Here is a 108,780-nt window from a genome sequence, read left to right as displayed (position 1 = left end):
CTGTTACTGCTTTGGTGAGGGCTTGATAAACTTTGACAGGGACCAGCCACGGCTCCAAATGTCGCTAGGTTTCCTTCCCACTATAATTTTTTTCGGTCTTGGACGTGGCCTCGTAGGCTCAATAACGACAGCACGGCCTCAATATCATTTTGAGGAGTACAGCCATCCGGCCCCAGACTAAATCCTCTCTGCAAAGGCTCCAATGTGACTGCCTAGCTTTCAAGCCTTACCGTGCCCACTTTTCTGGGCACTTCGGTTTTCCTTTCCCATCTCTCTACATTAGCCAGCAGACGGAATTGTTTGTCATCTCCATTGTGTTCAGATGATGACATCGTTTCTACCAGGTCCCGGTCATCTTCAGTTCCCTGAAATGAGGTGTTTTATCACGTTGCTGCGCTAGAATGAGCTCATCACGTTGGCCCCCCCATCCACTACTAGAAAAGGGACAGAGAGGCTGCTGTATATAGCAGACAGATTCAATTCACACACCCACCTACAGGCTTGGTCTTCCAACCCCACAGCAGCCAAACCGATCACCACTTCGGTCGGACTGGGAGCAAGCCACTCTTGAGCACACCTGCCTTTCGGCAAGGCCGTGGCCCACCGTAGAGCTCAATGTGCATGCCATAGAACCGCTTGTAAATCATAGCGCTCAATACCTCTATAACATCCCCTTAAAGAATAGTAACACACTAAGTATAGAAAAGTTCACATCGTTTGTGGAGCACTCCTGTGTATTTTGCATAAATGGACTTTTTTTGCTCGAAGTTAATTTCATCCAAACACTAGAATATATTGACTCTAAATCTACACCCACTATCTGATTGGGCACCTCACAAGACCAGCAGCTGTCCACCACGCCAGTGCGGACGCAGCTAGTTTTCCTGGCCGCTGTGTCCTGTTGCTGTTTTGAATGGGAGTTACCCGTGAAGCACGAGGCCATTCTTGATGTGTGTGCTCAGCTGCATAAAAGAGAAGCAGAGGTGGTTGTGAATGAATGATCTATTTGTGCTGTGATTGCACTCCCCACACACTTTGCATTGCAAAAACTGGTTCTCATCTCTCGCTGGGCCTCCTCTGGAACGGTTATTATAGCCGCCTACAGTTGCTGTGGCCTCTGTTAAGACCCGTTCAATGGCATGGCAATCACTTTACATCCAGTGCCTCGGATTGAGCCATTTGTGGGCTGCGGCAAGGGGTCAGGGCAGTTTGCAAAACAGCCCGACCCTGGGCCTAACTTACTTCTTGCGTCAGTGTGGTGACCAGTGGGGGGCCAGCCCGCATGGGACGTGGGCGCTTGCACTTCCCTGGTACTCCTCCAGCCTGCCATGGACCTCCCGCAGCTGGTCCATCATGCAAATGGTCTTGCACATGAATATCAATGCAGCTCTTGGTTCGGGCAGTGCTTAATGAACATGACAGTCCAGAACACGTGATGGATTGCTAGCTCCTTCTTCTGCCTCTTCAAACAGTCCACTGCCACCTCTATGGCTCCTGTTCAGTCTGAATGCCAGTAATCAAATGGAGTCCTCACTTCACTGGCAGTAGAATATAACATCAGCTAGGGGCATGTCAGAGTTTGATTGTGTCGCTAAGTGAGCTTCCAGATGTTCAAAAACCGGTCCACCGGCCCTGGCTTAAGTCAACTTGGGTTACTGCGTTGGCTCACTCTTACCACTCACGTGCCCGCGCGCTGAACAGCTTGCCCCAAAACTTCAATCTGCTCTCCTGGCCCACCATAGCCCTTTCCTGCATGTACATCTAAACATGAATCTCCTCCCACTCCATGCACTGTGGCATATCCTCTGAACCCTCCCCTCTGAAACACACTGGTTCCCTGACATCATTTTTCACCCACTACATTTAGACTAACAACTGGCCCAAACAGAAGGCAGTAAACAAAGTTATCTTTCTGATGTATGGGGCGTGAGGCATGGGACTGTTCAAACTGCAGGGAATGAGTGGCAGATTCGGAATAACACTTAATGTTGATACATTCTAAGATAAGGCTGTTAAAGCCTGTAAGCCTTATATTCTATGGACATTTAGAAGATTACAAGCCTCAAAACATCCTGAGAAGGCTTGAGAGCTGGTTTGATATAAACTACAGATGATAATCAAATCAAAATCAAAACTTAAAGTTTATTGGTCGCGTACACAGATTTGCAGATTTATCGAAGGTGCAGTAGCGAAATTCTTTTGTTTCTTGCTTCAACAGTGGGCAGCAATTACAAAAAAAAAAACACCAACATGGAACGTTCTGAGAAAATAATGTAAGAAATAACACCTCAAAGTTGTCTAGAAACAGGTGACCGTGTCCTAAAGAATACTACTGATTGTGTTCTCTGCACAGCCCCTTATTGGGAAAACCATGAATTTGTAGTCCTACACTGTTGAATCTTTATCAAGAAGTACATTACTGTAGGGCTGGTTCCAGACCTTTTTCAAGTTCTGTACCACCAACTGAAATTTGCTCTGCCCGGAGTATCGCTGAACCCGTAAACCTCATGATCTCAATGACCTCTTCTCAAGTACCCCCAGGGGTCCTAATACTCCCTGTGGATAGGCCAAGTAAAACCCCTGTGCTAGCCATTGTACCCCAAAGGGCCTAGTACCCCTCCTGTGGGATAGGCCCGGTAGCCCCAGGTCCTAGTAATCCCCTGGTTTGGGCCACACTGTTGGGAACCAACTACCCCTGTTGGTAACCCTGCTGTAAGGGTACAGGTATCCTACTTAAAGAGAGTTGTTAAGTTATTGGTTTCATGTATGGTTTCACGCCGGCTCTTGTTATAGATTGCATAATTATTTGAGGGCAGCACACACGTCAGCAAAGTGGATTGAACGGCCTCCCTCCTGTTCCAGATGATATATATGCATATTATTGTTACTATTGGATAGAAAACACTCTGAAGTTTCTAAAACCGTTTGAATTAATGTCTGGAGAGTAATAACAGAAACTCATATGGCAGACAAAAACCTGAGAAGAAATCCAAACAGGAAGTGAGACTCGATTTCAAAAAACATGGCAATTGATATCCTGGTAGTTATGGAATGTGCAAAACACTTCCTAGTGCTTATCCACTAGATGTTCACGTCTTAGATTCTTTGGTTGTAGGATTCTATATAAAGGAGGGGCTCATAGGCCCGCTTTTTACTGAGTGGTTCTGCAGAAATCCCGTCTCATTATGCGCGTCACTGAGAGAGTATGCTCTCGTTCCAATGCTTTTTCTCAAGACAATGCAATTCTCCGGTTGGTTCCTATTGGTGATTAATGTTAAAAACATCCTAAATATGATTGACATACATCATTTCGACTTGTTTCTTAAGAACCTGTAACGGAACTTTTGAGTTTTTGTCTGGAGGGATTGCTTCTGCGTCATGAGATGGTTACTTGGGCCTGAACATGCAACTGATGGGCTTTAATGGAACTTTATGGGACAAATAGTCATTTATTGTCGAACTGGGATTCCTGGGAGTGCCTTCTGATGAAGTTTATTCGAGGTAAGTGAATATTTAATAGTGTTTTTTGTAGCTTCTGTTGACGCCAAAATGGCGCTATTTCTTTGGCTGGATTGGGCTCTAAGCGCCGTTCTCAGATTAATTCTTTTTCCCGACACAGCGGTTGCATAGAGATAAGTTTTTCTTTAAATTCTGTGAATAACACAAGCATCGTTTAACAATGGTTATTATGAGTATTCTGCAAAATCACCGGCATTTTTGGGAATCAAACATTACTGCACGTAACGCATTGCCAATGTAAACTGAGAACATTTTTTCAACTATATTATATATATATATAATATATATAATATATTCTATTTATATATATATATATATATATATATATATGCAGCATTAATCGAACAAAACACACAATACAGTAAAATAACATGATGTCCTATGACTGTCATTCTTGATGAAGAAATACAATCAAAGGTTATTGATTCATTTTTTCTATATTTCTGCTTTTTCTAACCTCCTATTGGTTTGGCGTTGAAAAAAAAAAAAATTGGGGGCCCCTGTGTGGTTTGTGACTTGGCTCTGACCTTAAACATAATCATATGTTGTTGCTTTCACTGTAAATCATTTTTGAAATCGGACACCATGGGTAGATTAACAAGATGTTTATCTTTCATTTGCTGTATTTGGACTTGTTTAATGTGTGAAAGTTAAATATTTTAAAAATATACATATTTTTGAATTTCGCGCGCTGCCATTTCAGCAGATTATTGTGGTGTTCCGCTAGCGAACCCCTGGGCTGTGTAGTATATACTCTGACTTGTGTGATAAGTTTTGTATCTCCTCATTTGATAGTAAAAGAAATGAACCACCACAACGTTCACACCTTATTCACCAGCAAGCACCCGATCACCGACCTCCATCCCACCTCTGATCTTCCTGTTTGTAGAGGCCTGCATGCCTCTTCAGCTGTTTGTTGCCGACACCCTGTACCCGTCTCCATGGCCTCCCTCCGGGTCTCTCGTCAAGCACTTGATGTACTCGTCATAAGTCTACAACCTCTGAGTCTTGCTCCAGCACAGTAACCAAAACATCATGTCGACAGCAGCCGTGGGGTTCTCCCAAACATGCAAATCTGGAAGGGGCGGGGCCCGTGGTTTTCAATGGACTGTGCAGTTGTAGGCGAAGGTCACCGACTTCAGCTTCTGGGGCCACCTGTGCTTCGCTCGTTCGTAGTTTTAAGGCCCGATGGCGTGGTCCCTTCGTCCCAGTTGTCAGCCCATGCCAGCGGCTTAGCGATGGTGGAGCACCCCTAATGAACTGCTGGTAATAGACTATCATTCCAAGAAAGGACCGAATCTTCCCCTGGGAGGGCACTGTCCCTGTTATTCCTCCATGAGATCCATTCTCTGTCATCACTTCCAATAGCCTTCACCTTTGTCTGGAGTTCTGTGGCAACAACCTCCTTCACTATGCACGTGCCCCAAAGAACTGCACGGATCTCTTCATGAAATGGCATTTCTGGAGACAATGTCAGATTATGGCTTTGAGACGCTCACAAACTGACTCCAAGCCGTTGCAATCCAAAGTTCTTCAGTCCGGTGGCAAAAAACGCAGCAACATCGTTCCAGGTAGCAGAGAAGGCTAGAAAAAAATGTTGAGCCCAAAAATGGCTCATCATCCTCATAGAATGTAGCTGGACTGTTGGCAATTAGTCCTGTGGAAGCCAATTATTTCATATACCCAAAGGAGAAGTGAAGGCTGTAAACTTCTTGTTGTCCTTCCATGCACCTCCACATTGTAGTACCCTGAGGTCAAATCCTTTGTAGAGAAGAGGCTTGCCACCCCCGGGCCGCCAAAGACCATAGTTTGGTGAGGTTAGAGGGTGCAGCATCCTTTACCGGTGCGAGCATATGAGCCTCGGAAGTCTGTAACACAGTCTCAGAGCGCCAAAGACTACTTCTTCCAGACCAGCACGAGCGGGGAGGCATACTCACTGCTGGATTTTCTGATTATCTTCGCTCTTACCATCTCATCCAAGACCTGCCTGAGCTTGTCATAATGCTTAGGGGAGAGCCTACGGTAGGTAGCCCTAACGGCTTAAAGTGTCACTGAGTCTGAATGCCGAATGGACATAACCAGTAGCCTCCCAGCTAAATCTAGTTTGTGAGGGAGAAAGCTAGACTCGAGCGGGCCCTATAAGATGCTCTTGCTTGGCCTGCACGTTGTTGCGACAATGAGTGGACTCAATGTCAATGTCACCTAGCCTAACTCTGGTTTTGCAACATCTCCCCGTGTCACTCTGTGCGGTTTGACGGCACTGTCCAATTGTCCAAGAGGAAGGGAGATGGAGAAGAGGAAGTGGGAGGAAGGGGGAGATTAGCGGGGAGGGAGAGGGGAGAGGGAGGAGGGAGGGGGGGGGGGAAGGGAGGAGGGAGGAGGAGAAGGAGGGGGAATGGGGGAGGGGGGGGGGAAAGGGGGGAGGGGAGGATGGGCAGAGGGAAAGGGGGGGGAGGAGGAGGAGAGGAAGAGGAGGGGGGAGAGGAAGGGGGAGAGGGAGGAAATAGGGGAGGGGGGAAGAGAGGAGGGGAAGAGAGGGTAGGAGAGGGAGGAGGGAGGGGGGGGGATAGGAGGGGGAAGGGGGGAGGGAAGAAGGAGAAGAAGGGGGGGGGGGAGCGGGAGGGGAAGAGGAGGAGGGGAGAGGGGGGGGGGGGGGAGCAGGTGTGAGGGAGAAGAAGTAGAGAAGCAGGGGGAGAGGAGGGAGGGGTGAAGGAGAAGGAGGAGGAAAGGGGGGGGGAAGAGAGAGGAAAGAATGAGGGGGAGGGGAAAAAAAGAGGGGGGAGAGAGGAGAGAAGAAAGAGGGGGGGGGGGAGGGGGAGGAGGGGGGATGATACTCCACTACACCATTGTCAAAGTCTGGATTGGCATACCATTTTGTGTACCTGCTTGCAACCAGGGGAATGGTTTGACAGTGGCCTATCCATATAGTCAAGTGTTCAAAGTCCTCTAATGCATGTCAAGGAAAAACATTCCGCATCTTGGCATTGCGTCTCACCTGTTACTGGCTTTTGGTGAGGGATTGGATAACTTTGACAGGGACCCTCCAGCCCAATCGCTCCACACTGTCGTACGGTTCTTCCCACTAGAATGTTTTTTCGGTCTTGAGCGTGCCCTGTAGGCTCAATAACGACAGCACTGCCCTCAGATACATTGTGCGGATAAACCATCTGGCCCAGACTAAATGTTCCTGCAAAGGCTCCAATGTGACTGCCAGCTTCAGCCTTACCGTGCCCACTCTTTCTGGCACTTCGGTTCCTTTCCATCTCTCTACATTAGCCAGCAGACGGAATTGTTTGTCATCTCCATTGTGTTCAGATGATGACATCTTCTACCAGAAGTCCCCGGTCATCTTCAGTTCCCTGATGAGGTGTTTTATCACGTTGCTGCCTAGAATGAGCTCATCACGTTGGCCATCCACTACTAGAACAGGGACAGAGAGGCTGCTGCCATATACAGACAGATTCAATTCACACACACCTACAGGCTTGGTCTTCAACCCCACACAGCCAACCAACACCTACAGGCTTGGTCTTCAACCCCACACAGCCAACCGACACCACTTCGGTCGGACTGAACAAGCCACTCTTGAGCACACCTGCTTTCTCAAGGCGTGGCACCACCGTAGAGCTCAATGTGCATGCCATAGAACCGCTGTCAATCATAGCGCTCACCTCTATAACATCCCCCAGTAACACACTAGTATAGAAAAGTTCATCGTTGTGGAGCACTCTGTGTATTTTGCATAATKACTTTTTTGCTCGAMTTMATTTCATCACAAACACTAGAATATATTGACTCTAAATCTACACCACTATCTGATTGGGGCACCTCACAAGACCCAGCACTTCCACCCACCCAGTGCGGACCAGCTAGTTTTCCTGCCGCTGTGTCGTGTTGCTGTTTGATGGGAGTTACCGATGAAGCGCGAGGACATTCTTGATGTGTGTGCTCAGCTGCATAAAAGAGGAAGCAGAGGTGGTGTGAATGAATGATCTATTGTGCTGTGATTTGCATCCCCACACACTTTGCATTGCAAAAACTGGTTCTCTCTTCTCCTGGGCCTCCTCTGGAAACGGTTATTATAGCCGCCTACAGGTTGCTGTGGCCTCTGTTCCAAGACCCGTTCAAGCATGGCAATCACACGATCCAGTGCCTCGGATGAGCCATTTGTGGGCTGCGGCAAGGGGTCCGGGCAGTTTGYAACAGCCGACMCTGGCCTACTTACTTCCTGCGTCAGTGTGGTGACCAGTGGGGCCAGCCGCAWGGGACGTGGMGCYTTGCACTYCCTCTGGTACTCCTCCAGCCTGCCATGGACCTCCGCAGCTGTCCACTCATGCAATGGTTTGCACATGAATATCAATGACAGCTCTGGGTTCGGRCAGTGCTTAATGAACATGACAGTCAGAACACKTGATGGATTGTCTAGCTCCTTSTTCTGCCTCTTCAAACAGTCCRSTGCCACCTCTATGGCCCTGTTCAGTCTGATCCAGTAATCAAATGGAGTCTCMCCTTCCAYTGGCAACGTAGAATWAACATCAGCTAGGGGCATGTCAGAGTTGATTGTGTCGCTAAAGTGAYGCTTCAGAATGTCAAAAACCGGTCTAGGGCCCTGGCTTAAGTCAACTGGGTTACTGCGTTGGCTCACTCTTACCACGTCACGTGCCCGCCCTGACAGCTTGCCCAAAACTTCATCTGACCTCTCCTGCCCACCATAGCCCTTCTTCTGCATGTACACTAACATGATCTCCTCCCACTCATGCACTTGTGCATTCCTCTGAACCATCCCCCCTGAAACACACTGGTTCCCTGACATCATTTTTCACCACTACATTTAGACTACARCTGGCCCCAACAGAAGGCAGTAACAGTTTATCTTCTGATGTATGGGGCGTGAGCATGGGACTGTTCCAAACTGCAGGGAATGAGTGAGATTCGGGAATAACACTTAATGTTGAACATTCTAGATAAGGCTTTTAAAGCATGTAAGCCTGTTATATCTATGGACATTTAGAAGATTACAAGCCTCAACATCCTGAGAAGGCTTGAGAGCTGGTTTGATATAACTACAGATGATATCAAATCAAATCAAATTAAAGTTTATTGGTCGCGTACACAGATTTGCAGATGTTATCGAAGGTGCAGCGAAATTCTTTTGTTTCTTGCTTCAACAGTGCAGCAATACAAAAAAAAAAACACACATGGAAACGTTCTGAGAAAATAATGTAAGAAATAACACCTCAAAGTTGTCTAGAAACAGGGTGACCGTGTCTAAAGAATACTATCTGATTGTGTTCTCTGCACAGCCCCCTTATTGGGAAAACATGAAGTAGTCCTACACTGTTGATCTTTATCAAGAAGTACATTACTGTAGGGGACTGGTTCCAGACCTTTTTCAGTTACTGTACCACCAACTGAANCAACCTTCTGTCCCACCCCATCTCCCATAGCCTTTGATTCCAAACAAGAGGCAATATTTTCACCTATTGAGTAACCTATCTGCTTAACAATGTCTGCCAGGAAATCCATAGACACATCCTCCTTCCTAGGATTAGGTGAAACTGGCTCGAATGCACTGAGTTGAGGTAGCTCTAAATCATGTGGAAGGTGCACACTAGCCTGCGTAGTTGGCCTGGCCAGAGGTGTGGAAGTAACTGGAGAAATAGATGCCCCCCTACCCACTGGCAGTGAAGGGTTAAACATGAAAACTCCCCTACCTCTCCCAAAACTTTCAATTTTTAAAATATCTTTTTTGTTTGTTTGTTTTGTTGTTGTTGTAAATATTAAGTGCCCCCAAAAAATAAAAATTATCACAATCAATATGAACACTTCTATAACATCAGCTTGAACATAATGCACTCAAAATAAAAGTTCAGTAGTGGTTGTCTAACAAGGCCAAGAGTCAACACAGAAAAGTAACAAGAAACGCCTTAATAAATAGTTGTCGCCACCRTGTGGTAGAAAATGGCATCACCCTCACGTTAATTGGCTTCCGAAGGTCACTAGCGTAACAGCACAATTACATCACTAAATAATCATAACATCAACACATACAACTAATAAACAGTATATTATATTCCCCACTCACTCATGCTACCAGGAGCTCCCTGAGAACTCCACTTGCGCAGAATACAAAACCTAGGCCTTAGGCGTGTATCAGCAACCACAGTACTTCTTGAAGCCGGGTCTCCGATCCCTCCACGTGACGTCCGGCGAAGACAAGAATCCGGGTCACAGCACCAGTGTAACCGATGTATAATGTACTCTCCATGCGTTGTGTTTTCACAAAATAAATAACTTCGGCCAGTAGTCCCAGTTGAGCATCATTTATTTCTGCTGTTGTTAAATGGGAAACAGCACGTTAGTTGTGCAGGGCTTAACAGTGTTGATGGCTGTCGATGGCAAAATCCCTTGCATCACATTTTCATACTGGGCCAACAAAATACAAAAATACAATACAAAATATAACATGTGTAAATACCTGTTGTTAAATGGGAAACAGCACGTTAGTTGTGCAGGGCTTAACAGTGTTGATGGCTGTCGATGGCAAAAKYTGTAGCATGAAGACAACTGTGTTAACCGTGGCTTATGTGACCATGACATCGGTGTATGCTAGCTAACACAATTATTTACAGCAATCATATGCCAAAGCACATCCCAGAAAGCCCTTCAATCCCTAACAGGTATCATATACCCACACATGTATAAAATCAGTAACGTACAGCAAACTTGTACACATTGTAAAATAGAAAATAGAAAACAGTATTCAGAACGTGACCTACCCCTTGCATCACATTKTCMTACTGGGAAGACCTGACGTTCGCGATCTCCCCCTATCTGCAAGCGGGGCCAATCACAACACCCCTTATTGTCATCAGAGTTGAACTAACCAATAAGAATGCTTGAACATCAAATACACATTTCTTTAGAGGCAAGTGGAAACATAACCAACCCTGTTACACCAACACATCAGCAATCACGTGAGCCACAAACTGACTGTATGCCAGGAAGACAGAGAGAGAGAGAGAGAGAGAGCATGATCGTTATGTATGAGGTAGATGGCATACAGGGTACTTTTTGGATTCACAGTTAATACAGTCTGCTCTGCACCTTGGAAATGTTTGACAAATGTAAACAATGGCAATGTGTTTAGTTCAGTGGTTGACCTGAAAAAGATCCCAATGAAAAGTTGTCTCGTGTGCATAATAAATCATAATACATCTCTGTTTGAAGCACAGAGTTGTGGGCTTCTATTTTATTAAATTGTCTGGAACCTAGCTCTGGTCCAAGTCGGAACGTGCACTAAAGCCCCGAACAAGAGCTATCTGGAACCCACCTGTCTCTCTGCACCTTGGCCAGGTTGTCAGGGGACAGTGGGTTCTCCTCTAGTGTGTGGTTCAGTTCCTTCTGGGATCTGTGCAGCTCACGGGTGTTATCTGATAGTCTCCCAGACTCTCTCTCAAACTGACGGGCTGCTTTCAGGTTCTGCTCTGCCCCTTTCTGCTGTTCAAGGACCTGTCCAATGTCGGCTGACACAAACTTCCACAAAAACATATGAATACGGGCTGAATAGGAGAAAATTACAGCTTAGATAGCAAGCATATCATTAATTTGCTAAAGACGCATCATCGCTTGAAAAAGCCAACTGACATTAGCTCCGCGTATAATGTTAGCTGAGGATAATCAGATAATACCTTATCAGCTTCTGGACGACCCCTGTAGGTGTCGGGCATGATGTGACCCAGCACTGACAGCTCTGCAGCACAGTCCTGGAGCACTGTACACACTCTGAGCAGCTCTACCCCAGACAAAGGAACCGACATCCTGATGGTCTGTGAACACTGAATTCGAGCGAAATTAGCCAAGCAATTTACAACATCACCTATCTAGCTAGCTACTAACGATACCGTTTTCTAACTGTGACATTTTTGTGTTAGAAAATATCCTGGGCAAAATGCTCAATAACACAATCAACAGATTCGTAGCTAGGTATATTTCTTACGTRTCTTCACGGAACGTGTTGAAGTTTACTAGCTATATTTATGGACAATAAAAGGCCAGTAGTTTAACTAGAGCATAGTTTAGCTAGTCTAGCAGCACACTTGGTAGTTTACCCCGGTTACCCTGGTAACGCACAACATTTGATTATTGTTTTCAAAAAATKACARATTCTTATCTACTTTGATTATTATGTTGTGTGAAACGYACGAGAATGCAATAAAGTGACAGTTGAATAGTTAGATACAAATAAATACATGTTTTGATTATGCGTTTCTGTCGTAACCGACTACGTGAATTTCCCAGCATTCCATTCCAACTTCCTTTTCCGCCATTTTTCTTACAGTGAAGGTGAGAATAACAAAAGGCCACTTTTATAAAATCGAAATTTCTATGTTATTAAGTCTACATTTGGCATAAATGCATATGTTTTCGAAGAGAAATAGAGTTAAACTTTCCATACAGTCTATTTTTTGAGTCCAAGAGGCTGTGATGAGAAAAATATCACTTGGATAGTTTTACGAAGTTGACAAGCGCTGGACTGCAGGGGTGAGGCGGTTCAGATGTATACACCAAAATGCATCTCTGTTTAGCATAATAGCGTATAAACGCTAACTAGGATACAACAGTATTCCCTTATTTTGTGTGTTAGTGGCTAAACGGACAAACCCTACCACAGTGGCTAGTTAGCCATGAAAGATCCAATGAGGACGCTATCTCGTTAATGTACTGAATTCATGAAGTATGTGTATCTAGCTAACGTTAGCCACATACGTTAGCGTTGTAAGTTTTCGTCTAAGTTACTAACTCGTACACTAGACCACATGGCAAGTCAAACCTACAGGCACGTTCATATCGAGACCATAATGTATTTAATTGTTTCTCATCAGGTTTTTCCGTGCCTGGAAGAAGACTCAAGATGCCAGGAAGGTGAGTAGTCAATGTTAGCCAGCTAACTTAGTTGGCGTTGTTGCCATCTGCCACGGTTAACAATACCGTTTTGTTTCAGATACTAGACACATTTGCAAGGCTGTACTTAACTTTCTTTAGTATGGTACTTTTTTGGAGGTAGTTAATACTGAATTTGAAATGTGTTTGTACAAAGTAGGAAGTACTTTTGTGCATTGGTTGATTCTGTTGAGTATTTAGGGTATGCAGTTGATCGACTGCTGACTGGATTACTCTGGCACCAGCATGTGGCACTGATGATGCACAGGTTGAGTGCTCTGGTTTATGCAGTCTTTTCATTTTCGCAGACTGTGGAGCAAGGCTATCTTTGCCGGGTACAAGCGTGGCCTGAGGAACCAGCGGGAGCACACCGCCCTGCTCAAGGTGGAGGGAGTTTACACAAGGGAGGAGGTTGACTTCTACCTGGGCAAGCGCTGTGCTTATGTCTACAAGGCTAAGAAGTAAGTTTCTCCATCTTCTGTCTCATGGCTAATTCACACTAATGATTTACCACAGTGTTTTAGCAAAAAGGTGGACTTTTGGGTTTTTGCCCCCATGGCCCGCCTCAAGTGCATCACTGGGCCATGGCCTCAGTGGACCTGCTCAGACTTGTGGCCACTGGTACTTTTCAGCTTGCATTTACATAACATTTAAATTACCATGGAAGCACAGTTACCCAAAAATAACACAGGATTTTATATTAACCCTTTAGACCCCAACACAATTCTAGAATGCTGCTGTAGATTACTTAAAATGTAAGATAAAGCTCATTTTCTTACACATTTCAAACATACATGGCTCAAGAACAATTAAGAAATTACAAGGGAACTTAGTTTTAAAGTGCATTACCTCTTTAATGACAGTTGTTAATTTGACTTAATTACTCACTCAAAATGTACCAAGTATAATATATTATACTTATGATTATTATTTAAGCAGTAAGACCAGGTATATGGCCAATATACCACGGCTAGGGGCTGCTAATAGGCACGACACTTCGCCATAAACCCCTGTGGTGCTTTAATTCTATTGTAAACTGGTTACCAATGTAATTAGAGCAATACAAATAAATGTTTGGTCATACGCATGGTGTACGGTCTGATACACCATAGCTGTTAGCCAATCAGCATTCAGAGCTTGAAACCACCCTGTTTAAATTACATATAAATGTGACCAGAAGATTATTTCCATGAGAGAGAGCAATCATTCGATCTCCACCGCTGATGTGCTCGTCTGTACCAACCAAGTTATCATGACAAGACCTGCTAATATTAGCTGTTTCACAGCATCAGACATCGACAACACTAAACAAATCTGCTGTTAACTTATTTCACACCTCGACATTTTCAAAGTTAAAGGACGTGTCCGAATCCTTATCTCCAACCAACATAGAGATACTGGCTCTGTCACAGTGAAAAGTCGTGTCTGCTTTGGCGCTGGCATTTTGAGTAATTAAGTGAGCTTTTTTTTCTTTCTAATGACAGCATACTCTGTTTGGCTCTGGACTGGCCGCAGCGATCTAAGGCACTGGTTCGATTCCAGCTGTATCACAATTCACCCCCCCCCCCCGCCCATCTACATGTACAAATTACCTTGACTAACCTGTACCCCCGCACATTGGCTCGGTACCGGTACACCCCTACTCATTCAAGGGTTTTTCAGAATAAAAACCTGAAACAATTTCTAAAGACTGTTGACATCTCGTGGAAGCCATAGGAAGTGCAATTTGAGTCCTAAGTCAATGGATACTGTAATGGCATTCAATAGAAAACTACAAACAAAAAAATAATCACACTTCCTGGATGGATTTTTCTCAGGTTTTCACCTGCCATATCTGTTCTGTTATACTCAGACAGTTTTGGAAACTTTTGTGTTTTCTATCCAAATCTACCTATTATATGCATATCATAGGTTCTGGGCCTGAGTAGCAGGCAGTTTACTTTGGGCACGCTTTTCATCCAGAGGTGAAAATAGTGCCCCCTACCCTAGTGAGGTTAATTGGGCTGCAATTTCTGAGGCTGGAAACTCTGAACTTATCCTCTGCAGCAGAGGTAACCCTGGGTCTTCCTTTGCTGTGGCGGTCCTCATGAGAGCCAGTTTCATCATAGTGCTTGATGGTTGTTGCGACTGCACTTGAAGAAACTTTCAGTTCTTAATTTTCCACATTGACTGACCTTCATGTCTTAAAGTAATGATGGACTGCTGTTTCTCTTTGCTTATTTGAGCTGTTCTTGCTGTAATATGCACTTAGCCCATATGTTAAAGACCATATTCTGTATACCACACCTACCTTGTCACAACACAAGTGATTGGCTCAAATGCATAAAATAAATTCCACAAATGAACTTTTAACAAGGCACACCGGTTAATTGAAATGCAATGCTGGTGACTACCTCGTGAAGCTGGTTGAGAGAATGCCAAGAGTGTGCAAAGCTGTCAAGGCAAGGGTGATTTTAAAGAATCTCAAATATAAAATATATTTTGATTTAACACTGCTAGGGTAGTAATCTATAGTGTCATCTGACATGTTTGATAGTGGATGTTAAATGTGTGGGTTATATTCTTTTAACCTAGACTAGTGTTGCCAGTTTACCGTATAGACGGGTGAGGTGTTTACCAACAGACACATTTTGTGGTTGACGTCACCCGTCAACACAAAGCTACTGTTTTCTCTATAGTCTTGTGCTGTGGCAGGCTTTTAGGGATTTGTAGGACAGCGTATTCTTCCCATAACTCCATTACTGTATTATAAAATGGTTATTATGCCTTACTCTAAGATGCTTCTCCCTTGTCTGGCCCAATTTCAAATGGATGTTTTTATAGAAGAGACACTTTTTTGGCGGAACGTTGTCCTTGTTTTAATGTAGTTCCGTGACAGAAGACTGATTCTGCTCACTCTTCAATCTCATCAGGAACACAGTGACGCCTGGTGGCAAGCCCAACAAGACGCGTGTAATCTGGGGCAAAGTCATGCGCGCTCACGGCAACAGTGGAATGGTGCGGGCCAAGTTCAGCAGTAACCTCCCCGCAAAGGCCATGGGACACAGAATCAGAGTGGTGAGTAGTACCTTCAGCTGCTATTCCCTGATTAGCACAGTTTCTTCCTGGACCTGCAGACAGTCCAGTTTGTTATAGCCCTTCACTGTCTAGTAGTGGTCCCCCAGGGGTGGTTGTGGAAGCACTGCTTTTTTGCACTGTGCAAGGTTCCAGCCAAAGCAAATACAGCTCAAAGGAATTTGCTGCAAACCAACCGTATAGAACAATTTTTTATCCCTGCACAAGCGCACCTGATTAACTTACTCAGCAACTCCAAAGACTTTTGATTAGTTGATTCAAAGGTGATTTTTAGGGCTTGAACAGCAATGTCTAATATCAGAGGTACTTTAGGAAGGAGTTAGTCTGAATTTGGAGTAACTTGAACTTTTGTTAGTTCAGGGAACATCCATGTAATTCTGTGTGATCACCTCTTGAAACTGATTTTGTGAGAGGGAAAAGGCATTCTGTTCGGTGGTTTGATCTTTGGATGGAAAATCCAAGAAATGGTACTTTACGCAACATCCTTAACAGATAACTTGAAGAACAGCAAAATGCTTAATTTCCCAAATTTGGTATGTTCAACACATTATTTTTTGAGCCACCTTTTGAGGTGGTATTCAGACATTTCCAAGTGACTGGTTGTGTATGAGGGCAGCTGTGAGAGAAAAATAAACCCACCATTTTCAGATGTTGGGGTGGTGCTGGAGGCCTGAAAGGCACTTCGCCTTCAGGCATATCGGTTTCCTTAAATATTTATCTGGCAGTGTTACGCCGTGTGACACTACTTATTGTTGCTGTTCATCTGGGTTGTGGGGTGAAACAATGTACTACTGAAGCTACAAAGGCTTTTAGGAAACTTACTGCTGAAAAATGAAACATTTGTTTTTCTTAATAAGTTGATGCTAAAAAATCACAAACCTTTCATAAGTTATATATTTTTAATCTACTTAATGGATTGTTTTTAGTGATAAGAATGTAGGCCCTATTTTAGTACTTAACTTCCCCCTCATGGCCACTACATATTGGGCAAGTGCCCATATGAAAAAACATCTGGAAGTGCCAATTCCCCACTCAATGTATGTTTGTGGTTTGTATCGATTTGGTGCCTATGACCTCACTGCTCTCTGCTTTTGTCTTTCAGATGCTGTACCCGTCTCGTGTGTAATTTACTGTTTTTGTGTACATACAATAAACAACTCAGTTCCACAATTTAGTGTTTTGTGTTTTCTTGGCGGTTGGAGGGTGGGAATCATCACTGGTCTCTACAGTAGAATGACAAACTATGTTATTTTCAGGAATTTACCATATTTATTGTTTTGTTAACCTTCTTTCTTGACCAGTGAAATGTTATAGTACTATTGTGCTTTCTGAATTGTGATGGAATTTGAGGGTGTAACTCCTTGTTTTTAAGCAAGGGAAATAATTTTATATTGCAAATAAGTTATTCATATGTACAGTTGGGTAACAGGGTCTCATTTCTTAACCTCTGGGATTGCTGCTTCACAGTATTAGTTCAAACCCTCAAATGTTTTAAGCCTGACAAGAACTCTTTATTGCACAGATTGAAATTATGTTCCTCAGTGTTTCAAAGATTGTCAAAAACCTACAAAATATATTGACCAAAAACATGGATGTCCAAGATTCTTTATGGGGGTGCCTAACCCCCCTACCTCAAACCTCTAGTTTGCAATTGGCCCCTGTGCTTAATTGTTTCAATATGACAATTCAATAGCAACCTTTTTTTCACTGCCTTATTGCACTGCCTACGTTGCTGTGCAAGACATTTCAGTATTTGACTTATCTTCACTCCTACAATTGACTTGGCACACACTTTAATTTTAAATGCACTATTGCAATCCACATGCACTGACCAGCTTTATGATGGCGTTCTTAGCAAAAAGTCCAGCAACTAAGTCAAACGACATGTTCAAAAGGTATACATATGAAATTATTATGAGGAGAAAACCAGTGCATAAAATCAAACTACAAGTGTATTTCCATGTGTATGTGAACACTGGAATTAGAATGCATGGAAGTGACCAAGAGAAGACTAGCAGTGAGCATCAACGGCTTAATGCGTCAAACTAGGTAAGTCTATTTTTCTTGAGTCTATGCGGAGCAATGCCGGTAAAATAAGCATATAAATGGCGTGAGTCGTTTGTAGCAAAGTTATTTGAGATTATCATCTTATGCCAAGTAGACTAGCTAAATATGTATTTTTAAATGGATTAATCTGTAAGCTTTCAGTCAAATAGGCTATATGTTAAACAATTGCAGCCTACCTGTTTTTGATTGCATATACAGTGCATTCGGAAAGTATTCAGACCCCTTTTTCCACACTGTTACGTTATAGCCTTATTCTAAAATGGATTAAATTAAACATTTTCCTCGTCTAAACACAACCAAAAATGAGAAAGCGAAAACATGTTTTTCGAATTGTTAGCAAATTTATGAAAAACAAACCTTATTTAAGTTTTCAGGCTCATTGCTACTGTATGAGACTCAATTGAGCTCAGGTGAATCCTGTTTGCATTGCTCATCCTTGATGTTTCTACAACTTGATTGGAGTACAACTGTAGTAAATTCAATGAGTGGACATGATTTAGGAAAGTACACACCTGTCTATATAAGGTCCAACAGTTGACAGTGCATGTGAGAGCAAAATCCAAGCTATGATGTTGAAGGTATTGTCCGTATAGCTCCAACACAGGATTGTGTTGAGGCACAGATCTGGGGAAGGGTACCAAAACATTTCTGCATCATTGAAGGTCCCCAAGAACACTGGCCTCCGTCATTCTTAAATGGAAGAAGCTTGGAACCACCAAGACTCTTCCTAGAGCTGGCCGCTAGTCCAAACTGAGCAATCGGGGGAAAAGGGCCTTGGTCAGGGAGGTGACAAAGAACCCGATGGTCACTCTGACCGAGCTCCAGAGTTCCTCTGTGGAGATGGGAGAACCATCCAGAAGGACAACCATCTCTGCAGCACTCTACCAATCAGGCTTTTATGGTAGTGGCCAGACGGAAGCCACTCCTCTGTAAAAGTCACATGACAGCCCACTTGGAGTTTGCCAAAAGGCACCTAAAGGACTCTTGGGATGTTTTTCAGTGGAAGGGACTGGAAGACCAATCATTATCAAGGGAAAGATGAACAGAGCAAAGTTCTCAGATCATTGATGAAAGCCTGCTGCCAAGCGCTCAGGACCTCAGACTGGAGTGAAGGTTCACCTTCCAACAGGACAACGACCCTAAGCACACAGCCAAGACAACGCAGGAGTTGCTTCGGGACAAGTCTCAATGTCCTTGTGGCCCAGCCAGAGCCCTGACTTGAACTCGATCGAACATCTCTGGTGTGACCTGAAAATAGCTGTGCAGCAACGCTCCCTATGCAATCTGACAGAGCTTGAGAGGATCTTTAGAGAATAATGGGAGAAACTCCCCAAATACAGGTTTGCCAAGCTTGTAGCATCCTACCCAAGAAGACTCGAGGCTGTAATCGATGCCAAAGGTGCTTTAATAAAGTACTGAGTAAAGGGTCTGAATACTTATGTAAATGTGATATTTCAGTTGTATATAAATTAGCAAACATTTCTAAACCTGTTTTTGCTTTGTCATTTTGGGGTATTGTTTGTGTGTGTGTAGATTTGATTAGGGGGGGAAACGATTTAATCCGTTAAAGAATAAGGCTGTAACGTAACAAAATGTGGGAAAAGTCATGGTCTGAATACTTTCCGAATACATGAACTGTTTAGTGCAGGTAGGCACTGTGACTACCATAGGGGCAACCTGGTCTCAGAGCATTTTGTATTCTGTTAGTAAATCCAAGAAACTCCTTTTAGTATATGTTACATTTGGTATGGTTACATATGTTACATTTGGCAAAAAAATGAAATGAGGGTGGTTGGTCAGGACGTGTGTAAGGTCGGGGTCGATGGGGGGCGTGTAACGCAAAGCTCTAGCAACCCAAAGGATAAGTTTGAATCTCAGACTACTTCTTGCAATTTTAGCTAATAAGCAATTTTTCAACTACTTGCTATTTGTTAGATACTTTGTAACTACTTAGGTTAGGGTTAGCTAACATGCTAACTGCTAAACTTACCCCTAGCCAGGGTTGGGTAGGTTACTTTCTAAATGTAATCCATGAGTTACTATTTACCTGTCAAATTAACAGTAACATAACTTTTGGATTACCCAAACTCAGTAACGTGATCTGATAACATTCAGTTACTTTTAGATTACTTCCCCTTAAGAGGCATTAGAATACAAAAATGTACAGTACCAGTCAAAAGTTTGGACACCTTCTCATTCAAGGGTTTTTTATTTGTACTATTTTTACTATTTAGTGAAGACATCAAAACTATGAAATAACACATGGAATCATGTAGTAACCAAACTCATGGCTTGGTTTTTGCTCTGACTCATTTTTAAGTTTCAGCCCAGCCTGCCTAGGCTACAGTGCATTCGGAAAGTATTCAGACCACTTGACTTTTTCCACATGTTGGTACGCTACAGCCTTATTCTAAAATGTATGATTTTTTTTTTCTCCCATCAATCTACACACTACCCCATAATGACAAAGCAAAAACAGGTTTTTAGAATTTGCTGAAATCTTCAAAGTAGCCACCCTTTGTCTTGATGACTGCTTTGCACATGTAACAGTATAACTTTACGGCCGTCCTTCGCCCCGACTCGGGCGCGAACCAAGGACTCTGCAAACATCAACAACAGTCACCCACGAAGCGTCGTTACCATCGCTCCACAAAAGCCGCGGCCTTGCAGAGCAAGGGGAACCACTACTTCAAGGTCTCAAAGCGAGTGACGTAACCGATTGAAACGCTATTAGCGGGACCACCGCTAACTAGCTAGCCATTTCACATCCGTTACACTCACACTTTGCATTCTCTAACCAGCTTCATGAGGTATCACTTGGAATGCATTTCAATTAACAGGTGTGCCTTGTTAAAAGTTAATTTGTGGAATTTCTTTCCTTAATGCGTTTGAGCCAAACAGTTGTGTTGTGACAAGGTAAGGGGTGTATACAAGAGATTGCCCTATTTGGTAAAAGATCAAGTCCATATTATGGCAAGAACAGCTCAAATATGCAAAGAGAAATGACAGTACATTACTTTAAGACATGAAGGTTAGTCAATACGGAAAATTTCAAGAACTTTGAATGTTTCTTCAAGTGCAGTCCCAAAAACCATTACGCGCTATGCTGAAATTGGCTCTCATGAGGACTGCCACAGGAATGGAAGACTCAAATGTACTTCTGCTGCAGAGGATAAGTTATTTTCCAGCCTCAGAAATTGCAGCCCAAATAAATGCTTCACAGAGTTCAAGTAACAGACACATCTCAACATCAACTGTTCAGAGGAGACTGTGAATCAGGCCTTCATGGTCGAATTGCTTCAAAGAAACCACTACTAAAGGATGACAATAAGAAGAGACTTCCTTGGGCCAAGAAACACGAGCAATGGACATTAGACCGGTGGAAATCTGTATTTTGGTCTGATTAGTCCAAATTTGAGATTTTTGGTTTCAACTGCCTTGTCTTTGTGAGATGCAGAGTAGGTGAATGGATTATCTCTGTGTGTGTAGTTCCCACCGTGAAGCATGGAGGTGTGATGGTGCTTTGCTGGTGGCTAGAGATTAGATTGAGTGATAAAAGCCCCAATTTTATTCTGTAGACTGGGATCCGCACTATGCAGCTGTTGCAAAAGCGTATTTTTCACTGGTTTCAAAAACAATGATTGATAGGCAGCTTAAACTTATTGAATTCAACCATTATTGGGTTTAAAACCACATTTTAGATTTGTGAACAGCCATCCACAACAACCACAATCCGTAAGGGGCAAATAGCTGAATGAGAGCGCAGCAGTGTGATTTACCTACATAATAATATTAAATGCTGAGTTGGTAGGACATAAGGTGAGTCAAAAGGAACACGCAACAATGATATACAATGGCTACATAGCGAGCTAATATAAATGTTTCAATGGATTCCCATGACTATTAAATTGGAATATGCTGCATGGTGAGTGTGTCTCGCACACAAATTTTGTGTTCAAGGCCAAATACGCGCGAACCACTGCGTAATTATGCAGCGCACAAGGATCCACATTTTGTGCCAAGGCGACCAACCGATGGAAATTAATTGGCAATCCCGGACAAAAAAAGTAACATTTGTTGAATGAATAGGCTTCTTGATTGTGCCAATGCAGCATCCAGACCACAGTGGCAGAATGAGAATGCATAAACTCCACCTAAAATATCTGCGATCGCCATTAGGCGCGCTTGGGAGCTGTAGTCTCATGCGTTGTAGCCACCGCTTCCCGTAAATGATTAGTTATTTTTCTTGAACTACATTTCCCGTTCCAGTAACACAGCGGCTGCCTTAAAGAGCAGCTTTATAAATAAATTGTTTTGTCGTGGCCACTGATCGGGCTCGGCTGGCTGACAAGGAGATCCAGGTATTTGTCAACGAGATTATCTTTTTTTTCTCACTTATTTTTTCAAATGTTTATACATACAATATTTTATAATCGGGGGACTATGTTAATATTTTATAGATCGACATTTTGCATACTGACGTTTTAGAAAACCTAAACGTTTTGCGTATAGTAGCCTAGTACTGAAATGTTGATTTGTTAATTGCCTTAATCATGTTTCGCCATAGCGGCCATACACTATTATATGATTTTAATTAAGATATTTGAGGATGCTTGTTGTGCAACGATGCTCAGGCTGTATAGCTCTCAGCCCGAAGCAGTGTACTATGACACGGGGCTCGTGATGAAATGGTTGTTTTCCCGTTTATAACAGGGTTGTCGAGTTTCCATATACATACAGAGTAGGACTAATTGATAAATCGTGTGACGTCACCATGAAGTTGGCCTTCATAATGTCCTCAAATAATGTTTAAATTAAAATGGCCACATCTGCATTATATTGAATCCTCCGATAATGTTCATTATCCCCCCCAACCCTATTTAAAAAAAAAAAATGAAATAATCCACAACTCCCTGTACCCTACTGTTTTTGTACTATTTTGGAAGAGGAAGCAGCAGGGAATATGGCACATGCGCTGTAAAAAGGTTTGGAAATAGATAACCCTTTGAAAAATAATTCCCCCCTCTCCTAGTTTACAATTGGCCCCTCTGCAACATCTGTAACAGGTATTGCCACTGCCCAAAATGCACTCTGCATCACCAGTTTCATTACTGTGCTATGCAATACATTTGAGCATTTCTGAGTCATCCTTCTCCACTCCCTCACCACATACCAGGCAGCCTAGAAGGCTAATGTATAGGATGGGATCATTGTTCCTGTCCTTAATTGGAAAATACCTTATTTGATGATGAGGTGCTGACAATTTCAACAAAAACCGGACACGTGCCTCCAAGCAACCAAACGGAACTTTTAGTGTTAACAACAATGCTGATTGTCTGTAGTCGTCCATGTTTTCATACATGACACCCCTTGTCCTGTTGTTCCATATCAATTAGTTGAAAACAAAGCATAGCGAGGAAACGCCAGCCAGCTCCTATGTTGGTGAAAGAAGATGAAAGAGCATGATTTGGGAAAGGACTACCTGGTACCTGGGCCTGTGTACCGGGCTGTGCAGAGCAGAGACACTTTACCAGGCACAGAGGTCACCCCATACGATCTCGCCAAGGTCCAGGTGAGTCTGTGTGGTGGTATTTTAATGTTTGTGATGATCTATTATCATAATGGCCAGGTTGAATGTCATGTTCAGTTTCTTTCTCATTAGGTCCTATGCCTGTATATTCTTGCTTTCTCTGTGTGCAGGTTTCTTCCTCTGCATAACTCAGTCTGAGTGTGTTTGAGTAATTGCAATAAAAGATGATTGATTAGTTTGATAAGCACATGCCATTTTTCACAGCTATTTTGCTAATTTGGTTTCAGCATCCAAGTTGTCAAGCACCCACTGTCTTTTGTATGGCATAAGGGTAATGGGCCTGACGTTGAAATAGTCGCGGGACTGGGAGAGCTGTAGAATTATGCTGAGTCAGCTAAATATCCTCCCATTCTTCAAATATCACAAGTATTGGCGGTTGGATTGATCCTATTAAGAACGTAGTCCTTTCTCAAGCCTAGTTCTGTCACAAGTCTGTGGCACAAGTTCCCCCCTACTCGAGAAAATGATTCATTATTGCATTTTATTGTCATGTCATGAACTGTTATTCATAGTCATCCTATTTTTCTTTTAAATGTTGGAAACATTTAGTGGGGCCAGTGGCTCTTCTCGCTCTTTGCAGAGTGGACCACTGTGACAAGGACCTATGGCAGTTCCCTGTTAAAATAGAGGAACAGCTGTTTTGTTGCTCCAAGTGCTCAACCCTTTGTGTTTGTGTGTTTTTGTCACCCCCTCCCTCCTCTTTCCCTGTCAGCGTTAGTCAGCAGGATAGGAGAGGTGTTTCTCCTATTTTTTTGTTTATCATGAAATATATTTTTTGTTTTTGTCCTTTTTTTCTTCTAAACCTAATTTCCTCAACCACACTAGACCCCTCAACATGTTTACCAGTATATTATTTGTTATTTTCCATCTCTAGCAGACCCCACATCCTCCTGCTGCCTGGCTTCAATTGTTTACATAACTTTGACCCTCCCACTTACAGCCTCACTGGCAGTGACAGCCTATAGCACGTTTGCTTCCTGTGATACGGGGGACTAATAGGCACCGTATTGGCTTGATGGCTGTGTTTGTGCAATGTGAGAATAGAAAGTGAGCAGGGGGTGATTGAGAAGGGGAGGGGCAGGCACACACGTGCTGAGAAGCGCTGTGGAGAAGATCAGAAACAGGCAATGTGCCACCTTCATTCAGACAGATTTATATACTCTTACAAGGTACAGTTTTTTTCCTGACCGGCCATTGTCTGCACTTCAGTATGCCTCTGGACATTGAGGTTATTTAAGCTGGTCATGCCCCCTCTTTCTAGATCTCCTTGTGCACTTCATGTTAGGCGTATGTTATCAGATTTACAAGAGTGGGTACTGGGTAGGTATTTCCTTGGCTAATGGGCCCTAGACAGTTCCTCCACTGCTTCAACAACATTCTTCAACCCTGTTCCTATTTTATACCATTTAGTTATTTTTTTGTTGTATTTTTGTTATTACTATTGTAAAGTGTCTTGGGTCCATTAAAAGTGCTATATAAACCCCATATACAGTGCCTTTGGAAAGTATTCAGACCCCTTGACTTTCAACACATTTTGTTAGGTTACAGCCTTACTTGAAAATGTATTAAATTGTTTGTTTTCCCTCATCAATCTACACACAATACCTCCTAATGAAAAAGCAAAAACTGGTTTTGATAATTTTTTTGCTGAAATATTACATTTACATAAGTATTCATACCCTTTACTCAGTACTTTGTTAAAGCACCTTTGGCAGCGATTACAGCCTTGAGTCTTCTTGGGTATGACACAACAAGCTTGGGGCACCTGTATTTGGGGAGTTTCTCCCATTCTTATCTGCAGATCTGCTCTGTCATGTTGGATCGGGAGTGTTGCTGCACAGCTATTTTCAGGTCTCTCCAGAGATGTTCGATCGGGTTCAAGTCCGGTCTTTCACTGGGCCACTCAAGGTCATTCAGAGACTTGTCTCGAAGCCACTCTTGTGTTGTCTTGGTTGTGTACTCAGGGGCGTTGTTGTGTTAAGGTGAACCTTTGCCCCAGTCTAATGTCCTGAGCGCTCCGGAGAAGGTTTTCATCAAGGATCTCTCTGTGCTTTGTTCCGTTCATCTTTGCCTCGATCCTGACTAGTCTCCCAGTCCCTGCTGCTGAAAAACATCACCACAGCATGATGCTGCCATCACCATGCTTCACCGTAGGGATGGTGCCAGGTTTCCTCCAGACGTGACGCTTGGCATTCAGGCCAAAGAGTTCAATCTTGGTTTCATCAGACCAGAGAATATTTTCTCATGGTCTGAGATCCTTCAGATGCCTTTTGGCAAACTCCAAGCAGGCTGTAGTGCCTTTTACGGAGGAGTGGCTTCTGTCTGGCTACTCTACCATAAAGGCCTAGTTGGTGGAGTGCTGCAGAGATGGTTGTCAGTCTGGATGGTTCTCCCATCTCCACAGAGGAACTCTGAAGCTCCGTCAGAGTGACCATCGGGTTCTTGGTCACCTCCCTGACCAAGGCCCTTTTCCCCTGATTGCTCAGTTTGGACTGGCGGCCAGCTCTAAGAAGAGTCTTGGTGGTTCCAAACTTCTTCCATTTAAGAATGATGCAGGCCACTGTGTTCTTGGAGACCTTCAATGCTGCAAAAATGTTTTGGTACCCTTCCCCAGATCTGTGCCTTGACACAATCCTGTCTCTGAGCTCTACGGACAATTCCTTCGACCTCATGACTTGGTTTTTGCTTTGACATGCACTGTCAACTGTGGGACCTTGTATAGACAGGTGTATGCCTTTCCGAATCATGTCCAATCAATTGAATTTACCACAGGTGGACTCCAATCAAGTTGTAGAAACATCTCAAGGATGATTGATGGAAACAGGATGCACTTGAGCTCAAATTCGAGTCTCATAGCAACTGGTCTGACTACTTACAGTGGGGCAAAAAAGTATTTAGTCAGCCACCAATTGTGCAAGTTCTCCCACTTAAAAAGATGAGAGGCCTGTAATTTTCATCATAGGTACACTTCAACTATGACAGACAAAATGAGAAAAAAAAATCCAGAAAATCACATTGTAGGATTTTTAATGAATTTATTTGCAAATTATGGTGGAAAATAAGTATTTGGTCACCTACAAACAAGCAAGATTTCTGGCTCTCACAGACCTGGAAGTTCTTCTTTAAGAGGTTCCTCTGTCCTCCACTCGTTACCTGTATTAATGGCACCTGTTTGAACTTGTTATCAGTATAAAAGACACCTGTCCACAACCTCAATCACACTCCAAACTCCACTATGGCCAAGACCAAAGAGCTGTCAAAGGACACCAGAAACAAAATTGTAGACCTGCACCAGGCTGGGAAGACTGAATCTGCAATAGGTAAGCAGCTTGGTTTGAAGAAATCAACTGTGGGAGCAATTATTAGGAAATGGAAGACATACAAGACCACTGATAATCTCCCTCGATCTGGGGCTCCACGCAAGATCTCAACCCGTGGGATCAAAATGATCACAAGAACGGTGAGCAACAATTCCAGAACCACACGGGGGGGACCTAGTGAATGACCTGCAGAGAGCTGGGACCAAAGTAACAAAGCCTACCATCAGTAACACACTACGCCGCCAGGGACTCAAATCCTGCAGTGCCAGATGTGTCCCCCTGCTTAAGTCAGTACATGTCCAGGCCCGTCTGAAGTTTGCTAGAGAGCATTTGGATGATCCAGAAGAAGATTGGGAGAATGTCATATGGTCAGATGAAACCAAAATATAACTTTTTGGTAAAAACTCAACTTGTCGTGTTTGGAGGACAAAGAATGCTGAGTTGCATCCAAAGAACACCATACCTACTGTGAAGCATGGGGGTGGAAACATCATGCTTTGGGGCTGTCTTTCTGCAAAGGGACCAGGACGACTGATCCGTGTAATGGAAAGAATGAACGGGGCCATGTATCGTGAGATTTTGAGTGAAAACCTCCTTCCATCAGCAAGGGCATTGAAGATGAAACGTGGCTGGGTCTTTCAGCATGACAATGATCCCAAACACACCGCCCGGGCAACGAAGGAGTGGCTTCGTAAGAAGCATCAAGGTCCTGGAGTGGCCTTGCCAGTCTCCAGACCTCAACCCCATAGAAAATCTTTGGAGGGAGTTGAAAGTCCGTGTTGCCCAGCAACAGCCCCAAAACATCAGTGCTCTAGAGGAGATCTGCATGGAGGAATGGGCCAAAATACCAGCAACAGTGTGTGAAAACCTTGTGAAGACTTACAGAAAACGTTTGATCTCTGTCATTGCCAACAAAGGGTATATAACAAAGTATTGAGATAAGTATTTGGTCATTAACAAAAGTTTATTTTCCACCATAATTTGCAAATACATTTATTAAAAATCCTACAATGTGATTTTCTGGAGAAAAAAAAATTCTCATTTTGTCTGTCATAGTTGAACTGTACCTATGATGAAAATTACAGGCCTCTCTCATATTTTTAAGTGGGAGAACTTGCACAATTGGTGGCTGACTAAATACTTTTTTGCCTCACTATATGTAAATATATTTCAGTTTTTTGTTTTAAATAAATTTGCAAACATTTCTTAACTTGTTTTTTGCTGTGTCATTATGGGTTATTCTATGTAGATGGATGAGGATTATTTTATTGAATCCATTTTAGAATAAGGCTGGTAACGTAACAAAATGTGGGAAAAGTAAATGAGTCTGAATACAGTTGAAGTCAAATACATTTCAACTCAATTTTTTCACAATTCCCGACATTTAATCAGAGTAAAAATTCCTTGTCTTGGGTCAGGATCACCACTTTATTTTAAGCAAGTGAAATGTCTGAATAATAGTAAAGAGAATGATTTATTTCAGCTTTAATTTATTTCATCACATTCCCAGTGGGTCAGAAGTTTACATACACGGAATTAGTATTTGGTAGCATTGCCTTTAAATTGTTTAACTTGGGTCAAACATTTCGGGTAGCCTTCCACAAGCTTCCCACAATAAGTTGGGTGAATTTTGGCCCATTCCTGTCAGAGCTGGAGGAACTGAGTCAGGTTTGTTGGCCTCCTTGCTCGCACATGCTTTTTCAGTTCTGCCCACAACATTTCTATAGGATTGAGGTCAGGGCTTTGTGATGGCCACAGACCAGAGAACATTTCTCCAAAAAGTACAATCTTTGTCCCCATGTGCAGTTGAAAACCGTAGTCAGGCTTTTTTTATGGCGGGTTTGGAGCAGTGGCTTCTTCCTTGCTGAGCGGCCTTTCAGGACTCATTTTACTGTAGATATAGATACTTTTGTACCTGTTTCCTCCAGCATCTTCACAAGGTTCTTTGCTGTTGTTCTGGGATCGTTTTGCACTTTTTGCACCAAAGTACGTCCATCTCTAGGAGACGGAAGGAGCTTCTCCTTCCTGAGCGGTATGACGGCTGCGTGGTTCCATCATGTTTATACTTGCACACTATTGTTTGTACAGATGAACGTGGTACCTTCAGGCATTTGGAAATGGCTCCCAAGGATGAACCAGACATATGGAGGTCTACAATTTTTTTTCTGAGGTCTTGGCTGATTTCTTTTGATTTTCCCATGATGTCAAGCAAAGAGGCACTCTTCAAAGAGTTTGAAGGTAGGCCTTGAAATACATCCACAGGTACACCTCCAATTGACTTAAATGATGTAAATTAGCCTATCAGAAGCTTCTAAAGCCATGACAACATTTTCTGGAATTTCCCAAGCTGTTTAAAACTTCTTAAGACCAGGGGGCGACATTTTCGTTTTTGGCTAAAAAACGTACCCATTTTAAACTGCCTATTTCTCAGCCCCCGAAACTAGAATATGCATATAAGTGTCGGATTAGGATAGAAAACACTCTGAAGTTTCCAAAACTGTAAATGTTTTGTCTGTGAGTTAAACAGAACTGATATTGCAGGCTAAAACCTGGGGAAAATCCAATCAGGAAGTGACCCTGTTTTTGAAACCTCTCTGTTCCTAAGCATCCCTATTGCCCATTGAAAGGGATATCAACCAGACTTTTTTTTCTTTCTATGTCTTCCCTAAGGTGTCAACAGCCTTTAGACATAGTTTCAGGCTTTTATTTTGAAGAATGAGCGTGAAAGGGCACATTGCGTAAGTGGATAGGTGGGGGCTCTCAGAGTGAGTTCTGCGTAACAGAGAAAGGCGGCCATTGTTCCTCCCTGGCCTAGTGAAAAGCCAACTGTCCCGGTTGATATATTATCGAATAGATATTTGAAAAACACCCTGAAGATGGATTATAAAAAACATTTGACATGTTTCTGTGGACATCATGGATATAATTTGGGATTTTTGTCGGCGTTGTCGCGAGCGCTCTTTCCGGTGGATTCCTGGGCATAACGCATCAAACTAACGGAGGTATTTGGATATAAAAAATATCTTTGTGGAACAAAAGGAACATTTGTTGTCTAACTGGGGGTCTCGTGAGTGAAAACATCTGAAGTTCATCAAAGGTAAACTATTAATTTGATTGCTTTTCTGATTTTCGTGACCAAGTTACCTGATGCTAGGTGTACTTATTGTTTTGTCGAGCGATCGATAAACTTACACAAACGCTTGTATTGCTTTCGCTGTAAAGCATCATTTCAAAATCTGAGACGACAGATGGATTAACAAAAGGCTAAGCTGTGTTTTGCAATATTGCACTTGTGATTTCATGAAATTATATTATATTATATACCTGTGGCGCTAGGCTAGGCTATGGTAGTCAGTGTTTCTGATAACAATTATCCCGGATCCGGGATGGGTGGTTCAGAAAGGTTAAAGGCACAGTCAACTTAGTGTATGTAAACTTCTGACCCACTGGAATTGTGATACAGTGAATTATAAGCGAAATAATCTGTCAGTAAACAATTGTTGGAAAAATGACTTGTGACATGCACAAAGTAGATGTCCTAACCGACTTGCCAAAACTATAGTTTGTCAACAAGAAATTTGTGGCGTGGTTGAACAACGAGTTTTAATGACTCCAACCTAATTGTATGTAAACTTCCGATTTCAACTGTACTTTCCAAAGGCACTGTGTGTTTGTGTATATTATTAATATATATTTATTTATTGCAGTGGCGGTGCATCACTGCTAAATGCATATAGGGGAAACACTGCCATGTATTATTACTAATGCAATTGACTAATTAAAGGAATTTCCAAACTACAGTGTTTGTAAAGGGAAACTCGAGTCAAATCTTCCAAACAATCCATATTCAACAATACTTTATCCTAATCTTAAAAATGACCTCTATCTGTTTTCTTGCTCCCTCCTCTGGAGCAGTGTGTGCTGACGTCTTTGCTGTGCCTCAGTCGTTCCCCAGGCCTCCTCAGTGACAGAATTACTCAATCAGGGCTGAGTCATACCTCAGCTGACGCAAGAAATGACCCGTTTGTCTGCTGGTAAAAAGAACAGTTGTGCAAGAGTTACATACTGCCTCATCACATTTGGTACATGACATGTATTTTAGTGATTGTGTGTTTGTGAGATGATGTACTGTCCTTGTATGGCTGACTCCAGCGCGTGTGCCTCACGCTCGGCCGAGCTCTTTGTTGTTCTCTTGCTCTCTGCCTGCCTGAACGACCTCTGCATCTCTGCTTGGCCGCTTTTGGAGGCGGTTCTTACCCCAACTCAAAAGTAGTGTGTATCGCGACTAAGGACACAGACGATTTAAGCTTTTCACCACCGGGAATGGTAAGGGTGGAAACCGATCTGTTAAAATCGATAAATGACATACTTGAACTAGTCAGTAAGGATATAAAGGAGTTGAAGGCGAGCCTCGAGATGAATGACGAAAAAGCCGCGACAATGGAGAAAGAAACAAACACGCTAAAAGGGATGTCTAGCTATAAGATTGAAATGGACGTTAATGAACTTAAACAGGAGAACATCTTTCTGAGAGAAGCCTTACTTGGGGCTCCTAAGTGGTGCAGCGATCTAAGGTACTGCATCTCAGTGCAAGAGGCGTCACTACAGTACCTGGTTCGAATTCAGGCTTGGGGGTACCATAGGGTGGCGCACAATTTGCCACGGTAGGGCGTCATTGTAAATAAGAATTTGTTCTTAACTGACTTGCTTAGTTAAATAAAGGTTACATAAATAAAAAATGACATACAATCTAGATCCATGAGAGAGAATCTGGTACTTACTGGTATCCAAGACAAGAAGTTCCCGGCGGTATAGTTAGTTCCTCCTTACAGCACTTTAGATCCCACGCGAAGCTGTCAACAAAATCCAACTTGAACGTGTACAGCGTATCATTTCTTTAATGGTTAAAAGACTTGCTGGCATGATAATAGGCATTTCCCGAAGGAAATTGCAGAACGGCGCAAAGCTCTGTACCCAATCTTCAAGGAGAAGATATTAAAAAGGAAAAGTGTAGCTCTCGTAGTCGATAAACTGTATATTGATAACCAAATGTTCCGAGACTCCATGGCTATTCTAAATATTAAAGTTCCCATAGAGGATTCTATTAATGGAACACTCAATATTAGCCATGGTCGGGATTGTAATTTTAAAAAATATCTAGAAAAGCAATAAAATACAACAATTTAAATAAATAAACTACAACTACACTATACCATTCTAGGTAGGGAATGTTGGAAAATAATTAGTATTAGACTTTCCATTTATTGTATTTTATGAATTGATAAGACAGCATTAGTAGGATAATTAACTAAATTATACATCTTCAAATACAAGGAACTGGAACACAAAAGTACTGAATCAACATGGAAGAGATAAAACACAGAGGACACAGTATGTGGGTATGTGCAGGAGTATTGTGATGGAAGGTGGGGTTTTTGTGTTTGGAAAAGTGTGGAGTTGAGTGAGTGAAAAATGATGGTGGTTGCAAATCCCAGAGCCCATGTGTGCTTGTGAGCAGGGGATATGAGAGCTTTCAATTTTGTGCAGATGTGGGATATACATTTTAAAATATATTATAAATGTAGTTGATTTATTTATTGGCCTATCATGATGGAACGGTCCCCAACCCTATACCTGAGCGACCCATACGCTAAGGAGAAGTCCTTATCTGTTTTATGGACCTACCGTAAGTAGCATATACGCAGCCAAATCAGAAAGATGAATGTGGTCTGAGACCTACTAAAGCAGCACCACACCCTCAAGATTCTGAGCCTGCCTGGCAGGGTTGGTCCTACAAAGCCAAATCCCCCTGATGGGAGAGCATAATATACAAGGAAATTCTCAAAGCTGCTAATCGGAACGGCCCGAAGATCCTGTACCTACTGGGTGAGATTCCGGTGGGGAGTCCCACCCAGGCAGTGGGCAGTGCTGGCAACACTAGCTGCAGTAACCAATGGAGGGAGGGGGTCACACTCGGACATTCAGAAGGGGGCCATATTATTGTGGCAGACTGGTGCACAAAATCATCAAAGGTCTGACTGCACAGAGATGCTTGGGAATATGGTCACAACGGGGAACCCGTTTTTTGCTCAATTTTTTATGTCTGTGTATGCATTCGTAAATCAAGTTCTTTCTTCAGTTGGACTCTGGGATGGAGCATCTGAGTGTATGTGTGTTTGTGGGAAAGGGTGTGTGTTGTGTGTGTGTGTGTGTGTGGTGTGTGTGTGTGTGTGTGTGTGGTGTGTGTGTGTGTGTGTGTGTGTGTGTGTGTGTCCCACAACTGTTACTAGGGAGTAAAGATGTAAGGGACAATATAGGATGAATCACAATTGTTTTCTAAAATATAGTTGCTTGCCATGCCAAAAGTGTAATTTTTGAAATGGCAATCCTGGTAAGAGGTAACAATCCTTTGCAGAACTACCTACATTATTACAAATGTTAATTATGGAATAGAAGAACAGGATTTCTTAAATATATAAACTCAAAAAAAAAGAAACGTCCTCTTCCTGTCAACTGCGTTTATTTTCAGCAAACTTAACATGTGTAAATATTTAGATGAACATAACAAGATTAACAACTGAAGCAAACTGAACAAGTGCCACAGACATGTGACTAAATGAAATTGAATAACGTGTCCCTGAACAAAGGGGTGTCAAAATCAAAAGTATCAGTCAGTATCTGGTCTGGCCACCAGCTGCATTAAGTACTGCAGTGCATCTCCTCCTCATGGACTGCACCAGATTTGCCAGTTCTTGCTGTGAGATGTTCCCCACTCTTCCACCAAGGCACCTGCAAGTTCCCGACATTCTCGGGGGGAATGGCCCTAGACCTCCACCCTCCGATCCAACAGGTCCCAGACATGCTCAATGGGATTGAGATCCAGGGCTGGCCGCACAGCCCTTTGCTCCACCATTCTTGTGATCATTTTGACCCCACGGGTGAGATCTTGCGTGAGCCCAGATTGAGGAGATTATCAGTGGTCTTGTTATGTCTTCCATTTCCTAATAATTCTCCCACAGTTGATTTCTTCAAACCAAGCTGCTTACCTATTGCAGATTCAGTCTTCCCAGCCTGGTGCAGTCTACAATTTTGTTTTCTGGTTTCCTTTGACAGCTCTTTGGTCTTGGCCATAGTGGAGTTTGGAGTGTGACTGTTTGAGGTTGTGGACAGGTGTCTTTTATACTGATAACAAGTTCAAACAGGTGCTATTAATACAGTTAACGAGTGGAGGACAGAGGAGCCTCTTAAAGAAGAATTACAGGTCTGTGAGAGCCAGAAATCTTGCTTGTTTGTAGGTGACCAAATACTTATTTCCAACATAATTTGCAAATAAATTCATTAAAAATCCTACAATGTGATTTTCTGGAATTTTTTTTCTCATGTTGTCTGTCATAGTTGAAGTGTACCTATGATGAAAATTACAGGCCTCTCTCATCTTTTTAAGTGGAGAACTTGCACAATTGGTGGCTGACTACATTTTTTTTGCCCCACTGTATCAAGCAAATTGAGCTGAGGGCTATGGAATTATTTTGGCGGCTGATCTGCTTCTGTTCTGTGGGTGGCACTTCGTGTGTCTTTCAATGGACGAGTTCCAGTCTCCCGGGGGCCCTGGGAGACGGGTGGTCTGCCAGTCGCTGGGATGACAACCCAACTTGGGATCGGAGGTTTTAGCAGGTGGAATAGTGGGGAACATTTGAGGTTTACTTAATAGCAATGCAAATATAATGGTTTAGCTATATGACACTCAATCACTGTGGTCCTTTTTAATGGGATGTATTCAAACATATTATGATAGATTTTAAATGGTGAAATAAGTGCAGCCAGTTATATGTATGAATAGTTTAGCAGATAAATATGGTCAGTATTTACCTGTCTAATAGAGAAAGAGTATAATATCTATTGTTTACAGGAAACTCATTCAACAATTTTAGAATAACTTGCGTTGAAAAAGGACTAGGGGGGGCAAAATACACTGCTCAAAAAATAAAGGAACACTAAAATAACACATCCTAGATATGAATGAAATATTCTTTTTAAAACTTTTTTCTTTACATAGTTGAATGTGCTGACAACAAATCACACAAAGTATCAATGGAAAATCAAATGTTATTAACCCATGGAGGTCTGGATTTGGAGTCACACTCAAAATTAAAGTGGAAAACCACACTACAGGCTGACCAACTTTGATGTAATGTCCTTAAAACAAGTCAAAATGAGGCTCAGTAGTGTGTGTGGCCTCCACGTGCCTGTATGACCTCCCTACAAGCCTGGCATGCTCCTGATGAGGTGGCGGATGGTCTCCTGAGGGATCTCCTCCCAGACTGGACTAAAGCATCCGCCAACTCCTGGACAGTCTGTGGTGCAACGTGGCGTTGGTGGATGGAGCGAGACATGATGTCCCAGATGTGCTCAATTGGATTCAGGTCTGGGGAACGGGCGGGCCAGTCCATAGCATCAATGCCTTCCTCTTGCATGAACTGCTGCACACTCCAGCCACATGAGGTCTTTGCATTAGGAGGAACCCAGGGCCAACCGCACCAGCATATGGTCTCACAAGGGGCCTGAGGATCTCATCTCGGTACCTAATGGCAGTCAGGCTACCTCTGGCGAGCACATGGAGGGCTGTGCGGCCCCCCAAAGAAATGCCACCCCACACCATGACTGACCCACCCGCAAACCGGTCATGCTGGAGATGTTTGCAGGCATCAGAACGTTCTCCACGGCGTCTCCAGACTGTCACGTCTGTCACATGTGCTCAGTGTGAACCTGCTTTCATCTGTGAAGAGCACAGGGCGCCAGTGGCGAATTTGCAATCTTGGTGTTCTCTGGCAAATGCCAAACGTCCTGCCGGTGTTGGGCTGTAAGCACAACCCCCACCTGTGTCGGGCCCTCATGGAGTCTGTTTCTGACCGTTTGAGCAGACACATGCACATTTGTGGCCTGCTGGAGGTCATTTTGCAGGGCTCTGGCAGTGCTCCTCCTGCTCCTCCTTGCACAAGCAACGGAGGGTTAGCGTCTGTCTCTTGCTGCGGTTGTTGCCCTCCTACGGCCTCCTCCACGTCTCCTGATGTACTGGCCTGTCTCCTGGTAGCGCCTCCATGCTCTGGACACTATGCTGACAGACACAGCAAACCTTCTTGCCACAGCTCGCATTGATGTGCCATCCTGGATGAGCTGCACTACCTGGAGCCACTTGTGGTGGTTGTGAGACTCCGTCTCATGCTACCACTCGAGTGAAAGCACCGCCAGCATTCAAAATTGACCAAACTCAGCCAGGAAGCATAGGAACTGAAGAAATGGCTGTGGTCACCACCTGCAGAACCACTCCTTTATTGGGGGTGTCTTGCTAATTGCCTATAATTTCCACCTTTTGTCTATTCCATTTGCACAACAGCATGTGAAATTTATTGTCAATCAGTGTTGCTTCCTAAGTGGACAGTTTGATTTCACAGAAGTGTGATTGACTTGGAGTTACATTGTGTTGTTTAAGTGTTCCCTTTATTTTTTTGAGCAGTGTATATTTCTCCCATGGGCAAAGAAATTCAAAAGTGGTGATATAAAAAATAATTTTGACATTGTAACATTAACAATGTCTAAACTGTATTTCTGATCAATTTGATGTTATTTTAATGGACAAAAAAAATTGCTTTTCTTTAAAAAACAATGACATTCCTAAGTGACCCCAAACTTTTGAACGGTAGTGTATATTAATTTATCAACCATACAAGCAATACAAGACTTCATAGTGGGAGATCATAATATGGTCTTAAATACCTCTATGGACCGTAAAGGAAATCACACTAAACTTATCACCCTCATGCACTTAAGGAATTCCCGAATGTCATTGATATATTGGAAAAAAGTGGATATTTTATCCCTGATGTCCTTACACAGCTCTCTGGTCTTGGCCATTGTGGAGAGGTTGGAGTCTGTTAGATTGAGTGTGTGGACAGGTGTCTTTTATACGGGTAACGAGTTCAAACAGGTGCAGTTAATACAGGTAATGAGTGGAGAACAGGAGGGCTTCTTAAAGAAAAACTAACAGGTCTGTGAGAGCCGGAATTCTTACCTGTTGGTAGGTGATCAAATACTTATGTCATGCAATAAAATGCAAAATGAATTACTTAAAAATCATACAATGTGATTTTCTGGATTTTTGTTTTAGACTCCGTCTCTCACAGTTGAAGTGTACATATGATAAAAATGACAGACCTCTACATGCTTTGTAAGTAGGAAAACCTGCAAAATCAAATACTTGTTCTCCCCACTGTATATGGAGGCTTAAATATCCTGACCGTGACTACTTTCTTATGTCATTCTCTCTGGCACAAAAAGTTAGTGTTGATAGGGGACATAATGCGGTCAGACCATCACATAATTGGCATATATATATATATATTACAGATTTTCCACATGGGCAAGGATATTGAAATTGAATCAAAGCCTATTGGATGATAAAAACAAGTTAACTAGGACAGAAGAATGTATTTACTTTTTCTGACATAACATAGGTACAGCAGATCCCCTTATTGTATGGGACACTTTTAATTGTGCCTTTAGAGGCCATGCAACTCATCTCTAAAACGAAAGCAATTTCAGTCAAAAGAGTCCATATTAACAAAGGAAATGGAAGGACTAACAGTACAGACGGATAGCAATAAAAACGGTACCATAGAGGCTCAGAATAAGTTAGAGGAAAAACAAAAATAAATGGAGGAACTTATTCAAGAAAGATCAAGTGTAAAATATTTTTTAAATAAAGCGAACTGGATGAAATATGGGGAAAAATGCACCAAATATTTTTTTTTATCTTCAACATAGAAATGCTACGAAAAATGATTTACTGGAACTTGTTACAAATGATGGAGTCACCCATGATTGACCAAACAATATTTTGAAAGAGGAAGTAAAGTACTTTAAGCATATGATTTTTTTTCTATTAATAATGTAAAATTAACAGCTGTACAGAAAGACACTCATGTGAAGGCCAATTTACAACTTCTTGACGCAATTAAAGCCTTTAAGTTCGGGAAAACTCCAGACCTGGATGGCATACAAGTGGAGGTATACCAAACTTTTTTTTATATACTCAGAGGACCGTTATTACCATGTTTTAACCTCTCCTATATAAATGGTAGATTATCGGACACTCAACAAAGTCTGATTTCATTATTACTGAAACAGGATCCAAGGGGTAATTATAAAGATCCAGTCCATTTTAAAAACATTGGAGGCCTCTTACACCTCAGTTCAATTCACTTAAATTCTAGCAAAAATGCTTAGCGCATAGAATTTAAAAGGTATTGTCGGATATTATTCATCCTAATCAGACAGGTTTTTTACATGGACGATACATTGGAGATAATATAAGTACTGGAGTTTATATATAAATGCCTGGAATATTTCAATTTTGGATAATCTCTTATAAAATGGGTTAAAGTTATGTATAGCAACCCTAGGTGTAAAATAGTAAATAATGAATACATCGCAGAAAGTTTTAAACTGTCAAGAGGAGTAAAACAAGGTTGTCCACTATCGGCATATCTATTTATTATTGCCATCAAAGTTAGCTGTTAAAATCAGATCCAACAATAATATTTAGGGATTAGAAATACAGGGCTTAGGTTTCATTGTACGCTGATGGTTGTTTATTTTTCTAATCCACAGCCTCAGAGGATGAGGATCTATATACTTTTTCTAACCTCCCTGGATTAAAACCAAATTATGAGTGTACTACAGTGGTTCCTCCTTTAAAAGTTGCGAACTTGCACCGCTGGACTTAGAGGTACCTAGCATCATGGCTTCATTGCTCAAGACCACAAGGGGGAGTTAGAGCACTCATTATGCATTTGAGTCACAAGGTTTTTATGACTAATCATATCGAGTGATTCCAATGACGAATTTTGACGCGAGCCACCCTTGCCTTGACGTTCTTCAACAAAGATGGCTGACAAAACATTATGGTGGAACCAGATGTAAGTTGTTATAACGTCATAACGAGTTAAGCAAAAAAATTACAATTGAGAGGAATATGTAAGTTAATGTAGAGACAAATGTTTGTGCATATTTTTTTGTCCATAACTTAATTTATGAAAATCGCTATTTTAGCAAGTTATCTGACTAGCTAACATTAGCTAGTGTTAGGAGAATTAATTTGTAATTTGTTTTTAATGTTTTAGGGTCTCCTGAGAAAACCAGCAAACCAGGCTGTCGTCTTGTGAAAAAGTGGATGTAAAGAATCTAGCTAGCTAAAGCATTTACTGCAAATTGAATGTATAATTGTGTAAGCTTGCCTTGCAGCTGAAGTAACATAGCTAGCTAACTATGTAGTGGAGGATAACAATAACTGTATCCCTATGGATGTGTAGCTAGCTACAGTATGTAGCCGATTTGTGTGTGGACCCTAAAATGTTAGGTTCTGAACTAATATTTATACCAATCTATGAACCTCTGCTATCATAGTTGTTGTATCAACTTCAAGCCTATGGATAGAGTAGAATATAATATTTTTTATTGTGCCAAGGATGCAAGTCCTATATACACATGTACTGTAGTTATTACCACACATGAGATTCCCACATTGTAGCCTGTAAATTGAATATATTCACTGATCATGTACTCTTCTTTGGCAAATAAAGGTGCGGTTCAGGTATGAATCTTTGAGACATTATTTTTCAGTCAAATCAAAATGCTTTGTATGCATGTATTACAATGATACACTTCAACAGTGTTTACCACTCCTGCTCCTGGGACATCAATGATTACACATTGTAACTATGCAATAGACTAAATCAAATACACATGGTTAGCAGATGTTAATGCGAGTGTAGCGAAATGCTTGTGCTTCTAGTTCCGACCATGCAGTAATATCTAACAAGTAATTTAACCTAACAATTTCACAACAACTACCTTATTCATTCCTTTACACTTGTGTGTATAAGAATATGTACATAAAGATATATGAATGAGTGATGGCCGAACGGCATAGGCAAGATGCAGTAGATGGTATAGAGTACAGAATATACATATGAGATGAGTAATGTAGGGTATGTAAACATTTATTTAAAAAGTGGCATTGTTTAAAGTGGCTAGTGATACTTTTATTATCAATTTTCCATTATTAAAGTGGCTGGAGTTGAGTCCGTATGTTGGCAGCAGCCCCTTAATGTTAGTGATGGCTTTTTAACAGTCTGATGGCCTTGAGATAGAAGCCGTTTTTCAGTCTCTCGGTCCCCGCTTTGATGCACCTGTACTAACCTTGCCTTCTGGGTGATAGCGGGGTGAACAGGCAGTGGCTCGGGTGGTTGTTGTCCTTGATGATCTTTTTGGCCTTCCTGTGACATCGGGTGGTGTAGGTGTCCTGGAGGGCAGGTAGTTTGCCCCCGGTGATGCGTTGTGCAGACCTCACTACCCTCTGGAGAGCCTTGCGGTGGTGGGGAGAGCAGTTGCCGTACCAGGCGGTGATACAGCCCGACAGGATGCTCTCAATTTTTCATCTGTAGATTGAGTTGGGGGCGTGCATGTCCACACAGTCATGGGTTAACAGGGAGCACAGGAGAGGGCTGAGAACGCACCCTTGTGGGGCCCCAGTGTTGAGGATCAGCGGGGTGGAGATGTTTTTTCCTACCCTCACCACCTGGGGGCGGCCCGTCAGGATGTCCAGGACCCAGTTGCACAGGACCGGGTCGAGACCCAGGGTCTCGAGCTTAATGACGAGTTGAGGGTACTATGGTGTTAAATGCCGAGCTGTAGTCGATGAACAGCATTCTTACATAGGTATTCCTCTTGTCCAGATGGGTTAGGGCAGTGTGATTGCGATTGCGTCGTCTGTGGACCTATTGGGGCGGTAAGCAAATTGGAGTGAGTCTTGGGTGTCAGGTAGGGTGGAGGTGATATGATCCTTAACTAGTCTCTCAAAGCACTTCATGATGACGGAGGCGAGTGCTACGGGGCGATAGCTTTCTTGGGAACTGGTACAATGGTGGCCCTCTTGAAGCAGACTGGGATAAGGATTGATTGAATATGTCCGTAAACACACCAGCCAGCTGGTCTGTGCATGCTCTGAGGACGCGAGGGTTAACACGTTGAAATGCTTTACTCACGTTGGCTGCGGTGAAGGAGAGCCCGCAGGTTTTGGTAGCGGACCGTGTCGTTGGCACTGTATTGTACTCAAAGCGAGCAAAGAAGTTGTTTAGTTTGTCTGGGAGCAGGACATCGTGGTCCGCGACGGGGCTGGTTTTCTTTTTGTAGTCCGCGATTGACTGTAGACCCTGTCACATACCTCTCATGTCTGAGCCGTTGAATTGCGACTCTACTTTGTTTCTATACTGACGCTTAGCTTGTTTGATTGCCTTGGAGGGAATAGCTACACTGTTTGTATTCGGTCATGTTTCCGGTCGCCTTGCCCTGATTAAAAGCCCTGATTAAAAGCAGTGGTTCGCGCTTTCAGTTTTGCACAAATGCTGCCATCAATCCACGGTTTCTGGTTGGGGAAGGTTTTAATAGTTGCTGTGGGTACAACATCACCGATGCACTTGCTAATTAACTCGCTCACCGAATCAGTGTATTCATCAATGTTATTGTCTGACGCTATGCGGAACATATCCCAGTCCACGTGATCGACGCAATATTGAAGCGTGGAATCTGGTTGGACCAACGTTGAACGGACCTGAGCACGGGCGTTTCCTGTTTTATTTTCTGTCTATAGGCTGGGAGCAACAAAATGGACTCGTGGTCAGATTTTTTCCGAAAGGAGGGCGGGGCAGGGCTTTGTATGCGTCACGGAAGAGTAACAATGGTCCAGGATTTTTTCCACCCAGGTAGCGCATTCGATATGCTGATAAAATTTAGGGAGTCTCGTTTTCAGATTAGCCTTGTTAAAATCCCCAGCTACAGTGAATGCAGCCTCAGGATATGTGGCTTCCAGTTTACATGGAGTATAATGAAGTTCATGCAAGGCCATTGATGTGTCTGCTTGGGGGGGATATATACGGCTGTGATTATAATCGAAGAGAATTCTCTTGGTAGATGATGCGGTCGACATTTGATTGTAAGGAATTCTAGGTCAGGTGAGCTAAAGGACTTGAGTTCCTGTATGTTGTTATGATCACACCACGTCGCGTTAATCATAAGGCATACCCCCCCTGCCCTTCTTACGAGAGAGATGTTTGTTTCTGTCGGCACAATGCGTGAAGAAACCAGGTGGCTGTACCGACTCCGATAGCTTGTCTCGAGTGAGCCACGTTTCCGTGAAACAAAGAACGTTACAATCTTTGTCTCTCTGGAAGGCAACCCTTGCTCGGACTTCGTCTACCTTGTTGTCAAGAGACTGGACGTTGGAGAGTAGTAAACTCGGGAGCGGTGCGTGATGTGCCTGTCTACAGAGCCTTCTGCCCCTCCTGCGGCACTGTTGTTTTGGGTCGCCGGCTGGGATCCGATCGATTGTCCTGGGTGGTGGATCAAACAGAGGATCCGCTTCGGGAAAGTCGTAATGTTGGTAAGTTGACGTTGCTTTTACATCCAATAGTTCCTCCCGGCTGTATGTAATAAAACCTAAGATTTCCTGGGGTAACAATGTATTATTTCTTACATAAAAAACAAAATACTGCATAGTTTCCTGAGAACGCGAAGCGACCATCTCTGTCGGCGCCGGATGTTCAGACTAGAAACATGATTTAAAGGCTGATTTGTAATTCATATATACAGAAAAAAATACTATGCATATCTAACTCCCTTCATCTGCATTCATCTGAGGACACAGGATAGTATTTCAATGAGATACTTAATTTCAACCAGTGGAGAATGTGAAACGCTTCATTGAAAGTTCATTATCCATGTGTTATAAATACATAAATGCATTATAATATTACAAGTTCAGTCTATACTTCAATGAACATATGGTGTGCATTATAAAATGAGGAAGAAAGACGAGGTGGGGAGGTGTAGAAGACAGAAAGGAAAAGTGGTAAGAACAGCGGCAGACAGCATATGATTAATGAATTCCAGTGCTACCCTAATATTCTCCCAGTTCATCACAATTGCGGTGTCTCCTAACCGATCCTTGGGCCCTCAGTTGGCTCGAAGGTTCTTAAGAGCGGGTGAGGTGGCGATGACGAGACTGGCTTCCTCTCTCACATCAAAACATACCTGCAGACGAGTGACAGAGAGCATGATTAAGCCTTGTTTTTTAAAATTCTACCACAGTCAGTCATAATCATCATCAGGAGGTGAAATGAAAAACTGACCTTGGATCATTAACTCTGGGACTACTACATCTGTCTGTATTTCAATGTAAAGCATCTTTAATAATAATTCCTGTTGACCCGACCAAGTGACCTCTCACCTATGATCAAGCTGTGCCCTCTGTGTCAGCCAGTTCAGATGCGGGAGGGGTTCACCAAAACAGCTGATATAACCTAGCGGATTTAGGGAGAAGGGAGAGAGGGATGAAGTGCAGAAGAAAGACTGTTATTGTGTGTGTGTGTGTGTGTGTGTGTGGTCTCACCTGGTGTCCACACTAAGTGGCTACAGAGTACTTTATTCTAAAAAACAGACATGAGGACAAACAATAGAAGACAATGTGACGCAGACACCTATCGGAGTGTACCTGAAACAATACCTATTGCAAGGCTAATCCCCAGGGAAATCATGACTTGGCAGCAACAGATAGCGCAGTGAAAATGACTGTGTTTGTGGTGTAAATCTGAAAATTAACAGCTGACATCTTAAGGGTTTTTTAATTAATGCATGTGAGACAGGTTCCATGTAAAACAAGACAGGCAGAGATGGAGAAAAAGAACACAGAACAGTTTAATTATCTCTGGTTATGGACACTTGCCAGCAATAAAGCTTCCATGGCCTGTTCCTCGGACAGTGAACATCTGACTATCTAAATTTTTGACCCCTTGGTCAGCTCGCTCTCTGAAAGTAAAGAACATAGCTTATTTTTTTATTTATATATATGACCGTTCAATCTAAAGCAGCAGATGCCATTTTTAGGATACGTCAATACAGCCTAGTGCTGCTTACCTGAGATGCCGTCTTCGTAGGTGTCTGCTTTGACTTCCTTTGTGTCGGAAAAAAGTTGCTTTCAGAACAATTATTTTTGATTGAAAATAAAAAAGTTATCTTGACAAAGACACATGTACCTCCATAGCATATAACAATTTGCCTGTGAATAACCACACCTTCATAAAACGTGCTACTGTATGCAGAATTCTTGACACGCAACCAAAGCTGCTGCCATATCCTGCCAGCACGCCCACAAGCGAGCCTCTCAGGAGCAGAATGATGACGCATGGAAGAGGGAAAGGAATGAGATGGGAACAGCAATTTGTTGCAAGTTGGGGAGGAGGGCTAATAGCTGAACAATAGACTATTCAAACTTTACTAAAGAATAGTCTAAGAGCTGAGCTAGGTGTGGAAACCTCCCCTCCTATCACAGACCAGATTTTTGCTGACGACCAAGGGGTAGCTTGCTACTCAATGTAAAAGTAACGACTTTTCAAATAAATTACCTTAACACGTTATGTTGGCTGACAATTTGTTAGCTACGCTGTCCTTACGAACCACATAGCATACCGGTACATACTGCTGTAATGATATGTTAGCTAGCTACCTAACGTTACTAGTTATACATAAAACTTGCCAGTATATTAACTATAGGCTATTGCCAACAATAGCGAAGCAGGCATTGTGACGTTGAACAACAAGCTGGGAATAGAACATTCGGAAGGCGAGTTGGTGCCATGGACTAAATAGGAGCTGACAGGGTGAAAAATGCACTAAAACAAGGCCTGTGTTTTCGCAATTATTTCAAAACGACAGCCTTACCAGCTCTGCTAGGGCGAGTATAAATGGACAGAGTGTTCTCATTTGTGTCTGGAAGTAGCTAGCCAACGTTAGCTTGGGTGCTTGACTGCTGTTGTAAGGCCAGAACACTCAAATCAAGCCTAATCCTCGGCCCGAACGTCCAGTGTTCGCTCCTAGAGTGAAACGGTCTGAATTTACAAACTGACAATTTCTCTGAATGGAAACATAACATTAAATCAAATTAATTAAGCCAAATTTATTCAAATCAATCCCATTTGCTATGTTATTACAAAAAGTTTTTACGTTCTCTGGTAATGCCAATATGTAATAATGCTTCTCAAATCAGATGTTTCTCAAAGATGCCCTCTGGTGGTCAAACTAGCAATAACTGAGAATTAAATGACGTGCCACAGAATGCTGCAGCAGCACGCAGGGTGTGCCGCAGTATGATGCAACTTTTAAAGGAAGAACCACTGTATATTACGTATTGTATCACAAAAAATACTTTACCAATAAAATGGTCTGACGGCGATGTGGACATACTCGGTATACATATTCCGAATGGAAAAAAATGATCTCACTCCAATACATTTTTATAGAAAGTTAGCAAAATAGATAATATCTTGCTACCATGGAAAGGAAAATACCTTACCTAGTTGCTTATGGTCTTGCCTACACCTAGCGACCTGATTTTTAAATTACATGAGAAAAAAATATCCCATTTGGAATGGCAAGCCAGACAAAATTAAAAGGGCCTATTTATATAATGAATATGATTTGAGGGCAGAAATGATTAAATATTAAAGCATTAGACCTTTCACTAAAGGCTTCAGCAATATCCAAATTATGTCTCACCCCATGTTCAAGAATGGCCTTTTCCCTTTATTCAGATTACAACCAGTCATATTCCGTTATTTGAAAACAAAATAATCTCAAAAATATCTTAATTTTTTTTAACAAGCCATGGTTGCAATTTCAGTTTAATCCACCAGAAAAGACAGAACAAAGTGGTTAAACTCAAATATACTAATTGATTTAAAAAAATCTTAACATTTTATCGATAAATTATCTTTGTAATTGATATCATAAAATCAGACTGGTGGAGTTGTTACACATGCAGCTAACACAAATATATGGAAATGTCTGCTCTACCCAAAATTACAAACAACAAATAGTGCATTACCACAAAAATGGAAGAGGCAAGTGGAAAGGGGGGAAAGTAAGTAACTTGTCTGTCGGCCCAGCATTAAAGACCAAAATTGGTTAAAGCAAATTGTGATAAATAAAAAAAGTTATACCAGGGACCAAAAAATTGACAGTTGTGCCATATAGATTGCAAAATAGTTAAGAGATTTGCGATGTACCGATTCCATGGCACATGGTTTATGAATTCACACGCAAAATGACGCCGGATTCAAAACTTTGAATTTTTCAACTTAAATGATCATACAAAATTCTTGCAACCAATAGAATGCTATCTATATGGCAGACAACCTCCACAGCTCTGCAGAATTTGCTGTGAGGAGGCAGACACATTAGATCATTTGTGGTACTGTCCATAAGTAGCTCGTTTTTGGTTACAGGTCCAGAAATGGCAACATTTACCTGGAGCTAACGCTGTAGATGGCAATACTGGATGATTTGAAAAGTCAGTCAATCGATCAATAATTATTATTTTAGCAAAAAACTCTTTAAATTACAATCTATAGAAACTATGAGAATAGAAATGTTCAGAATTTGTGAAGCATCACAGCACAGTTGATAAATAAATGGCAAATCCAATATGGATGGTGCTAAGAGAGATGGAAAGGGGTTGAATGGAGCTGAAGGGTGCGGCTATTAACAACAAGATAACAAATGTGAAATATACTCGGTCTGGAAAATGTACATTTGAAGTCTGAAGTTTACATACTTAGGTTGGAGTCATTAAAACTCGTTTTTCAACCACTCCACAAATTTCTTGTTAACAAACTATAGTTTTGGCAAGTCGGTTAGGATATCTACTTTGTGCATGACACAAGTCATTTTTCCAACAATTGTTTACAGACAGATTATTTCACTGTATCACAATTTCAGTGGGTCAGAAGTTTACATACACTAAGTTGACTGTGCCTTTAAACAGCTTGGAAAATTCCAGAAAATTATGTCATGGCTTCAGAAGCTTCTGTTAGGCTAATTGACATAATTTGAGTCAATTGGAGGTGTACCTGTGGATGTATTTCAAGGCCTACCTTCAAACGCAGTGCCTCTTTGCTTGACATCATGGGAAAATCAAAAGAAATCAATCAAGACATCAGAAAAATAATTGTAGACCTCCACAAGTCTGGTTCATCCTTGGGAGCAATTTCCAAACGCCTGAAGGTACCACGTTCATCTGTACAAACAATAGTATGCAAGTATAAACACCATGGGACCACGCAGCCGTCATACCGCTCAGAAAGGAGACGCGTTCTGTCTACTAGAGATGAACGTACTTTGGTGCGAAAAGTGCAAATCGATCCCAGAACAGCAAATGACCTTGTGAAGATGCTGGAAGAAACAGGTACAAAATTATCTATGAATTTAAACAGTACATACTTTATCACCACACACAAGGTAATCACTTCGTTGAGACTGTCGACATTTCCACAGGGTCACCATGATGGTAGGCCGTTAATGGTGCACCTAAGGTGGAGTTAACAGAACCCCCGCCGTGAACCCCCGCCATTTCCCGAGTCCCCATACCAAGGAATTAACCTGCACCAAAACTAAGTTTCGAGGATCGTCGTGACTCAATTGGAACGTCATTCAGTTGTGAAATGCTCCTTCTAACCCATCTTAATCTGCTTGGAATGGAGCAGTTGGTTTTATGCATTACAACAATGTTTACCAGAAACAAAGCACCCTGTCAAATTTGTTGGTAAATAAAGATGTCTTATCACCAGATCCAATAATGATCTGTAAATGTGGCTGAGCCATATTGATGTGGAGAGCGAATGTCTGTTTCTGTCTGAATAGTAGTGTACCCCACATTCAGTTTAACAGGAATGCTAGAAGTGCATGTTCCGTTTATCCAGCCACATCCTATTGGGAAGACACTAATTATGTTGACATTCCCATATAGAAATTTAATTGTGGTACGGAGATATTACTTGGGTTGTGCCAATAGAAGGTTCGGAATGGGGTTCGCCGGGGTTGGATTAGAATAGGTTCTGGTACAAGGTGTCTAGGTTGTAAAATAATTCGTGCACAGTCAAATCCGCCTCTCATATTCTTTGTCGTTGACAAATCCTTAATGCATTTGTCCCTCAAAGTTTTACCCCATGAAGTGTCATCTGATAAGAGCACCTCCAGTGCACATAGTGTCATTAATACTGGCCTCTACTGAATACTGTAGGAATGGTGAGATCGCTGATTGTGGAAAAAGACTACACGCATAGCAGGAGGTGTCTTCTACCATCGGTTCAGTTTTTTTCTGTATGATTAAGCAGTGACCACCAAGTGTTCCCCTCGTGATTCCGGCTGTGTTGCTCGTCAAGTGGATGCATCGACCTCCTGTTTCTTCTGGTATAAGGGTGGCTACTGTTTACTGGGCTCCCGTCCTGGGGCCTGCCGTTGGCTCAAGCTGGAGCGGCTGTTGTTTAAGTCCTGCCGTGGGACTATGCTGGTGTTGTATACTTCAGTTGCATTGTGGCCACGTCTCACTCTTGGTTGTTCTGCTACTCCCAGGGCCCATACGTCAGCGGCATTGAGAAGGCTGACCATGAAAACAACAAACATGATGTGTTGAGTTCGGTCCTGGTCCTCCCATGGCCACTGGGGTTGCTTATGATGCGACATCGGCTGGTACATCATCTGGGTTGTGGGGAACCTTCCTGCTGTGGCTGGCGTGAACCCACGTAGACCGTTACGAGACCCACTGGACGGATGATAACTACAATGTGTTCGCAGGTCAATCCGCAAACTGTCAAAGAAGTTCTGAATTACAGTATTGACAAAATGAGAGCCATTGTCTGATGTTAATTTGAACATCAGACCCTACCTAGGGATGATTTCTCTTAGTAGGTTCTTTGCTACAGCCATTACTGTGGCATGCTTACAAGGAAATGCTTCTACACATTTAGAGAAGGCATCAACCAGGCAGTACTTATACCCCTGGCATGGAGTAAGCTCAATGAAGTCCATCATCTGCTCAAAAGGTCCTTCAGGCCTTAGGTGCAGCGGAATGCCTCTGCCTTCATTGTTAGTCATACAAATCATGCTCTTATCACAAAATTGCTCCGCAAAAACAGAAAATCCAAGAGCAAACCATGTGCTTTGAAAGAAAATCACATTTCTTTGTACATTAAAATAACATCACTTTTTTTTTATCACTTTTTAATTTCTTTGCCCATGGGTGAAAAATATTTTGCCCCCCCAGTCCTTTTTCAACAAGTTATTCTAAAATTGAAAATTCCTATTGTAGCTGGAAATGGCTGATAAAAAATAAAATAAAAAAATGAATATCTACATAGGCGTACAGAGGCCCATTACTGGCAGCTTCATTAAATAGTACCCGCAAAACACCAGCGTCAACAGTGAAGAGGCGTCTCCAGGATGCTGGCCTTCTAGGCAGAGTTGCAAATAAAAAGCCATATCTCAGACTGGCCATTAAAAAGAAAAGATGGGCAAAAGAACAGACACTGGACAGAGGAACTCTGCCTAGAAGGCCAGCATCCCAGAGTCACCTCGTCACTGTTGACGTTGAGACTGGTGTTTTGTGGGTACTATTTAATGAAGCTGCCAGTTGAGGACATGTGAGGCATCTGTTTCTCAAACTAGAGACTAATGTACTTGTCTCTTGCTCAGTTATGCATCGGTGCCTCCCACTCTTTCTATTCTGGTTAGCCCAGTTTGTGCTGTTGTGTGAAGGGAGTAGTACACAGCGTTATACGAGATCTTGAGTTTCTTGGCAATTTCTCGCATGGAATAGCCTTCATTTCTCAGAACAAGAACAGACTTACGAGTTTCAGAAGAAAGGTCTTTGTTTCTGGCCATTTTGAGCCTGTAATCGAACCCACAAATGCTGATGATCCAGATACTCAACTAGTCTAAAAGGACAGTTTTATTGCTTCTTTAAAATCAGGACAACACTTTTCAGCTGTGCTAACATAATTGCAAAAGGGTTTTCTAATGATAAATTAGCTTTTTAAAATGATAAACTTTTATTAGCTAACACAACGTGCCGTTGGATCACAGGAGTGATGGTTGCTGATAATGGGCCTCTGTACGCCAACGTAGATATTCCATAAAAATTAATCTGCCGTTTCCAGGTACAATAGTCATTTGCAAAATTAACAATGTCAACACTGTATTTCTGATCAATTTGATGTTATTTTAAATGGACAAAGTTTTTACTTTTCTTTCATAAACAAGGAACCCAAACTTCCAGCACCCTGTCACTAAATAAATACAACAAAGCCTGTTCTTTAGTAAATTTAACACTTAAAGCACAAAATTGGGGCCACTATACATGGCACTGCACAGTCAGCTCTCTTGGGGTATGGTCCCTGTCAGACAATTGTGTTCATCATGTAAATATTATGTCAATGGTGAGAAATGCACAAAGCAATGTAAGCCCTTCTGTGACATAAAACTGCCTTGCTGTTTCCAACATCCGCGAGCAGTTGAGAAGATTTTGTCAATAGGGTCATAGTGGCCCATCAATATCCTGTACGTCCCATGCATAGTACCAGTCACGTTAACTGTAACTGAACAAAATGACTATCGCCCCGTAGCACTCACTTCTGTCATCATGAAGTGCTTTGAGAGACTAGTCAAGGATCATCACCTCCACCTTACCTGTTGTGGCGAAATCCTGCACTTAAGTGCGCTGCCACTTTAAGAGCGCATGAGCAGTAGGAAGGAGGAGATAAAAGAGCTCGTTAAGCTCTATTGGAGAGGAGCTATTGATTGGCGCGACAGTTTGTTGTGTGCTATGCTGCAGAGGTTTTTTGTTTGTCTTCAGCGTATGTGGTTGTACAGTGTTTGGATCAATCCTCGGTGTGATCGCTCGACGACGTGGTTGTTCTCATTTGGGACCACGATGGTTATGGATCAAATGGATTAGTAGCAACATTTGTTGCGAAGCGTTCAACTACAACCCAACATACCATCGGACAGTCAGACCGGATACCTGCAACCTCAAGACCACAGCTAAGCCCTCGTTCCCTTTCTCTCTTTTCACGCTATGTTCCAGTGCTTTACACTGCAACCGACTCTATTTCCTAAGTACATTGAAGTTTCATTGGAGCTGGACTAGTGTGTATATGAACACGACACATTCATACCCTCTGCACTCCTTCCCAGGAAGAAAATACAAACTATTGCAAATCCTCTGTGTGATGACTGGGTTCATTTGTTATGGTATGAAGTTGCTGTTTATTTGCTCTGCCATTATTGTTATATGAGGTATGTTTGGTGGGGTTACCAAGAATTGTGGAAGGACTGTGATGTGTGATCTATAGGGTGTGTATTCTTTTTCTCTCCGCTGGCTATCTGGTCAACAGGCTACACTCTAGGCAGTCTCTTCTGTTGATGTGTGTGGGTCTGGTAGTGGTACTCGCTGTTCTACTATTCTTTTCTTTCGGCAGGGTTAATACCTGCCTGGCGCCCGAACAAAATCTTCTTTACCTTTCTCTAATTAATACCGCTACACTGTCACTCTAGACCCACTTCAGTTTGCATACCGCCCCAATAGGTCCACAGGCGATGCAATCGCCATCACACTGCCCTATCCCATCTGGACAAGAGGAATACCTATGTAAGAATTCTGTTCATTGACTAAAGCTCAGCATTCAACACCATAGTACCCTCCAAACTCAGCATTAAGTTCGAGGCCCTGGGTGTCAACCCTGCCCTGTGCAATTGGGTCCTGGACTTCCTGACGGACCGCCCCCAGGTGGTGAAGGTAGGAAACAACATCTCCACTTTGCTGATCCTCAACACTGGGACCCCACAAGAGTGCGGGCTCAGCCCCCTCCTGTACAGTAGTAAGCTTGATTACCAACAACGACGAGACAGCCTATAGGTAAGAGGTGAGGACAGAGTGGTGTCAGGAAAACCTCTCACTCAAACGTCAACAAAACAAAGGAGATGATTGTGGACTTCAGGAAACAGCATAGGGGCACCTCCCAATCCACATCGATGGGACAGCAGTGGAGAAGGTGGAAAGTTAAGTTCCTCGGCGTACACATCACGGATAAACTGAAATGGTCCACCCACACAGACAGTGTGGTGAAGAAGAAACAACAGCGCCTCTTCAACCTCAGGAGGCTGATGAAATTTGGCTTGTCACCTAAAACCCACAAACTTTTACAGATGCAGTTGAAAGCATCCTGTCGGGCTGTATCACCGCCTGGTACAGCATCTGCACCGCCCACAACGGCAGGGCTCTCCAGAGGGCGGGGCGGTCTGCACAATGCATCACCTGAGGCAAACTACCTGCCCTCCAGGACACCTACAGCACCCGATGTCACAGGAAGGCCAAAAAAGATCATCAAGGACAACAACCACACGAGCAACTGCCGGTTCACCACGGTACCATCCAGAAGGCCATACCTCCTCATGGATTGCACCAGATTTGCCAGTTCTTGCTGTGAGAGGTTACCCCACTCTTCCACCAGAGGGGGGGGGGCTTTAGCCCTCACCCTCCGAACCAACAGGTCCCAGGCGTGCTCAATGGGATTGAGATCCGGGCTCTTCGCTGGCCACGGCAGAACACTGACATTCCTGTCAGACCCCTTGACTCTTTCCACATTTTGTTAGGTTACAGCCTTATTCTAAAATTGATTAAATTGTTATTTTTCAAATCAATCAATCTCATCCATACCTATAAATTGAATGCAGTCTATCACAGTGCCATCCGTTTTGTCACCAAAGCCCCATATACTACCCACCACTGCGACCTGTATGCTCTCCTTGGCTGGCCCTCGCTTCATACTCGTTGCCAAACCCACTGGCTCCAGGTCATCTACAAGACCCTGCTAGGTAAAGTCCCCCCTTATCTCAGCTCGCTGGTCACCATAGCAGCACCCACCTGTAGCACGCACTCCAGCAGGTATATCTCTCTGGTCACCCCCAAAGCCAATTCCTCCTTTGGCCACCTCTCCTTCCAGTTCTCTGCTGCCAATGACTGGAATGACTACAAAAATCTAAAGGGTCTGAATACTTATGTAAATGTGATAGCAGATTAAATGTTTTTATATATTTGCTAACATTTCTAAAAACCTGTTTTTGCTTTGTCATTGTTGTGTAGATGAGGGGGAAATCTATTTTAGAATAAGGGTGTAACGTAAGAAAAGGTTTAAAAAGTCAAGGGGTACTTAACGAGTACTGTGAGTACTTAACGAAAGCAATGTGTATATATAAAATATACAGCAGATCGGTTAAGGGCCATTAGCGAAGCAAGACTAGTTCTGCCAGTCTCCCAACCTACACGTTGAGGTGCTCCATGTAATAATTCCACCTGCAAATAGCCCTATGACAACGATATACAGTGGGGAGAACAAGTATTTGATAACCTGCAAAATCAGCAGTGTTTCCTACTTACAAAGCATGTAGAGGTCTGTCATTTTTATCATAGGTACATTTCAACTGTGAGAGACGGGATCTAAAACAAAAATCCAGAAAATCACTTTGAATGATTTTTAAGTAATTAAATGTGCATTTGCAATACTTGTTCTCCCCACTGTATATCTGTGGTAGATGAATAAAATTCCATGGTTTAACATTTTTTTGGAGTACTGTCGTAAATGAAATGGGTACATAGCCACAATCAGTGTATAAAACAGCAGCATCTTATTTTCCACAAATTATTTTAAGCCTCGGTGGAAAAAATACAAATATAAAACTACTTGCAGATGATTTAGGTTTACGAAAGATATTTGAAATATTCCAAAGATTTTCCACAAATCTAGTCAAACAAAATTATTGCTAAATTGTTTAAATCATTACATATATACAGTATATAATATTTAATGATCATAATGTGTCAAACAGATCCTAACACCAATTCCTCTAGTAGGTTAAACTGGGTTACTGACTGAAAATAAGCATCAGACAAGGTCACTAGTCAAACTGGCAATGCCCTCGTCCAGTCATCTCTCCAACAAGGCATCACGCCTCACTGCTGCCACCCATTGTTGTAGGTAGTTTACTTAATACAGCAAGGGTGCTCTTATACTTGTGTAATGATACCAATCACTCAAGGAAAAACATTGTAACGCAGTACAATCGTAACCAAGTAGAGATATTTTTGTTATTACCCAAGTAGATTAGGATTGTTCCTATTCCCATGTCTAATCACAAAATGCTCCGTCATTACTACCTACCTGTATGCAATGCAAAGCAATTACTATGTAAAAATGATAATACAATTTTGTAACTATACTAATTAAACCGTCAGCTCTGTGGTGTATGACAGAATGGGTATTAAGTCTGAGCAGAGTAAAGGGGAATGGTTAATAGTGGAAAGAAACATCTCCATACACACTTAACATTTCACTTAAATCAGTCAGCATAAACAATGGCCTGCACACTACATTGCTCTAGTCTGACCAACCACCCTACTTTTCGCCTTAAGGAACCATTGGTATTATGTAACTATACCAAATGTAACATCATGCTAATTTGAGTGTCCTGGATTTACATTTACTATGTTATGTCTAGTCTGAGACCAGGCTAGTCTTGGTATCAGCTCCAAGTTTAAATAGGCATCACACCTGCGGGACAGGTACAGGATGGCAACAACTGCCCGAGTTACACCAGGAACGCACAATCCCTCAGTCAGTGCTCAGACTGTCCGCAATAGGCTGAGAGAGGCTGGACTGAGGGCTTGTAGGCTTATTGTAAGGCAGGTCCTCATAAGACATCACCGGCAACAACGTTGCCTATGTGCACAAACCCACCGTCGCTGGACCAGACAGGACTTGCAAAAAGTGCTCTTCACTGATGGTTGGGTTCACATTTATCGTCGAAGGAATGAGCGTTACACCGAGGCCTGTACTCTGGAGTGGGATCGATTTTGAGATGGAGGGTCCGTCATGGTCTGGGGCGGTGTGTCACAACATCATCGGACTGAGCTTGTTGTCATTGCAGGCAATCTCAACGCTGTGCGTTACAGGGAAGACATCCTCCTCCCTCATGCCAATTTGAATCCTTTTTGGTGGCGTGACTGGCTAAGTACATTTTAGGAGGGTGGTCACGTGTGTTTGCTAGGACAAGGTCCCAGGGTCTAGTCTCGGTGTGAGCTGTAGTAGGTGGTACGGCTACCTCTAACGTCCGCACTGTGACGTCCGCCACAAGCTAAATGCTTCCAATACGTCATTGTTTAAAATGTATCTGCTCTTATTGACAATATTCATCTCCATCAATTCCAGGATGCACTGGAAACGGCGGCAAGGGCAGAGGGTGGTTTGTCCCTGGACGGTGGCGCTCCCTACATGAAAGAGCTGGAGGAGGAAGCAGTGCGGAGCAAATACCAACACAGCATCGGCGTCCTCAAACCTATCCGCTCCACCAGCAAGTAAGCAAGCAGCACCACCACCGAACACTGTTACAGGTGCATATCGGTAGGACCTCGAGTGTTTCCTTTTGAGGCCAAGTGTTTAGGAAAGACTAGGTCCTAGACATACAGTTGAAGTCAGAAGTTTACATAACCTAGTTAATGACTCCAACCTAAGTGTTTCAACCACTCCACAAATTTCTTGTTAACAAACTATAGTTTTGGCAAGTCGGTTAGGACATGTCAAGTCATTTTTCCAACAATTGTTTACAGACAGATTATTTCACTTATAATTCAGTGAATCACAATTCCAGTGGGTCAGAAGTTTACATACACTAAGTTGACTGCCTTTAAATAGCTTGGAAAATTCCAGAAAATGATGTCATGGCTTTAGAAGCTTCTGTTAGGCTAATTGACATAATTTGAGTCAATTGGAGGTGTACCTGTGGATGCATTTCAAGACCTACCTTCAAACTCAGTGCCTCTGATTTCTTTAGATTTTCCCATGATGTCAAGCAATCAAGACATCAGAAAAATAATTGTAAACCTCCACAAGTCTGGTTCATCCTTGGGGGCATTTTCCAAACGCCTGAAGGTACCATGTTCATCTGTACAAACAATAGTACGCAAGTATAAACACCATGGGACCACGCAGCCGTCATACCGCTCAGGAAGGAGACGTGTTCTGTCTCCTAGAGATGAACATACTTTGGTGCAAAAAGTGCAAATCAATCCCAGAACAGCAAAGGACCTTGTGAAGATGCTGTAGGAAACAGGTACAAAAGTATCTATATCCACAGTAAAACGAGATATCATAACCTGAAAGGCCACTCAGCAAGGAAGAAGCCACTGCTCCAAAACCACCATAAAAAGACTACGGTTTGGAACTGCACATGGGGACAAAGATCTTACTTTTTAAAGAACTGTCCTCTGGTCTGATGAAAAAAAAAATAGAACTGTTTGGCCATAATGACCATTGTTATGTTTGGAGGAAAAAAAGGGGGATGCTTGCAAGCAGAAGAACACCATCCCAACCGTGAAGCACGGGGGTGGCAGCATCATGTTATGGGGGTGCTTTGCTGTAAGGGGGGACTGGTGCTCTTCACAAAATAGATGGCACCATGTGAAAGGAAAATTGTGGATTTTTCTTTAGCAACATCAAGACAGGATGTTAAAGCTTGGTCGCAAATGGGTCTTCCAAATGGACAATGACCCCAAGCATACTTCCACAATTGTAGAAAAATAGCTTAAGGACAACAAAGTCAAGGTATTGGAGTGGACATCAAAGCCCTGACCTCAATTCCATAGAAAATTTGTGGGCAGAATTGAAAAAGCGTGTCTGTTACGCACACCTCTTGGAGGGAACACAACACCCTGCTACACGCAACTCCCCATGGAGTGAAAGAGGTATGTGACTGTAGGTGCAGGTAAGGATGACAGAGGCAGAATATATTACCGTTTACAGGGAATTTATTTCCGTCACACGGTAATTTGGGGAAAAGGGGCTGGACAAAGTAAGTAATAGTTAAAGCAAAGATAGTTAAAGCACCCTCTCTCCTACCTTACCTACCCACAACTTACCTAGCACAATAAAATAGAGGGGATGGTCCACCCAGGTCTTTCCTAGTGTGCATAGACATAGTACATACTACGGGTATATGTATACCCGCAGGCCTCTTAATCACTCCCAAGGTGCCTTTCCCTTCCCCCCTGGGAACAAACGATGCAGAATAATACAAACTTAAAGTGAACAATTTCACTTATCAAAAACACAGTCCTATGGCGTACACAAACATCAGCAGGACCGGCTACACAATACTTTACAAAAATTCATACAGACCAACAACGAAACACAGGACATACCAAAACGCTCTCTCTGAGCAACACAGGACATACCAAGAAGCTCTCTCCCCTAACAAAGGAACACTGGCTTTTATCCAGCTGGAAAAGGAGTTTGTAATTGCAGACAGCTGTAGCTGACGAGAGGGCGGGGTCAGCTCCAATCGTTCATCGGGCCGACCAATCAGCTGCTTGGGGGAATCCAGGAAGCCATTTCCTGAAATACACATACCTATACACAAACCCACAACACAGAAACTGGGAAACGTAACAGTGTGCGAGCAAGGAGGCCTACAAACCTGACTAAGTTACACCAGCTCTGTCATGAGGAATGGGCCAAAATTTACCCAACTTATTGTGGGAAGCTTGTGGAAGGCTACCCAAAACGTTTGACCCAAGTTGAACAATTTAAAGGCAATGCTACCAAATACTAATTGAGTATGTAAACTTCTGACCCACCGGGTATGTGATGAAAGAAATAAAAGCTGAAATAAATCATCCTCTTCTATAATTCTGACATTTCACATTCTTAAAATAAAGTGGTGATCCTAACTGACCTAAGACAGGGAATTTTGAAGGATTGTGAAGAACTGAGTTTAAATGTATTTGGCTAAGGTGTATGTAAACTTCCGACTTTATCTGTAGGTGCTCTCTGGCAACATGGTGGCAAGGAATAACTAAGGAGGAAATCTTGAGAGAGAGACTCCTTTTGCTGTACACGATTAGAAGTTCCTCTAACTTTATCTGTCCCCCACAACTCCACCCCACTCCCCCCACAGGCACGAGCACCCGGTGGACAATGCGGGCCTCTTCTCCTTCATGACCTTCAACTGGCTGACCCCGTTGGCCGTTCTCGCCCACCGCAAAGGCCAGCTGCAGCTGGAGGATGTGTGGGCCGTGTCCCAGTTTGAATGCTGCAAGGTCAACCGCCACAGGTCAGTACTGATTGCTGCACATATGGGGTCACAAAGGTCACCCTTCCAAGGATAGGTAATTGAAAGATGCCAAGAACCCGCTTGGCCTGGGTCTCGGCCTCTGTCTTATCTGTCAACATTTTAACTGGTCTTGGTCTGGATCTCAAGAGGTTTGGGTCGGAGTTCTCAACAGTTGTAGTTTTTTCCCCTTAAGAAAACGTGTTTTATTGTTTTATGGACTGTGATAATCAGAATTTAGAGGGGGGATAGTTTCAGAGGAATACAGAGAAAAGGCTGAGACTGGATTTGTACCCATATGTGGTGCCTGACTCTGGCACGACAATTCCAGTCTTGACTCTTAGTGGAGGGAGGATAGAGTGAGTGATTGTTGGTCGACTTTGGTTTGATCACCTGTGTGTGCGCAGGCTGGCCGGCCTGTGGGAGGAGGAGCGCAGGGTGAAAGGGGACGAGGCCTCCCTGTGCGGTGTGGTCTGGGTGTTCTGTCGGACGCGCCTTCTTCTCTCCATCCTCTGCCTCATGGTCACCCAGCTAGCCGGCTTCAGTGGCCCAGTAAGTAATGTATTCTCATCCTTCCCCTGTGGAGGCTTTCTTTCAGTAGCGCTCTCTCCCCCTGCCTCTGTCCCCTTCCCTCCATCAAGGCTGAGGCCTACAGGTGAGTGTTACATGTGTTAAGTTTCTTCTGTCTCAATGTTAACCCTTTACACTCGTGGGAATTGGCCTATATGGATAGGGCTAAATTGAAATGTTTCTTACAGAAGAAATATGAAAAGCATAAGCATGGTAGCAATTGAAAGGGAACAGTTTGGAGATTATGGGAAAATGATGAGACCTAAATTGAGGACACAACCGTTCACCTGACACAAGACTGACTCCAAACATTACACTGTTGATTTTATGTGCATTTTACATTTACTGTACTTTTCGTCGCATTTGTTTATAATGAAATCTGAAAAAACTCTGGATTCATTCAGTAACACGATAAGAAATTTCACGGTTTATGACTCAACTAGTCTTTTTTAGTTTTCCTAGCTGTGCCGTTGAGGAACTAGAGCAAGCACAATTGTATTTGTTTTGTTTGGAACCCAACCCTGCATCTCTGCCATCACACAATTACTGTTGTTTACACAATCCAAAAATGGCCCATTTTATAAATGGCGATCTAGTTCAGGTGGGAATCATTTGAAGCGTGTTCTATTGCCAACATGACCAGCTAAGTTCTAAAATATGATATTAGTGCTAGGCTTCCCTAGGCAGTTCAGAGAAACAGATGGTCATTTTGGGTTGCATAGAAAGAGGTTTGGATACATGAGTACATTCAGGTGAGTATTCTGCAGTGACTTTTTGAACAGAATGAGCCTATGACGCCATGTCATCTAACTGTGGATCAAAAACGTTGACACTAAATATGAGTTTTATGATATTGAAATGTGAAGTGCACATTTGGACTCACAGGTGTTTGGCTTGCTTATATAACGTAAATGTGGTATTTATGATAATCCTTAACGTCTCATCTTTCAAAATGCATCGAGTCCTCTTAATTTACAGCATTTCCCCTCAGACAACAAAGTTGCCCAATAGGCAGGAGGGATGAGCGCAACTTCTAGTCAAGTTCAGGACGGCTGTCAGTGAAAACCGATACAGTGCTATGAAGCGTAGAGCCTGAGCTCTAACGTAATTTATAGCATGTTACTGTACAGCCGCTGTGTTCCAATTTAGGTGCTTATCAGTGCCCAAATCTGCCATTTTCAACCGGTTTACGGGTACGAGTGTAAAGGGCGACACTGTGGTCTGAAATGTGCCTTACTGACCACTCATTCTAAACAAATTAACTGGATACTACAGGAGGGTTATGGAATGGGTTGTTTTGGGTTTTTTACCAATCCAACTCAAATCTGTTTTTCTTTTCTATTCAATGTTGTCATCTTGGATCCATTGTGTCAGGCTTTTTTGAGGAGACTACAATGTTATGGGTTATGGAAATTGTGAATCCTCGTTCTTTAGTTAACAACACCTAGTCAGAAACCATACTCCTGTCTGTCGCCCCCTAGATGGTCTCTGTGACTAGATAAATGACACCTGTTGCAATTGTCCATCCTACAGCTGTTCTTTATGCTATTCAGGTGTTTGTAGGCCTCCTAGGTAAGAACAGGTGCTTTAGAGGGAAGGGTTGTGTTCGTTAGGCACCAAACGGAAAAAAAAAACCGGACTGAAACAGGGAGGAACTACCTGGACACATTTTTGTTATGCGATGCAAAGCGTTTTCTGTTGCGTGTCCTAATGAACACGACCCAGGTGTTAGGGTTAATCGGTCCCATTTTTCCTAGGATAGCCTCTGTCATCCTCCTCTCTTCCACAGGGACCACAGTAAGCCGTCTCTACCTCTGTGCTGTGAAGGGTTGCAAAATTCCCGAAACCTTTCAACAATTCTTAGGTTTTGTGAATTTTCCGGAAAACCCAGAAACTTTGAGAAAGTTTTAGTAATTTTGCAACCCAAGTACTGTGTCATCTGCTCTTAGTATAGCAGCACAGCAACACACCTGTGTCTCTCACCCAGGTTAAAGCAACCCAGCTAGCACAGAATGTTCCTGTAATGTTTCCTAGTGGTTCTCCTTTGGGAATTTGAAAAATAATTTGCCTACAATGTTCTGAGAACGTTATGTTGGTTCAGGAACCTTCCCACAACCTAATGTTTTTTTCCCAGAACGTTAACCAAAATGTGTTAGCTGGGAAGATTATTGTATCACCCCCATTATTATAGATGGGCAGTTTGGGACGGGGTGAGGGCATGGCGTACAAGTGTTTGTGCTCACTGCTCCCCCCCATGCAAGGTGGCGTGTGACAGAGGCTGTTCTTCAGATTCCACAGGGTGTCCGTTTAAACCCCTCGGCGAGAAATAGAGAATGAAGCGGGCAGAGACCCTGGGGGAAGAAAGCCGGAGAGGTAAGGGCATGTTTCTCATGCAGGGATGGATCAAAGTTCTTTCTCTGAAATGTTTCTCTCTCTCTTTCTCTCTCTCTCTCTCTCTTTCTCTCTCTCTCATATAAAACATCTCTTCATAAAAATAACTGATGGGTTACCACAAAGCACTGTAAAATGCTGTTCGTTGTCATTAACATTGTTTTTATTTTTATGTTTGTATGCATGTTCAATGCTGTTTTGTTTTTCTTGATTTAACACTGATAACGATCTGCTGTTATAAACAAACTTCCACCCAAATGCTCAGTCAGACTTTCATATTAGTGTCTCAGACAATCGACCCGGTTTTCCCCCTAAATGCGAGGTGTTGTTGGACTGTTCAGGCTAGAGGGGGGAGATACAAAATACTAGACTTGTATCTACAGACTCTTCCTTTTTGGGGCCTCATAATCCCCCCTCACTAAAAGCCAGGTTGACCTGGTCCGCTGGTGGAACACCATTTCTCTAGGATCAGTGCCAGTGGCGCAGGGCAGAGGGGCTTTCGGTTCTATTCTTATTATTGCCCACCCTCTTCCCCCTCTTTGGATCTTTGGACAATGACCTAACACAACTAAATATGAGATGTCACACATCTCAACCAAGAGGACTAGAAACGTAAACAAAACAAACTAAAAGACTGAGGCTAAACCTTTCAAAACTCTGTTGACCTGATCGTGTGCCTCTGATGTGAAATGCATTTGTTACTCTTTCCTGCTGGATCTGATCAGCTGTTTTTTGTTGTTGTTGACCTGTTTATGATTTAATTACATGTGTGCTGTTTGTGCAATTTAAAAAAATAGTTTACACAAATGGTTTCACGGTTTCTATTTGCCTATTTCAATAAAACGTGCATTTATCAACAATTTAGGTTTGCTGACACTCCCTGGTTGTGGACTGATTAACTTGTAGAATTGATTGTTGGTATATCGTCAGTATGTGTGTGTGGAATCCAGACTTTTTTTCCCTATTCGCTTTGCTCAGTCTTTCTCAATTGTATAATCTGCTTCCAGGCCTATTAGACATACACTACCGTTCAAAAGTTTGGGGTCACTTAGAAATTTGTCCATTAAAATACTGTAACATCAAATTGATCCGAAATACAGTGTTGACATTCTTAATTTTGTTAATGACTATTGTAGCTGAAAACTGCAGACTTTAACAAAAATGGAATATCTACATAGGCATACAGAGGCCCATTATCAGCAACCATCACTCTTGTGTTCCAATGGCACATTGTGTTAGCTAATCCAAATTGATCATTTTAAAAGGCTAATTGATCATTAGAAAACCCTTTTGCAATTATGTTAGCACAGCTGAAAACTGTCGTCCTGATTAAAGAAGCAATAAAATTGGCCTTCTTTAGACTAGTTGAGTATCTGGAGCATCAGCATCTATGGGTTCGATTACAGTCTCAAAATGGCCAGAAACAAAGCACTTTCTTCTGAAACTCGTCAGTCTATTCTTGTTCTGAGAAATGAAAGCTATTCTATGCAAGAAATTTCTCAGTTGTGCACCGGGGCCTCCCACTCCTCTTTCTATTCTGTTTAGAGACAGTTTGCGCTGTTCTGTGAAGGGAGTAGTACACAGCGTTGTACGTTATCTTCAGTTTCTTGGCAATTTCTCACATGGAATAGCCTTCATTTCTCAGAACAAGAATAGACTGACAAATTCAAGAAAGTTCTTTGTTTCTGGCCATTTTGAGCCTGTAATCGAACCCACAAATGCTGACGCTCCAGATACTCAACTACTCTAAAGAAGGCCAATTTTATTGCTTCTTTAATCAGGACGACAGTTTTCAGCTGTGCTAACATAATTGCAAAAGGGTGCTGACAAATGCTGACGCTCCAGATACTCAACAAGGACATTTCTAAGTGACCCCCAAATTTTTAACGGTAGTGTAACTGCACGGCCCCCCACTCAATGTGACTGTAGGTATAATGTCTGAAGGTATCATCAATGAATGTCTGAATCGGTTTACCTGATGATGCAAACAATAGGAAATGTCATGTTGGAATGGGTTTCTCAGTTCACTGTTTCTCTTATTCTCTTTTTAAAGGATCTTAACAAAATCTTAGCAAAGGGTGAGAGCTGAAACTAAAGAAAAAGTATTCTATCTCTAATCAGTAGAGCCTGTTCAACTTCCCTCTTCAGATGATTATTGGTAGTCATGGCATGACGGCTTTAGCTAGTCTTGAATTAGTAGATGTCCATGATGATGATGGCACTTGTGTAGATGTCTCTTGGACATGGTGCTTCTGTCAATCACGTGTCCTGTGCTCTCATCTTTTCCCCTCCTCATCCCTGCCCTCTCCACTCCTGCTAGGCCTTTGTGGTGAAGCGTCTGTTGGAGTACACAGAGCAGGCAGAGCCCGATCTTCCATACGGCCTGCTGCTGGTCGTGGGGCTGCTGTGCACCGAGCTGGTCCGCTCCTGGTCACTGGCGCTCACCTGGGCCCTCAACTACCGCACAGGCACCCGCCTGCGGGGAGCCATCCTCACCATGGCCTTCCACAAGATCCTCCGGCTCCGCAGCATCCGAGACAAATCCATGGGACAGGTGGGACCACCAGACAGGGGCTTCACGCAAATATTTTTTATTTAACCTCTTATGGCTGAGATCGGCTAAGATCCCGTTAACGGAATCGATATGACAACAGCCAGTGAAAGTTCAGTGTGCCAAATTCAAGACAACAGAAATCACATCATTAAAATTCCTCAAACATAGAAGTATTTTACACCATTTTAAAGATAAACTTGTTGTTAATCCCACCACAGTGTCCGATTTCAAAAAGGCTTTACGACGAAAGCACAACATATCATTATGTTAGGTCAGCACCTATTCACAGAAAAACACAGCCATTTTTCCAGCCAAAGAGTGTAGTCACAAAAAGCAGAAATAGAGATCAAATTAATCACTAACCTTTGATGATCTTCATCAGATGACACTCATAGGACTTCATGTTACACAATACATATATGTTGTGTTTGATAAAGTGCATATTTATATCCAAAAATCTCAGTTTACATTGGCGCGTTACGTTTAGTAATGTTTTGCTTCCAAAACATCCGATGATTTTGCAGAGAGCCACATCAATTTACAGAAATAGTCATCATAAACTTTAATATAAGATACAAGTGTTATGCACAGTATTAGAGATATTCTTCTCCTTAATGCAACCAGATTTCGAAAAAGCAAACCATGCAATAATCTGAGTACAGCGCTCAGACACAAAACCAAGCCATACAGATATCCGAGTCAACAGAAGCCAGAAATAGCATTATAAATATTCACTTACCTTTGATCTTCATCAGAATGCACTCCCAGGAATCCCAGTTCCACAATAAATGTTTGATTTGTTGGATAAAGTACATAATTTATGTCCAAATACCTCCTTTTTTTTCACGCGTTTAGCCCAGTAATCCAAATTCATGAGGCACGAGAAGACAAAGTACAAAAGTTCCGTTACAGTCCGTAGAAACATGTCAAACGATGTATAGAATCAATCTTTCGGATGTTTTTATCATAAATCTTCAATAATGTTTCAACCGGAGAATTCCTTTGTCTTCAGAAATGCAACGGAACGCAAGCGAACTCTCACGTGAACGCGCGTGGTCAGCTCATGGCACTCTGCCAGACCCCTGACTCTAAGAGCCCTCATTCCTTCCTCCTTCACAGTAGAAGCATCAAACAAGGTTCTAAAGACTGTTGACATCTAGTGGAAGCCTTAGGAAGTGCAATATGACCAATATCCCACTGTATATTTGATAGGCAATGAGTTGAAAAACTACAAACCTCAGATTTCCCACTTCCTGGTTGGATTTTTTCTCAGGTTTTTGCCTGCCATTTGAGTTCTGTTATACTCACAGACATCATCCAAACAGTTTTAGAAACTTCAGAGTGTTTTCTATCCGAATATATTAATAATATGCATATCTTAGCTTCTGGGACTGAGTAGCAGGCAGTTTACTCTGGGCACCTTATTCATCCAAGCTACTCAATACTGCCCCCAGCCATAAGAAGTTTTAAGAGAACTGGGCTGGTGAGATGGGGTGGGGGGACTGGGGTGAGATAATGGTTAGCCTCACAATAATGCTAGCTCTCATTTAGGCTCAACCTTTTCAGATGTTGCTTATCATTAGTCTGAATGAGAAACCCACCTTTAATACAGTACTAGCATTGCAAAACAGTTTGCTATTGTTTCCGAAACACATGATTTGCAATGCAATACAATGTGCATGCAGAGTAAGAGATAGAGATGGTGTAGTTCTGTACTGATGTAAGTGTCTATCGCACTCTCTCTCTCTGCAGTTGATCAACATGTGTTCTAACGACGGCCAGCGGATGTTTGAGGCGGCGGCTGTGGGCAGTCTGCTGGCAGGCGGGCCTCTTATTGCTGTGCTGGGGATGGGCTTCAACCTGGCTATCCTGGGGCCCACCTCCTTACTGGGCTCTGCAGTCTTTATCCTCTTCTACCCTGCTATGGTGAGCAACCCACATGCATACATACAGTACCAGTCAAATGTTTGGACACACCTACTCATTACAGTTTTTTTTTTTTTTTTTTACTATTTTCTACATTGTAGAATAATAGTGAAGACCTCAAAACTATGAAATAACACACATGGAATCATGTAGTAACCAAAAAAGTGTTAAACAAATCAAAATACATTTTATACGTGAGATTCTTCAAAGTAGCCACCCTTTGCCTTGATGACAGCTTTGCACACTCTTGGCATTCTCTCAACCAGCTTCACCTGGAATGCTTTTCCAACAGTCTTGTGGAAGTTCCCACATATGCTGAGCACTTGTTGGCTGCTTTTCCTTCACTCTGCAGTCCAACTCATCCCAAGCCATCTCAATTGGGTTGAGGTCGGGTGATTGTGGAGGCCAGGTCATCTGATGCAGCATTCCATCACTCTCCTTCTTGGTCAAATAGCCCTTACACAGCCTAGAGGTTTGTTGGGTCATTGTCCTGTTGAAAAACAAATGGTAGTCCCACTAAACTCAAACCAGATGGGATGGCGTATCGCTGCAGAATGCTCTGGTAGCCATGCTGGTTAAGTGTGCTTTGAATTCTAAATAAATCACAGACTGTGTCACCAGCAAAGCACCATCACACCTCCTCTATGCTTCACGGTGGGAAACACACATGCAGAGATTATTCGTTCACCTACTCTGCGTCTCACAAAGACATGGCGGTTGGAACCAAAAATCTCAAATTTGGACTCATCAGACCAAAGGACAGATTTCCACCTGTCTAATGTCCCTTGCCCGTGTTTCTAGGCCCAAATAAGTCTCTTATTCTTATTGGTGTTCATTAGTAGTGGTTTCTTTGAAGGCCTGATTCATGCAGTCTCCTCTGAACAGTTGATGTTGAGATGTGTCTGTTACTTGAACTCTGTGAAGCATTTATTTGGGCTGCAATTTCTGAGGCTGGTAACTCTAATGAACTTATCCTCTGCAACAGAGGTAACTCTGGGTCTTCATTTCCTGTGGCGGTCCTCATGAGAGCCAGTTTCATCATAGCGCTTGATGGTTTTTGCGACTGCATTTGAAGAAACTTTCAAAGTTCTTGACATTTCCCGCATTGACTGTCTTAAAGTAATGATGGGCTGTCGTTTCTCTTTGCTTATTTGAGCTGTTCTTGCCAGAATATGGACTTTTAGGTCTTTTACCTAAAAGGGTTATCTTCTGTTAATCAAATCAAATGTTATTTATCACATGCGCCAAATGCAGTGAAAGGCTTACTTACAAGCCCTTAATAACTCGACCTACATGTACATAATTACCTCCATTACCTCTACACCGGTGCCCCCCTCACATTGACACATTGACTCTTTACCAGTACCCGCTGTATACAGCCCAGCTATTGTTATTTACTGCTGCTCTTCAATGATTTGTTATTCTTATCTCTTACTTTTTTAGGGATTTTCTTAAAACTACATTGTTGGTTAAAGTGACTATGCATAGATAATAACAGAGAGTAGCAGCAGCGTAGGGGGGTTGGGGGGGGGGCAATGCAAATAGGCTGGGTAGCCATTTGATTAGCTGTTCAGGAGTCTTACGGCTTGGGGGTAGAAGCTGTTTAGAAGCCTATTGGACCTAGACTTGGCGCTCCGCAACCGCTTGCCGTGCGGTAGCAGAGAGAACAGTCTATGACTCTTTGAACATTTTTAGGGCCTTCCTCTGACATCGCCTGGTATAGAGGTGCTGGATGGCCCTCTGTAGTGCCTTGCGGTCGGAGGCCGAGCAGTTGCCATACCAGGCAGTGATGCAACCCGTCATGTTACTCTTGATGGTGCAGCTGTAAAACCTTTTGAAGATCTGAAGACCCATGCCAAATCTTTTCAGTCTCCTTAGGGGGAATAGGTTTTGTTGTGCCCTCTTCACAACTGTCTTGGTGTGCTTGGACCATGTTAGTATGTTGGTGATGTGGTCGCCAAGGAACTTGTACCTCTCAACCTGCTCCACTACAGCCCCGTCGATGAGAATGGGGCGTGCTCGGTCCTCTTTTTCCTGTAGTCCACAATCATCTCATTTGTCTTGATCACGTTGAGGGAGAGGTTGTTGTCCTGGCACCACACGATCAGGTCTCTGACCTCCTCCCTATAGGCTATCTCATCGTTGTCGGTGATCAGGCTACCACTGTTGTGTCATCAGCTAACTTAATGATGGTGTTGGAGTCGTGCCTGGCCGTGCAGTCATGAGTGAACAGGGAGTAGAGGAGGGGACTGAGCACGCACCCCTGAGGGGCCCCCGTGTTGAGGATCAGTGTGGCAGATGTGTTGTTAGCTACCCTTACCACCTGGGGGCGGCCCGTCAGGAAGTCCAGGATCCAGTTGCAGAGGGAGGTGTTTAGTCCCAGGGTCCTTAGCTTAGTGATGAGCTTTGCGTGTACTATGGTTTTGAACGCCGAGCTGTAGTCAATGAATAGCATTCTCACATAGGTGTTCCTTTTGTCCAGGTGGGAAAGGGCAGTGTGGAGTGCAATAGAGATTGCATCATCTATGGATCTGTTGGTGCGGTATGCAAATTGGAGTGGTTCTAGGGCAGTGGTCACCAACCTTTTCTGAGTCAAGATCACTTTCTGAGTCAAAATGCATGCAGAGATGTACTGCTCTGATTTTTTTTAATTAACATGACTTAAAAAATGTAAGCCTATCCAACAATAGCCAATTAAAAACAGTAATGTAGCAATGAGGTTAGTGCAGTAAGCTATATGCCCAATACATTATCACAGCATACTGGCTTTGCTTGAATTTACCTGCCAATGCATTGTTTGGGACATTTTTTTTTATTATTTCAAAATTTGAGGTAGGCTATATAATCACACCGGTAATAGATCCATTGTTGTATTACTTGTGAGGCACAGCTGCGTGAGCATACATTTAAATAATTCGCTTTTTATTTTACTGGGCTGATGATGCCTGCATCTGATGGTCAGTCTCAGCGGAGGGAGAGAGCAGCAGACTGAGGGGTCCGTCTCTCAACATCCCTCCGTTCTCCCTGTCCCCCATTGACACTGACCAAAAAGGGACACCGTCTTCCAGCTGATGGCGAAACTCGACTCGCACCGCATTATTTCTGCCTCATGCACAAATTCATGTTGTTACTCCTATGAACAGAGAAAGTGAAATATTCCTTGATATTAAAAAAGGCCCAAGTCGCTAATAATAACAAGGGAAGCCTGTAGATACACTTTCCTACTCATTCATTACTGCTGCACTGCTTGTTGTAGCGCTGAGTGAAAATTGGAAGAATGCACATTTTATGGGTTATAAAAGTATGAATACAAAGTATTGACAGTGCTGAGTAAGAACTTAAACATGAACTCAGCTCTTTGCTGTATTCGTTGACAGTCTCTCTCGAGTCATGGTTTTAAACGTTTTGAAATCTCACAGTATCAATTTTGCCGTAGCATTTTTTTATGCCTGCTACGTTACTGCAGACTCGGTCATCTGAGCAATCTGATTGGCCAGCGGTGGCATAGTGCTCTTGATTTCCTCTCCAGGCCCACCGGGAAAGCAGAGTTTGTACCTTCAGACACATGAAATGGCAACAGTTTTTCTAACCAGCGAGCAGGGCAGCTGAATTAGCTGCACCTACCACCAAGGCTTTATCGTTGGGTTTTTTACAGAAGTGTTTGCCAATCGACTAGAAAAGCCTTGGGGATCGACAAGTCGATCGCGATCGACCGGTTGGTGACCACTGGTCTAGGGTTTCTGGGATAATGGTATTGACGTGCGCCATGATCAGCCTTTCAAAGCATTTCATGGCTACAGATGTGAGTGCTACGGGTCGGTAGTCATTTAGGCAGGTTACCTTTGTGTTCTTGGGCACAGAGACTATGGCGGTCTGCTTGAAACATGTTGGTATTACAGACTCAGACAGGGAGAGGTTGAAAATGTCAGTGAAGACACTTACCAGTTGGTCAGCACATGCTCAGAGTACACGTCCTGGTAATCCATCTGGCCCAGCGGCCTTGTGAATGTTAACCTGTTTAAAGGTCTTACTCACATCGGCTGCGGAGAGCGTGATCACACAGTTGTCCGGAACAGCTGATGCTCTCATGCATGTTTCAGTGTTACTTGCCTCGAAGCGAGCATAGAAGTTATTTAGCTCGTCTGGTAGGCTCGTGTCATTGGGCAGCTCTCGGCTGTGCTTCCCTTTGTAGTCTGTAATAGTTTGCAAGCTCTGCCACATCCGACGAGTGTCAGAGCCGGTGTAGTACGATCCGATTTTTGTCCTGTATTGACACTTTGCCTGTTTGATGGTTCATTGGAGGGCATAGCGGGATTTCTTATAAGCTTCCAGGTTAGAGTCCCGCTCCTTGAAAGCAGCAGCTCAGTGCGAATGTTGCCTGTAATCCATGGCTTCTGGTTGGGGTATGTAGGTACGGTCACTGTGGGGACGACATCCTCAATGCACTTATTGATAAAGCCAGTGACTGGTGTGGTGTACTCCTCAATGCCATTGGAAGAATCCCGGAACATATTCCAGTCTGTGCTAGCAAAACAGTTCTGTAGTTTAGCATCTGCTTCATCTAACCACTTTTTTATAGACCGAGTCACTGGTGCTTCCTGCTTTAATTTTTGCTTGTAAGCAGGAATCAGGAGGATAGAGTTATGGTCATATTTGCCAAATGGAGGGTGAGGGAGAGCTTTGTATGCATCTCTGTGTGTGGAGTAAATGTGGTCTAATTTTTCCCCCTCGGTTTGCACATTTAACATGCTGATAGAAATTACATTCGTGGCCAAAAGTTTTGAGAATGACACAAATATTAATTTTCACAAAGTCTGCTGCCTCAGTGTCTTTAGATATTTTTGCGTGTTACTATGGAATACTCAAGTATAATTACAAGCATTTCATAAGTGTCAAGGCTTTTATTGACAATTACATGAAGTTGATACAAAGAGTCAATATTTGCAGTGTTGACCCTTCTTTTTCAAGACCTCTGCAATCCACCCTGGCATGCTGTCAATTAACTTCTGGGCCACATTCTGACTGACGGCAGGCCATTCTTGCATAACCAATGCTTGGAGTTTGGAGAATTTGTGGTTTTTTGTTTGTCCACCGCTCTTGAGGATTGACCACAAGTTCTCAACGAGATTAAGGTCTGGGGAGTTTCCTGGCCATGGACCCACAATATCGATGTTTTGCCCCCCGAGGCACTTAGTTATCACTTTTGCCTTATGGCAAGGTGCTTCATCATGCTGGAAAAAGTCATTGTTCGTCACCAAACTATTTCTGGATGGTTGGGAGAAGTTGCTCTCGGAGGATGTGTTGGTACCATTCTTTATTCATGGCTGTGTTTGGCAAAATTGTGAGTGAGCACTCCCTTGGCTGAGAAGCAACCCCACAAATGAATGGTCTCAGGATGCTTTACTGTTGGCATGACACAGGACTGATGGTAGCGCTCACCTTGTCTTCTCCGGACAAGCTTTTTTCTGGATGCCCCAAACAATCGGAAAGGGGATTCATCAGAGAAAATGGCTTTACCCAGTCCTCAGCAGTCCAATCCCTGTACTTTCTGCAGCATATCGTTGTCCCTGATGTTTTTCCTGGAGAGAAGTGGCTTCTTTGCTGCCCTTCTTGACACCAGGCCATCCTCCAAAAGTCTTCGCCTCACTGTGCGTGCAGATGCACTCACACCTGCCTGTTGCCATTCCTGAGCAAGCTCTGTACTGGTGGTGCCCCGATCCCGCAGCTGAATCAACTTTAGGAGACGGTCCTGGCGCTTGCTGGACTTTCTTGGGCGCCCTGAAGCCTTCTTCACAAAAATTGAACCGCTCTCCTAGAAGTTCTTGATAATCCGATAAATGGTTGATTTAGGTGCAATCTTACTGGCACCAATATCCTTGCCTGTGAAGCCCTTTTTGTGCAAAGCAATGATGACGGCACGTGTTTCCTTGCAGGTAACCATGGTTGACAGAGGAAGAACAATGATTCCAAGCACCACCCTCCTTTTGAAGCTTCCAGTCTGTTATTCGAACTCAATCAGTATGACAGAGTGATCTCCAGTCTTGTCCTCGTCAACACTCGCACCTCTGTTAACGAGAGAATCACTGACATGATGTCAGCTGGTCCTTTTGTGGCAGGGCTGAAATGCAGTGGAAATGTTTTTGGGGGATTCAGTTCATTTGCATGGCAAAGAGGGACTTTGCAATTCATCTGATCACTCTTCATAACATTCTGGAGTGTATGCAAATTGCCATCATACAAACTGAGGCAGCAGACTTTGTGAAAATGTATATTTGTGTCATTCTCAAAACTTTTGGCCACGACTGTAGGTAAAACTGATGAAAGTTTCCCTGCATTAAAGTCACCGGCCACTAGGAGCGCCGCCTCTGGATGAGCATTTTCCTGTTTGCTTATAGCGGAATACAGCTCATTGAGTGTGGTTTTAGTGCAATCCTCTGGTCTGTGGTGGTATGTAGACAGCTACAAAAAATACAGAAGAAAACTCTCTAGTTGGATAGTGTGGTCTACAGCTTATCATGAAATACTCTACCTCAGGCGAGCAAAATCCTGAGACTTCCTAAGATATCATGCACCAGCTATTGTTTACAAATATGCATAGGCCCCCGCCCCGTATCTTACCAGAGGCTGCTGTTCTGTCCTGCCGATAGAGTGTATAACCCACCAGCTGTATGTTCTTAATGTCATCGTTCAGCCACGACTTGGTGAAACATAAGATATTACAGTTTTTAATGTCCCGTTGGTAGGATACACATGCTTTCAGTTCGTCCCATTTATATTCCAGCGATTGAACGTTAGCTAGCAGAACGGAAGGCAAGGGAAGATTAGCCATTTGTCGCCTGATCCTCACAAGGCATCCTGATCTCTTTCCACAAAACCTACATTTCCTTTTCCAGCAAATCACGGGGATCTGGTTCTGGTCGGGTGTCTGTAGCATATTCCTCGCGTCCGACTCATTGAAGAAGAACTCCTCGTCCAATTTGAGTTGAGTAATCCCAGTTCTGATTCCAGAAGCTCTTTTCGGTCATAAGAGACGTTTGTGGAAACATTATGTACAAAACAAGTTACGAACAACGCGAAAAAACAAACAAAATAGCATGGTTGGTTAAGATCCGATAAGACGGCAGCCATATTTCCATACCTTGTCACAACAGAACTGATTGGCTCAAACGCATTAAGAAGGAAAGAAATTCCACAAATGTACTTTTAACAAGGCATTCCAGGTGACTACCTCTTGAAGCTGGTTGAGAGAATGTGCAAAGCTGTGTGCAAAGCTGTCATTAAGGCAAAGGGTGACTACTTTGACGAATCTCAAATATCAAATATATTTTGATTTGTTGAACACTTTTTTTGGTTGCTACATGATTCCATATGTGTTATTTCATAGTTTTGATGTCTTCACTATTGTTCTACAATGTAGAAAATAGTAAAAATCAAGAAAGACCCTTGAATGAGTAGGTGTGTCCAAACTTTTGACTGGTACTGTACATGCATACAGACGTTAATATATATATATATACACATACAGAGCAACCGACCGATGAAAATACATTATATAACAACATTTCACTGTGTGTTCCCTGCTTCAGATGTTCAGCTCAAGGCTGACGGCCTACTTCAGGAGGAAGGGCGTGGCCGTGACGGACCGACGGGTGCAGAAGATGAACGAGATCCTCAACTACATCAAGTTCATCAAGATGTATGCCTGGGTCAAGGCCTTCTCCCAGGATGTGCGCAGTAAGTGCTGTGTGTGAGATTTAATTGATCAATTAGCTGGTTGACTGTCTGACTGAATGACTGGTGACTTTCCATGTAAACAGATTTTGGTCTGGTGTTTTAATCTCAGGAACCACATCAATATCATGGCAATCTTAGATGAAGACCAGTGACTGACGGACTGAGTGGCTGGCTGACTGACTCATTGCACGCGTTCGAGCAGATCTGTTCTGTGAAGTGTCGTGTCTTCGGCATTATTTAAAGTGAAGACTATTTTATCAAATCAATTCTCTGTAATTATTATTACGTGATTAAACTAATCATGGAAATGGAATTAACTAGGAAGTCGGGCACCAAGGAAAATCTTCACATTACAAAGTTATAATTTTCCTAATATAACTCTTCAGATATTTTAATATCTGATCAATTAGTCTTCTTATTAATGAATTATTCTTTACCTAACGTTAGTCTCAGTCCAAACGTCGTAAATTGTTGGTTATCTGCACGAACCCAGCCTTTACTATGAATCATCCATACACCAATTGTCTTAATAATTGATTTACTAACTAACTAAATAATCACGGACATGCATAAACACTCAAACAGTAGATATGGTTACAAGGAAATGATAGGGGAGGTTCCCTAGTGGGCTAAGCCAATATGACGGCTTGGTGGACAAAGGGAAGTGGGTGTGGACTAGAGGTCGACCGATTATGAGAGGACCAAAAAAAGCCGATACCGATTAATCAGACGATTTTTTATTTTTTTTATATATATATATTTGTAATAATGACAATTACAATACTGAATGAACACTTATTTTAACTTAATATAATTCATCAATAAAATAAATTTAGTCTCAAATAAATAATGAAACATGTTCAAATAATGCAAAAACAAAGTGTTGGAGAAGAAAGTAAAAGTGCAATATGTGCCATGTAAAAAAGCTAATGTTTAAGTTCCTTGCTCAGAACATATGAAAGCTGGTGGTTCCTTTTAACATGAGTCTTCAATATTCCCAGTTAATAAGTTTTAGGACTATTATAGGACTATTTCTCTCTATACCATTTGTATTTCATATACCTTTGACTATTGGATGTTCTAATAGGTACTTTAGTATTGCCAGCCTAATCTCGGGAGTTGATAGGCTTGAAGTCATAAACAGCGCAATCCTTGAAGCACAGCGAAGAGCTGCTGGAAAATGCAGGAAAGTGCTTGTTTGAATGAAGGCTTACGAGCCTGTTGCTGCCTACCACCACTCAGTCAGACTGCTCTATCAAATCATAGACTTACTTATAATATAATAACACACAGAAATACGAGCCTTAGGTCATTAATATGGTCAAATACGGAAACTATCATTTTGAAAACAAACGTTTATTCTTTCAGTGAAATACGGAACCGTTCCGTATTTTATCTAACGGGTGGCATCCCTAAGTCTAAATATTGCTGTTACATTGCACAACCTTCAGTGTTATGACATAATTATGTACAATTCTGGCAAATTAATTACGGTCTTTGTTTGGAAGAAATGGTCTTCACACAGTTCGCAATGAGCCAGGCAGCCCAAACTGCTGCATATACCGTGACTCTGCTTGCACAGAACGCAAGAGAAGAGACACAATTTCCTAGTTTATGGAAATTCATGTTATGGGGGCAATATTAACTGAATATGCAGTTTTAAGAAAGGCATTGATGTTTATGGTTAGGTACACATTGGTGCAACGACAGTGCTTTTTTCGCGAATGCGCTTGTTAAATCTCACGTTTGGCGAAGTAGGCTGTGACTCGATGATAAATTAACAGGCACCGCATTGATTATATGCAACGCAGGACAAACTAGATAAACTAGTAATATCATCAACCATGTGTAGTTAACTAGTGATTATGTTAAGAATGATTGTTTTTTATAAGATAAGTTCAATGCTAGCTAGCACCTTACCTTGGCTCCTTTCTGCACTCGTATAACAGGTAGTCAGCCTGCCACGCAGTCTCCTCGTGGAGTGCAATGTAAGCGGCCATAATCGGTGTCCAAAAATGACGATTACCGATTGTTATGAAAACTGAAATCGGCCCTAATTAATCGGTCATTCCGATTAATCGGTCGACCTCTAGTTTGGACTGAGAAGATGCGGGAAAGACAAAAAGGAATCACTACACAGTTGATAATTTAATTTATTAATTGAAATGCTAATTCTTTGGACATGAACTCTCACTCATTCTGGAATAATTTCAATCAATATATACACTGCTCAAAAAAATAAAGGGAACACTTAAACAACACAATGTAACTCCAAGTCAATCACACTTCTGTGAAATCAAACTGTCCACTTAGGAAGCAACACTGATTGACAATAAATTTCACATGCTGTTGTGCAAATGGAATAGACAAMAGGTGGAAATTATAGGCAATTAGCAAGACACCCCCAATAAAGGAGTGGTTCTGCAGGTGGTGACCACAGACCACTTCTCAGTTCCTATGCTTCCTGGCTGATGTTTTGGTCACTTTTGAATGCTGGCGGTGCTTTCACTCTAGTGGTAGCATGAGACGGAGTCTACAACCCACACAAGTGGCTCAGGTAGTGCAGCTCATCCAGGATGGCACRTCAATGYGAGCTGTGGCAAGRAGGTTTGCTGTGTCTGTCAGCGTAGTGTCCAGAGCATGGAGGCGCTACCAGGAGACAGGCCAGTACATCAGGAGACGTGGAGGAGGCCGTAGGAGGGCAACAACCCAGCAGCAGGACCGCTACCTCCGCCTTTGAGCAGGAGGAGCACTGCCTGAGCCCTGCAAAATGACCTCCAGCAGACCTCCAGCAGGCATTGGCTACACGGATTTCCCACCGTGTAGCCAATGCTCCACGTGGTATGGTTAGGAATTCAACAACTATTGCAACCTCAGGGTCCACTGAGGTACGCATGGTCTGAAGAGGATTTCCTCAGGGGGGGGGAGTTTATTCGTAACAATAGAAGAGGCGGTTCTCTGACGCCAGATCATGCCTGTGCTCACGGGGGCGGGCCAATGACTTAGTTAAACTTTAAAGGGAATACAATTCTCTCACATTAAAGGTTTAACATCACATTACATAATTTCACAAATAGTTTMATCTTTACTCATTCATTTTATACGAGAATTGGATGCAAACCCCATAATTGAGAAATGTACACATTCAGAGATATAGTTATGTGTGTTTCCTGTCCTCTCTGAGGTCACCAAATGAAACACACTCGTCAGACCCATCCTTTAAGTGTCTACGGACCATTCCCACCTTCTCACAAGTGGACATTTTGTTTCAAATTCCCATTTTGGGGAGTTGCCCATGTGAAATCCTTTTTTCTCTCTGTGTCTCTCTTTCTGCATGGCCAGGGGGAGTGAGTCTCCGCCAGGAATTTACGACCTGAGATAACAGAACCTGGGTGTAGGAGAGAGAGAGGGGGAAGCCACTAGCTATACCCAAAAAGGGCCACGTCATGACAGAAGTCTGTGACCATCGTTGGTCACCGCCTTGCAAAGTTGTGTTTTCTTATGGGCAGGGTCCAAAATTAACAAGCGCCAAATGCGGGTAGATTTTCTGTTTGGCGAGTAAATCTCAGAAGGCTATCCCCAACACTGGCGGGTAAATGTTTGCACCAAAATAGTCATGTAATAAAATATCTAGCATAATGGCTCGGAGGAAATTACTCATGTTTGCCAGCCACAGACCGTCTGTAGTGCTCCTAGTTTCGTGGCACTGTTTACCGACGGGACATCAGCTACTCGACACCGCTCACTTGCCACGGGTCTGTTGGTAGCTAGCGTTCATTAAATAGCTGTTATGTGGCGACATTTACCTGGAGTAAGCCAACCTTTGAAACGAAAACCCATGAGGAAAGGAGGACGGATCACATCAAAAAATAATGTTAAAATAATGAGGTTTGGCGATAAAGGAGTTTCAAGAGGCTGGCTACAGTATGATGCGGAGGCTGTGGTGATGAGTTATGCTAAATGCTGCTAAAGGTAAAAGCAGAAACAACTCATTTGTCATCGGAAATAAAACGATGACGCTGGCGAACATTTGTGACCATGAACACAGCAAGTGTCACATTGCCTGCGTGTCTGTGTCCCGGGCTCCATCGGAGCCTCTCCTCTTGACACCCTCTGTGACGACGCTAATGGAAATGTCAGAGCAGACCAGCACAAAGATGAAGATACTGTTAGGACTGTACATGCCATTGGCAAGAAGGTGAGACCACTTTCTGACTTGGAGTGGATGTGTGAGTAAGTGAAAATGTTGTTGGTCTTGTAGCTAGACTAGTACTTCTGTAACAATTTTTTTCAAGTCTATTTATCAGACGCGGTCCAGTATTGTATGTTATTTCTCAGCTCTTGATAAGCTTTGGTTCACCTCAAAATAGTGTATAAATACCATAAAATGACAGGCATACTGATGCTGGCATGGATCTCCATGCTGTCCTATGGCTCTGTAACGTTCTATTTTAATGTTTGTCTCCAGATTCTGTTTACATTTTAAAGCATTGCGACACAATTGACTTTACCAGCCTTATAGTATTGATCCTTAAGTAAACAAAGGGTAGAAGGCTAATTTAGCACAATCAACTGCCAGCTATATTCGATAACATGATTTGTATATTTAATTATTATTGAATTAATTTGATGTTTGATTTTTGCAGTTTGGATGAAAAAAAAGGAATCGCTGTGGGCTCAATTTATAGAAATGAGAAGCAGGCCAAAGAATGTATGCACCATATTGCAGAGGTGGAGAGAACCAACATCAGAGAGAATCTGAAAAACATCAAATTTCTCTCCGTCATGTCAGATGGCTCCACAGACAGTTCTGTGAAAGAGGAGTTAGTTAGTGTATGTCAGATTATGTCACAAGGGCAAGATCGAATCGAAGTTTGTTGGCATCAAGTCAGTGGAGAAGTTGGACGCGGCACACACAAGCAACGCCATCCGAGCCATCATGGAGGGAGTGTGTGATGAGTGGGGGAGCAAGTTGGTCGCTCTGGGAACAGATGAAGCTGCTGTGATGACCGGAGCCAAGAATGGTGTGGTCAGCCGGCTGAAGGGGGATATGGCCTACATCATCGGCATCCACTGTATGGCACACTGCCATCCGGTCCAACGTGATGTTTCAGAATGTAGAACACCTCCTCAGTGGGCTCTACACCTTCTACCACACCAGCCCACTGAACAGGGCTAACCTGGTAAACAGCTTCCAGGCTCTTGGGCACACACCACTGGTGCACACCAGAATGGGTAGGACACCTATTGCTTGCACTAGACCACTTCCTGCGAGGTTACCAGGGGCGTGTCCAGCACCTGGAACAGGTAATGGCTCTAGATTGCCATGCTAAGTACTCCAAAAGTCATCATCAATATGCAATGTCCAGTAAATAACAACATAATGTTCAATGCTTTATGCACTGATAAAATGTGTCATATCTAATACTGTTTTTTTTTGGACAACAATTAATTGTCTATTTGTATTTATTTTTTCTTTATGTATTTCAGATTTAATCTGCTGATGCCCAAAATGTCTGAGGTGTCCAGCAGGCCAAGGCCCGGAAATACTACAGTACTGTGAGGGAGGCTGTTGTTATCCGCTTCTGTGGCTTCCTGCATGACACTAACACACCTGAGCACCCTGTCTGCCTGTCTGCAGAGGTCCACCATCACCATAGCAGAAGCCCTCAGCTCCTTGTGCTCAACACAGGCAGTACATTACATTTACATTTAAGTCATTTAGCAGACGCTCTTATCCAGAGCGACTTACAAATTGGTGCATTCACCTTATGATATCCAGTGGAACAACCACTTTACAATAGTGCATCTAAAGCTCTTTAAGGGGGGGGGGGTTAGAAGGATTACTTTATCCTATCCTAGGTATTCCTTAAAGAGGTGGGTTTCAGGTGTCTCCGGAAGGTGGTGATTGACTCCGCTGACCTGGCGTCGTGAGGGAGTTTGTCCACCATTGGGGTGCCAGAGCAGCGAACAGTTTTGACTGGGCTGAGCGGAACTGTACTTCCTCAGAGGTAGGGAGGCGAGCAGGCCAGAGGTGGATGAACGCAGTGCCCTTGTTTGGGTGTAGGCCTGATCAGAGCCTGAAGTACGGAGGGCCGTTCCCCTCACAGCTCCGTAGGCAAGCCACATGGTCTTGTAGCGGATGCGAGCTTCAACTGGAAGCCAGTGGAGAGAGCGGAGGAGCGGGGTGACGTGAGAGAACTTGGGAAGGTTGAACACCAGACGGGCTGCGGCGTTCTGGATGAGTTGTAGGGGTTTAATGGCACAGGCAGGGAGCCCAGCCAACAGCGAGTTGCAGTAATCCAGACGGGAGATGACAAGTGCCTGGATTAGGGCCTGCGCCGCTTCCTGTGTGAGGCAGGGTCGTACTCTGCGAATGTTGTAGAGCATGAACCTACAGGAACGGGTCACCGCCTTGATGTTAGTGAGAACGACAGGGTGTTGTCAGGATCACGCCAAGGTTCTTAGCACTCTGGGAGGAGGACACAATGGAGTTGTCAACCGTGATGGCGAGATCATGGAACGGGCAGTCCTTCCCCGGAGGAAGAGCAGCTCCGTCTTGCCGAGGTTCAGCTTGAGGTGGTGATCCGTCATCCACACTGATATGTCTGCCAGACATGCAGAGATGCGATTCGCCACCTGGTTATCAGAAGGGGGAAAGGAGAAGATTAATTGTGTGTCGTCTGCATAGCAATGATAGGAAGGACATGTGAGGATATGACAGAGCCAAGTGACTTGGTGTATAGCGAGAATAGAGAGAGCCAGAACAGAGCCCTGGGGACACCAGTGGTGAGAGCACGTGGTGCGGAGACAGATTTCCGCCACGCCACCGCACCTGGTAGGAGCGACCTGTCAGGTAGGACGCAATCCAAGCGTGGGCCGCCCCGGAGATGCCCAACTCGGAGAGGTGGAGAGGAGATCTGATGGTTCACAGTATCAAAGGCAGCCGATAGGTCTAGAAGGATGAGAGCAGAGGAGAGAGAGTTAGCTTTAGCAGTGCGGAGCGCCTCCGTGACACAGAGAAGAGCAGTCTCAGTTGAATGACTAGTCTTGAAACCTGACTGATTTGGATCAAGAAGGTCATTCTGAGAGAGATAGCAGGAGAGCTGGCCAAGGACGCACGTCCAGAGTTTTGGAGAGAAAAGAAAGAAGGGATACTGGTCTGTAGTTGTTGACATCGGAGGGATCGAGTGTAGGTTTTTTCAGAAGGGTGCAACTCTCGCTTCTTGAAGACGGAAGGACGTAGCCAGCGGTCAAGGATGAGTTGATGAGCGAGGTGAGGTAAGGGAGAAGGTCTCCGGAAATGGTCTGGAGAAGAGAGGAGGGGATAGGGTCAAGCGGGCAGGTTGTTGGCGGCCGGCCGTCACAAGACGCGAGATTCATCTGGAGAGAGAGGGAGAAAGAGGTCAAAGCACAGGGTAGGGCAGTGTGAGCAGAACCAGCCGTGTCGTTTGACTTAGCAAACGAGGATCGGATGTCGTGACCTTCTTTCAAAATGGTTGACGAAGTCATCCGCAGAGAGGGAGGGGGGGGGAGGGGAGGAGGATTCAGGAGGGAGGAGAAGGTGGCAAAGAGCTTCCTAGGGTTAGAGGCAGATGCTTGAATTTAGAGTGGTAGAAAGTGGCTTTAGCAGCAGAGACAGAAGAGGAGAATGTAGAGAGGAGGGAGTGAAAGGATGCCAGGTCCGCAGGGAGGCGAGTTTTCCTCCATTTCCGCTCGGCTGCCCGGAGCCCGTTCTGTAGCTCGCAATGAGTCGTCGAGCCACGGAGCAGGAGGGGAGGACGCAGCCGGCCTGGAGGATAGGGACATAGAGAGTCAAAGGATGCAGAAAGGAGGAGAGGAGGTGGAGGAGGCAGAATCAGGAGATAGGTTGGAGAAGGTTTGAGCAGAGGGAAGAGATGATAGGATGGAAGAGGAGAGAGTAGCGCGGGAGAGAGAGCGAAGGTTGGGACGGCGCGATACCATCCGAGTAGGGGCAGTGTGGGAAGTGTTGGATGAGAGCGAGAGGGAAAAGGATACAAGGTAGTGGTCGGAGACTTGGAGGGGAGTGAGATTAGCAATGAGATTAGTGGAAGAACAGCATCTAGTAAAGATGAGGTCAAGCGTATTGCCTGCCTTGTGAGTAGGGGGGGAAGGTGAGAGGGTGAGGTCAAAAGAGGAGTGGAAAGAAGGAGGCAGAGAGGAATGAGTCAAAGGTAGACGGGGGGAGGTTAAAGTCACCCAGAACTGTGAGAGGTGAGCCATCCTCAGGAAAGGAACTTATCAAGGCGTCAAGCTCATTGATGAACTCTCCAAGGGAACCTGGAGGGCGATAAATGATAAGGATGTTAAGCTTGAAAGGGCTGGTAACTGTGACAGCATGGAATTCAAAGGAGGCGATAGACAGATGGGTCAGGGGAGAAAGAGAGAATGTCCACTTGGGAGAGATGAGGATCCCAGTGCCACCACCCCGCTGACCAGAAGCTCTCGGGATGTGCGAGAACACGTGGGCAGACGAGGAGAGAGCAGTAGGAGTAGCAGTGTTATCTGTGGTAATCCATGTTTCCGTCAGTGCCAAGAAKTCGAGGGACTGGAGGGAAGCATAGGCTGAGATGAACTCTGCCTTGTTGGCCGCAGATCGGCAGTTCCAGAGGCTGCCGGAGACCTGGAACTCCACGTGGGTCGTGCGCGCTGGGACCACCAGGTTAGAGTGGCRGCAGCCACGCGGTGTGAAGYGTTTGTATGGTCTGTGCAGAGAGGAGAGAAGAGGGATAGACAGACACATAGTTGACAGGCTACAGAAGAGGCTACGCTAATGCAAAGGAGATTGGAATGACAAGTGGACTACACGTCTCGAATGTTCAGCAAGTACTTAAGAAGTACAACACCAGGTATGTTTATTTAAACTGCAATAAGAAATAATTACCTTAAGAGAATTAAGAGAAAGGATTACGTCAATAAGAGAGGGAGAGAGAGTGTGAGTGAGAGTCTGTTGTAAAGGAAAATTCTGAAAGCATGGTAAAATGAACCTGTTATCATCAGAGAGCCCCAGTCCCTGCAGAAGATGTCCTGGTTCCGTGTCAACAGAAGCCATCAGCGTTCCTGCCCTGATTTGCTGGCATTGGTTGACCTGCTCCTGTCCTTCCCTGCCTCCACAGCTGAATGTGAAAGAGGTTTTAACACCATGAAACAGGTGAAAACCGATTGGCGGTCCAACTTAAGTCTGATACACTGTCAGATCTCCTTATGGTCCAGCTGTCCTCTCCAGAGATCAGGGAGTATGATCCGATAAAAGCTGTGGCACCAGGACTCTGTCAGGAGCAGGAGGCCAGACTTCATGGACCATGCAAATAGGGTGATTGGGGTAGAGAGTGAGGAGTCTGATGAGGTTTAAGTTGATTAAAATTATTAAGCATCTGATAGGTTTACAAAACCTTCAAATTTTTCTTTTATGTTTGATCCTTAAGTACATTTAATAGAACATACTTCAGTAGAATGTTGAGTTCAAGACTACTTCAGTTGTATTCAGGCTGGGAAATTAAATCTAGCCACAGCCAAAATTAAGTCTCTATTTTACCTGTATTTTATCAGGGTATTTCTACTCAAAGTAAAGGATTTGTAGACCTGCTTCCCCTGTTTTCCCTTTGTATCAGGAGAGCACCAGTTCTATGTACACTGCACTTCTCATAACTGTATCTTACCATTGTTGTTGCCCTGTTTTGACTTCTATGTACTCTTATTCATTGTATCTGATATGTTTGGTTTATTTCATTGTGTGCCCACTGTNTGTATCTTACCATTGTTGTTGCCCTGTTTTGACTTCTATGTACTCTTATTCATTGTATCTGATATGTTTGGTTTATTTCATTGTGTGCCCACTGTTTGGCATTTTTGCACTCTGTACAGCACTTTTGGTCAACTAAAGTTGTTTCTAAATGTGTTCTACAAATACACTTGATTTGATCAATATATTAAAATTATTTTATTTATTTTATTATTTTATTATCTTTAAGTTTGTATTCAACATAATACCTTATCTCAATTAAATGTACTGAATGTATATGTGACACAAAAAGGCAATTTATTATTTTGGCTGGTAAAAAATATGCTTGGCTGGTGGATTTTTTTCATCTACCAGTACCCTTGGCAGGTGAGTCAAAGTTAATTCCGGACACTGCTTATGGGTATAAACAATTCCAACTTGTGCCTAGATGTCGACTGATGTTTTTTTTACAAAAACATGGTGATCGAAGGTCATGAAGTTTCAACTGCAAGTTTCTGCAGTTTTTCTTCACCGACTTCAGCCATCGCCTGCATTGTGGGAGGCTATTGTCAATCAATCCCTAGGGTGTTTTTGTTTCACACACGCGTACAGGGTTGTCGCGAAATGCACCTCTCCTGTCGACTTCCATCTGTAGTCGTCAGCATTAGCCTAAACTTGAATACGACCAGTGTTTTACTGACTGACAGACTGATTCATTGTTTGACTGGCTGGCAGCCTGACTGGCTAGTTGGATAACTGACTGACTGACTCATTGTTTGACTGACTGATTAATTAATTGTTTGACTGACTCCTTGTTTGACTGACTGACTGACTGACTGACTCATTGTTTGACTGACTGACTGATTCATTGTTTGACTGACTGATATATTTGCCCTTGCAGGGATTCGAGAGGAGGAGCGCATCATCCTAGAGAGGACAGGCTACTTCCAGAGCATCACAGTGGGCGTGGCTCCCATCGTTGTGGTGATCGCCAGCGTTGCCACCTTTTCCACTCACATGCTTCTGGGCTACGACCTCACAGCTGCTCAGGTATCTCAGCTATCTGCTCCAATCCCAGTCTGCTTCCCAAATGGTACCCCATTCCCTATTTAGTGCCCTACACTTGACCAGGGTCCTACTATGGTCCACTAAAATAAGGAATAAGGTGTTATTGGATCCACCCTAGCCCATAGACACTCCAGTAGATCAGAGAGGTTTGAATATGTGTAAGCAATATTTTCAACCCTGCCAATCAGAAGAAAGGCATGTTGAGGCAATGAGCATATTGCTTGATGCAGCGAGCGTTTTCAACAGAAGGGGGAAAATCCTGAGGTGGGCGGGGGCATGTTCCTTGCTAATTGGGTTGTTGAATCTGGTATGCCAGTGGGGGGGGGGGGGGGGGGGGGGGTTCTCCAGGACAGGATTTGATGGATGATTTGACTGACAGAAGCTGGTCACCCAGGTCTGTCCTTCTGAAACAAATCATGGACGGTGTTGGATCTTCCTTCCCCTCGCAGGCATTTACAGTGGTGACTGTTTTCAACGCCATGACCTTTGCCCTAAAGGTCACCCCTTTCTCTGTCAAGTCCCTGTCCGAAGCATCAGTAGCCATGGAGAGGTTCAAGGTAAGATCTCTCCCTTTTTCTTTCTTTCTGGCTGTCTTTTCGGCTGGCGCTGTCTGTTCGGCTGGCGTGGGAAGCTGCTGTGAGTGGGATGTGTTGGTTCTGCCTGTCCGTTGGTTTGGCTGGCTCTCTGTGGCATGTGAGTGGGATGTGCTGGGTCTGCCTGTCCGTTGGTCTTGCTGGCTCTCTGTGGGATATGTTTGAGTCTGGGTATGTTGGCAGGACATCAATGTTTGTCCTGGTTCTGTTTCTCCTAATCCCCCTCTCTGTTCTCTGAGAGACACTCACCCACGTTACTTCAGAACAGACATACACACCACTTCAGCACCTCCCGGAACAATGGGCAGGGGGCGATGCGGTGCCAAGCGGCTCTAGATGCAGTGGAAAGAAAGAGCTTTACATTAATGGGGTCTTTTGAAACCAAATAGAGAAGTTTGAACTGCTGAAACCTTGACATTGTCATCAAGACTCCTACATGCTCCGAGTTCACCTCTTGATGCCCTGTCCTCGCGTAGGCCGTATCAGAGCCTGATTTGTGTGTGCATTTGTGTTCTGATACGCCTCTCCTCTCTCCCAGACCATACCAGAGGGGGGCAGAATGTGTGTGTGTGTGTGTGTGTGATCTCTGACACCGCTCTCCCTGGCCTACTAGAGTCTGTTCCTGATGGCGGAGGTGGAGATGATCCGGGACAAGCCCCAGAACCCTCAGGTTGCTGTGGAAATGACGGGCGCCAGCCTAGCCTGGGAGACGGCGGGTCACAGTACCCAGCCCACGCCCCGTGGCACCCCCTTGGTTGGCGCCACGCTGAGGCACGGGCGGCGGAGGCCCGCCCAGATGGACAAGGCAGGGGAGCAGGCAGGGCGTCTGCTGAAAGAGGGGGAGATCCTGTCCAGCCCCGAGGGCAACTCCCCTCCCATCCCCTCCGTCAGCCAGCGGCTGCAGAGGACCCTGCACTGTGTGGACCTCACCGTTCAGCAGGTAGCTAACTAGGCACGGGATGGAAGTGTTTGGTTGTGAAAGGACAGAAAACATTTCACATACAGTAGTACACAGTGCACACATCCAGTGGTTTGAAGCAGGTAGTGGAGGTCAAAGAATATTGCTGCTTCCCAAATGGTACCGTATATAGTGCACTTCTTTTGACCACTAGATGGGGATAGTGTGCCATTTGGGACTCATGTTAAGCAAAAAGTCAAATAGACTGCGGTCTTCCTATCTACTGTACAGTTGAAGTCGGAAGTTTACATACACTTAGGTTGGAGTCATTAAAACTTGTTTTTCATCCACAAATTTCTTGTTAACAAACTATAGTTTTGGCAAGTCGGTTAGGACATCTACTTTGTGCAATGCACATGTAATTCTTTCAACAATTGTTTACAGACAGATTATTTCACTTATAATTCACTGGATCACAATTCCGGTGGGTCAGAAGTTTATATCCACTAAGTTGACTGTGCCTTTAAACAGCTTGGAAAATTCCAGAAAATTATTTCATAGCTTTAGAAGCTTCTGATAGAATAATTGACATAATTTGAGTCAATTGGAGGTGTACCTGTGGATGTATTTCAAGGCCTACCTTCAAACTCAGTGCCTCTTTGCTTGACATCATGGGTAAATCAAAAGAAATCAGCCAAAAATTGTAGACCTCCACAAGTCTGGTTCATCCTTGGGAGCAATTTCCAAACCCCTGAAGTTACCACGTTCATCTGTACAAACAATAGTACACAGGTATAAACACCGTGGGACCACGCAGCCGTCATACCGCTCAGGAAGGAGATGCGTTCTGTCTCCTAGAGATGGACGTACTTTGGTGCGGAAAGTGCAAATCAATCCCAGAACAACAGCAATGGACCTTATGAAGATGCTGGAGGAAACTGGTACAAAAGTATCTATATCCACAGTAAAATGAGTCCTATATTGACATAACCTGAAAGGCCACTCCGCAAGGAAGAAGCCACTGCTCCAAAACCGCCATTTAAAAGCCAGACTACAGTTTGCAACTGTACATGGGGACAAAGAAGGGGGAGGCTTGCAAGCCAAAGAACACCATCCCAACCGTGAAGCACGGGGGTGGCAGCATCATGTTGTGGGGGTGCTTTGCTACAGGAGGGACTGGTGCTATTCACAAAATAGATGGCATCATGAGGGAGGGAAATTAATGTGGTGGATATATAGCAACATCTCAAGACATCAGTCAGGAAGTTAAAGCTTGGTCGCAAATGGGTCTTCCAAATGGACAATGACCCCAAGCATACTTCCAAAGTTGTGGCAAAATGGCTTAAGGACAACCAAGTCAAGGTATTGGAGTTGCCGTCACAAAGCCCTGACCTCAATCCTATAGAAAATTTGTGGGCAGAACTGAAAAAGCGTGTGCAAGCAAGGAGGCCTACAAACCTGACTCAGTTACACCAGCTCTGTCAGGAGGAATGGGCCAAAATGCATTTATTGTGGGAAGCTTGTGGAAGGCTACCCGAAACGTTTGACCCAAGTTAAACAATTTAAAGGCAATGCTACCAAATACTAATTGAGTGTATGTAAACTTCTGACCCACAGGGAATGTGATGAAAGAAATACAAGCTGAAATAAATCATTCTCTCTACTATTATTCTGACATTTCACATTGTTAAAATAAAGTGGTGATCCTAACTGACCTAAGACAGGGAATTTTTACTACGATTAAATGTCAGGAATTGTGAAAAACTGAGTTTAAATGTATTTGGCTAAGGTGTATGTAAAGTAAAGTTTGAGGAGTTATCGTGGTTAACTGACCAGGGGAAATGCAGGGCTAAAACTAGAGATAAGAAAACCATCAGAATCTTTCGTTAGTTTTATTTTGCACTGTGATTCATCTTTTCACTGCCAATGTGTACATTGTACAACATGAATAAATGGCACTCAAATACACACCATACTACCCTGTGTCTCCAGGGGAAGCTGACTGGGATCTGTGGAAGCGTGGGCAGTGGGAAGACCTCTTTGATCTCTGCCATCCTTGGACAGGTAAGATATGTCTAACAGGCCTGCTACACTGGACGTGTCATTTCTTTTGCAGAGTGTGAGGCACTCCCGTTCATTGAAATGAAACCCGGCCGTAAGCAGGACAGCTCTGTGAGAGGCGTGCGCTGCTCAGCATAACATTCTTAAGAATCCGATGTGCGGCTCACGCCTGAGAGAACTTGATAAAGTGATTTGCACTCTGCTCACACGGCAAACGATACATGTCCAGTGTAGAAAAACGTACTGTTTTACCAACAGCCCTGCGTAGTTCCCTAATTAGTCTAATAAGAAATATACAAATATAGTGGAAACTCTTGTTGGCCCATGAGTACACCACTTCAATAACAGGCACGCACTGCAGTTCCTGTGGCCCTCCCTTACTCTCGTGGCGTACAGCAGGTCGTTAGCCACCCGGGGGAGACTCGTCGAGGCCTGGTGACAGATGGAGTATACATCACGAGGCGATGGCTCAATCTGCTGGACGTGCCAGGTCTCGACGGGCTCTCCGGCCAGGGCTAATTAGGGCTGATTGGGGATTGGTGAGTAATCAAGTGCTGATTGCTCACCAGCTGTACAAGTCCCATAAAGCTGTCAGAAGGGCAGTACACGTGGGGGAGAGAAGGACTCCTGTATAGTAGGGGACGGTACCAGAGGGAGTTCAGTTTTTGATCCCCACAGGATACAGCAAGACCCGGAGCCCAGAAGACGGTATCCCGGAGAGGGTCTCTTGGGGGAGACCTATTATTTTCTTTTGGACTATTATTTGAATAAACACCTTTGAAACTGAGCTAATCCTACTCTGTCCCTGTCTGATCTGTGTAAATGTTTTGACCCAACCCCCTGGTCTGCCACACTCTATAGACAACTGTTGACTAAGATGCATGAAGCCCAGGGGCCTGTTGGAGAGGGTGCACCTTTACTGTACGTTCAGATATAACATGATTTCCTTGTCAGGTAGAATGGGGAATCGTGTTGGCTTTATCCTTTACAATTCTATCTGAACGTTTTTACTTCACTCAAAACATGGTGTGAATGGTTTTATGGTGAAGATGCCCCTAGACGCTGATCTGGCGTCAGTTTAGCATTTCCCCCACTCATGGTTAAGGTTAGAAGTAGGGGAGTGGAAGCTGATCCTAGATCTGTACCTAGGGATACACTTCACCGCGGAGCATGTGAGTGATTGTAGGATGACCTGTAGTGACCTGTGACCTTTATGACCTTAAGATGACCCTGCTGGAGGGGAAGGTGGCAGTGAACGGGGACTTTGCCTATGTGGCCCAGCAGGCCTGGATCCTCAATGCCACGCTCAGGGACAACATTCTCTTTGGGAAAGAGTACGAGGAGGAGAGGTAACGGAATGAAACTACTGTTTTTTTAAAAACATTTTTATATATCTTTATTTTTTTGAGGTTGGACAGTGAAGAGGAGACCAGAAAGCTCGGTGAGATTGCGAGTCAAAAGGGCAGAGGGTCGGATTCGAACCCATGCCGACACTGGTAGCCTAGGCTGGCCGTACATGTGTGCTGGGGTACACAGCATTAAACACTGGAGCACACAGGCCACAGGAATGATACTACTGTGAGAATCGATTGGATTAATGTACATAGCGATTTCTAAGGTGCTCCTCCATTACCCAATATAGCTCTGAAGTATAATTCCACTGTGTGTGTTCCAGGTTCCAGGCTGCTCTGAGTGCATGCTGTCTGAGACCTGACCTGGCTATTCTGCCCAACGCCGATCTGACTGAGGTGAGCATTATGAACTGTTTATCCACCATGAAAATAAGACTTTGGGCCTTATTGTGTCTAGATGAGCAAAAATGTTCTAGGTCCGCACTAGGGCTGTGGCGGTCATGACATTTTGTCAGCCGGTTAGTGTCATGCAAATGACTGCCGGTATCACAGTAATTCACCATTAATTAACATAAACCCGATTAGCATCTCGAGGCCTCCGTTCATACAAGCCACTGATGTGGGCCTTTGGAACATCTACATTTAAAAAAGTTTAATAAATCCAATTTACTATACACCATCACAATAAATCCATGATTTATTTTAGGCAGGTCTAAAGAAACATAACGATATATAGTGTTTCAGAAGAACAGAATATGAGTTGGGCTGACTGTACTGTATGTTATCTGGCTATGCGCCATGCCATAGGCTTGAAGGCTAGTTCATGTAGCAGACAAGATTTACATATAAGTCCCGTGCCATTATTTTATATTTTATGATTTTAGAGTAAGAAGAATATAACTTCTCTGAATAAAATAGAAAGGATATTTTTCCCATTCCCGGAGCAAGTTCGCATATGAAGTGGCTATGTTAAGAATAAAATCGATCATTTGAAACAGATCCTTTGCGCTATATTTACAGTTATTTGGCAACTTTAGTTGTGAATGATACAAACCTTAGAATGTCTTAGAAATCAAAACGTAACGTGCATTCGGGAAGTATTCAGACCCCACATTTTGTTATGTTACAGCCTTATTCTGAAATGGATAAAATACATTTTCCCAATCAATCTACACACAATACCCCACAATGACAAAGCGAAAACAGGTTTTTAGACATTTTCATTTATTAAATTATTTTTACATTTGTTTTGTTTTGCGGGTACTATTTAATGAAGCTGCCAGTTGAGGACTTGCTCTCTTGCTCAGTTGTGCACCGGCGATTCCCACTCTTTCTATTCTTTTACCCCTACCTACATGTACATTTTACCTCAACTACCAACACGGCTGCTACTCTGTTTATTATCTATCCTGATTGTCTAGTCACGTTTACCCCTACCTATATGTACATATTACCTCAACTACCAACACTGCTGCTACTCTGTTTATTATCTATCCTGATTGTCTAGTCACGTTTACCCCTACCTATATGTACATATTACCTCAACTGCCTCGTACCCCTGCACATTGACTCGATACCAGTACTCTTGTAACTAGCCTTGTTATTGTTATTTTGTGTTATTATTTCCTTTTTTGTACTGAACAAAAATATAAACGCAACATGCAACAATTTCAAATATTTTACTGAGTTACAGTTCATATAAGGAAATTAGTCAATTGAAATGAATTCATTAGGTCCTAATCTATGGATTTCACATGACTGGGAATACAGATATGCATCTGTTGGTCACAGATACCTAGGGCAGTGGATCAGAAAACCAGTCAGTATCTGGTGTGACACATCTGGTGTGACAAATCTCAACAGGATCATGGGCCGCCGGCCATATCAATTTCTTTATTCATTTTTATTTGTATTAAAAAAAAAAAAAAATCATCCAGCCTACTCAACTAAAAAATGGTCCAGCCCATCTGGCATTTGCCAGAATTGCCAAATGCCTAATCTGCCCCTGCACCTTCATATGTATTGTTATTATATTAATCAAACAATGAGTCCATTATGTCTCTTCAGATCGGAGAGCGTGGCGCCAACCTGAGTGGCGGGCAGCGCCAGCGGATCAGCTTGGCACGTGCCCTGTACAGTGACCGAGCCATCTACATCCTGGACGACCCGCTCAGCGCACTGGATGCGCACGTGGGCAACCACATCTTCAACAACGCCATCAAAAAGCAGCTCCGCCACAAGACGATCATCTTTGTCACTCACCAGCTGCAGGTGAATACTTTATATATTTTATATGGTTTGCAAAGCACTACATAAGATCTACATAAGATACATGTGCATAAGGTCTAGATAAGCTACAGAAGGTATTTTATTAACCTTAAGAAGCAATTATTTGTTATAACATTTGTTTGGTAGGACTTGGGTGAATGCCAAATTTCCTGCACAACAGCATTTTCTCATTGCTAGGTTGGGCTCCAGGGAGGGGGAATTAAATCTCACTGTGTGTGTAGTACCTGGTGGACTGCGATGACGTCATCTTCATGAGGGAGGGCAGCATCACGGAGCAGGGCAGCCACGAGGACCTGATGCGTCTCAATAGAGACTACGCAGCCATGTTCAACAACCTACAGCTGGGAGAGACGTCCTTCATAGAGGTGAGCGGGACAGGTGTGTGTGTGTATAGACAGTTATGCTAAAAAATATATGTTTTCGAGTACAATTTATTTCAGATGTCCATCATTGATGTCTTGTTTAAATGTAGTTTGCATATGTCATGTAAATTGAGTGTGGTCTAAATTGTGGTTGTATTGTGGTTAGCATATGACATGTCACTGTTCCTCAAAAGGTGCCAACTAAGAAGTCTGGGAACTCCCTAAAGAAACCCCCAGAGAACACGAAGTCTGGATCTATAAAGAAGGACAAGCCTGTTAGCAAAGACAGCGGTATGGAACAATTCTACTAGCTACAGAATGTGCGTGCATGCGGACTATTGGGGCTCCCGAGTGGCACAGCATTGCAGTGCTTGAGGCGTCACTACAGACCCTGGTTCGATTCCAGGCTGTATCACAACCGGCCGTGATTGGGAGTCCCATATGGCGCCGCACAATTGGCCAAGCGTCGTCCGGGTTTGGCCGGTGTAGGCCGTCATTGTAAATGAGAATTTGTTCTTAACTGACTTGCCTCGTCAAATAAAGGTAAATGTAAATGTAATTGTCCTCAGCTCCTTTCCCTCAGTCATAACCATAAAGCACTTGATGAATGAGAGCCATGTGGTGGAATGTTATCCATCCTTTATATCTTCTAGTGCTTTGATAGAAAAGGAGACTGTTAAAGAGTATTGAGACCGAGGATTATGTAACATGTCTGCAAAACAGTCCTCAAAAAGCCATGAGCAAAGTTTACTAAAATAACCATCACACTTATAACACACGTGACGGCATTTTATACACAACTCACAAGGATACACAATACACAAGAATGTAAATTATTGCGGTCCTCTCATGAACACATTATGAGTGAAGTTCATAATTCTTTCCACAATTAGTACCGGTATTAACTACTTTTCCCAGAGTTCAGTGCTAATAGAAAATAACCTCGTCCCCAGCTGCTAGGTGGGCGGAAGTGTCTTGGAATTAGATTACACCCAGCACAGCCTCTATCCCTTACTAAACCTCAACCTCCCTCTCTCCTCGTCCCCCAGGCCAGCTGATGCAGGTGGAGGAGCGCAGGGGGGGCTCGGTCCCCTGGTCTGTGTACGGCGTCTACATCCAGGCCTCGGGTGGAGCGCTGGCCTTCCTCCTAATCCTGGCCCTCTTCGTCCTCAACGTGGGCAGCACGGCCTTCAGCAACTGGTGGCTCAGCTACTGGATCAAGCAGGGCAGCGGGGTGAGTGGCACAGGTGGCATCGGATGGCAGGGAAGGGGTGGTCAATGTCATTTCATTGTACTGGTCGATTCTGGAAGCGAATTGGATTTGAGAGTAGAAAATTCTGCCTCGAAAGTGAATGGCACTTTTTGGATTTCAATTAATCCATTTTATATACCCTGGGCATCGGAGTTGGAAAATGTTAACTTGATTTGGAAAATAAACTTTACTGTTTACAACTGTGTTGCCGTTGATCTGTCTTTTTTTAGTTTAGATTTTAAATCAATATGCAGACACGGTAGTGATGTGAAAGTCTGTTCCTGATCACACTTTGCCCCAATGCCCAGGGTTGTGGGTCAATCTCTTATCTATTCAGTCAATTCAGGAGATGAATTGGAATTGTCATTTTCTTTCTCAAAATCAAATCTCCAAGAGACAGCCTTATTTACTTACTGAGATTCGTTTTTTTAGGCTTTGTTTAGGCCTAAACTTTTGGAGGGATTAGGTCAACATTCTGGATGTCCTGAAAGCTGCCAGACATACAAACTGAACTTGTCGTTGGAGAAAAAGTAATGTGCCTTTGTTAGAAACTGTAGCAACAATAACTTGGGAATAGTAGTCACTAAACTCCCCAACACTATTAACTGAATGGGTCAGTTTTCACACACTAGTGTTGGTGTGTTGAGATATGGACAGACACTAATCAACTAATCAGTGGTGAGAGCAGGTGTAAGGGGAGAGGTGTACTTAAATATTAAATGTGTACATTTGACCTTGATGTCAATATGTCTGTGCGCGTGTGAGGGGGGTGTGGTAAGGTTTAGTATATCCATATGTGTATTTCTGAGGAGACTGACTGTTTCCCTTGCCCTTTGAACCGAATAGCAGCATGCACACTTGATGGGCAACATAAGGGTCAGTAGACAAACTGCTCTTCCAAGGACTTCCCAAGGCCTCTCACAGCCCCTCCCCATGCATTCATCTTCCGGAGAGAAAAGCTAATTTACAACAATTCCTTTGTTTCATGTAGTTATTTTCCAGATGCTCCTTGAAGCATCTTGTCATCGAGTGCTTTAAGGGGTTAAATTAAGCTCCTTGCACAAAGGCACGACATCAGAAGATACCTGGGGTCAAAAACCATTAGCCTTCTTGTCGCCAGGTTGTCTCACCTTTACTGACCGACCTGGGATTTGAACCAGCAGCCACCCCCCCCAGAATACTGCCATATCTGAGTGTTCTGCGTATTGAATATGCTGTCCTGTGTGTAGAATACCACGGTGTTGGTGGGGAACAGTTCGGTTGTGAGTGAAAGCATGAGGGACAACCCCCTGATGCAGCGCTACGCTGGAGTCTACGCCTCGTCTATGGGTGTCATGCTGCTGCTAAAACTGCTGCGCGGCATCATATTTGTCAAGGTAAAAGATCAGATTGTTGTATGTGTGTTTTGTCTGGTACTATGTGTTTGCGTATGACCCCAGGGTGATTTCTCCAATGGACTGATGGGTGAATCTTAATAAACTAAACTACTAAACTAAAATAGATCATGTATGAAGTAAAAATCCCAAAATAAAGTGACTACTATTATTGTACCCTCAGGGCACTTTGCAGGCTTCGTCCAGGCTTCACGAGGAACTCTTCCGGAAGATTCTCCGCAGCCCCATGAAGTTCTTTGACACCACGCCCACTGGACGTATCCTCAACCGCTTCTCTAAAGACATGGACGAGGGTATGGACCAACTGGAGCAGTCCTCTGACACATGTACCTGGGTTGTGTTCATTAGGCATCAAATGGAAGAAAACCGACTGAAACAGGAAGGGACTACCTGGAGGTCACTCATTTTCGTTTTCCATTACAAAACGTTTCAAACTGCTTTCTGGCACATTGCCTAATGAACACAACCCTGTTGTACTGTACGAATCTACAAACAGCAAATTAAAAAGGATTACACTTAAAGGGATAATTCGGGATTTTGGCAGTCAGATGAACTTGTGGTTTACCATTTTTATGTCTCTGCGTCCAATATAACGGAAGTTAGAGGTAGTTACTTGAGCCAATACTAACTAGTGTTAGCTTAATAACTGGAAGTCTACAGCAGGGTTATTCAACCGGGGCTACTGCAGGGGGTCTGCGATTAAAAAAAAATATATATATATATACAGTACCAGTCAAAAGTTTGGACACACCTACTCATTCAAGGGTTTTTCTTTATTTGTTATTATTTTCTACATTGTAGAATAATAGTGAAGACAAATAGCACATATGGAATCAAGTAGTAACCAAAAAAAGTGTTAAACAAATCAAAATGTATTTTATATTTGAGATTCTTCAAAGTAGTCACCCTTTGCCTTGATGACAGCTTTGCACACTTTTCCCTCTCCAAGAGGGAAGTTTGTCCGGTTCAGTAAAGCCTCAAACATAAATTGTCCGCAAAACACTGAAATGGGTTACTTCTATGTGAATTAATGAGGCGGAACAAATTGTTGTTAGAAAATACAACTTGTTAGAAAATAATTAGAAATTGACCAGTTGAAGCAGCCAATCGATAATTAGCTGGCAGCGTGTGTGTTAACTGTCCTGTTACATAACAATCACATTTTGGAACAGTGAGTGCCTTCTGAAATCATGTGCATAAAACAACTCATGCTGTGGCGACCTTTAGAACTCAAGTGTGACAATATTAAATACACAGTTGACAGTGCATGTTAGAGCAAAAACCTCGCAATGAGGTCAAAGGAATAGAGAGCTCCGAGACAGGATAGTGTCGAGGAACAGATCTGTGGAAGGGTACCAAAACATTTCTGCAGCATTAAAGGTCCCCAAAAACACAGTGGCCCACATCATTCTTAAATGGAAGAAGTTTGTAACCACCAAGACTCGTCCTAGAGCTGGCCACCCAGCCGAACTGAGCAATCGGGGGAGAAAGGCCTTGGTCAGGGAGGTTACTAAGAACCCTATGGTCACTCTGACAGACCTCCAGCATTCCTCTGTGGAGATGGGAAAACCTTACAGAAGGACAACCATCTCTGCAGCACTCGACCAGTGAGGCCTTTATGGTAGAGTGACCAGACGGAAGCCACACGACAGCCCGCTTGGAGTTTGCCAAAATAAACAATATTCTCTGGTCTGATGAAACCAAGATTGAACTCTTTAGCCTGAATGCCAAGCGTCACGTCTGGAGGAAATCTGGCACCATCCCTACGGTGAAGCATGGTGGTGGCAGCATCATGCTGTGGGGATGTTTTTCAGTGGCAGAGACTGGGAGACTAGTCAGATCCTTGATGAAAATCTGCTGCAGAGCGCTCAGGACCTCAGACTGGGGTGAAGGTTCAACTTCCAACAGGACAACGAACCTAAGCACACAGCCAACCCAATACAGGAGTGGCTTCGGAACAAGTCTCTGAATGTCCTTGAGTTTCCCAGCCAGAGCCCGGACTTGAACCCGATTGAACATCTCTGGAGAGACCTGAAAATAGCTGTGCAGCGATGCTCCCCGTCAAAACTGACGGAGCTTGAGAGGATCTGCAGAGAAGCTTGTAGCATCATACCCAAGAAGACTGAAATTGCTGCCAAAGGTGCTGAGTAATGGGTCTGAATACTTATGTAAATGTGATATTTCCGTAGTTTTATTTTATAAACTTGCCAAAAAAAACAACTGTTTTTCCTTTGTCATTATGGGGTGTTGTGTGTTGATTGATGAGGGGAAAAAACGATTGAATCAATTTTAGAATTAGTCTGTAATGTAACAAAATGTGGAAAAAGTCGAGGGGTCTGAATACTTTCCAAATGTAGTGTGTGTGTGTGTATATAAATACACTACCGTTCAAAAGTTTGGGGTCACTTAGAAATGTCTTTGTTTTAGAAAGAAAAGCACTTTTTTTGTCCATTAAAATAACATCAAATTGATCAGAAATACAGTGTAGATGTTGTAAATAACTATTGTAGCTGGAAACGGCAGATTTTTTTTATGGAATATCTACAAAGGCGTACAGAGGCCCATTATCGGCAACCATCACTCCTGTGTTCCAACGGCACTGTGTGTTAGTTAATCCAAGTTTATAATTTTAAAAGGCTAATTGATCATTAGAAAACCCTTTTGCAATTATGTTAGCACAGCTGAAAACTGTCGTTCTGATTAAAGAAGCAATAAAACTGTCCACCTTTGGACTAGTTGAGTATCTGGAGCGTCAGCATTTGTGGGTTCGATTACAGTCTCAAAATGGCCAGAAACAAAGATCTTTCTTCTGAAACTCGTCAGTCTATTCTTGTTCTGAGAAATGAAGGCTATTCCATGCCAGAAACTGCCAAGAAACTGAAGATCTCGTACAACTCCCTTAACAGAACAGCACAAACTGTCTCTAACCAGAATAGAAAGAGGAGTGGGAGGCCCCGGTGCACAACTGAGCAAGAGGACAAGTACATTAGAGTGTCTAGTTTGAGAAACAGACTCCTCGCAAGTCCTCAACTGGCAGCTTCATTAAATAGTACCCGCAAAACACCAGTCTCATCGTCAACAGTGAAGAGGCGACTCCGGGATGCTGGCCTTCTAGGCAGAGTTGCAAAGAAAGAGCCATATCTCAGACTGGCCAATAAAAATAAAATATTAAGATGGGCAAAATAACAGACACTGGACAGAGGAACTCTGCCTAGAAGGCCAGCATCCCGGAATCGCCTCTTTACTGTTGACGTTGAGACTGGTGTTTTGCGGCTACTATTTAATGAAGCTGCTAAAGTGCCAAAATTCAGCATTTTGACATGATCCGTCTGTGCACCCTCTGTGACTTCCATAAAGATTTTAACCCACTTAACCCCAATATTTCTCCCAAGTTGTCACCACCATTGTAAAGCCCTATTTATTTTGTTACTTTGACAAAGTAATTTCTGAAGATTATTATGAATTTCATGTGACTAGTGATTCATTTTAAGAGTCAGTAGAAAGGCATCTTTAGTGTCCTTAGTTTTCATAACTGTAACCTTAATTGCCTACCGTCTGTAAGCTGTAAAAAAGCTCTAAAAAAGTAAACACGGTCCCTCATTTTAAGGTCAACCCTGTTACGTGAACTGTCATTTTAATATGGTTTAAAAATAAATATTGTTTTTCAAAAGAAACATTGAACGTCTAATAGTCAAATCAAGCAGGGAGCTGGTGTATTTTCTTTTTTTTGTGGTGGTGGAAAACTGAGTGTTAATATGTAGTTCGTTTTTTGTGAAGCTAGCATTCAATTGCCACTCCCTGTTGCACACCACAGGCTTCCATTTCCCCATTCACACGGGGATCGATTGCTGATTTAAGATGAAATCGTCAACCCTGTTACGGTCAACCATGTTACTTTATTTGGTACTTAATAGGCACTTACTATAGTCATTTTTTTATTTAACCTCTTGATGGGAAAACATGCTTTTTATTAAGTTGAACATGTGCTTTTTATGAGAATGTTCAAATCAGGTGGGAAAGAAAAAATACATACAAACATACACATCTCAAAAGGCACCGAATTGGTGGAAAGACCCAATTACACTCACTGAAGTATCTGACATAGGCTTTGAAAAAGCACCCGCGAATAGGCTACCTTTGCACAAGTGCCGCTGGCTGCTGTTAAGCTTTCTTGACTTGGACATATGGCTAACAGTCGCTCTTAGGGAAAATGTGTTTGGAGTTAACTTTCTAGCTAATAGGCTATGTTAGAGTTTACACTTCCTCTTCCAATTATAATGTGGGGAGGTCAGAATAATGAAAATCTACCACATCTGTTCATTTACTTCTCCTTGCTATTATCGTGATAAGATAAGACATTTTATTTATTTATTTTGTCCCTGGGCAAGAAAAGTTTGAAGTCCCCTGGTCTACAGGACGGTCCCATAAACTGCCAGTCATTGCGCTAACGCTAGTTAGCAATTTCATTTTCGCTAATTGGCAACTTCCTTCAAACTGAACTCAGAGACATAAAAATGATATCCATGAGTTAATCTGACTCTGGGGAAGTAGATGAAGGTCTTCATTGCCAAAATACTGAAATATCCTTTTAACATGAAGCTGCTTTTGTACTTGTGTGTTACACTAAGTACTGTAACAACAATGTTGTTCCGTACAGAGCAATTTCATAATGTCTTTGTAACTGTAATGATAGCAATAAAGTTGAGCATTTTTGGTGATTACACAAGTGGAATAAGTAATAGTCACTGAACTATGTTTCTTTCTCTCTTCCTTCTCTCTCCCCCCTCTTCCTCCCTCCCAGTGGACACGCGGCTGCCGTTCCAGGTAGAGATGTTCATCCAGAACGTCATCCTGGTCTTCTTCTGTCTGGGCGTGATCGGCAGCATCTTCCCCTGGTTCCTAGTGGCTGTGGGCCCCCTGGTGCTGCTCTTCACCATGCTCCACATGGTGTCGCGCGTGTTCATCCGCGAGCTCAAGCGCCTAGACAACGTCACCCAGTCGCCCTTCGTCTCGCACATCACCTCCAGCATCCAGGGCCTCTCCACCATCCACGCCTACAACAGGGGCCACGAGTTCCTGGACAGGTGAGCCGTTGAGGTGTAGGGTGAAGTTGCCTCTAGACATTGATCTGGGGTCAGTTTGACATTTTCCCCATTAATGGTTAAAGGGATACTTTGGGATTTTGGCAATGATGCTCTTTATCAACTTCCCCAGAGTGAGATGATGTGGATACCATTTTTATGTCTCTGCGTCCAGTATGAAGTTTGAGGTAGTTTCACAAGCCAATGCTAACTAGCTTAGTGCAAAAAAAATGGAAGTCTTTGGGTACAGCTAGCATTGATAGCGCTAATGCTAGTTCACGTTGGTTTGCAAAACTAACTTCCTTCATACCAGAGATGTCGGGTCACGTGACTTGGACTCAAGTACTACTCGAGTCGCAAATTTTGCGACTTGACTTGGCGGAAAGAATACGCATTTGCCACTCGACTTTGACTTGAGCATCTATGACTTGGGATGTAACTTGAGCTGTATGAGTCAAGAGATGAGGGAGACTTGTTTAGATTTCCCCATCCCAAAAGGGCATCACCTTCCTCTCATCCTCTCACCTCCTCTCGCAACACCTTCTGTTATTAGCCAACCAACCTCCACAGACCGCAACTCGCATCCAGTGGGCGGGAGTGGGGTGGGGACAACAACACTCGACTCTAATTGTACATTTCTAGCTAAGGTGAGGTAATGTTCTCGAACTTACTAGCTTGCAATGGTTCCCAGAGTTTTTAACATCCCTATGTAGGCCTACTATTAAAACATTTTTACACGAAAATGTATCTAAATACATAGATAATTACCGACTGTATAATAGCAGGTTCCTTAAATATGCGCATTCATGAATTCAAACCAAAAATATGGTGACATTGAGATTTTGTCATCTCCATCATATAGCAAAATGTTTTAATACATTTTTTAAATCGTATTTTATAGCTTTGATGAATACCAGAAGAGCGAGATGATCAGCAGCCTCACATTTTCCAAATCTGTACAACACAAACCATCCACAGCAAAAAGCTATCACCAATTCCATAATGTCAGACCTGATTGTGGATTGTAAACATGCCCCTGTCTATCGTTGAACACGAGCTTTCATCACTTTTTGTCAGTTGTTGATAGCAAATACTCCCCAGTGTGTTGCAGAGCCATAACCTCCAAGATTGATAACCTGGTTGCCCGACAGGGAAGCAAAACTCAAAGACCAGATGACACAAGCTGACCGCATCTTTGTCATAGTAGACATATGGTCTGACAGAAAGATGAGAGAATTCCTTGGAGTCACCGCCCACTGGACTGAAAGTGCAATCTGCTGGGTGGTAACCGCTTTAGAGGATCACACACAGGGGAGCGAATATGCGAGCAGTTTGCAGGCATCTGTGACTAGTATGGGATCAAACATAAGTTGATTACATTATGTGACATTGCAGCTAACATGAAATAGGTGTTCAGTGTGCTTCCCAAGTGAAGAGGAAGAGGCTTTCCATGATGATTACCACCTAGATGATCCAGACATATGGAATAACCTGGAAGTTGAAGAACAGGAGACCATCAACACTACTTTGGGTAAAAACGCAGTCTGAGGCAGGTGAGAGCAGTGCTTCATTGCGACTACCTGAAGTTGTCGGATGCTGGAAAAGGGGGCATAAGGAATTTATATTTTCATTGAGAGTGTGGAAACTACTGAAAGAGTTGGCGATATTCTCCAGCCTTTTGCAATGCCAGCATAATGTGGAGCGTGTGTTCAGCCATGGGGGAATTATACTGCGGCCCCATACCTCACAAATGGGTGATAGACTCTTGACCAATTTTGATCTTTTGCAAAAGCAATGCATTGCAAGAGCGAGGGAATGAATGATGATAATGTAGCATAAAAGTCCTTAGATAATCAAAGATAATTCGTAAAAATCCAAATAACTTCACAGATCTTCATTGTAAAGGGAAACACTGTTTCCCATGCTTATTCAATGACCCATAAACAATTAATGAACATGCACCTGTGGAACGGTCGTTAAGACACTAACAGCTTACAGACGGTAGGCAATTAAGGTCACAGTTATGAAAACTAAGGACACTAAAGAGGCCTTTCTACTGACTCTGAAAAACACCAAAAGAAAGATGCCCGGGGTCCCTGCTCATCTGCGTGAACGTGCCTTAGGCATGCTGCAAGGAGGCATGAGGACTGCAGATGTGGCCAGGGCAATAAATTGCAATGTCTGTACTGTGAGATGCCTAAGACAGTGCTACAGTGTGACAGGACAGACAGCTGATCGTCCTCGCAGTGGTAGACCACGTGTAACAACACCTGCACAGGATCGGTACATCCGAACATCACACCTGCGGGACAGGTACAGGATGGCAACAACAACTGCCCGAGTTACACCAGGAAAGCACAATCCCTCCATCAGTGCTCAGACTGTCCGCAATAGGCTGAGAGAGGCTGGGCTGAGGGCTTGTAGGCCTGTTGTAAGGCAGGTCCTCACCAGACATCACCGGCAACAACGTCACCTATGGGCACAAACCCACCGTCGCTGGACCAGACAGGACTGGCAAAAAGTGCTCTTCACTGTCGAGTCGCGGTTTTGTCTCACCAGGGGTGATGGTCGGATTCGCGTTTATCGTCGAAGGAATGAGCGTTACACCGAGGCCTGTACTCTGGAGCGGGATCAATTCGGAGGTAGAGGGTCCGTCATGGTCTGGGGCGGTGTGTCACAGCATCATCGGACTGAGCTTGTTGTTATTGCAGGCAATCTCAACGCTGTGCGTTACAGGGAAGACATCCTCCTCCCTCATGTGGTACCCTTTCTGCAGGCTCATCCTGACCCTCCAGCATGACAATACCACCAGCCATACTGCTCGTTCTGTGCGTGATTTCCTGCAAGACAGGAATGTCAGTGTTCTGCCATGGCCAGCGAAGAGCCCGGATATCAATCCCATTGAGTACGTCTGGGACCTGTTGGTTTGGAGGGTGAGGGCTAGGGCCATTCCCCCCCAGAAATATCCGGGAACTTGCAGGTGCCTTGGTGGAAGAGTGGGGTAACATCTCACAGCAAGAACTGGCAAATCTGGTGCAGTCCATGAGGAGGAGATGCACTGCAGTACTTAATGCAGCTGGTGGCCACAACAGATACTGACTGATACTTTTGATTTTGACCCCCCATTTGTTCAGGGACACATTATTCAATTTCTGTTAGTCACATATCTGTGGAACTTGTTCAGTTTATGTCTCAGTTGTTGAATCTTGTTATGTTCATACAAATATTTACACATGTTAAGTTTGCTGAAAATTAACACATTTGACAGTGAGAGGACGTTTCTTTTTTTGCTGAGTTTAGTAATAAAATACATGTATAATATGATCTTTGACTCAAGTTTATTATGTAGTGTACTAGTAGTGTAAAAAAAGGCATTTACATTTGCATAAAACCATTGACTTGAGGACTGGAAACTCAGTATTAGGGACTTGTGACTTGACTTGACTTGAGCTGTGGAACTTGGGACTTTACTTGAGACTTGCCCATTATTACTTGGGACTTGAATCGAGACTCGAAGGTTAAGACTTGAGACTTGCTTAGGACTAGCAAAATTGTGACTTGGTCCCATCTCTGTTTCACACTGGACGTAGAGACATACAAATGGTATCCACGAGTTCATCTGACTATTTGGAAGTAGATAAAGGGCTTCATTGCCAAAATCCCAAACTATCCCTTCAGATTTAGTATGCGGGGAAGCTAATCCCAAATATGCTCCTCCAAACCCCTCGGATCAGTCTCGTTAAAGATGCACTATGGAAGTTTAGTCTATAATTGTTTACGTCATATGTTCACTTGAATGTTGCCTCTATGGTTTATATATGATGTCATATTAATATATGTATTATCTCATGAAATCACACAAATCCTCAGTTATAGGCAAACAATATGCCTTTGTTCATGAGTGTGGGGAGGCATTAACTTTCTTTACAGTGAGGTCATGTCTGTCTATTCTGTCCATTTAGGGGAGCACCCCCAGAGACAAAGTTCCATATAGCCCCTTTCAAGTATCCTAGTTCCTTGATGGCTAAAGCGAGAAACCAAGGATTCAGAAGTTGTACTTTTTCCTCAAGCTTCCCGTCTGTTGTGGTCTCCAGGTATCAGGAGCTCCTGGATCAGAACCAGGCTCCTTTCTACCTGTTCAGCTGTGCCATGCGCTGGCTGGCCGTGCGGCTGGACGTCATCAGTGTGTCTCTGATCAGCATCACAGCGCTCATGATAGTCCTCATGCATGGACAGATCCCCCCGGCCTACGCCGGCCTGGCCATCTCCTACGCTGTGCAGGTCAGTGCCTCTGCTTTGAAGAAATCCCTCGCTACGGGGGGGGGAATCTTAACTTCCACTTAAATGGGTTAGCTTGCTAAAAATCCAAGAGGAATCATGGGGGCATCTGTAAATGTCATGGCCTTTTCTTTTTTACATTGCACTGATGCCCCTATCACACTTGTGCAGCAGCAGTGGCTGTTTTTGTAGTGGCTGTTTTTAAGAAAACCGGACCATGGATTATAGTTTCTCCTGGCCCATAGACGACTTTCAGGTTGAGGACACATCTTACTAATTTTCACTTATTTATGCATTGATGTTAATGGATGACTAAGTGATGTTTTTTTACACACATGGTGTGACTCAGTTGGTAAGAGCTTTGTGCCAGCAATGCTTAGGTTTTAGGTTCCATTCCCGCAGGGATGACATTTACTTACAGTATGCAGTACACTCACTGTACTGTAAATGGTTCACGATAAAAGTGTCTGCTTAAGTGGCAGATATATTATAAAATAGATGCTTTTCTCTTACCACCACAGCTTTCCTCTGCCTTCTTCCCCTCACTTTTCTCTTTACTTAGCAGTATTACTCCCCTAGTCTGTCCCCCCTTTACTCTCTGTTACTTCCTCTATCTTCTCCTCTGTTTCTGTCACTTTCTCGTCACCTTGCAGTATTACTCCCCTAGTCTGTCCCCCCTTTACTCTCTGTTACTTCCTCTATCTTCTCCTCTGTTTCTGTCACTTTCTCTTCACTTAGCAGTATTACTCCCCTAGTCTGTCCCCCCTTTACTCTCTGTTACTTCCTCTATCTTTTCCTCTGTTTCTGTCACTTTTCTTGTCACTTAGCAGTATTACTCCCCTAGTCTGTCCCCCCTTTACTCTGTTACTTCCTCTATCTTCTTCTCTGTTTCGGTCACTCATCTTTCCCTTGGTTGGTTGTTATATATCTAAACAGAGCTGTCTGGATCCATTATATTGAATGACAAAACATCTTATAGATACTTATTAGAAACTTGATTAAAAGAGGACATGGTTACAGTAGTATAGATGACATTAATACATATAATTGTATAAATTGTTAGGTTGTAACTAAACTCACGGACGACTAGTAAAGCTCAAACCAAGTTTATTCACCCACTGGGTCACACAGCTGCATAAGACAGACATATTTACACAAGCACTGGTATTTAAACCTTCCTCCTATGCTGAGTCTTCTCCGTACACATCTGGACAGCCACTACAACTCTGTTGCTAGACTTCTTTAGTGATGCCTGTTCTTTCTCACTTCATCTGACCTGACCTCGGCCCACATTCCTCACTCCTCCCCAACTCCTGGCTGTCCTGTTGACTTGTACCAGACTGTGGCCCTTCTCCTTTCCATAGGATACCTAATGTCTAACAATAACATGTTCTGACAGAACGTAAATGTTCTGCATTTCCCTTCTCTCCCTCAGTAACATTAAAAAGGATATTTCATATTTCAAGTTTAGAACCCATTAAAATAATGTCTTATCCCTCTCTCCCTCTCACTCACTCTCTTTCAGCTCACAGGGCTGTTCCAGTTCACAGTCAGACTAGCCTCTGAAACTGAGGCTCGCTTCACTTCTGTGGAGAGAATTCACCACTACATTGAGGTTACTGCACTACTAATACATGGCACTGCACACTCTCACTGCATATGTTGTCTCACTACCACTGTGACCTACAGCGTGTTTTCATCATTCTAAAACTAGGAAACCCTAAGAAGACAGATGTCCTAGAGTTTTTCAGAGTTACTTTAACTGCACATTTTAAGCATTTTGGGCTGCAATGTATGTGTTTGAAAGGTGCTAAACAATTGAAGTGCAGTTTTATTATTATGATGAACCCCAGAGCGGTCTCCCCTGCTTTCCCCCAGTCTCTAGCGCTGGAGGCCCCGGCCCGCATCAAGAACAAGGCGCCCCCACCAGACTGGCCCCAGGAGGGTGAGGTGGTGTTTGATGGGACTGAGATGAGGTACAGAGACAATTTGCCACTGGTTCTCAAGAACTTGTCCTGCACTATCCGGCCCAAGGAGAAGATTGGCATAGTGGGCCGGACGGGCTCAGGTCAGTGGAAACAGTCAGGGAAGCATCTCTCGAAGCAGTGCCCTGTTTGATCATGTATCTGAAAATCCTACCCATATAATATCATCTCATCTGTTTTACATCCAGGAACAAGGTCAATTTCACTTCATTCCTATTGAAACATTTATCTTTTTAAATTTAATCAAAAATCACTGAAAGAATGCAAATTACTTGAATGACTAGAACAGACAATGCCATTCAAGTCAATGCCATTCTGGTCTCTCGAAGGACATCCCTGAGCTGAGGTGGCTAGCTCCGGATGTGTTTTATGGCTTGTGACTGTTACATCATTCTAATTCTACAGAGTATGTCCTCCCTGTCCTGCTCTGTCCACAGGGAAGTCTTCTCTGGGTGTAGTTCTGTTCCGTCTGGTGGAGCCCTGTGGCGGCTCCATCAAGATAGACGGCATCAACATCTGTGACATCGGCCTGGCCGACCTCCGCAGCAAGCTGTCCATTATCCCTCAGGAGCCTGTGCTGTTCAGCGGCACAGTCAGGTGGGCACGCCACTCGAACTCTCACTGTACTATTGTGACTGTAAACGAACACTGTCACGAGCCTGGTCGTCCCGGATGTGGTTGTGTGGTCTTGCTGAGTTGGCACATGGGATTTTCCCTTTCGTCCCAATGTAATCTGGTGACTGCCGGTGCATTGTCTTGAAGTTGTCCTTGTCCTCTATCCACCCCCAGGTCAAACCTGGACCCCTTTAACCGATACGCAGAGGAGCTGATCTGGGACGCTCTGGAGCGGACACACATGAAGGAGTGTGTGAGTATCCGGGACTCGGGCGTCCAGAGTAAGAGACTACACTAGATGACTGGTTTTTAGAAAGATGCTTGTGGGATAGAGTTAGAGACACAGAGGCTCACAACGGCATTGGTAACACAGGACTGAGAAATTAGACCCATGTTCAATTTCCTGTCTTTGATTCAGTACTCTCTCTCTCCTCCCCTCCATCCATCCATCCATCCAGGTGTCTCAGCTGCCCCTGAAGCTGGAGTCAGAGGTGGTGGAGAACGGAGAGAACTTCTCCGTGGGAGAGAGACAGCTGCTCTGTGTTGCTAGAGTCCTGCTCAGACAGTGCAAGGTAGCCTACAAAATGGGAATTGAGAGAATTGTAATTTCCATGTGTGTTGACGTCCAATGGTATTCCAGGTAGCCAACCTTGTGGGTAGAAGGATAACTTTAATCTTCTACGGTCACAGCACCTTTCTGACTTAGGTCTCGGTGACCCCTCCCCTCTCAGGTCCTGATCTTGGACGAGGCAACGGCAGCAATGGACACAGAGACGGATTCTCTGATCCAGGAGACAATCCGCAATGCCTTTCAGGACTGCACCACCCTGACCATAGCCCACCGGCTGCACACCGTACTCAACTGTGACCGCATTATGGTGCTCAACCAGGGACAGGTACACACAACACAAGCTCATCTACTGTACATTCGCTCGCCTTTTACGAAAGATTAGTACTATGTGTGTAGCAGAACTAGCTAGCTAGTGAGTCCTGAAGCTGTGTTGCCCTGTAGCTCAACCTAAGCCACGGTTTTGGTAGGGCGGGAAGCTGCTTTGTGGTCACAAAGAGTTGTTTTAAACAAGGGTTCGAATCTCGGGTCGGTCATACGGAGGCGGAACGTGAGGTTACATACATTCACATTTCCTGTCTCTACAACTGGCTAATGGGCTTGGAAGGCTTTTAGGTCTAACTAAATCGTCATGTATGTAGTGATACTCCCCCAAATCTATGCTCCAAGGAATCCCTAAAGACTTGTTTTTTTTTGTTTTCCCCATCCTCCATTTCATTTAGGTGGTGGAGTTTGATGAGCCGTCCAAACTGCTGACCAATGAGAACTCTCGATTCTGTTCCATGCTTGCTGCCGTGGAGAACAAGATCTCTGTGAAAGGCTAAAATCGGTACAGGAGGCACAGACATGCCCTGGAGATGAGGAGAGGGGAGGACGCTCCCAAAGGGGTCCAGCCATCCGACAGCTCCCTCCGTGGTCTCACCCTCCTCCTCCTCGTACCCACCCTGAGCTTACCGCTCAGCCTGTGGAGGGGTGCAGCATCGGACCATGGAATTATAATTCTACGGTTGCATCAGGTCCTTGGTATAAGGCAAGGGCTGCCCTGAGGAGATGCTTGGTCAGAAGCCATTTCAGCTGGAATGGTCAGGGAACCACTGATACTGTACTGTCTTTAGTAATATATAAGAAATAAAGCTTTACATGTAGCTATATTCATAGCATAACTGGTCTGTTTTATAGGATATATCTATATATACATATATTTACAGTGGTAAAATATACTTTATTTTCTACTGACTCTGTACGTAGTTGTACGAAATGTATCATTGTATATTCACTCACTTGTTACCATCTTCGCGGTTTAACTTTGCTGTTGATTCTTTGCGACTTGAAACATCTGTAATCCTTTGTCTTGTGACTTGAACCCATGAGCCCTTAAACCCTGGCACAAGTGGTGATCTGTGGGGAATTGGTGCTGCTTGTCCTTAGCGTTTTCACTGGGCAATCAAAAGGGCGTGCTTAAAGATAGAAAGAACCCTGCTTAAAGGTAGAGGCTAAGTATTTTATTTTATTATTTTTAATGTACGGATAGCCAAGGAGACCACGTGATAAGAGCATGAATTTGACAATGTTCCTGTCCTGCTGAGCATTTCAAAATGTAAAGTGGTACTTCGGTTGTCAGGAAAATGTACGAGTAAAAGAGTACCATATTTGCTTAAGTAGTCAGGGAAGTAAAAGAGATAAAATAAAAAATAGTTAAGTACAGTGTACCCAAAAAAATCTACTAAGTACTTACACCACTCCACTATACTGATGCGATGTAACCAAAATTAGATCCCAGGAAATCTCCAACTGAATTTAACTCCGTCTCTGATTGAGCTATATGGAGAGCAACATACCAATACACAATCAAGTAATACCAGTTGAAGTCGGAAGTTTACATACCTTAGGTGGAGTCATTAAAAGTTGTTTTAATGTTGTAGAGAACTTCAACCACGTCTACACAAATTTCTGATAACAAACTATAGTTTTGGCAAGTCGGTTTAGGACATCTACTTGTGTAATGACACAATAATTTTTCCAACAATTGTTAACAGACAGAATATTTCACTTATAATTCACTGATCACAATTCCAGTGGGTCAGAAGTTTAACATACACTAAGTTCGACTGTCTCTTAAACAGCTTGGAAAATTCCAGAAAATGACATGTCCATGGCTGTAGAAGCTTCTGATAGGCTAATTGACATAATCTTGGAGTCCATTGGAGGTGACCTTGTGGATGTATTTCAAGGCCTACCTTCAGAACTCCGTGCCTCTTTGCTTGAAATCATGGAGGAATAAAAGCCCCAAAGTAAATCAGCCAAGACAACCGTCATAAAACAATCAATGTAGACCTCCATCAAGCTACGTTCACCTTGCAGCACTTATTCGTAACACAGCTGGGCGACCACTGGGCACGGAAATTCTTTGTGGTTGCCAGTATTACAGAATACATGACATCCCACAGCG

General features: G+C 43.4%; 3 protein-coding genes across 7 annotated transcripts; 2 read left to right on the top strand and 1 right to left on the bottom strand.

Moving 5' to 3' along the window:
- Positions 1-8,942: 8,942 nt before the first annotated feature.
- On the bottom strand, positions 8,943-11,820 carry LOC112069343 (dynein regulatory complex protein 9). 2 transcript variants are annotated; one of them, XM_024136659.2, is made up of 4 exons: positions 11,519-11,820; positions 11,211-11,357; positions 10,853-11,055; positions 8,943-10,512 (listed from the first exon to the last, which is right to left on the bottom strand). In XM_024136659.2, the coding sequence occupies exons 2-4, from the start codon at positions 11,337-11,339 to the stop codon at positions 10,473-10,475; spliced, it is 372 nt and encodes a 123-aa protein (XP_023992427.1). In that variant the 5' UTR covers positions 11,340-11,357; positions 11,519-11,820; the 3' UTR covers positions 8,943-10,472. The 2 variants fall into 2 exon arrangements, with proteins under 2 accessions (XP_023992427.1, XP_070294616.1); XM_070438515.1 differs by lacking the exon at positions 11,519-11,820 and having other exon boundaries at positions 11,211-11,512.
- A 2-nt stretch (positions 11,821-11,822) lies between these two features.
- LOC112069340 (ribosomal protein L35a) lies at positions 11,823-16,707 on the top strand. 2 transcript variants are annotated; one of them, XM_024136655.2, is made up of 5 exons: positions 11,823-11,865; positions 12,405-12,444; positions 12,771-12,923; positions 15,375-15,519; positions 16,640-16,707. In XM_024136655.2, exons 2-5 carry the CDS (start codon positions 12,434-12,436, stop codon positions 16,661-16,663), a joined length of 333 nt encoding a protein of 110 aa, XP_023992423.1. In that variant the 5' UTR covers positions 11,823-11,865; positions 12,405-12,433; the 3' UTR covers positions 16,664-16,707. The 2 variants fall into 2 exon arrangements, with proteins under 2 accessions (XP_023992423.1, XP_023992424.1); XM_024136656.2 differs by having other exon boundaries at positions 11,838-12,063.
- A 5,174-nt stretch (positions 16,708-21,881) lies between these two features.
- LOC112069339 (ATP-binding cassette sub-family C member 5) lies at positions 21,882-107,484 on the top strand. Of its 3 annotated transcripts, XM_024136651.1 has the most exons (29): positions 21,882-21,965; positions 23,001-23,176; positions 54,723-54,868; positions 57,466-57,621; positions 58,026-58,170; positions 62,900-63,133; positions 64,886-65,059; positions 72,646-72,793; positions 83,437-83,585; positions 84,053-84,160; positions 84,810-85,136; positions 87,087-87,158; positions 88,380-88,504; positions 88,831-88,903; positions 90,575-90,778; positions 91,018-91,161; positions 91,353-91,449; positions 92,208-92,392; positions 93,640-93,786; positions 93,968-94,097; positions 98,606-98,888; positions 102,980-103,166; positions 104,689-104,778; positions 105,042-105,231; positions 105,586-105,745; positions 105,938-106,016; positions 106,222-106,335; positions 106,495-106,659; positions 107,054-107,484. In XM_024136651.1, the coding sequence occupies exons 2-29, from the start codon at positions 23,057-23,059 to the stop codon at positions 107,153-107,155; spliced, it is 4,254 nt and encodes a 1,417-aa protein (XP_023992419.1). In that variant the 5' UTR covers positions 21,882-21,965; positions 23,001-23,056; the 3' UTR covers positions 107,156-107,484. The 3 variants fall into 3 exon arrangements, with proteins under 3 accessions (XP_023992419.1, XP_023992421.1, XP_070294615.1); XM_024136653.2 differs by lacking the exon at positions 107,054-107,484 and having other exon boundaries at positions 105,938-106,044; positions 106,495-106,583; XM_070438514.1 differs by lacking the exons at positions 21,882-21,965; positions 23,001-23,176; positions 54,723-54,868; ... (9 more) ...; positions 88,380-88,504; positions 88,831-88,903 and having other exon boundaries at positions 90,695-90,778; positions 90,974-91,161.
- The last annotated feature ends 1,296 nt before the right edge of the window (positions 107,485-108,780 follow it).

Source organism: Salvelinus sp. IW2-2015, unplaced genomic scaffold (genome assembly GCF_002910315.2).
Source record: "Salvelinus sp. IW2-2015 unplaced genomic scaffold, ASM291031v2 Un_scaffold990, whole genome shotgun sequence".
In the NCBI taxonomy this organism is placed as follows: Eukaryota; Metazoa; Chordata; class Actinopteri; order Salmoniformes; family Salmonidae; genus Salvelinus; species Salvelinus sp. IW2-2015.
This window is presented reverse-complemented; position numbering and strand designations above follow the sequence as displayed.

What these genes read in the sequence shown, in the direction of transcription:
- LOC112069339 (XM_024136651.1), top strand. Translation starts at nt 23,057, where the DNA reads ATGAAAGAGCATGATTTGGGAAAGGACTACCTGGTACCTGGGCCTGTG. An exon ending in TCCTCTTCTACCCTGCTATG is followed by an intron (nt 65,060 to 72,645) that starts GTGAGCAACCCA and finishes TCCCTGCTTCAG; the next exon opens with ATGTTCAGCTCAAGGCTGAC. An exon ending in TGGACCTCACCGTTCAGCAG is followed by an intron (nt 85,137 to 87,086) that starts GTAGCTAACTAG and finishes CTGTGTCTCCAG; the next exon opens with GGGAAGCTGACTGGGATCTG.
- LOC112069340 (XM_024136655.2), top strand. An exon ending in TATGTCTACAAGGCTAAGAA is followed by an intron (nt 12,924 to 15,374) that starts GTAAGTTTCTCC and finishes CAATCTCATCAG; the next exon opens with GAACACAGTGACGCCTGGTG. An exon ending in TGGGACACAGAATCAGAGTG is followed by an intron (nt 15,520 to 16,639) that starts GTGAGTAGTACC and finishes TTTGTCTTTCAG; the next exon opens with ATGCTGTACCCGTCTCGTGT.
- LOC112069343 (XM_024136659.2), bottom strand. Translation starts at nt 11,339, where the DNA reads ATGTCGGTTCCTTTGTCTGGGGTAGAGCTGCTCAGAGTGTGTACAGTG. An exon ending in GTCGTCCAGAAGCTGATAAG is followed by an intron (nt 11,056 to 11,210) that starts GTATTATCTGAT and finishes TTTTTGTGGAAG; the next exon opens with TTTGTGTCAGCCGACATTGG. An exon ending in GCCAAGGTGCAGAGAGACAG is followed by an intron (nt 10,513 to 10,852) that starts GTGGGTTCCAGA and finishes CCTGGCATACAG; the next exon opens with TCAGTTTGTGGCTCACGTGA.